Source organism: Calypte anna, chromosome 4A (genome assembly GCF_003957555.1).
Source record: "Calypte anna isolate BGI_N300 chromosome 4A, bCalAnn1_v1.p, whole genome shotgun sequence".
Lineage (NCBI taxonomy): Eukaryota > Metazoa > Chordata > Aves > Apodiformes > Trochilidae > Calypte > Calypte anna.
Window position 1 is genome coordinate 15,934,899 of NC_044248.1, and position 132,858 is coordinate 16,067,756.

Here is a 132,858-nt window from a genome sequence, read left to right on the forward strand (position 1 = left end):
CCTGACAGTGGAGGGAGAAGCCCATTTCTTACTGACCTGTATGTTAGAGCACTGCAACAGATGTAGAAGTTTCCCCTACCTGTCTGTCTTCTAGAGTTATCCCAGACTGGAATGGACTTTAGTTTGCAATGCATGAACGATAGAAAGTGTGTATTATTTTAAGTATTGTGCCTTTCAGGCATTAGGCATCTCCAGGTTCTTGACCCCCAGGAAATACAACACAAAGCTAGAGGATAATTAAGGTAAACAACTGCTTTAATTATGAATGCCTTGACTTTCATCCATTTTAGAAAAGCCTCTCTAATATGCTGTCAGGTGTTTGTTAAGAAGAGTGGCTTAGTGTCATTTGGATGTAGACATATTTTTGTCTCTATTCAAATAGCTGTAGTTTTTTTAATACAGAAGGTAGATAATGAAGTTTTGTCTCTCTTGTTCTATATATGTTTTATCAGATTTATAATTGTGATCCAGCTTGGGCTTACTTGGAATACAAGACGTACTGGGCCTATTTTCTCTAGGATAAGCTTCATTTGAGAAGAAGAGATATGTGAACAGTGGTTTTGCCACCATTCTTCTTCATATTATCTATAAATGTAGTTGCAGACATCTATACTGTCAGGAAGAGTGAAATATATAAAGATTTCAAAAAATATTTTGTTTACTAATCATGCTACTGATTGTGCACTGTAGAACTGTATGGATGGACACTTTCAAAGGAAGAAAATATAAATTCTCATGGTGTAATTACTGATAGAAGGTGCCTGCCTCTACAGTGGACATCATAGATTTGAAATGTTGATTTTTAACAATGTAATTAACCCAAAATGGTAAAAATGAAGCATTTTAACAGTTTATGTATATTTTACAGCTGATTTAATTTACTATGCCATTTGGAAGACATTTTAGCTGAAAAAGTTCATGAAATAGTCAGCTGCTGGCAGAGCAATTATCCCTAGCCAGTTGTTCCTCTGTATATTTCTAAGTGCCAAGATTTCTGTATTTTTGCAGATGTGATCATTAATTGAGTCTCGTTCTCACAGGATGATATCTTTGTTTCTTTTTCTCTGCTTATTTGTTTTGTTTTAGACAGAATAACGATTGAACTTGGTGCAGAAGGAAGAGTAAATTCTTCCTAGAATAAGAAACACAGTACTGAACTTAGCACCTACCTTTTCCAAATAATCCAGTGATATCTAAGGAGTAAAGAAGAAAGTTGAGTATTATTTGTCAGAGTTCCTCAAGAAAGCAACATACAAAATCTCTGGCATAATCAGTGGAAACTAGGTCGATTTGAATTTCAACAGATAATTTTAAATATGAACCTGCTTTTTTGGATTAAAATAAAGCATAGGCTTGTAATTTCTTGTCTGTGTGGTTAGTGCAGTGTAATTACACTGTTGTGATTTCTTCACATTCACTCCATGCATGGAAAACCTCACTCTGCTGAGGTATCCTGTGCTGACTCCCCTTCTAGATCAAATTGCCTCCCTTCTGTAATTGTAGAGGAGCCTTGGGAGATAAACCTTACTGGGCTAAAGTTAACCTTTCTGAATTAAAGCTACAAGTGCTTGTGTGATGTAATTTAGTGCCTGCCCAGGAAGAAAGTGGTGCTATAAATTATTTCTCTCATTTACAGTGGATTAACTGGTCTGTGAAGACAAACCGTAAGCCACCTGCGTCCCTTTGAAATTTATACTCACATTTTTAACTTCACAGAACAACCACTTTCTGGTCATACACACACATGGCAATCAAAGTCTTGACCTTGACCAGGATCTAGGAAGAAGCGGTTACTCAAAATAAATCTTTAGAAATACTCAAAGACAGAAAATCAGATTTTGGAGCAGTTTACTTTCTAAGAATCCCCTGCAGGTTACAGGTTGATCTCTACTGCTGGCTACAGAGACAGTAATTACAAAAAGGTATCTGATAGTTCATGGCATGTATTTATAACAGCAGACATTACTGCATTTTGTGAGACATTTTTACTCATCAACTGAATTTAAGAAAGCAGGAATTCTAGGTTTAAATACATGTTGGTCCTGTTCTGATGCATGTGAGCAAAGAGGACTTTCTGGGAATAGAGAAAGCAGACATCTAAAAGACAATTGGAGCAACTGAAGTTGATTTCTAGAATATTCCTCAACTAGAAAAAATAAAATTATTTTCTGGGTTTTTTTTGTGCCTTTCCTTGGTGTGCATCAATAGCAGTAATGACAGCTGAAGATTTGATCTTAAATATTTTTTCTTCAGAACTCTACAGAATGTTTGGCAAATTCTATCAGAACTTGTCAAGTATTTTCTGCAGTGAGTTTTATGTCTTTGTCTAGGGGCTTATACCTACATCTTATTGGAATTGCTACTTGTTTTTAGCAATTTTTTAAAGAAAATATATGTGCAGTCAGATGGGTTAGCAAAATCAACAAATTGCAGCATTTGATTTTTAACAGTTTTAACATTGTTTTCCAGGCTAAGGAAACAGTGAATGCAATTCATACTTATTACATATAAGATCCCTTGTATAAATTCAGAAACTTTTTTTGAGAAGAACAGTCATTATTTGTTGGAATTATAATAATTATTACCCAGGCTGATGTATACATCACAGATTTATTATGTGATAGTTCTGAGTGCTAGCCTTATGGAAAATTTACGTGAAAATTGGTCATTTGTAAAGAGATAGAGGAGAAGGCAGAAAAAGTAAGATGACCCAACCACCATGGTTACTATCTGGCAGGTGGTTTAATACTGTCAGATATTTACCTCCAGGCTTGATGTTTAGAAAACATAATCCTAGAGACATCCCTACAGACTTCCGAATTAGCATGTGTAACATAAAAGCAAATGCAATTCTTAAACCATTACCATAGCAACATTATTAATGTTATGTTAGTTAAGACTTCAGTGTTGTTTCTATTTTTAAAAAAGAGTGCTCTCTCCTCTTCAGTAGTTCATATAAAATGGAAAGCATGCAGAAATACTGACTTCATGTCTGCCTCACAATGAGAGATCATCATCTTGAGTAATGTTCCATCACCACTGAAATAGTATAAAATCTCTGGTGACTGATGAAAAAAATTAACATTCTAAAATAACAGATCTAAATATTCTAGTTACAGCTAATGCCCAAGCACTACTGAAAATTCCAGTAAATCTTCTCACTTGGAGTGTAAAACCTATGTATTTGGTACCCATTCCAGAAGCTGCTACATAAGGACACCTTTTTGCATGTATGTATACTGAATTTACTAGGCAAAATTTTCAGAACTATTTGCCACAAATTATTTCAGTTCATAATTCAGATACATCAATATTTGTACTAGCAATAGTACTCACAGGACAGCATTTCTAGTTACTGCTTGCAGTTACTCAAAGCTAGCCAAGGTATTTCTATTTCTGTATATATTATATGTAACAATGCATGGCAGTTACACTTTTTTCCTAGATTATTAGAACCTTTTTGCAATCTGCTTAGATGTCTCCTGGTATTGCTACCTCTTTTATTTCCTGGGAGAGTAAACCTTAAAATATAAACATATATTCTTTTTGTCATGAAAAGTGGAAGAGATGGAAGGTATTACTTGAGAGACTGTTGAGTGAAAGCAAGACTTATATGGACTCCTGGATTCTTCAACCTTTCAATGTTATGTCAACATTTTAATGGGTGAAAAATTAATTTAATTAATTAATAATACGCTAAAAGGGAGTTAGACAGCTACTTGGGAATAGAAGTGCACTTAAAACTCACAGTGAACAAGAATCACAATTTTTCCTACTGCTCTCATTTGCACAGCACTTGGACAGCTTTCCTCTGCATTTCTAGACACCTGCAATGGAAACTGCAAAGGGAGAAGTTCCCACAGAGCTGCTGTGCCAGCCAGAATGATTGGCACGTAATGCACTCGGCCTTTCTTACATGTACGTGCTTCATTCTGGATGGAATTCCGGGCTGCAAGAGGATAGAAAATAAGGTATGAGTTGTAATCAGCCAAGAATCCTTGGCAAAAAACTAGTGAATTTTCTGCCTTTAGTTAGTTTTAAACCATTTCTTGTTTTGTTTTTTTTCCCTTTTGCTGCTGTGTGTCTTCAGGAAGAGACAAGTATTGGCTCAGGCCTTCCATAAAATAAAGTGCTTTCTATTCCCACCAGTAATAAATGCCCATTCTGAAGCAATTTCTTGTAGTCAACCTGAAATGAATAGCTTCATTTTACTGCCAAAATCTTAATTTCTGAAATCAACTCCATATTCCCAATAAGAGATCTTTTTGTTGTAGCGAGGTGAGAGCTGCACGCTCTCATTTGAAATGACATTACTTCCATAAGCATTCAGATATCCAAAATTTGGAAGAATACCCAAGAGTGAATTCTTTACATGTTGCTTTGGGATAACTAGATGTCATACTGATAGAAGGATGATAATCCAGAATAATTGGGTTTCTGTGAATGCAAAGCAACAGCAAGGATCAATTGTAGCAGGAAGGGTGGAACTGTTCATTAGCTAGCAAGGGACTATCTAGCTGAAATTTGCAAAGTGAAGAATGAATCATGTCCTGTATCCTGGAGTGCTGTGAAGTTTTCAAAGTGTCACGGTTTAACACTGGCCCGGCAATTAAACCGAATAACAGAGGCTCTCTATTAATCTCTCTCTCCTTGATAGAGAAAGGAGAGAGAATAAGGGAGAGAGACTTATGGGTTGGAAACTAAACTACACAACTTTAATGAACAGTAATGATAAATAGGTAAAATTACTAAATATATACAAATATACAGGAAAATGGAAACCACATTCCTCCCCCCTCTCCCCCAATAACTCTCACATCACCACCGAGGCTGTAGGGCAGCCCTGGGAAAGTCCAGGCTGGACTCCTGGAGTCGGCAGCAGTCGGGAACTGGAGGCAGGAACACACAGATATGGGCTGGCACGGATCAGGACCACAGGCAGATGAACAGACAGGATCCTTCCAGGATGCCGGGTGAAGGAAGGGAGGAAGGGAAAAGATCTGGAAAAGATCTGGCTCGGCCCTCGTGATGCCTCAAATTTATACTGAGTGTGACGTATATGGGATGGAATACTCTGTTTGGTCAATTCTGGTATCTATCTTGTCTGTTCCTCCCTAAAGGAGGGCTCAGGTGGGACCTCTGTGTCCTCCTGGACGGTAAAATGTTTTCCTCAGAGCTGAGCAGTGTCCTTGGCTCTGCATACCAGTCTCTAGCAGTAACTATAAACATCAAGTGTTATCAGTCCTAGAAGCACATACACTGCATGAGAAACTTGCTGTTAATTTCAGCAAATGCAACTACTTACAAGGGACTTAGCTAAAAGCAAAAGTACAGAAACAGAAAACCACCTTTATCCTGGCTCAAACCAGGACACAAAGTTAAAAAAAAACCCAAAACCACTTCTTTCAGAATATTATCCAGGCTGCTTATGTGATCTAACAGGCCATGTATGAGTCCAAGAGCATTCAGTATCCACAGACATTCTCAAGAAGAAATTTGTCTTTTAAACTCTCAGTGGGAAGAGGTGGGAAAAAGCATCTGTTTGCTACATGAAATTGAGGTTTACTTCTTTAGTAAAAACTGAAAAACAACTTCCCTCACCAATTCTTTTTCCAGTGATGTTCCTAAGTTGATATATCACAGAAAGCAGTGCTTTAATTTTAGTCTTATACATTTGGTTTAGATGTACTCCTTACTAGCAATAAGCCACAAATAAAAATAAGCCACAAAAATTCTATGGCACTGACTCTGTTCACAGTCTTATAATTTACCTGAAGTACTACACTAGTAATAATTGCTCCTGAACTGTAATTGAAAACTTCAGAGAGCTGTTGTATTAATATTTCTAATCTGATGGCCTGTTTTCTCCTTCCTTTCAGAACTGCAAGTGTCTCTGTAGGTAGGCAATGAAGCATACAGTAAGTCAACATCCTTATTGGGATACTAAGTCAATGTTCCCAGAACTTCCGTTATCCTAGTATTTTTTACAATTTTCTTAACCCAGAAAGCCTTCTTGCAAGAGGAGTAATCTCTTTACAGAAGAATGACTGTCCTGGGCTAGAAGAAATATCCTTCTTATGAATGTGCCTTATCTCAGTGGTGGTCAAGAGCAGATGCGGAAGGAAGAATAGTAGATCAGGGAAGTCAAGTACTAATGCTTTCCTAGAGCACTCTCCTAGCCTCCAATATCTTACATCTCAAGGACTTATTTTGCCAAAAGTGATATGCTTGTACTTAATAGCCCTTGGGAATTCTACCAATTTGCCTAATGGCTTTTTTAACTCATATAAATTTAACAATCTCGGCATGTGACATCACAGAGCTCCATAGCTCAACTATCTATTATGGACAGATATGCTTCCTTTAGCTGCATTTGCATGAAACTCTTAATATTTTCCTCTGGTCCTTTGTTCTTGCATGGGAAGAAATAGTGAACAGCATCTTTTCCAAGATGTTTATGCTTCCACAGATTGTTACCATGTTTGCTCCATTGTTTCCTTTCTAAGCAAGGAGTCCTAGTTTTCCCACCTCTTTCTTGTAGAAAATAATTCCATGTCTTTGATCACACTTGCTACCCCTCAGAAGTTTTTCTAGTTTTGCCACAGTCTTTTTTGGAAGGTAAGAGTGTGTGAGAAATGTAATTTCAAAGCTCTGTACATCATTCAAGATCCATAACTGCCTCGTATTTACACAGTAGGACAAAACATTTTCATTAAAAGCCCAATATTTCACTTTAGAGTACTAGTACCAGGTTACAGCCTAGAAGATTTTAAACTTCTGGCTCTTTCTCTTGCCAGCAATGAAATTTAAATTCTGTTTGCTTACTCCGGTGGAGCACTATGGCAATGAAGTTTTCCCATATGCTTCTGGAGTCACGTATGGAGAGTATGCAATCAATACTGCTTAGTGTCTTCCCTAATACCTCCCTGAGATTTGTTTTTCCCTCCGCTCAGCCAAGAAGGAATAATTGTTCCAGTTGTTCACAAGTCAATGTTATCAGTGGTGTAACTGCACTGAAACCCTCAGTGACCTGGTAAGAAGAGAAAAAGTTGCATTTAAAGGAAATGCTGGTTCCTCATGGGAAAAATAAAGCTTCTGCTCAGAATCTAATGGCTTTCAGATTATTTTAGTTTTATTTCATTCTCTAAAATGTACGTGACCCCTGGTTATCAGCTACATTTTCTGCTTAATTTCACTTGTTTTTATCACAGTCCTACTGGCTTGAAAATTCTAAGTTCTTAATTGGCATGCCCCTAACAATTAATTATTTGCTTACGTTTATTTTATGGGAAAAATTTAATTAAGATAAATTGTTTTCTGTGCATATTACATTTCTGCTTCATATCTTAAGCAGTCAGAAGCTGGAGCTTGCACACTTGGTAACTGTCATTCCTAATGATATTTTATGTCTAAAAATTATCATCTTCCTCAGATCAGCCAGCAGTCACATATGAGTGCAATGACAACTGCCAAACTTAACAAAATAACCTCTTTTTTCTCTCCAAAATATGTACATAATCAAGCTAGATGAGACTGTTGCCCAAAACTAAGTCTAATTTTAAGCACAGAAATAGGGCACAGCTCTTCTGGTCTCCTACTGAACTGGCTGCTTTCAGTTGCTTCCTGTGGTGGCCAAGTGTCTGTGGTCTGTCCTGTTTTGATGAGGACAGCTCCTGGGGGTCTTAAGGGGCTTTGTTTGGTTTTGTTGGTTTTTTTTGTTGTTGTTGTTGTTGTTTCCTACTTAATATGAATACAAAAAAACCAGAATGGCTTTCAAAATTAAATTCTGCTCTTCCCCATTCATTATCTCACTGTGCTTCCCAGCTCAGTTTCCCCAGCTGCAATCTGAAGATAATTTGCCCTCACTGGAGGCCCTCTGAACACAGCCAAGATGTGTGCATCACTGCACAGGTCTGTGCTTGGGAACACACTTGTGGTGGCAGGTAACAGAACAATTGGCAACCCTTTAGCTACCCTCATACCTTTAAGGAACTGGGTCTTTATGACTACTATATGACTAATAGGGATAACCCTATATTAAAATTTAATACAATTCATTACTTTGAATATTAATGTATAAGTGTGATACATTTGGAAGACATTTGGATAAAAATACCTCTTCTCTTACTTTGAATTATCATTTAAAAATACCATTATAAAGAGTCATAAAGCTAAACAGTGGTACTTTACTGCATAAATTACATTTTTAAGCCAAAGATTTGGGTTGTGGACAGAAAAAAAATTCTACAGAGTAAAAGATATTTTAAGAAGAAATACTTTAGCTCTGTTTCCATTAGGCTCAGCAAGTGAAAGAATCCTCACCTTGTAGACTGTTATAAGTCATTGCTACTCAAACCCTGAAGCACACTCTGCTGCATAATCTAAAAAGAGAAGTCACTAACTAAATCCATATCCATGGGAAATGTTGTTGTGTGTTATTCTTCCAAAATTTTTTTTCAAACAGAAGATAATTCCATTCAATAAATTTAAGTAGCACTAGGAGAATTCTGTTTTACCCAACTTTTAATAGAACCTAGATCTTATGACTTTTTTAAAATATGAAACTAAAAAGTGATGGTATTAGTTTTTGTCTGAAAATAATGATTTGGTCTATATTACCCACTGTATAACTAATCACTGAAGTTTAATAAATTTACTACAATTTACCAACTTTAATTAGTGCAAATAAAAAATTCAGAACTCAGACTCATTACTCCCAGTTCAAAGTGAAATTGTAGCTTATGGGGTGCAAATAAAAAATTTAGAACTTAAACTCTATTACTCAAAAGTAAAAGTGAAATTTTAGCTTATTGTTCTGAATGCTTCTCACCAGAATGCACAAATTATCTTCTTTAAACCTATGAACAGTTCACCCAACATATATGCAACTTGGACACTACCACCTAGGAACAATATTTTGTTAAAAATGCCACTCTTCTCACATCCCAAAGTTTCATTTTAGGTGATATTTGACACCAGCATTTTATGTGACAGGCTCTGTTAGGAGTATCATACCTGCAAACATTTCTGTGTTGTATTATTTTAACCATGCCTTGGTATTATTGGGTAGGAAGTCCCAAAATCCTGAAGGGTGTTCCAACAACAGCCTTTCTGGACCAGGAAGCATTGCCCAGTTTTGCATAAGAGTCACAGATCTTAATCCAGTAATAACAATTTCAGCGACAATCTCCATTCCAGGTTTCTTCTTCTATAGGTTTACCTAACCAAGTGTAAAACCACATCTTAGCTGGGTTTCACATCTAAAACTCGCAAGAACAACTGATTCTTGGAGCCAGAAAATCATTACCTTGTTGTATTGGTTTTGGTTGGGAGTTATTTTTCTTCATAGTAGCTGGAATGGTTTTATTTTGCAGATCTGTGATCAAAACAGTGTTGATAAAATACTGATATTTTAATTGTTTCTGAGCAGTGCTTGCACATCAAGGCTTTTCTGTTTCTCCTTCTGCCCTCCACACAAGCAGCCTGGAGTGTGCAGGCTGGGAGGGCACACAGCCTGGACTGAACAAAGGGACATCCTATACTATATGATGACATAGTCATAGAATCTGGTGAAAATAAGGAGGAAGAGGAGACATTCAGAGTTAAGATTGCATGCACAGCTTTTGCTTTACCTGTTCATCTGCCTTTGCCTTTATCTCAACTCACAGGTTTTCTCATTTTCAGCCTTCTCATTCTCTTCTCATTGCACTGTGAGGGGAAAGTGAGAGAGTGGCTGTGGGGGCTGAGATGCTTATTAGAGTTAACCCACAACACCTATTGGGGAAAATTATAACCTCTTTTCCTCAAGAACATAAAACTCCTTTAGCAGTAGTTTTACTGCTCAACTCTGACTGTGTATGGAGTTGCAATGACTTTCAAAGTCACCTATGAAGTCTTGCATAGCCTACTCATTTGAAGCACCTTTCTGGTAATCTCCCTATTCAGAAACAGATGAAAGAAGACTTCTGTAGTATTCTCCCTCTGAATCCCCACAGCTTCCTTTGGAGAATAAGAGCCAAAGACTGTCATTGCTGTAACCTATCATTAACATCACCGTTAAAGAGATTACTGAAGACAAAACACTTCAAGTGTTTTAAATTATCTCTGTAGTCCATAAATGACAGTCTTTCAAATGCAGAATACAGCATCTGCTTTTTCCTAAATGCAAATATAAACCTGAAACTATTTTAGTCATTTCTCTTAATTGCTATGCAGAACAGTCAAGTTTATCTAAGATGCACCAGAAAAAAAAAAAGTAAAAGACAGAAAGTCACCTAGGGTAGAAGAGTAGTAGATCTACAAAATCACACTAGAGTAAAGTGACCTAAGAGAGAATAAGCCATAAACTCCCCTCACTTAGTCCAGAAGAACCATGATGGGAAAGACGACTGTCTGGCTGAATGTTTCAGAGACACAGTGAGGCTTTACAGCTCCTACCATCATGCCCTTTTAGATTCAGATGAAAATGTACAGAAATGGAATAATGATCATGAGTAGGACAAAGAAAAGGTAATAACAATAAAATCAGTAATGTTAACTGTGTTATAAAAGAGTTAATTATCACCTCATATCCATTAGAGAGTTACTAATGTCAGAGATCACACAGTAAGAATATACACATTTTTTCAACTCATTTGGCAGGCAATACATTAATAATGAATATTCAAGTCTAACAGTTTGCCCATGAAAGAGTAAAATTATGCGATATTTCATTAATTGTGCAAAAATGTAGATGCATTATGAGAAGAAGCCTGTGAAGTGACCCTCCTAAATAGCTTCAACTGCCCAAACAGTTACTGTGTAATTTGCTGCGGGCTAAATTCACTGAGTCATCCTTCAGCTGTCTGATAGAAGACACAAAGCACTGTACCAGGGTTTAATGTGACTAACATGCATCATTCTGTGGCCCTGAGAAGAAATGAGAAAGGTCGAAGTTTAAGAAGTTTTCTATTACAAGTTGGTTTGGGGGTTTGTTTTGTTTTGTTTTTTACTGCAGGAAAGCAAAATTTAAAAAATCATCTTGTAGCTGAACAAAAGTTGACAAGTCCTAACAGCTCCAGTAGTGGTTTAATCCTGCCGAACCTTGCCATTTAGGTTGGAAATAATCTTACTCTTCCTTTTTTAGCTACACTGATTGTCAGTATCCTGGCAAATTATCAACTGTTGAGCCTGGGGGCAGTGAGGAAAGAATGGTGGGGAAAGAAGGTAGTTTTTGCATTGGATCTGACTGAGCTGACTTAGTGCTAAGGCTTGTTATTCTGTGAGAGCTGCAACAGTCTAAGTGCTATATTCTGCAAACTGGCAAATCATAAAACCTATCTGAAAACTATTTGATTCTAACTAAATACTACATAGGATTAGGAATCTATAATTTCTGTGGCTCAGATATAGTAAAGAAGGTTTACTATAAAGCCAGTCCTGAGACAGTAAAGCAATAGCCAGAATTTTGCTGTCTTACCATGCTTTTGTTATCTATTCTATATCAATTTGGTACTTATATCCTAGCAGTCAATCTGAACTACCATTTTGTCAAGCATTATAAAAACCAGAGAAACGTGAAATAGCATCTGTCTCAGACAACTGAGAACATCTTTGGTGTTGAAATAACATTTTTAATCAAGAATCCTTTTTGTAAAAATAAAAATGTGCATTAGAAAACTAGAGTTGAAATTTGTAAATATATGCAGAAAGCTTTTAAATGATGGGGAAAAGTCTTAAATAACACTAAAAATGAAAAAAAAAAGACAAAGAAAAAGAACAATTTAAGAATTCTTTTTTTGATACACTGAAAAGTAGTTTTATAACATTTTGACAGGTCCTTGCAATAGAATGGAAGCAAGATCAAGGACCAGAACACTCCTGATCAAATGGCATTCATACCACCCTTGAACATCCATCTATCACCAAAAAAAAAATGATTCTGCTACAGGGGGGAAAAAACCTCAGAGGACACAAGCACTCTTAAATCATATCTTCACTAATTTTTAAGGGCAATATATATTCTGAAGACAAGATATTTAGGGTGAAAAACCTGATGAAGAAACTCTCAAAAAATACACTTGTCTCCTTTAAACATATTACAGTCCATTTTATCAGCAAGCTCTGTCATGTTATGTAAGGAATGGTGCCTAAACACACTTTAATGTGAGAGAAGTTCCAGCTGATGCTTCTGAATGTACACATGCTATATTGGTTAACTGCTGCAAATTCTACTTCATTGAGTATATGCCAGACTGTGGCAGCCCTTGGCTGCATATCTGTGCAACAGGAGCATCTCCTTTATTTTCTGGAGCTGATTTCTTTCTTGACTCCAAACTTTATATCCATAGTCCTGGTTTCTTAAGACAGTCATTCAAAAGGTACTTAGTAACTAAACTGTGAGCCAGAAAGAAAACACTGTGGATTCTTACTCACCACTGGATTCCCTGTACTGAAAGGCTTTCTCTTTCCTCATAATGAATGTTTGAGTTAATGGAAGGCACTCTGCATTTTCAAAAGTAGTCTTAAAGTTATGCAAATAGTAAAGTGTCATTTCACAGACTGTAGACTACTCCTGAAATTCCCAAGGTATCTCAGGTATTTCTAAATTGGACTTGGTTAGACAGTAAGACTGCTGCATCAGAAGCACACTGCACTGAGCTTCACTGTGGAACCTTTCTTTTTTTATGGGATTCAAAGAAAAAATATGGATTTTTAAAGGAAAAATCTTACTTTGAATGAGCCATTGAAGTTTGAATCATTCAAGCTCACCTGGAAAAATTTCAACTGAACAAATCTGAGAGAATTACAGACTCCCTTACACAAGTCTACATGAAAGCAAAGCCTCTAATATAGACAAATGTCTTGTTATCTTTCTCTAAGATACACTTACAACACTAAGTAAGAATTTCAAATTATCCATCACTTAACAGGGGATTTGAATGACAGCCTCATATAGGTAAGTTGAAAAGAGAGACCATGGGAATTTTGATATTTCTTCTTTTACTTCATTCCAAATGTGTCCAGTTGTGCTTATAAATGCATCGTAATGCAGCTACAGACAATATGGACAAATGCATCTTCACTGAGGTTAGTGGACTGTGTCCATTTACCACCAGCTGCTGATCTAGCCCATAATTCATTGTTACTGAAATTTTCTGTACAGTTAAGTGGGCAAATAAAATTTATACCATTTGCTTAAAATCAGGCTTCAGACAACCAACAAGATTAGAATTCATACCAAACCACCTGCAATTCACATTCAGCTCCTGCACATCCCTCTTCTGTAATATAAGCTTCTCCGTGGCTGACAAAGGACATACTATAATTAGGCTTGCCCTCAGACACAGAAGTAATGTACACCATAGATTCTAACAGGCACATGCTTTCCTAATGTCAGAACAATAAATTTTGGCTTAAAAATAATTTTCAGCTTTTTTCCCAAAGACTCGAGATACTTGTTTTTTTTCCATTTGACAGTGGAAAAGTTTGCCCAGGCATCATTTAGCAGAGCAACACTTACATTTGTTAATATTTAACATTTCTAGTTCTCAAAAGCAAAGGTAAAAAAAAAAAAAAAAAAAAAAAAGTATTTATGTTACCATAGTTTCCTCTGCACTGTAGTTAAAACACCAAATTTGGATGCCATTTATGCCAATGATGTGAGTATATTACTTTTAAACATACAGACAAAAATAACCCCAAACAAACAAACACCTTGTATGCATGTTGGACATGGTGTATTTTTAACTCAGAAGTGAAAAATACACCACCAGGTTTAGTCCTTGTGTCTTGCTTAGGTGACAATGAAGAGCAGGCTCTTTGTGATGAATGTTGTAGAAGGGCAAGTTTCTACGATGGGAGAATAGCAGGCTCACTCTTGGATTTTGTCTTCCTTGGACAGGCTTTTGCCCTCCTCTTGGTCTTTCTTATCTGACTGGTGTCATCTGCATCCTGAGAAGTGTCACAGAATAACTCTAGGATGATTCGTACAGGGTTGCTCAGGGGCAAGTTCTGGGCAGTTGGTTCATTTTGGTTAGCATATGTCACTAACATGCAGTTGTTGCTCAGTGGATCACAAGTCAAAACACAGTTCTGTTCATTTAAAATTATGTCCTGCAGGCCATCATCCCTGACTTGAACTTTAGCATTGGTGTGCCATCCACTGTTACTAGGATCTTTTTTCAGTGAGATGCCAGCCAAGTTCTGGTCTTTCTGAGAGATCTTCAGGTGCTTTAAAAGAAAAAAATAAATGAGCTTCAGTTATTGAAGTCTAAGGTCTCAATAAAGAACAGGTCGGTCTCAGTGTTCTGATATCTATGGCCCATGAGAGGGCATTTACCTTTACTAGGGAAATTCAATGTTCACAACACAGTCATGTTTCCAGTACTAATAAAAAAAAGAAATACTAGCATATACTTCCTATGAGGGTCGGAAACTGCCTGATAAGTACTGGTAACAGCAGTTATATTCTCCACCTCAACTTATTTCACCTAAAAGATACCATCTGGATCACTAGGCTCATGGTTCTCCTACTTACAGTGCTAGCACCTCAAAATCTAATCCACAGCTGGATTTCTGCCATATCCAATTTTGCACATACAAAAACTGCAAGGACCAAAATGAGCTCTTGCAGGCTCTGCATTCTCAGCTTAAGGTTCAGATAGTGTGTTCTGGGTAAACAAGTAAAACAACTTTATGAGCTTTCCCACTTCTATTATACCAAGTTATTTTTCCCTTCTTCCTCCCTGTATAATGAAAGCAACACAGAAAATTTAGATTACTTAGCAAAGTGACCACCTACAGTTGCAGATTTATTTTCATCTATTCATTTTCATAATGTATTCAGCAGTTTTTAATGGAAAGTGTTACTATTATTTGTCTAAGGATCATATTACGACTAATGTCTCTAAAAGTGAAAAGATTTAACTTCATCTCTATCTTTTACAATATATTATTATAGAAAACATCAGTACCTTCAAATTATACATATTCAAAGTTTACATAGTGCAAGGCCTTTGAGATAAGACAGCCTCATTATGTATATGGAGTGCATCTACCACTTCTGGAGCCCAGTAAGAAATATGAGGAATATGGTGTGAAGCAGCGGCTTCTGTGCAATTAAATATATAAAATATATTAAATAAACAGAAGCTCGTTTTACCTCTTTCTCAATGGAAAAACTAGTCTATGTCTTTCTCCTTCTGGTAAATCAGAATTGGGATTATTGTCTGTAATATTAGCTAGCTTGGTGACAAATATTTTGTGCTTGGATTTCCCCATTGTATTTGTTTTGAGTTAAATGCATCGGTGTCATTGAAATAAAACCACTATCTGTTATCTCCTTCTCCAGTACTCAGCTTTACTAAGGTTTTAGATAACTATTAGATACCACTGGATAAACTAATTTATTAATTAATTAAACTAATTTCATATTATGAACACTAATGAGGAAACTGTACAAGTTTGTTTGAATTTTCTGGAACTCACCCAAGTTCCCCTGCTATTATATTAAGTTCTAGCAGCCAACACACAATGTTGAAAGAGATTAAACCTAGAAGCAGTCACTGTTCTTCATATATACATATATGTACATATATGTATATGTATGCATGTACTTATAGATTTAAAAATTTGCATTCTTTTGTTGATTTAGGACTCCTGAGTGGGGAAGAATCAGATCAACAGGTGATATTAAATGACCTGTGAAGCCAGATGGATAAAGTAAAATAAATTAATTTTATAAGGAGCTGTAGACCTCATTTTAACTTTTCATTAGACCTTAAAAAAAAATACAGCTGTACTGCTGACAACACAAATTTGACAAAATGCTGAAAACACAAACATCTCCATACATTCTCCTCCTCCCACTCCCAAAATTGTATCATACAAAAAACAACTAAAATAAAAGGGAGAAAAATATAGCAGATTTATAAAAGTCTGACTAGAAAAAACAGATGAACATGTCTTGTAAAAACTAGGATACAAAATATAAATTCCAGAGCCAAAATGAACAGGATAGAGTAGCTTGCAATCTAAAAAAGCCCTGTTGCAAGATATATTCTCCTGATTGGTATAGGGCTAAGTCACAACTCACAGAAAAAAAAATTGTCTTCAAGATAATTTCCTTTCTGAATGTTACCAAAGGTATAAAGGCTGACAGGGAAAAAGCCATTTCTATAAACGTGTGTAGAGGTTTTAACTCAACACCAAATACTGAGACCTCTGATTTTATTTATAGTCAATAAATTTTAAAAAAATATATTGCACCACTAACAGAAAAACGATGAGAGATAACAAACCAGCAAGAAATAACAAACAAGAACTTTCAAACAGAAGCAATTCATGTTGCCCTTATGTTTATTCTTGTTTTATCATCCTTTGAAATTCCCTGGTCCAAAAATCCCATAAAACATATTTTACATAATTAGAACTGCCTTATTTCCTTTCTGATATCTGAAATCTTCCAGTTCCAAGCTTTTTAACTATTTACAAAGGTTTGATTTAAAATATTTGGTATTTTAAAGCAATTATGTAAAGTCAGAAAATAACTGACTTTAAGTAATATGCTGAATTTCTACTCCTTTCAGTGAAGCTACCCCTTTACTTGTCCTACCTATCAAGATCAATTACAAGCACTTAAATTCCACTAAAATTGATCATAGAACAAGAAAAAAATTGGAACAAACAAAAAAATTACAACCATGATGGTGATGTTGACAATTAAAAAAAAAAAATAATAATAATAATAATCTGGTACTCACCGCACTGTAATCAGGAGTGATCTCCATGGCCAATTTGGCTAATAATTCAGCTTTATTAAGTTTAATGCCTGTATGCATTTCATTTGTTTTGGTGACTGGATTAAAGATGTAATATTCAGTCATCAGCCCTGGTTTACTGGAGTTGGTGATTATGCTGGCTTCACTTTGAGAAAGACTCGTGCAGAAGAGCAGGATGGAGAGCGTAACAAGCAAGCCAAAAAGGAACATCATTTGAGGCACCAGCTCAAGCAGAAAGGACAGAAGAATATATACTGTGTTCATGATTGTAAGTGCTCTGATGTAAAAGCAGAACTATGCCCTTCAGAGAGCTCTGCATGTTAGTGCTGCCATTAGTGACCTGTCCTCGAGCCACAGGTACCAGTTTCTGCCTCTGTGTTCTACCACGTCACAATTGGTGACATAGGTGCAGCATAGAATCCTTGCCCTTACATAGAATCCTCGCCTGTTCCCAGCTCTCAGATGTCATGAGTTTCCAATCTCTACATCACTATCATAGTAACCTGCTTCTTCAGAAAATTTGAGTGCCTTCCAGCAATAACCAGGGGAGATTTACCTAATTTACCTAAACTATAGGTTGTTTCTGTAGTTGGTCCCTATCCATCATATACATAATCATGGACTGGAGATCAAAGATGGATCACTGAGGAGGATTGGTATCTCAGGACATCTTCTAGTCAAACCTCCTGTGCAAATAAGTTGCTCAGGACCATGTCTAGATGTTTTTTCATGACTTCACAGTCCTGCTGGGTAACCTGTGGAATGCTTGACCACCTTCACAGTAAAAACATGGTATCTCCTCTTCAGATGTCTTCCAGTTTGAGTTTATTTCCTCTTGTCCTTTTTACTGGATACCACTGAGAGGAGCCTAGCTCTCTCCTTTATTTTATATTGTCCCATGGGGTATTTCTACACATAGATAAAAGCCCTGTGATCCTTTTCTTCTCCCCACTAAATAATTCCTAAGGTATCTCAGTATCTCCTTACAGCAGAGATGCTCCAGTCCCTAATGATGCCAGCCATACCCCAAAGATATCGTAAACCTTACAATTCCCACATCACACCAAGCAGATGAGCCAGATTAGCTAGTTTGCTGGAATTTAGTGTAAACTGAAAATACACCAAAATTAGCTTTCCTTTGAAGAAATGTCTAGTTCATCAAAACAACATTGTTTTACTTTAAATGTATTTGGTAGCCTTGTTTTTAACATAGTAAGTGGAAAGCAATAGGAAGAATTATGTGCTAATATTGCTATTTATATTAGAATACTGCACCTAGATTCCACATAAATATTTATGAAGCTCTTATTTGCTATTTCCCAAGAATATTTTACTAACAAGATAACAAGAAAAGCATCAATTTTGTAGATACAACACTGTTTCTGTGGACTTGTGCTTGAAAATAGTGAATATAGTTCATTAACATACCTTTCACCAAATCTATGTGCCAGGGCAGCATACGTGAAAAAAATCAGGTTTAAACCAGTTTTCAAGTACAACTTTTAGTTTATATAAACCCACATGCATACTCCAAGTATGAATTGCATCCTCTTGACATATTCTGAGCTATTTTGTTTGCTTTTTTTGCTAGCTGATCTTTCTGGGCATAGATGTGGCCTCTGGAGGTACCATAGTAAACAGGATAGTGCTGACTCAAGCATCCTGAGGCCAAGGTTTGTATTTCATTCGAAAATACCTAGTTCTTTAGAAAAAATAGGAGGACTTTAATTTTGAGTACATCTTTTTTCATAACCCTGTATCTAAAAAGTAACTTTTGGCATTTGCCTGAAGCTTTAAGAAGAGAGTCCATTGTACCTAGAGCACAGCATAAAAATCAAGATGGAAGACTTTTGGGGTTTTCCAGTAATAGGAGAAAAAAGCCAAATTCAGCCTCAGGATTGTGTTTGTCTTGTCTGTAGAAGACCTTTAACAGTTTTATAATGTATTGTGAGTTCAGAGCCCTAAGCATACCTAGGATTACATTTTTCTAAATTCAAAGCCAATGAAATTTGTGCATCTGCTGTAGATTTTAACTTAAAGGACACAACTGCTCATAGTAAAATTGCTCTGGAGTGTAATGAAGGTGTTTTTCTATTTAGCCCCACAGGAGGAATCTCTGTATAAACTGCTGATTGGTGCACATACAGGTGACTGCCCCATATAGACTTTGCAGTGTCCACATTAAACATGCTAGTGAATAAGGAGAAACAATGGACTATGCACCATGACAAAGTCATACCTGCAAGATCTATTGATTTTCCTATTTTGCTGTAGATTTAGAGAATGGAAACTTGATCCCACAGACTTCATGAGGTCCAGATGGGATATCATCCAGAAAATCTGCTGAAAGAGGGCGAAGTCTCAAATAGGGTTGCAATAGCCAGAGCACATCAGTATCAGTCACAGTGAAAAAATTTTTTCACATCCTTTTGTCTGGACCCTTAGATTCTAAGATTCACAAGTATAGGCAAAGACTTGTAATGAAATATGTAAACTAAAGATCATAACAATTCAAAGGATTGTTTTACATCAGAGTTAATTTCTTCAGTTCATCTTATGTTCTTGGCAGTTAACCAATAGTCACCTTTTCTAAAGAAAAAAAGAACCTTTAATTTTATTGGGTTTGCTTTTCCTTTTCATGAAATTATAAAAAGATTAGCAGCTTCTAAATTAACACCCACATGTCCTAGTTTTACAAAGCATCAATAATCAGATCTGGTCAGCACGTTGTACAGACTAAAGCAGAGGGTGTATCGATAGTAGCATTTTAGACAACCTGAGGACTCCACTTTTGAAGCAAACCTTGACCTTATCACCACCTACTGCACTTCAGCTGGCAATAGGGAGCAGCCTGAAAGTGCCCTCACCACACTTCTTTTTTATGAAACTAAACTGGGAAATAGAGTCCAGGAGAACACCAGGCTAAAGCTATTCCACATCAACCCTAAGTCTATTAAAATACAGCAGACAAGTTCTCAGGGCCAGCTGATTCCCTGAACAGATCACTTCTATTAAGCTACACTAACGGAGACATAGCATTAAAGAACCTGTCTTTCCCCTCCATTATTTTATCCCAGAGGGCCATCTCCTCCTCTCATCCCTCCCTGGAATCTGTTCTGCCTGATATTAAGAAATACATCTGCTATTAAAGCACTTGACAGAGACAAGTAAAAGTGTTCTTGATACTATGATAGCTTGCAAAAAACTCTGCAGACAAATATCTCACTGGTGCAGCTGCTTGGCTAGCTGGCTTTTGCAATCATGTTTTATTAATAATTACAAATTTAGGAAAAGATTTTGCAAGCTGAATTCTAATCATTTGCTATTAGGTAGAAAACTTTTCTCCTCCAGTGTAGTGTTTTGTCTTAAGGATTATATGTTTTCAACTTAATATCAAAAGAATAAATTCGGAATATCTACCTTCAGCATGGAATATCTCTTTCACTCAGCACAGATAAAATAGAAATCTTAAAGAGAAAATAACAATGCATTTTCTCTGAACTCATGACAGAAAACAATTTTGTCATCACCTTTCATGTTCAACCTCTTGGCACACTTATTTTAAATAATCACATTCACTGCCCATTTTATTTTTACAGTATTCTAGACCATATATAATGCAAAGTCTAATGAAATCCAAATACTGGAACTATCATGAGGAAATTAACTATTGCAACAATCATAGGTATTTTTCTGTCAAAGCAGCTAAGCAATTTTATTATGCTTTGTTTTTCCCTTCATAATGAACAGACAGTATTGTTTTCACCTAGAGTAACTCCTGTTATGGTTACTTGCGAAAAAACTATTGATTGCTTGATAAAGAGCCACATTTTCAGAGTGGAGCAAATGAGAACTATATATATATTTTTTTATTTTTTTTAAGGGAAAGTGTACAGCTTCTATCTCAGTAGTGAAATGTGAACTATAGCTCCGTGAATATTAACTGTAACATGAAGAATTTGTATGAAATTTTTTTATCTTAGGGTTCAAATTCCCATTGTAGAGGTTCATAAAGAAAAGGTCATTTTGTATTCACGGGCCTCATGCATTTCAGCAAGACAACATTCCCAAGTGTTATGAAGAAAAATTGTAATTTGCTTTTATAAAGAGGTTTTGCTTTATCTGTGATTTCCATTCTTTACAAGACAACATCTCTTAAAGATATCTTGTGAATGCATAATGCTTAAATATATATATTTGTGAAGGGAGAGGATAAGGATGAAAAATGTTGCATATTTTGAATATAATGCCAATCCACGTTCTTGCTATAATAACCTGAACAATACTGTTCAGTTTCTTTGCAGGTACCAAAGAGCAAGGATTCAGGTCTTGGTCTCTCCCTACAAAAGGATGAAAGAGGACCAATTTATTACTTGCACGTCTCCCTTTATAAGCCTTGAAGAAAGGACAGCAGGAAATTTTTCCTCCATTCCTTATTTTTGCTCTTCATAAAAATGGATTCTGTTTCTGCTTTACTTTTTTGAAGTATTATACTGTAAACAATCACCACACTGCTCACAAGTTATCTAGGTCTAAAAGCAACTATAACTTTACTTTGATATTCTATAAGACCATATGTCCATTCCTTAGAAGTTCTGATCTGTTTACCCCCAACTTCAGATTTCTATTGATTTTCAATGGCCAGGACATCTCTTCAGTTCTCTTCCTTTGTCATGTAAACCATGTCATGTAAATAACCTGTGACAACTGCTATTCCAGACCCCAAAGTAAAAAGAGAATGAATGTATGGCTTCATGTGTTGGCTTTGGATAACTAATTCCTTTAGATGTTTTCATGTTTAATCTGTACTTTTTCCTGTTACTGCAAAATATTATTCAAAACACTATATAAACTGCCAGCAAGGTTTGCACATAAAGAAAGGTGTGAGGGTTTTTTTCAATAGGAGAGCTGAAGAGTAGAAAAAACAAGTTCCAGTCTTTTCAACTTCTAAATGGTAAAAACAGTATAGAAAAGTTTAGAACATCTTCCCCTACATGCAGCTTCCCAACAATGACTGTAATCAGCTCATTGCAGCATATTCTACTTATCTTAATGACATGCCACCTTATTCTTGCCAAAGGCCATGAAAAAGGATGTTGAAATGTCATCCCTCATAAGCTCCAGGCACTGAAAATGAAATAAGAGTACAAGTTTTAGAAAAGCCACTTTTGCTGACTATTATTAGATTTACCTCCATTTAAATGACTTGTGTGTTGGGAAATCATTATTACTACACTAAATGTGTCGTGTTCTTTCCACAAACTGCATAATATAGTTCAATATAATTAAATAGCTTAAATCTACCTCGTTTAATTGTCTTGGATTGTATTACATAGCTGTGGTGTGTAATCAATGGCACATGCTCACTCAACAGAGGCAAATTACTTCACTTGAAGTTCTTCTAGCCTTATCAGGATGAACTGCACCTCTACATAGAGCTATGAGCTACATTTAAAGGAGTAATATTGAAGTCTAAACTAACAAGCCCTTTTAAAAAATGGATCCTTATCTTTAATTAAATTTAAAAAAATAAAAGTTTGACAGTCTTTACCACTTACAGTAATCTTAAAATACTCAAAAGAAAAGCCTGTTGGCTCAGACGTGATGTGCACTGATGCTGGCTTCTCACACATTCATATGTAATGCCATTAATCATGCCCCATGGCAATGTAAAGGATCATAGATTGGACTGACAAAAATCAACAACCTTCCATGCTCAGGTGGCTTCCATTATTAGCTGTAAGCAAGTACCCAAAAAACACCTGAATTACCATCAGTCCTCTTATGAGCTCTAGGTACTCATGCCAATACAAATAGAATTAGAAAAAGAGAGAGAAAAATTTAAGCAATTTATCTGAAAATCTTAATAAGACAACAATAGCAAAGCAGAGAATGTGAAAAGAAACATCACATTTTCAGACTTTCTCTTATCTACTGAAATATTCCAAGTTCATGCACTAAGGAAAACAAAGTTTAAAAGGTGCACATTCTTATTTCATTTAAGACTGGGGTGAACAAGGCAGGATGCATCTTACGATGTAAGTCCTCCCACCTGTTTCCTGCAGAGCTGCAGAAGAGGTATCTTCACTCTACCCTCTGAATTAGCCCACCTTCTCAAATGCTTCTAGAGTGCATTACAACAGGGATTTAGTTTCACTTTCATAGGGTCACTCCTAACCCTTCCACAGATACTTCAAGACCAAGCCTATTTATACTGATATTGATCATGACTGTTAGTGAAATTGAACGCACATTGCCAATAGCTTTTCTATCAATGGGGTCATTACACTCATGAAATTAGCTACAGATTATGCTGCACTACCCACAAGCACTTTAAACTTGTATATAGTACATATGAGAGATTTTAATGCTACCTTTTATCTTTGAATTCATGGCATACAGAATGGTCTAATTCAAACTGAGTCAGAGATAATTATATTTCAGTAACCTCCCAGGACTTACATAGGTTTTGATATTCCTCTGACTATGAGGCTCCTAGCAAGCTGACTTCAGTCAGGCTTATATTTATGGAGCAAACTGCAATTAGACATTTCATACAATGGGCAGTATGTAATTGGCATGAATATACCTTCTGCTGAGCAGCATGAATAGTCATAAATAAGCATTGCAGTGCTGCTGAGGGTAGTAGAAGAATCCTGGTTTTCACTGGTACCAAGGTGTAATGACTTGAAGAGATCATGATGATAACATCATTTTAATGAACTGGAGCTGCCAAGACAAAATAGGGGACAGTTCATGTCATAAAGCTGTAGCCTCAACATTTTAGATAATGACTACAGACTAATTTAAGATGGCACAAAATACCCTAATTGCAACAATTTGTTTGCAGTTGGCAAACAGAAGCATATATAGAGTTCTGTAGGTGTAATTGGAGTGTGATAGTTACCCTTTTTGCAGCCTAATCACAATCATATAGGCAGATCTGATTTGCCACCATGTCCCAATGGAAGACTATTTCAATTATTGCCAAGCTAGCTATATGCTTATAATGTCATCTGACAGACAAAAAGTGGAAGTCAAATGCTGTTTCTCACTCCATAGGAGTATGTTTGCTCCATATAAAGTACTGCATGAAGCAGAATTTGGGTTTAATAAGCAATTTTGTCGCAAAGGGCTGTAGGCATAATTTTCTCTTTGTTTCATAATTATGTATATATCTACATACACCTATACATAGGTATTTATGAAGCTATTCATAATGATTTATGAACATATAATTACAGATGTATACGTATGTAGTATATGTGTGTACATTCCTATACTCTTAAAAACAGATGGTTTTTATTCCTGAGAACTTCTGAATATTTAGAACATTTCCATAAGAAAGGTAACAGTCACAGTCATTAAAAATCAGTGGAATTATAGCTGAAATCCTCTCACTATGACACAATGATTTTCTCTGACAAAGACTACAAGGGAACTAGAGTGTAAAAATGTGGAATTCTACATTAAAACTGCTATGAATTACAGATATTATGAAAATTTCATTGCAAATGGCACCCAAATAATCAACAAGTGTTTACAAGATCCAATAGTAAGCAAGTTTGTGCCTGTCTATGAATTATAGAAAGTTTAATGTGGTTAGCTGCTAGCATACTATCACCATGAGCAATAAATTAATTCAAAAGTTTTATTACAGATACAACAGAAATTAAAAATAATTTTTTTAAAAAAGAACTGTTGTATAACTTTTCCCTTTAACTGTAGAAATCTTTTTCTCTTGTTTTTTTGCATGTTCTTCATAGACTAAAAAAAGTAATAATCAGTCTTTTTCAAGGAAAGAGGAGCTGTTCAAGGAATAGTTTGAGAGCATTTTAAGCTTTTGTTAGTGGAGTTTAATCTTCTTTTCCTGAAGACAAAACAGGACAAAATAACTAAGAAGGGAGAAAAAGAACAGAAGATTAAAAAAAAAAATCCTGAGTGTTTCTTTCTGATGTCCAGTCTCATTAATAATCTCTGCTGGATAATGAGATATTGTATATTTTGGATGTTCTTAAGCACTTCATAGGACTTAATGAAAAGCAATATTTTAATTAATTTTTAACTGTGGACAAGATTTTCTTACTCTTTTTTTTTCTAGCCTCTGACAAAGTAGTTTCAATTAATTGCTTTTTGTCACTTGTTCATTTCTCTAATCAATTATTTCTTCTGACTTTATGAAGTTCCAAGTTCCTTTCAGTGAATTTTCAGAAAATTATTATTCACAGCAAAATGATGTGTTTTAATTAAACTTTACAGCCCTACAAACCAAATAAGATCAGCTCATTTCCAACTTTGTTTTGATCACAAAGCTTAGCAGGGATTCAAAATGGTGCATTCTCTCTGGAGTTCTCTATTTACTCCCCAAGAAACCTTACTTCACAATCTTCTTTCTGTTTCATCACTTGTGAGAAGAGTCCTTCTTGCAAATAGATTAGATATTTTATTGACCTTTGAGGCTAAGAAAATACTTTGTCAATAAGCAAGAAACACCAGAAGCAGTGTGGAAAACCAGCCTTGGTCTTTTGTTTCTGAGATTTTGTTCCGAGATTACTCGTTTCAAAATGAGCTCTGCACTAAAACTTTGTTCAGACACAGCTCACTGATGCACTCCAACCAGTGGCAGTCAAAAGTATGAACAGCTGAGGATGGCTTTTCTGGTAAGAACAAAGAGAACCAATCATTACTCTGGCATTTGCTGGGGGGAAGTTTAGTACTGATTACAAATCCAAATAGAAAACAAAACTGGGCATGAAGTCCAAACAGACCCAAGTCCAGCTTTGGACAGCTGTTGTTCATCCAGGAGCTGGACTTTTATGTGCTCTGGGATATTTTGCTAGCAAGTGTGGAGCCACGCTATCTTGAGCCATGAATGTGTGCTCTGTGAAAGAGCATTGTGCAGTGTCACAATTATTTTGGAAAAAATCATAACATTTTCTTCTTGAACATCCCTGTTGAATTCCAGTTGATGACTGCTGATGGAGAGATTTCAGCTCTTTAGGGCTAATGAACCTGTGCTGCAGAGTCATCAGGGTAAACTTACTCTGTTCCCAGCATTTGTTTATTTATACTCATCACAACAGTTTGCCAGTGTAGCTGGTGAGCTTCTTCCAACCCAAAAGTCTACTTTATAAAATGCTGTAATGACATCTAAGGACAGCTTTCCAGTTCCCCAGTCTTGCAGTAATAGTGACAGAGCTTTAAAGGCAACCTACCTTGTGGTATTTCTGAAGAAAGTGGTTTTACTCTACTGCTCACTCACCTGCCCAGCAACCACTTTTTATGGAACATCCATAGACATGGTATTAATCTCTGCTAGTCTTTCTTCTGATCACCTTGCTATGCACCTGAATTTCAATTAAGATTATGTAAGAGAATACAAGATGATTAATTTCAGCATAAGTACTGTAGCATAATACTTGGATAGGTGTCACATATCAAATGCATTTTGACCATTCTTTTAAAAATTCTATTTCTTCAGGAAAATATTATAAAAATATTGAATTTTTTTTAAAAAAACAGATTTCACAGAATCAAAGAATCACAGAATCAGACAGGTTGGAAAGGACCTCTGAGATCATCAAGTCCAACCCTTCATCCTCTCCCACTGTGGTTACCAGACCATGGCACTGAGTGCCACATCAGTCTCTTCTTGAAAACCTCCAGGGACAGAGAATCCACCGCATCCCTGGGCAGCCCATTCCAATGTCTGATCACCCTCTCTGTAAAGAATTTTTTTCTAATATCTAACTCAAACCTCCCCTGGCAGAGCTTAAGACCATGCCCTCTTGTCTTGCTGAGACCTGCCTGGGAGCAGAGCCTGACCCCCCCCTGGCTCCAACCTCCTTTCAGGGAGTTGTAGAGAGTGATGAGGTCCCCCCTGAGCCTCCTCTTCTCCAGGCTGAACACCCCCAGCTCCCTCAGCCCTTCCTCACAGGACTTGTGCTGGATCCTTTCACAGCCTCCTTGCTCTTCTCTGGACCTGCTCCAGCACCTCAATCTCCTTCCTGAGCTGAGGGGCCCAGAACTGGACACAGGACTCAAACTGTGGCCTCACCAGCGCTGAGTACAGGGGCAGAATCCCTTTCCTGGATCTACTGGCCACACTGTTCCTGATACAGGCCAGGATGCCATTGGCCTTCTTGGCCACCTGGGCACACTGCTGGCTCATGTTCAGTTTCCTGTCAATCCAATTTCTTAGCATCAAGATGTTAAATCATGTTTAAAGCTTATTACTAGATCTACCACCTGCTTTTTGTAAACGTCATGGGGAAAAATTCAGGTACTGAACAGAGAAACATTTGCTGACGAAGCATTTGCTTTGGCTAAAAAGCCAAATGTCTATTATGGTTCTAAAGTAAATTTAGAAGGCATAATTTTATACCAACTAATAGATGGTAAAACCACATCTTCATACAGTTTTATTTCTTTATTCTAAAGCTACAAATGAAGCATACACAACTTTACAGGAATTGTATTTGGTTTTTTGTTTGTTTTTCCATTGTCATTTTGTAACTCAGGTTACACATGTACAGTAAGATTATAGAATAGTAAGACTATAGAATAGAAGTTCTACATGGGTAGACTTATTAAGAAAAAAATCAAAGCTGTAGCGTAGAAAGTCTCATACTTCTCTGATGAAGACAACACAAAGAGAAGTGCTGACACTCACGTAAAGCAATTATTCACTACACGTTATTCACTACAGGATAGAATCAGGTGGCCAAATAACTGATCATCTCTGATCAGAGTATGGTCCTTCAGCACCAGATTCAGTGAAGTGTCAATATTTACTGGCCAGTTATGGATTTTAACCCCAACAAGAGACAATGTCAAAGTGTTGACCATTTCTGGATCTGAAACGCCGGCTCTATTTGTGAAAATATGCTTTCATTTATGACACACAATTTGCACAAAGAATTGAGTTTCTTTGCAAGAAGCACAAGTCTATTAAAAAAAAAACAAAACAAAACCCCAAAAAAACCTAACCCCAAAATAACACATTAGACAATTTCCTTTAACGTGAACTACAGTATGAGATTTACATCTTTTCTCCACTGCTTTTCCACTTTTTTTACCTAAATAGGAAGTGTCAAACATTTTCATTAGCACTTCAGCATTTTCTATTCCTACAATGAATTGCTGCCAATAATTTGCCAAATAATTTGAACTCAAAGTCAACATTTTGTCTGCAGTCTCTTCTTTAATGAGCATTAATAATTTTCTACTGTCATTTACCGGATAAACATCCTTTTTCCTGTTTCAGTCAGGTTTTAGTTTGAACTAGCACTAAGAAGATTATATTTTATTTGACTCATGCTAAACAGTCTTCTTTTCCATTTTTTCATGGTATCTAATTGTGCCTGCCATAACATCACTGGGAATACTATTTACCAATACCATTTTCGTTCTAGCAGTTATCATCTTCTAATCATTATTTTTAGTGACTAAAAAACAATCAGGCACACATAAATATGCCTTTAAATGGCATCTGTTCTCTTTTTTCTATCAGTTGTCTTTATCTGTATGCAGGCACATAGATACTTAGAAATTAAACTGTATGGAAGCAATTGGTCTTTGACTGATGCTCAGATGCAGCAAAGATGCTTCTGCATAATCAAAGAGAGAGACAATAGTTTTGCCCTCCTAAACATGCAACAGGCAAAGGGAAATCACAGCTGAGGGGATCTAAATACAGCTTTTCTCTTCTCTCAGTCAGAAACACTCTGTTGTAAACTGCCTAACTGAGCTTCACCATAACAGGAACTTTCAGGTAACTATATTCCAAAATAAAAGCTCAGTTATTGAAGCTGCAGTTCGAAGCCTTGCTTTGTAGTCCCAAGTCAGCAACACAGTGGGCACAATGGGGAGTAGCAGAAATAATCAAAATGAAAAAAAAAAGAACAAACAGACCATATTTTAAGCCCAGAATGCTGACCTGGGTCAATGCATTTAAAATGAGCTGCATAGAGAATACTTTCATCACTATTTTTCAGAGTACTTCCTCTATTCTTTCTCTCTTTAATCCATAAAACTCACATCAGCATAAATTAAACCTCCTGAAAAAGAAACGTAGTTTTAGGAGTCTGCAATGTCATCAAGCCTCCCCTGACACCCCTTTCTTAACTAAGAAGCCAGTATTATCTGAGGGCATTTCATAAGCAGGTCAGAGCAGCAGAACCAGAGGTGAAAAACAGGCATCTTCCCGCTGTACTGAAATACTGTGGTTCTCTGACATTCTGGGTTTTGAAAATATATATGGGAACAAGATCCGTGGAGCTACACACATACATCATCAGTCTAAGAATTGATTTTGTGCTGACAGAAATTAAGTCTTGGTGATTTCAGACAGCTTCAAGATTAAGGAGATACAATTTGAGGTCAGAGGTTTGGATTTCAGCACTAACTGTCGGTATGAATCCTGCTTCAGGAATCTAATCCTTTACAATCCTTTACAAGGTCTGGTCCCTGATCTTATTAGCCTTGCCAAAACCTGGCAAACTTGCACAAGTGTAAGGATATTTGAGACAGTTGTTTTTGCCACCTTTCTAATCAGAATCAGTTGTTTTTCTAATCAGAAGAGCAAAGCATTCTTGTTAAAGAAGGTCTGTCTTAGTCTGGCAGCCAAAGAGTCAACAGAATGCAAATAAAGACAAAGATAAAATCAAAGTGGTTTGGGAAGAAAAGGGAGACAAAAGAGATGTAGAAAACAGAATTAATCCATATTACATCCAGATCCAGTATTTTAAATTCATTACTGATTTAAATGATAGCACCACAGAATCATTTTGATTGGAAAACACCTTTACGATCATCAAGTCCAACTGTTAAATCAATGGTAGTAGACAGACTCCATGAAAATGACCTATAGTGGGATCAACAACTCCAGTTTTAGACTGTAACTCTTATTCATTAAGATGAATGCAGAAAACATACATTCCTTACCACAAGAGGTTAAAATTCAGTCAATCACCCTTAAGTCCTGGAGGACTTCAAGGTGGAGAGTGGTCTTCTCAGTAAAGTTATGCCATAATATATGTCTCCCATGACAGTTTCATAGTAAAAAAAAAAAAAAAAAAAAAAAAATTAAAAAAAATTCAACTTTCAAAACACTTTTACTTCCCAAGGTAGGTTTCAGGCAAATTGGCACATCCAGGAATTGTTCAGGATTGTCCATTGGCAAGAGACCAGGATCTAACAGACCCACAACAGGACAGAGCTAAGCCCATCAGACAATCTGGTGGCATCTCTGGCAAAATGTGTTTTAAAAGGGCAGAAAATACCCCACAGGCAGTGAAGGAGGGAACAAGAGTGAGAAACAGCAGTGGGAACAGCAAGGCCAGAAGAGGCTCCATGGCAGAGCATGAAATCCTAAAGAACTGCAGCCCTTGGAGAGTCCAAGTATGAGGAGGGAGGAGCAGAAGTAAGGAACCACTATGTCCTGGTGGAAACCACTGACTTACACCTCCTGCACCACTTGGTGGGGGAGTAGAGGAGTCTGGAGTGAAGGAGTGAGGTTGAGCCTGGGAAAGGGGGGGAGCAAGAGTGTTATTTTAATGTTTGTCTTTTTGTTTCCTCCTCCCCAAAACAGAAAGTAAATATTTCTTTTAATATGCAATAAGTTCATTTTCCTGTGATGGTAATTGGCAAGGATTCTCATCTTTGTCTTGGTCCATGAGTTTGTTTACCCCTTTGCTTTTTATTTTCTCCTTGCTCAGATGGCTGAGAGCAGAGTGAAGAAGCAGCTGGCTGGGAGTTGAGCTGCCAGCCAAGGCTAAGCCACCATGAACACACTCGGTTTTTTTCAGTAGCACTACAAACTGTTCACCAGAGCAAAAGAAAAACAATTTAAAGGAGTTTACCAGCATTTCTACAATACAGGTACCAGAAACATCATGTCAGGTATCGTGCAGATCAGTAACAAAGTCTGGTCAGGCTACAAGGACAAGAGTTGGTGCCTTATAAAGCAATATCCTCACAGCTTGATTCACTTGTGTAAATGTCACCAGCCCCAAATTTCTGTGTTTTGTTTTGTTTCCTTGCTTCAGTCTTATAAAAGACCTCTGACAGAGATATGGAGACAATCTGTTAATGTCAGATGTCTCCATAAAGGATTGTAGCCATTCTCTGAAGTTCCAGATGTACAGAACATCCTTCTTTCCACATCAGAAAGAGCAAGGCTCTTATTCCGCCCAAAGAACAGCATAGTACACATCCCAAAATCCCTCTGGATGGCACTCTGACTTAGAAACCTTTTGGTGATCAGAGGGTAATTCAGTAAACCCATGACTCAGTCATCATGGCTACTAAATAGAAGTTCCAAGCAGCTATAATGTTGTCTCTGACAAACAGATCTTCTACTATTGTAATTTTAAAAATATTTGTTAAGAAGATATTTCAGTGGAATCTCTTAAACTATCTTATCAAAGAGAAGCCTCAAGAGCAGCAGAGATTCTTTGTGTTCAGCTGTGTCTTTAATGAACTTCTTTATTTTCCCAAAGGTTTAACCAATCAAATCAGAAAAAAAATCTCTAATGTAATCAAGACTCATCTTAAACCACTTGGCCATATCCATTAGGACTGTACACAAGATTATCCAAACCCCAGTTTCAATTGCAAAGGAAGACTTGCTTAGTATTTCTATTATATTTCCATATTTTCCTTTGTTTGTATACTCTGTGAACTGCAGAATTAAACTAAAAAAAAAAATCAATCATCTAGAGACTACAAAGAGACTGCAATTCAACTAGAGTTCAAAGTAAACTCTCTGAAATCCAAACAGTTTTCTCTGACCCTGTTATTTATCATCCTCTGTTCAAGCCAAAGGCCTAATCCAGCTGATGCCTACATTCAGGTACTACACAATGGATTGTAGCTTTGTAAAAAGTTTTGTAGATGTTCCTGCACTAAACTTAGGCTAAATAAGGGCTTAGAAGTGTGGCTCCAAAGAAGAGCTGGTAATTTTGGATAAGCTTATCTCTCCACAGATGCACAAGGCATTTCTGAGAAGCCAGCAGTATACATCCTCCATGGCTTTGATTTCTGGAGCTGAGATTTGGGGGAAAATAAGTTGTTATTTTAAAGCTGATTCAACTGTATCACTTCCAGCTTGTTCCTGTTCAAAATTCTACAACATGATCTATGAAGACAGATCCCTGGGCTCCCAGGTTTTGAAAACGTTTGTGAAAATCTCTGTGAGAAACCTACACTTCATGCAGAAATGTCACTAAAAGATTTTAACACAACTGTTATCAGCTATCAAGACAGCAGGAGGAGTTGTCAGGCTTCAATAACTTCCAACTAAGGAGAAATCTCTGTTATATTTGTGATTTGTCTATTTCACATCTACCTCAGTCTTTGAAAGGGCTGAAAATCTCCACACACAGCAGTGTAGGAAGAGTCATATTTCAGGGCCAAACATCATGACAAATCCAGCCAGCAGTTCTGCCTCAAGAATGCATTATTAGGAAAGACAAATCACTGGGAAACTTGGGCATTTACTCCTGATAGAGGGTCCTAAAAAGTGAAATAAAAAATGTGAAAAGCAGTATAAAAAACATGTCATATGTTGACAAGAGCCTTTTGGACTACAGGCAGAATGATCTGATAGCCTTTTCCATAAAATAAATTGAGTTTATAGCTTACTATAATTCATTAAAAATTGATGCATGTTCAGTTCATGTTTCCTATTCATAGCAAGGAGATATTGCCCACTGAGATGCAAATTTAAAAGTAAGATACTAAAATTATGGCTCAAAGCAAGAAAATTGTTCTTACAGAACAGTATGGAAAATAGTTCAAAGATAAACAGCTGTAAGAGACACAAAATAGTAAGTGGGAACACTAGGTAGCCTCTGAGATTTTTTTTTTTTCCAGTAGCATTCAAAAGTAAAATTAAAAGCTTTGGAAATTCTGAAAGGAAACCTTCAATGGTCAAATTATTCTCATATATCCTTGAGGTCAACGATATGGATAAGTATTCCACTCACAGTAAAATGTATGCCACAGTACTTCCACTAGATTTTAAGAAGAGGAGAACTAAATTTTGGAAATAGCAATGAAAACATAGTCAAACTCTGCATTGCACATGTATGTCAGTAGCTTTTACATATTTTTCATTTATATTTTACTCTATTGCAGTGTATTCAAGTAATTTTGCACTGCCTGGATCTGATTTTTTTCCCATTTGTCATTAATAATTCCCCTTTTTACATTGTGCTAAGCAATTACTTGATTAGTTTCAGAAGCCTGTATTAATGCAATATGAACTGTCTCTGTAGAGAGACAATTTTTGCATAGTGTTTTGAAAATTATCTGCCTGTTTTAATTCTGTTCTACTGTATGAATCTGCTTCCTGATCTAAGTCCAGTGCCTGAGCACTGTGTCTTCATTTACACACACAAAGCCTCATCCTTGACAATTTCACTGTGTCAATGGAATGGAGCTATTTGGGAAGGAAACACCTTAAGGGGAAGCACATGTAGATCTTAAGGTCTGAGGACAGCACCCAGTAATGGAGACAATCCCAGCAATGAACACTGGCAGCAAGGTTATGTACATTGCTTACAGCATTTGCCATGCAAATATAATTGAACATTCAAATTCTGGAACTCTTTGCTGTATTTCTGTTTCTGTGGCTGTTAATAAAGCAAGAAAACATAGTTTACTCAGCAAGTGAACTCTGTGTTATACTCCTTAGTCTAAAATTCAGCTGGTCAATACTTCATATAAGACAGGTGGAACACACAATCATCTGTATTTCTGAAAAAATTATAGCCTGCAGCTGGGCTTACAAGAATACCTAAGGGAGATGAATGGCCCCTGTTCTCTGTTCAGAGGAAGTGCTTTTCCGTGGTAGGCATGTTGCAGCTTGAGCAGTTAATAAACATTTTGGTACTGCAAGTCTTAGACAAGCTCTTTGACATTGTCCCCAGATCAGGGGCTTCTTCGTTACCCACCTTTAAATTCTTGCAAGAGTGCCACTCAAATTTAAGTCTGAACATGCAAACATAATATGAACAGGAGTTTTAAAAGTATTGGGAGGCAAAGCAGGAGATAAGTTGTCTCACATGAATATATAAAGTCAATTGAAATGATGGAACTAGAGGTTTTCTCTCAAATAGACCACTGATTAAGCTGGTAAGAGAATACTGTACTCATCCTCAGCACTGAAGAGCTCTCAGTGAACATGGAGATTTCCAAATACAATTCAGAAAGCTCAAAGAAAGTGGCTTCTGAACAAGAGCTTTTTTAACTTATTAGAAAGAGGATTATAATATATCATAATACAGTTTTGTAGTTGCCTTCCAGGTATTGGCTACTCATATGTTTATTAGTTCTTTAGATATAAACATTACAAACACATGGATTTATACCACAGCATTCACAGAGAAAATGAGCAGAAATGAAAAAAAGAGAGAGAAAATCTGACCTTTTTTCTGCACTACCAAGTTAAATGGTAGCATCTCCATTTTCTGTGTTTTGAGTCATGGACAGACACTATTTGAAAGCTTAATGCACTCAGACTCCTGATTTTTTTTTTTATTCTTTCATTCCTATATGAACTATATGAAATGCAGCACTTTATGTTACACAGTAGGTCATACCAGATAATCTCCTGGAATCTCCTCAGTATCCCCAGACATCAGTAAGAGAAACATCTCTATGTTCTGGAAAGCAATACCTAAAAGAACACAAACCTTTCAGCAATAGGTGCTATCACAGTCTCAAATGACAGACAGTCCTTACCAGTTGTTTACCTGTGCTGCTCTCTAAATGTGGATTTTATCTCCTTGAAGAATTCCTAAGGAACTTCCTTCTTCATTAAACTTTAAGAGATCTGCCCAGCTGTCCTAATCACAATGACTATACCTTTAAGAAAGTGCTGCAATTAAAAAGAAAAAATGATATTTTAAAGAAAAAAAACAAATAGAAGAAACATTAAGTTCTTGCTACAAGTGAAGTTAAGAACCCCATCCTACAAAAAATCTATGTAATTAGTATTTAATTTTGAACTGAATCAGAAAGGAAGAACTTACAAACTTCCTTCCTGCACCTCAAATATCTCTGCTTCAAATCAGTCTAGAATTTTATTTCCTCAAGACTGTTGACAGCTTTGAAGTAGAAGATACTGGATGCAGCTTCCATTTTCTGAGTCCTGAGTTTGTGGTTAAGGCAGTCATTTAACTCCATCATTTTCAGAAGCAGCCTTGTGGATTAATTTAACTTTGCATGCACTGTAAATAAAGTGAAACATTTTTCAGCAATGAGACCTAGAAACTTTTTAAACATAAGTTTTTACAAAATTGGCCCTTTAGTTTATTCATTATTTATTTAAAAAAAACAGTACAAATTAGAGACTCTGAACATCTCCTTTACCTTTTTAATGAAGGACTGATTCCTCACTTGTGCCATTGACAGAAGAACCTTCCTGGTGCAAAGAACTATTGCTACTGGTGTTTCCCACAAAGTTCAGCTCTTGGACTTGTGTCACTTTCTTCAGATAACACTTTCATTGGGCCTCTGTGGGCCTTCACAGAACTGTGGGAGTAGAGTTCCCTCAGGTGACTGCATGAGTGGCTACCACATCTCTGAGCAAAGCCAAAAGCTGCTCTTCCAGGAACATCACCATCCTACTTCTGCTGTTTGCTATGTCAGCAGTAATTTGAGGCCCATTTAGACCTCCTAGCACCATCTATAGCTGAAATGAGTGAGATTCTTATTAACCACTGAGATCAAAATTAACAGATAACAAAAAGTAATATTTGAGTGCTTATTTACCACACATCACTTCTAAACAAGACAGAAAAACAGACCTATATTAAAAATAAAGTTCATCAGCAAGGACATATTTGAGACTAGTTGATTTTTAATTAGGTAATTCTGAAGAGTCTTTGACTTATTTCTTTCCATTCTGCCTCCTTTCCCTTCTTTCGTTTTCTTCCCCAGCAATTGAAAGCAAACATTTGAAACATTTCCAATTAAATTTCTCAGCAAAATCCTTCACCTCTCCTCAGAGAAGATCTGAAGAGCTCAGGTCTCAGGTTTAGTTTTTATCCTTTACCCAACAATTTAAAGTAACTCTTCACAGTCCCTAAAGGTATAGGAAACATCTCACGTAAGGTTCAGCCTTTGGATACCGAATTACTTGTTCTCTTTTTCTGCAACCAATTCTTATCTCATTTCTCTCAGCATAGTTTTCTCTGCTGCTCCTTGGCACGGTCACAGAAGACCTTCCCACCCTACCTGAAAACTTTTGCAGGGTTCTTCATCTAACCTTCCTGGTTGTACTTCCTTAGCTTTTTACACAAGTATGTAGTGAAAGGACAAGGGGAAATGATGTCAAACTTGAAGAGGCGGGATTTAGGTTAGACATTAGAAAGAAATTCTTTAATTTGAGTGTGGTAAAACACTGGCACAGGTTGCCCAAGCAATTTGTGGCTGTCCCCTCCCTGGAAGTGTTCAAGGCCAGGCTGGATGGGGCCTTGAGCATCCTGGTCTGGTGGGAGGTGTCCCTGCCCATACAGGGGGGTTGGAACTGGATGATCTTTAAGGTCCTTTCCAATCAGAGCCATTCTATGATTTTATGACTCCTCAAATCGATTCAGAGAGACACAAAATTCATTTCTGCTTCTACTCCTCTTGCTGAGGAGGTCTCATCTGGGAAGGAGAGGTCATAGATACCAGTTCCACCTTTTTCAGTGACTCTTCAGGCATTTTAAACAGAAAAAAACATAAGAAACTGTCTCATTCTTTCTTTCCTTCACCTTCTGTAATGAAACTGTTCACATCTCATACAACTCTTATACTTTCCCAGCTTTCATAATGCAAATTACTACACCAAACATGCTTCAGTGAGTCATCTCTCGCACAAAGAATGCACTGGCTATCCAGACCACAGTGAGCTCAACAAAAAAAAAAAAAATCTGAGTAAAATATTCAGAATACAGTTTTCTGTTAACAAATGTTCCAGGTAAGAGATAATGCAGTATTTCAGATTACTTAGTTTTCATGCTAAACCAGGACAAGAAAAAAGGTTGTAGACTGCAATTATTTTTCCCATAATATTTAAGATTGACAAGATTCAGTTTACCTTGGACAGTTTGAATCTGCTTCAACCAGTGTTTCCCTGATCCTGACATTCTTTGACATTTAACCCCGTAGATAGATTTGCCAGCAGATAATCATATTGTTCTCAAACTTTTATGTCTCTAACACTAAAACATCTGGTGATGCCTTGAAAGGTATAGTGTCTTCCATAAACATTTAAAGTTCTGTTTAGCTCCTTCATTGCTTGGATCTTTCTGCTTTCTATTGCTTCACTTTTCTAGGGAAATGCTCCTGTAGCAGGGAACTGAAGAGACTATCCTTGGAAAACTTTATCTGGGCAGCAAAAAGGAGCAAGGAAGCATCCTCAGTTCCCATCTCCCAATGAGTGTCTACAGGTAAAATTTCACCTTCATATGACCTTTCCCAAGGGAATAATGACTATAAGAATGCAGCTTTGGTTTACTGCACAGAAGACTATCATCTTTATGCTAGACTACTAATCATAACATAGTAGTTTATTTTCATTCTACATTATAAGCTAATTATTATTTCTCAGGCAAGCAAAAATCCCCTTTATGAGAAAAAGCTTTGAAAGGGAATATTTTCAATTGAAAACACAAAGAACTTAGAAATAAAAAGCAAAGAAAGGTTAATATTAGCCTGGTGCAAGCATTCTTCCTTCTCTTAGCAGTCCAGGGCCTAAAGTGGTTAGAAAGGCCTGGAATGCAGAGATTTTAATTTACCCCTCTGCTATAATCCATGTAAAAAGTACAGTTGTGAAACTGACAGGTTAATATTTTATATATAGCAACCTGAAAATGAAGTTGTGACAGGCAAGATAAAACAGAAAGACAGAGAAACAGATTAACACTGAGGCAAACTCATAGAGGAAAATACAACAATAAAACCTAACAGGAGTTATCATGTATCATATAAATCATGTAAAATACATGATTTTCAGTTAGCTGATAGCACTATCCAGGAGATATGCTGCAGAATTAATTCTACAAATTAATTAAGGAGAAGGAACATTGATACTTTCTCAGATACTAATTTCTGGTTTCATATAAACCAACCCTAAAAAAAAATGCAACATGGACTGTGGGGCTAGTATGCAGGGAGAGAGATAGTAGCCTCCTTCCTCCCTCTGAGCCATCAGTCTGAGCAGAAGGCACCTCTGCCTTCTCCCAGAAGTCAGAAGACCAAAGCAATGCCTGGAAATCTGCTTGTTGGCTTTTAGAGCTTCGTATTTCCCCACTACAGTAAGAAGAGATGGTGGAATATAGAGCACCTGATCGCTAATGCTGTGTGTGCAAGGCAGGGCAGGTGCCTGCAGCCCACTGCTAGTCCTAGACTGGATACCTTGGGGTTGCCCAGAGTGGTGATGGTGTCCCTGGGCCTCCTGCCCATAGATATCATCAGAAAAGCAGCAGGTTTTATGTGGGTCCAGTCAGAGTCCCTCTTGCCTATCTGATTCCAGTACTGATCAGGATGCAACTGCACCCTGCTCTGGGAAAGTAAAGCTACCAGCATAGCTGTACCAAGGATCCCAGTGCTGGGGAAAGCAAAACACAGCCAAGCATTCTTCATCCAAGGGGTCCTGGGGAACCCACATCAGTTCCTCTCACCCCTTCCAAACTGTCATTTAAAAAAGTCAACCCTTTCCTCCTTCATTGTCATGATTTGCCAAGCAAGGACTGAGGAAAATTGTGCATCTGCCATTTCAAGCTCTTACAAAACAAGAATTCCACAATTATAATCTGATTTCAGTGGTAGATCATACCTTTTTGATCCATATTTCCCTGTTTCACTTTATTTCAGTGCCTGAAATCTTGACCTGTTCCTTTGCCTGTCTAAAAGCTCAAAATGACATTTTAGCATCCCTTTATAATTTGATGGGGTTTTTGTTTATTAGTTCAGCTGATGCAGCTGAGTTTCCCAGAGGGGAAATAGTGGTTGGGAGGGGCTGAGCACACAAGAAATAACAAAATCATGAAAATATGTAGTGCCAGTGCTAGGAAGCAATGGTATCACCAGATGTTAAACATTGCTGGGGTAAGGAGCTGAAGAGATTGTTGAGAAGTGAGAAAAACATTTAGAAAGTCAAAACCATAAAATATTGGGGGGAAAGCCTACAAAAAAGAAAAAAAACAAACAAAAAAACAGTGGGAAGAGATTATGAGATTTAGTCATTTTAACAGGATTAGAAATTGCATTAGAGCAGTGTCCCTAATCTCTCAGGTATGTGTTTTAGCCATATAGGCTATTCTACAACAGTGGTGATTTTCATTCACTTGAATCTTTTTAAAATCCACTAATTACTGTGTAGCTTCTAGTTGTTTATCTCCCTGCCTGGCATCGAAACTTTTTTAGAAAAAGGGAGCTGCCTCAGTGAATATAGATAATCCATGTTACCTTTACACAGAGGTATAAAATATTTTCTAAAGCAGGTTTGTAACAGAATAAGCATGCATCTAGTGCAGAAGTTCATGGGCAAATATGCATTCAGTGTTAGCAAAACTGTCTTAAAATCTAAAGGCGGTAGTAAAGGATATTTCTGTTGTGTGCTCCCTTCACTGCAGTTAAATCAACAATTCCAGTCTCTCAATGGGAATTACAATGATGCTCTTGAGCAAGTTCTGAGAATAATGTCTGGCAAAATGGCTCCTGCCCTCTTTCCTAAGGGCAGCAATTGGATGGTACTGGGCCTGTGTTAACAGAGATGTCAAAGATTTGCTCCTAGAGAGGAGCAAACTGAAATGCTTCAGGGCTCCAAGCTGCAGAGCATACAGAAGGCTGATAGATCTTAAATGCAACGATACGTTGAGTAATTTATAGTTCCCACTGCTGAATCATGTATTAGGTGGTCCACATCCTCTAATACCATTTATTTCTTCGTATCTTCACAACATCCAATTTTTTTCCAGTTCATGACTGCTGCCTGTATCATAAGACACTGGCTGATAGCAAGTGCACCATTAATAGCTGTCTGCATGCTTCTGACTCTGCTGCCCAGTTATTAACCACTAATCCCCAGCAGTCTGGAGGAAAAGTCAGTTTTTGATGTATAACTTCCCTTAATGTGATTTTTTGAATACTGTGAAGATAACGCATGCACATTCATCTTCATTGTTGCTGCTGGGAAATTTGAAAGTTTTCTGTAACGAGATTTTCCCATTTAGTTAAATAATCATATTAGGATTTTAAAGCACTCTGTGTTATCAGAGGGCAGCAACAAATCTCTAACCTAACAAATGGCACATGGATGAAGTTATTTCAGCAAATAATATCTCAAAGTCCTTCTGCACAGAGCGGTAGAATTTCAAATACATGGAAGCAAATCCAGTTCTCAGGAGAGATGGCTCTACTGGTAAGTCACAAACATACCTACTCAATGCAACTGGCTTCAGGGATTCAGCAACAGGTACTGGTGAGAACAGTGCTGAATATTCATTGGCAGTTTGGACAATGAGGGTGTAATCTCACTATGAGCTCACCAGGTGCTGAGAAGGATGTAATTCCAAAACCAGAATGCATCCCATGCAAAATACTTGTGATAGTTCTCACCACTGTCAGAACATTCAGATCTTAGTTATAAAATAATTTGGGGCATGCAGTTGCAGCTGTACATCAGAGTAATTCTATTGATTTCAGAGGAGCAATACTGCCTTACACTGAGACTCTGATCCTATCAGCTTTTAAATAAATTTAGATGAACAGTCTCGAAACAGACTGAACTTTGCTATTTTCTTTATTCTCTGACAGTTTGGTTTTTTCCACCTTATTCAGACCCAAGGCAGTACAGAGCTGCATATGTGACTACAACTTAACTTAGAGCGACTATGAAAGTCTTGGAGTCTTTCACTACTGCCTGTAGGACAAACTACAAATAAAAGCAGTATTAAGATAGCGTGGCATGTTATCAACAGCAGACACAAAACAAGCAACAGATAAGCAGGATAAAATTGCTTTTGTGCATTATTAATAACAACAGAAAGATATCACTGTACCTAGTTTCACACACCTTTCCAGTATTCATATTCAGAGGATACTGGTCGGGCAGTGCTGTTCCTGGTTACTTCTGATCACACACTGATCACTAAATTGTTCTTGAGGACATGTCTTCATTGGGGACTATTTTATTTACTTTTTAATACTTGAATGAAAAATATTTTTATTACTACGAACATTGCAGGCTCACAACTATCACCTGTCTCCTTAATCAGTATAGTTCCCACTAAAAAGATGCACACATTTGCCTACTGAGAACTGAAAGTCAGCAATTGCACTTGTCATAGTTCTCTGGAAGGTCCTTCTTTACAAGGAAAGCTGAGTATTTTGCATTCATTAAGTCCACGTTAATTTTAGGAGTTAATTTGTTAACAGCTTTAGCAGTCATGCAGATTCAGTGCCGCAATAGGAAAAGAAGAACTTGAAAAGTACAAGTCTTAAGTCTCAAAGTTATCATCTGACTCATGCTATGAGCATAGCCCCCAGCATCAATCTTAAGCTAAGGCTTCTCACAGTGCCCTCTGTGGTAAGTAAGAGGTAGAAGCAGGGATATGAGGTCATTATTGAAGTATCAGTGTCCCAATTTGTTTATCCACTGCTGGCAGAAAGCTTAATAAAGTATGTGAAATTTTGCCAAGCTATCCATCTTAACATGCCACTGGGAAAGTACACTCAAGAACACAAGCTCTTCTGAAGACCCTGCGATCACAATCTCACTGACCTCAACAGTAGGGCCATAAAAGAACATCCCAAACAAAAATCATTCTCAAGGACATTTTGTCTTTGGACATCCTTGAGACATTGCCAGGAAAGATCTGCTCATTTACCATTTCTTGTCAGATGACTTCACACCAGACAGAAGTCTCTGAGGGGTTCTTCAGACAGCAAGAGGCTGATATGCTGTATGGTCAGGCCACTGGGGATGTGTGGGGGGTAAAGGTCTCATTTCTTATATCACCATCACTTTCACTGCAATAATCTCTTACCTTCCACAGTTCTCATCTCTTAATGTGTGAATTAACCTTGGACTAACAAGAAAATCTTAAAAATGGTGTGGAAGCAAAGGTAGAAGTAAAAAGGATGGACTGTACAGTGGGAGTTTAGAAAGAGTGATTTCTAATGCAAGAAAAAGAACCCATTATGAGATTTGGTGAGGGAAGTTACGAGGATGTTGTCGCTGATAGTTTTAGAGAGAGAAAGATTGGGGAAACCTGAGGTGATGTTGCTCACAGAAGGGAACACATGAGAAAACAGAAAAGCAGAAGCTAACCTGACACAATCTCTCAGGGTAACAGATTATGAAAAAATTCGGTTACTGATATGTACCCACCATTACCTAGTCAGGTCTGGAAGCTGTTACCATATCCTGGCTGCTCCTTGGCCTGTGTGGAATGACTCCAGGGCTCACAGTCCCCTTCCCAAAAAAGCGGTGAGAGCATCACAGAATCATCCTTCCTGAGGGTAGCTCCGTTGGCAGTCACAGGGCACTTGACCTGGGCTATTCCCTCACAACAAGCCACAGTGCAGGACCTTAGGGCAGGAGAAGGAATGCAGAGACAGCTTCACCTAGGACTTTGGAAAGCAACAATAGCTTCTTTTTGTCTAGGATTGTTAAATATCCACATGTTTCTTTTGAACACTTTGACCTCCTCATCCACATTTTAAAAGAGCTCTTGAATTCCTACTGCAGATATTATTAGCAAATAATAACGGATACTAATATTAAAGATTTATAATTAATTATGTTTACTAATTACTACAAAGTGAAATGTAGTATTAGATATTAATATGATAAATTTGTTGCTTATAAATGTACTGCCTTTTCTGGTTCTGCATCAACATTAAGTAACTTCAGCCAACATGGCTTGTGCCCACACTGTGTTTTAGCTGTCTTAGTTTTGTAGGAAATAATATACTTTGGCCTGCCAATGAGAAATTAATTTATTTTAGCACCTTGCAGGCATGTATTGCTGCAATTTACCCTATTGCCAAGTAATAACAGAAAATATTTACCATAAACATATAAATGACAGATTTTACTTTGAAGTCTGTCCGTAAAGGCTCTGCCTAATTTCCTCATTTGCCAGCTACTTCAGTACTGTGGAAGCTAGAGGCTTGATTCTTTTGAACTAAAAAAAACATTCAAAATTTCTGTTCTCAGAGGTTTGGTGTTATGAAACACCACGGTTAATTGTACTTACTGTTCATAAAATGGAGAGGACATCAGTAGTCTAAAAAACCCCAGATAAATAGATTCTGTTATACCTTAAGTAGCCTCAGTAGTTTAAGTAACAGCTGAGAAGACATCACACCAGAGGTAGTTACCAGGCAAAACAGAACTATGCTAAAGGGAACACAGGTATTGCTGGGATCCCTGGCTGTAATCTAAAAAAGGATGCATAAGTGGCTACAGAAATCTGTGGCATTTTCCAGAACTTCAGGATGTTTAAGGCATCTTTGACTCCTTTCCTAGAGTTTTTACATTAACTGCATGCCTCTTTTAGCAAATTTTCACAGTCTTTAGAATGAATTAAAAGCATTTGCCGGGACTGACCACACAAGGAAGCAGATCCTCAAGTGCAGATCAGATCAGTGCAGGTCAGATCAGTACAGGCAGATCCTCCAGTGGGCCAGCAAGGCCAGAGAACAAAACATATTTGCAGAAAATAATAAGGAATTATTTGCTTTCAGTGTGAGCCCTGTTCTTTGCCCCTGGCACATCTCATAGAAAGTTACAACCTTTTCTAAAATGACAAACAAGACAAAGAGGGAGCCACACATCATGGCCATGAGGGATCCTGGAAGGGAAAGGAGAGCTGGATTAGCCAGGCTCCAGCAGAAGGAGGTTGTGGGGGAGAGCAGGACCACTCCTCTTGGCAGTAGCAAGCAAGGAATCTTTCATCAGCTCATTGCTATAAAACTGGTCCTAACCTGAATGTCTGGTAAAGTGGAATTTTAGCTTACGAGCTTTAGTTTTTTTAGATGACTGATGTTCTATTTACATTATTATTTCAGTAAGGAAAGGAAGAGAAAAAGGAGAGGAAATAGAGAAGAAAAAATTTTCAAGCAAATAAAGGAAATGCTATCAGTCAGAGCAGTGTGCCGTTTTCACTGAAATTACTATAATGGTCATTATGATCCTAGAGAAAAGAGAAGGTATCGTATGCAGAAAATAAATAAGATCAGAAAGTATGTAGCCAGGCACTATTTATTTTTTCACAGTGTTACCAATCAACTTCACAGCAGATACAGTAAAAACAATGCATTACAATTGCTTTACAAAGTTCAGTGTTGAAATTCTCACTTCTTATCAGTTTAAAAGGACACCAGAGCACAAACATTTAATCTGTTAATTTTGCACATAACACATGGTATTTAGTGGTGTGGGTGTTACTTTATTTTTAAGAGTATGGCTTTCAGAGTTTTACATTTATCAGATTACACACTACATCTCAGAAACATCTGTATGAACCATGCACCAGGGTGCAAGCACATTTCCATTCAATGCACAAGGACCAGTGCAACATTTATATGAAAATTCAATAGACATTAACACTCACAGTACAGTCATGAGCTATAAAATCTATCCTTCAAAGTATTGTCACTTTTCTCCTGTCAAGAAGTTTCTGAGATTTTGGTATTTTCTAGAAGTCCTTAAAACCCTGCTTTCTCCCACAATCTTATTTCAGAAATTATGTTTTCAAAGCTTTGGGCAGCCAAGCCCCTCTGGTAATGAGGGCCACAAGCACCTCCTTTCTGAGCTTGTTAGTATTATTCCTGTCATCAGTCCCAAAGCCTTGTCAGGTATACTGTTACAAAAATAAACCACAAACACAAAGCCCAAAACCAATAGAGCAAAATCCCTTCATTTGCTTTCATCTCTCCCCAGATCTCAAGAAAATAATAAAAAAATATGTAACACCTGAAAAGAAAAAAATCCCACAGGCAAGAGAGAACAAAAGGCTACAAAATTCTAAGCTTGAAGCATATTTGAACATCCTGTAGTACTCTATCGCAATCTAAACGTTACATTTATTTAAAGTACTATCAGTGATGCCTAGTGGTTTGCTTTTGGAGTGCTTTAAACTGAAAGCTTAAGTGATGATTTTTACCATCTGAAAAGCAGGTCTTCTTCATGTGTCTGAAACTGCACATCAGAAAACGAGGCATCAGACAACTAAGTCTATACTAAAAAGTGCAAAACTCTGAGTTGATCTTTTACCATAGTATCAGCAGAGCGGTCAAAATAAAGAGCAGACTCCTCTACCCTGCAAATACAATCACAGCAGTTCCCTCAGCACTGAAGTAATTTGCCCCCACATATATCTAAAAATCAACCTGTCACAAAAGAAGGAATTTTCCTGTTTTCTTTGTGATATCGAATACCTGTCATTAATCAGAACATTTGTGTTCTCCCTTTCTTCTGCAGTAAAAAAAAGTTAAATTAAAAATTAATCTCCAAGTCTCATCGTTGGGAACCATAATTATTTTAAATTCTGAATGACTTTCACATTCCAACTGTCCAAATCTGAATGGTTTTTTAGGACCATGTTATTTTGAGTCACAAAGTTATTTCAGAACATAAATTTTAGGGTTGGGGAACACAACTGGCTAAACTGGTAATCAAAATTTAATGTATTTGTAAAAGTTTTCATATCTTTCTTTCCAGACTACATATGGATATAAATAGATATGTCAGTCATTGCCAATATAATTTCTACCACAGTCACAAAGTCTCAGCAGTACAGGAGCATCAGTTTATCACCTCTGAAGTGATCTGGTTCAGCCATGCTCGTTAACAATGTTGTCAAAGATTAAAATGATGATGATATCAATGTTTCACTCTAACCTGCCAAACAGACTTTATTGAAATGGAGAGGCAAATATCAATTTAATACCTGTAAATGCTTCAGTTTTGGCATTGCACACAAAAGATTATAGTATTTTAAGCAGTCTGAGAAGTCATGGCTTAATCACATTAAAAGCCTATGAAGATACCTTAATGTTTCTGGGTAATGGAATATAATAATGGATGAGTGCATACCAAGCCTACTGGAAAAATAGGAAATAAGAGTAGAACTGTAAATATCAGTACACCTGTGAAAAAAAAAATAGTATCCCAACTGAGGCAGCTTCTGGAAAGAAAAATGAAACAGAAGAATAAATTCACATAAACACTTTGTATTTTATATATAATCCTTAGGAGGTTTATAAATAACTGTAAGTTACAATTTTTTCCATATTTTTTCAGAAAGTAAAATACAAAGGTTTTAAAAAATTGTTTAAAAAGAACATTGATGTGCAATACTGCAACATTACCCACTGGTGCCAAAACAATATCAAATTAAATGCACAGTAAACTTCAGTAGTTAAAATTATGAGCATGCAAAAAAAAAAAAAAAAAAAAAAAAAAAAAGAAAAGAGTAGTAAAAAAAGATGTCCTAGTAAGGGGAAAACTGTGTGAACTGTAGATGCTGAGACACTTTCATTATGAGTGTAATTGAATAATGGAATACTGAGACATGTACTAAATCAAAAAATGTTATTTTTAAAGGATATCTCTATAAATTTAGGTTTTAGACCATACCTTTTAATTTTTTATAAATTTTCAATGAAGTGGAATACAAATTAGAGCTGTATCACATATTTACTTGGAAACAGCAATTAAAAATATATATTACATTTTTCTAGATAAGAATCACCATGAGATTGCCAGATTCTGATCCCACAGTTTCATTTAAGGAAGTACTTATATTCTACAGCAATTTAAATTCTAAGTAAAGCTATCAGAATGCCTCCCTTCACACTCACACAAAAAGACTAAGCATTTACAGGGGACAGCAGTGGAAAATGCAAAATACATTGCAAAAATAAACTAACCATTAAGATTTTTTTTGCAGTGCCTGAAGCGTGAGCACAGATTGTATACTTACACTGTGCCTATGAATACACAAATCTCTGCTTTTTCCTGTCTTGGAAAATCTGAACCATAGTGCAAGTATCTTCTTTGTTCCTCCTCAGCAGCAGAGGGACAAACCTTACATTATCTGTTTAAAATTACCATAACCTGTTTTCTGCAGTTTTCACAAGCCAGAAGATTCTTATCTATTGTCTTCCTAAGGTGGACAAACAATTCAAGGGGAAATGACTTCTCTCCATTTCCCATCCACAGTAGCTGGTTTTGATTTGGGTTGTTTGGTTTAGGGTTTGCTTTAGGTTTTTTTGGTTTCTTTTGTTCTTTTTTGGTTTTTTGTTTTTTCTTGGGGTTTTGGTTTTTGTTTGTTTTTTTGTTTTTGTTTTTGTTTTTTTTGCTGGTGTTTGGGTTTTTTTAACTCTGAATTGGCAAAAGTAATGTATCCTCTGCCAGGGGCAGTACTGGTCATTGCTGCTAACAGTCTTCAACCTTTTCAATTCTAAGGGACAAAGCAATCTTCATGTTGTCTTACAGAGCCAGTCTGAGTCCTCAGCTACCAACATTTGGTACCAAGACATTTCATACTTGCAATGCCTGGACAGGGAAAATTCAGGGAAACATTTTCTTTTGAATTCAGCAATTTTATAGATTTTTTTTTTCTACTTACAGTCCTATGAGGCTTTTAAGGTTTTTTTTTTCTTTTTAGAAAGAAGATATCTCTTGCAGGCAGTAAGACTCACCTATGGAAAAAGGAGCTAGATCCTTTAGCGTATTATAGTTCTAGGTAATCTCTCCATATGGGCTGTCTGAGGTTTCCTCTAAAATAATGGTGATACCCTGGGTTTCTCAGTGAGATTGACTAGCAAACAACATCAAAAGTTTAGTATTCACTGCCTTTTCACTATCATCAGAACCAACCCAGAAGACAACTCAGAACCCCCCAGTCCTGAGACCTGTGACAAGATTCACCCACCTTGGCCAGGACTACAATCAAAACTCTCCTGCTTCATCACGAGGAAGATCTCGGTGCCTCATAAGAGGCCACTCAGCTCAGTGAAACTGCACCTGTGCAAAGATAAACATCAAGTGCAGTGATCCTTTGCCTTGTTCTGGAAGTCACAGCACACATCCATCTTCCAAAGGGAATTATGTACCTTATGGCCCAGCAGGCAGGTATCACCCTTCCTTTTAACCAGAAACTGGTACCAGCCTTTCTGGAGTACACCAGCTCTGCTAGTTCACACTTGATGTGACCATAATCCACCTTTCCCACTCCCTGAAGGAGAAAGGTGCTCAATGATTGAATGTAGTCTGGATCAGGTTTCAATTTCCAAATGTTTTAGCCTTCAAGGAGATTAACAGAACTGTAGACACATGGGTACTAGCTCTTTCCTGATGTCTATTAGCAGTGTCTATCATCTATTAATTAATACTCAATAATTTAAAAAACAGCTTCACCATTAATAAGACAAGGAGAAAAAAGATAACCTTTTCCTGATTTAACCTCAGTTCCGATGTTCTGTTTGACATTTCACCAGAATTATCACTCAAGACAACAGTCTGCTGCTCATTTTGTCTGTAATTGTTGTATAGAAAATGCACAGGGTTTTTTGTTGTTTCTTCTAATAAAAATAGAAAAATAAAATTGAAAAAAATGTTGCAGCAAAATCAAGAGCTTTATCACTGATACCAGTGAGAAACCTGGTAATATGCCATTCAGATTCATTACATTTTTCTTTTCTTCCCCACTTTTTCCCCTCTCTCCACACCAGCTTTCAGTGCAGGTTTTCAACAGAATGAAACATGCCCAACATGCCCCCAGCTCTGCCCCCAGCTGCCAGCTCCCATCACCTGTCTTGGGTCAGAACTAATGGTCATAGTCTTGTACATTCAGTAAGATGATTCCCACCTATCTAGTTGAGACTCTGTTTACAAAAGAGTAAAATAAAGATCAATATTCAAGTTTTGATTCTTCTGGCAACATGGTCTTACAACTACTAGTGTTGGCACAAGTGAAGCAGAAGCAAGAGACGGCTGGAAAAGGAAGGACAGATCTATTCCTTTCATTGACTTAAACCACCTGGGGAGCAAGCCAAAGGCATGAACAGATGCAGAGACCTTTGCTAAAGCTCAGAGAATATTCTGCCTCTTTCCATGAGTCAGTGTCTCCCACAGCACATTCATCAGAGCACTCAGGCATTCACTGGACTTTTTCAGAAGCAGAAGCACGGCAATTCTTTTTAATTCCTGGCCTTGTATTCTTTAGCTGAGGAATTGTACTCTAGTTTCTATTTTCTGTGTCTATTATAATGACTACAGGATACAGTGTTATTTCACAAACATAAGGCATCACATTTAATGTATAATAGAGAGAAACTACAATGAATTATAATGAAAAAAATATTAACAACTATTTTTAAAAATTTAAAATAAATCTTAGATTTGCACTAGTTCTCAGGTATTTGGAAAACTTGAAATGGTGACTGATGCTATCAAATAAAGCATATCTTACTTTTGGCAGATAGATATTTAAATCCAGAGTTCTCCTGTTGGGCTTTCATTTGAAAGGTGTTCACAAATTAAAAAGCACAGTTTGTATACCAGTTTTAAACAAATCTTTTACTACCATAGAAAATAAGCAACAGAAAATAATAAAAAACATGTTGGGAGTGATTCTCCATCAAAGTCTTACACAATCCTGAATGTCAGAAAACTGGATAAGATTAAAGCCTTTGAAGCACAACAACATGTGAATATAAAAGCTCATGCTTTGGTTGCACTGCCACTACATAAAACAGATGCATTCAGACAAGGGAGACATGCACTGAAGATCAGTGAAGTACAATCAGAGACAAAACCTTACCAAAAAATAATACACTGAGCTGCACTCACTGCTAAAAAGACAAGTGGTGAATACTAATACAGAAATATCAAGGAAAATTATCTTTTTTTTTTTAAAATACATTTCAGGAGATGCCTAAGATAGGTGCAGTATAAAAGAGTTTTCCCAGACTTTCACCTCTCTGCCTTTATGGCAATTTCTCCTTTAAAGTCCTTCTATTTCAGTGAGAAAACTTCTTAAGAAGCTCTGGCAAGCACCCTTAATTTTCAATCATTTGAGCTACTGAACACTCATTATTGAAATTAGTGCAAATTAAGCATGTGTTAATGGCAGCAATTCAGGGTAGCATCACTCTTTATGACAGCACATAAGCACATAGTTTTCTGAATTCTAGTCTAATTACAATACTGATTAGGGGCAGGTTTAAGCATGTGCTTAAGCAGTAATGGTCACAGTACAGCTCCAAATACTGTGATCCAAGCTATCAGTACATGAACTCTTATCCAGGTAGGTTTGAAAATGATTGCAGCAAGCAATTATAGTCTCCATTTCTAGCCATTTTTTTTTTGAGTATCACTAAGATTTCTTGGAATCGAGTGCTTACATGCAGATTAGAAAGAAACAACATAGTACTAAAATAAAACATTTATTACATGCTATGTTACAGTTCACTGCATACCCAGTTCTATTTGCTGTTACATTACTACAGGAAACTAAAATTATTTAATCAGAAACAAATGAAGTGCACAGAAAGTTTGTCAACAGGCAGAAGCAAGTGTATCCATAAGCCAAACAGCCTTAACATTCAATAGCTTTAATACACCATTACACTATTTCATAGAAATTAGATATGAAAGACTTCTTATCCATCCCTTGCCAATTCAGGATGTTTTCTGTTCTCCAGCTCTGTCACTGGAGGCTGATTGGCAACTGACAACCACATGAATAGAAAAAGCTAACTAGATATGCCAGCAGAGAGCAGACTGTGAAATTTGTATTTCTCCTCGTGAAGTGCCAAGTCCTTTCAAGTCCCCTTTGTTTAAAGGTGAACTAATGAAACTCAGGAACACACAAAATCTGAGCCTTGTATAGCAAGTAGACTGCTTTTTGAGTACACATGCAACATAGTGATGCTGAAGCCACCTTCATGGCATTGTCAAAAAGCATCAAACTGCACTATGGAATTGAAACTGAAACACTTCCATTGTATTGAACACCTTCTGAAAATAAGTCTCTAAAGTAACAATACTTCACAGTAGATCAGTGTTGCTAATGATGCTGCACTTTTACCCTCAATCGAACAGTCAGAAGTTGGTGCTCAGAAAGGTCAAGCAACAAATAATGTCAGCTAACCTCAACCTTTCAGTTTCTCTCACTTTCATATTTCATCAGCTAACTACTGAAATAAAGTTTGCATTTAAATGAGATCTCTGCCACACTTCCTTCCAGAACCACTGACCACGGTTTTTCATTCTCTATAAAATTTCAGGGCTGAACACTGCAGTAACATTTCATCTGAAATGTGTATTGCATATCATATCTTACCACGTTTGGTACCAACTAGAATATAAAAATACATGAATAATTTTTGAAAAGGGAGCCTGTTAACAGAACTATTTTCTATTATTAGCTATTAATCAAGTCTTTATCTCCAGTACTGAACATCCTTACCTACAGCCACATGCTAATCCCATTAATCCTCTTTAAAGATCTGTAAGGTCTTCTGTGTAATTCTGACTTTTACATAATGCATATCTTAATTTTACAGTGATTTTTGCGAGCTCACTTGAGACCAGTTTCTTTCTGAGGATGGAGGAAAAACTGCACTTTTCCATAATCAAGACAATGCATTTCAGAATAGAAATGAGATACTAAAGTCAGCTGCCAGACAGCTATAGTCAACACAGAGAAGTCAGTCCAGAAGGGCTGCTGCTGAAGAATTGCTACCAAAGTGAACAGAAGCTCTGACCACAGAAAGGCAGGAGAACTAGTCACAGGATTTCTGGGAGGATACATCCCATCTTGGAGACAGATCTGCAATGTATAAGGATTATTTTTACTTCCCTCTCCCCACCACCACCCCCAGTAATAGGGCTTTTCTATTAGAAACAAACATCAAGGAGGTAATTACACAGCAATCCATTACATAGGTTCAGTAAATTCATACCACTTGGGTTGGGCTCAGCAACAAGCTGGAGTTGCAAAATAACACTTTATGCAAAATGGAGCGGGTCACACACTACACTCTTAGGGCTGGAGACTGAACACAGTGGCTTTGAAGACAATGATTAAAGCACTGTAACAGGATTTCCAAACTCTGATGATACAAATTCTTCCAAATGCACAGTTATGACTTCATCTCTGGCCCCGAGTACGAATCGAAGGAGAGGGGGCTGGGGAGGATGTTAAGAGCATTATGCTTAACAGGCAAAAATTCAGTTGGGCAACACCGTCCATGATGTTATTCCATGAAATAAGCAAGAAATGGCAGCTTGGTAGGAATTTTTGAAAGTTGCAGCCCTCTTGAAGAACTTCAGGGAACTCACAACAGTGAATTAATGACAAATAGAGCATAGACATTAAAGTAACCTAGGTTTCAAAGCCAAACCTAGGGTTGAAAGCCTATATCAATGGTCAGGATAAGACAAGCTCAGAATTACCCTTGGGGTTTTTTTGATATATCCATTTCTTGCTGCTCTAATCTCTGCATTCTGTATAAATCTGCATGTGATTAACTATGACTTAATCACTCTTTTTAACATACTGCAAAGAACAAATAAAAATGTTCCATTTCAACTTTTTTTTAAATCAGGGATTAGTAAAACCACCACCCTATGGATGAAATGGATAAGAATAACTAATCCCATTTTATTAAGGCTTTCTTTGTAAAGATGTAAGAGATGCTAGGAAATTCATCAGTATTGTCATTTAGGATCAAAACCGAAAGCTTTTTTAGAACTGTCCAGTTAAATAACATAGCCTTGTGACTCTGCATTTTATTAGAGCTGGACAAAAATACATGTGTGTTCAGGCAAGAAAACTCTTAGGGATATTTATTTTTAAATTTGTCTCTTTAGAATGACAATACCAATTCTAGAGTTGATCACAAGAGGGAGACTACACCACCATACTTCCTCTCATTGTTTCAATATTTTAAAGCATCCAAATAGTTTGACTCATTTTGGACCAGCTCTAATTTTTCACTGCTCACTGAAAAGTGTTAATGACTGTTCAATTGCATTTTTTCTGAGTTTGTCAAACCTCTGAAATTCAAAGGTAAAGATAGCCAATCCAGTAAACAAGATTGAACAATGCAAAGGCAGTTGGAAAGAAGATTCGAGAATAGGAGTCAATTTTTGCAATACGGATGTGTATTCTTCCTTCTCTCCAAGATCCTGTGCGACAGTCTTCAAAACAACAGAAGAAGCTAGCACAGTCTTTCCCTTCTAAGCACTCATATCCATAATCATCATCACGTTCAGGGAGATGATGAATGTTATTAATTGGAATTAGTGTTGATCCGGGTCGAACAGCAATTGCAGGTGGTTTCTTAAGAAAAACAAAAAAGAAAAATACAGTTTTGCAGTTTTTTTTTATTCTCACATTAAATAATTCTTTCTCTATCTCATAGACTTTTAAAATAACTACACAATCATCTTTCTTTCAACTTCCCCATCTCTTCTAAAATCTTCACACTGATGAAAGGGGTTACATCAGCACTACTCTTATATTGTATTCTCTCTTTTCTACCATTTCTGCAGGAGAGGATGCAGTTAGAAGAACTAACGAGGTAATGAAGTGTAGGGAAGAATCTTTGTTAAAAAATTATCCATTACAGTCAATTAAAAAAATATGAAAGAAATATAAAAAGCAGGAAGATCCATCATTTAGGTTCTTCTTATGTTTTAAAGTCCCGTTGTCCCCCTCCCCAGGAATTACTTTGGCCACCACACAGATCTCTAAACGCTGTTAATGATGCACTCTATTGCTGCAGGGACATTTTACCCAGTGTCCCAAGAGGCGATGTTAAAACAGTGCAGTATCCATCACGTTTTTAAATAGCTTTCTTTAATAATTGTCTTTACCAGAGGAAGTTTCACACAGACTGCTGTTTTAACACTTTTTAGCCATGATGACCCAGGGAGCTAATTATTATCCTAACAGACCTCATTCTTTTCAGTTATGATAAAATACTGACAATACTAATAAACAGTAGCTACATGCTTTTACTCTAATTTGAGGTATCACAAACAGGGCTTATTTTTACATAACAGAAAATGTAAATTAAAAAAAAACCCTGAACTTACCAAGTCATTATTTTGTCAAGCATATGTAGGGAAAGATGCTTGTTCTACCAAGGTAGGATTGATGGCATAAATAATCTTTCCTCATGGGGTAAAACAGGAATCCCCTGCTCAGAAATACCATGGGAGGCAAAAAATAACAGTTCTGCCTTTCACTGTTCATGTTACCAGTGCAGACTAAAGCTGGCTACTTAATTTCAAGTTTAGAGATGGTCTGAGAAAAGCAGATAGTTCCATCTTATAGGGCTAACTACCTACAGGGAATAATTAAAATGTATATAAGAAAGAGATACAATGAGGGGAAAGAGAATGACCAACATCTCACAAGACAATTACCTTATAGCAATTAGCAGAGACTTTAAAAAACCAAACAAACATATAGATACAGTGGTATATGCTGATTGTTCATGTACATGCCTACTGACACTGTACATGAAAATCCATATATAGAGAGAAGCATCTGTAATACACTCTGATAGGACCAAGAATTAAATTATTTTGCATCAACTAATGCAAGTACAAAATGAAGCCATCTCCTGTGGAGATCATAGCACAGATGATTCCTTCACTTCAGGTGAAGTGGTGATCAGAACAAGATCCACAACTAATTAAGTTTATTCTTCCCTGCCCAAGCTCATTATCTTACTAATGTGGATTTGCATAAGACTATTCATACTACCTTTCTAGAATGATGCCAGCACATATTTTGTAAGATAAAACTGCTATAATAATTTGTAATATCTCACAATTTTTCACAAGATCATTTATTGCAGCTGATCAGGTCTTAGAATAATGAGCTTTCATTGCGTTTTGCAATAGAAACAGAAGATATATGCAAGGCAAGTTTTCCAAGGAAAACACACCTGTAGAATAGAACTTTTCAGAAGGAATTAAACTAATTTTCTTTCTTTGTTGTTTTTTTGAGTTACATATCCATAACTACATGAGAAAAAGCATGAACAGATGTATTTAATAAAGAGTAAAAAAAGATAAAAAAGAAAAATAGGATTTGTAATTGTACAGTTTCCCATTAATTAACTGGATAGCTTCCTTAATTGTGCTGTTTTGAAGAGGAAATTGCATATCTTTTCGTAAAACATCAGTAAAAAACCTTATTTTTTTAGTAATCTCTTATCTATCGTGGTTTTCTATCCATAACATGCTAAAACATGTTTAAAGAATTCTGTGTGAAAAGATGGTTGCTTTCCTAATACTTTGAAGTAAAAAGCACACTTCAAGAACACAGGAAACCACAACTGAACATTATATTGCTAATTTTAATCTCAGTCCAAACCTCAGCTATTTATTCAACAGGGTATACTTGCAAACCCCTCCAATGGCTTTTGACCTGCCAGCAGTAGCTCTCTCCCTTTTCCCTTGTTGAGCATGCTGAAAGCAGACCTAGTTCAGCTCCCTGTTTCCTAAGCATTGCTGAGACCTCATTGAAACAACAACCTAGGAATGAATCAGCTATGCTGGCACTGGGAAATCCCCCAAATTCTGCAGCCTGTGTTATCTTTTACTCTCATTGTTCAGCTGTAGCTCTTGCCCAAGTCTGCTTTCCATCCTTTCCATTGTGCCCACATTTGCATTTACCACTAACAGGAAGGAGCTTTGAGAGGTTTTTTCCAGTTCTCTTTGCTGTGCTGGATTCCATGAGCCTCATGGTGATGTCAGACCACAGAAGCACAGGGCAATATTAACACAAAGTCTCTCCCTGCCCTGGTATTAAGCCACAGCACCCTGCAGTGTCCCCAAAAGAGCCTCCCACAGCAGGGCCAGTGCTGACTGACCCCAGCAACAGAATGGATATGGTTCTTAACAGGATTTTTGCATTTCCATATCTGGGCTTCTGGAATTTCATTTTAATTCCTGTTTGATCTTACACAGGTGCTACTCAGCCTTCACCCAGAAAAGACAGCTGATATTATGATACAGCTCTGGTCCAGCTTCCTTTGATAAAATGATCTGGGACCTCAAGGGCTTATAAATAACTTCATCCTTCCCCTTATTCTCTCCAAAAGATGACTACAGTCAAGTCTCAGATATTAAGACCAGTGTTCAAGTGAATAAGCTACTTAATGCCTTTATCTCAATGTTTTATTAGTTTAACAATTAGCTTAAAATATTCACACTGGATTTCAGCTGTATATTTTTTGAAAGTTCTGGCATTCTTACTACACAAACAGAAAGAAGTAGAGTTTCTGAAGTGGAAAGGAGTCAGAATACTAACCAATAATAAGCAATTTTTCCTTTGCCAATCTTGTTAGGCAAAACCCAAATTAGGTGATGCAGACTCAAACAAATCCTCCTACCTCTAGTTCATTTACATTATCTCCACTGTTACAGTTTATCTTTTGTTCTTTTTCTGAGGCTGTTTTCAGAAGCCCTGTGCCTGAACAGAACTGTCTCCATGGGGACACACTCCAAAGGCAGCTCTAAAAGTACCAAGGGCTTGGGCATAGCATGGAAGCATGGAATACTGTATCAAATACTGTACTCGGCAGGTTAGGCTCACATGTTCTCATTCACATATGAGTGGAACAAACTAAAACCATTGCTCATTACCATAAAAAAAAATACAACAAGCCCCTAACTGTAAAAAAAATATAATATTATTATTATAGTGTTAATTGTATTTGAACATTAGCCTTTCTACTTAAGAACCAGTCTGTCAAAATTAACACTACAATAAAGAGCATTCTGTGTTTATTTTTTTTTCTTGTTTGGCTAAACTTACTGATGACTTAGACTTGGCCTTCTTTTCTTTTCCTTTGTCCCCTTTTCTGTTACTGGTAAAGTAATGCAGGGCACCATATTCCATCAAGGCAGCAAAGACAAAGATGAAGCAAACTGAAACAAAAAGGTCCATTGCTGTCACGTAGGAAACCTTTGGGAGTGACTTCCTAGCAATTGTGCTCAGAGTTGTCATGGTCAGGACTGTTGTAATGCCTGATTGAGAAAGAAAGAAAAGACAGGAAGAGGGAAGTATATAAGTAATCCAAATCATATTGTCACACACAAGAAAGCTCAAATTAGCCCTTAATTCATGAGGCCTTCATTCATACAAGAACTGAGCCACAGAGGGTTCACTGCTGATCACACATAGTGGTGCTGTTGCAAGAAGCCATCCCTATGGATCCAGTGGCCACCAAGGGATCATAGAAAAGGCAGCACATTTCACCTTCAGTTTAAATCCCTCCTATTTTCAACACACACTGAATAAACAATAACACTGACAGTTTGCATAATTTTTTTTATAGCTGCTATAGAATCACACATAAAACTAATACAATAGACAAACATGTACAAATACGCACACAAAAAAACACACACACACATACACAAAACCTTTGGCTCTTGTAAGATTAAAGTGTACAAAAGGGAACATTCAGGAAATAAAAAAAAAAAAAGTGTGTTATTTATCAGTGATTTCAAGCTTTCAGAAAACATAAGCAAAATTAATAGTTTTTTCAATTGTTTGCCCCTGACACGTAGCAGATCAAACTTGATGACCTTCATGACCTTTCTCCTCTCATTCACTAGGTTATTAGGTAATTTTTCAATACTATTTCTTAAGTAATAGAAAATGTTTCCCTTGATTCACTTACACACAAGTTAATTAAAAGAACAAGCTGGTCTTAATAGGTACGTGTTCAGAATCTCAACTCCACCACTCTTCACAGGTTTAGCATTTTAAAGGTGTTAATGCTTTCTTCTTATACCAGATGCTTCAGGGAGATGCAAAGCCTTTTTCATTGCAGTCCAAAATTAAGATGTGACCTTTCCTTTGGAGAGCCATACTTGAACACACAAATAATTTGTAATTTAACATGAACAGGCTTATTGCAAAAAATGTGTGACAATGGTTTAAGACTATCTATAGCTTTTAAATCAAAGCATGGAATCAGGGGTCACTATGGACTGATTGTAGTGGGAAAGAAGTGGTGACTTTGCAAAATAATTCCCAATTAAATTACATGCCTAAAAGGGCAAACAGATAACCACAGAGTTTTACAGAAGTGCTTCACTCCCACTACCTGCTCTTGAAAATAAATTAGGCATTTCTCTGCATAATTAAATATCTTAATACTTTTTGCTTTTGGGAAACCACAATCTACCCAGGTTTTTCAACAGATACAGAAGAAAAAGACTCAAGCCTTTCCAGTATACCGGACACCAGCATCGCCCACCATTCCCCTTCCTGACTTCTGTTCAAAGAGGACAAAAAGAGGTGTGGATTTTCCAAGTCCTCTCAAATATGCAAAAGGCATACATGGGGCTGTCAGAGGGAGAAAACCTTCCACAGCATCATGACAGCTTACCACAATGGACCTTGCTTAGTTGTGACTTTCTGGTTTAAGTTCTGTCTTTTTCTATAGAATTATGTCTATTTGACTAGTATTCTCTTTCTTCTTCACCAGAACATCTGCAAGTGAGAAAAGTCATCCTACAATCTGTCAAATGATGGCCTCTGCATGTTCACACAAAAGGAGCTCAGAGTGAACCGCAGGGAAGTGTAAATATGATATTGCAAACATTTGTAGGACATCTCAAGTAGATGAAGGTTAGTATTGCTGAAGTGGGAGCATGAAAACTCTAGCCTAACCATGAGATCAAAGACAACTTTGCTAAGTTCATGGCATAGAAAAAGTATTCTGTAAACAGAGCAAACTGGGTACAGAACTAGAGGGATACAGTGCCACAGTTTTCCCGTTAGAGCTGGTGTCTTTCCAGATGATGCCCACAATGAAGTCCAATAACTTATCAGTAAAAGAAATTTTGTAATAAATTTCTAAATCAAGACATGAAACTATCAAGACAGTTTCACTGATTTATTCAAGATTTTAGGCTCTCGTCACTAAACTTTGCAGTACTTTTAAATAGCATTAAGGTGCAAGACTGATTTTCTTCTTTCATTAGGCTACTGAGCCATGCTCATTTTTGCTTACTTTCTTTCTTGACTCATTAATCTTGCAGGATTGACTTTCTCCCAGTTTCAGGGAGAAAGGCGGGGAGTTATAGACTAGACTCACCCTTCTTATAGGACACACTCCTATAACATGGGAACGAGAGTGCTCACAATTCTATAAACTGAGAAAAACTAAGAGAAAAACTAACTCACATCTCTCACTTCTTACGGTCACTCTCAGCACCTGATGTTTTCTCCAAAATAGGACTTAAAAATAGTCCTGGCACAAGTTTTACTAAACGTATCTGTCACTGCTTAGTTCAGATCCGCTAGCAAGCATCCTGTGTACTCAACACAGTCCAGTCTACTGTGCTTTGGGTGCAACCTAGGGCTCTTGTTCAAGGCAGTCCATGAATCCTGAGCAGTCAAATGAAGGAGACTGACTCCATGCTAAAAAGGTCAGCTAAGATGACACATAGCACAGAATCGGCTCTGTAGCAGAACTCACAACACACATTCAGTGTGTCTATAATGAAAGCAGGAGAGTCAGTAACTGCAAATTTTCTCTCCTATCCTGGGCATAGAAGAACAACTAAATCACTTCTATTATTAAAAAAAAAAACCAAAAAAACCCCAAACCACCAGCAGCAAAAACCTCAAAAAACAACCCTTCAAGGTTTTCCCCTGTGTAGTAATGGCATCTTTTGTTCCATAACACTAAGAGAAAAAAATCTATTTATTTAAACAACAGCTGATCATCAAGGCCTGGACCAGAATTTCCAGATTTCCATTCTCAATCCTCCCTCCTTAAGCTCTCCTGTACAACCACAGCAGGATCTACTCTTAATCTTGCACTTCAAGAGAGGGGGTGGCCAATGGTCACAATCTGAAGAGGAATTAACTGTGGTTAATTTACACTGTGCTGCAGATTTGTATTCCTGGGGGCCATCAGGCCCTTCAACGTTGAAAAAGAAAACATTCTTACCCAGAGAAGTCCTTGCAGGAACTGCATCCTTATTGATCCAAAATGACACCCATGAAAGAACAACAGTGAGTATGCAAGGAATGTACGTCTGAATAGTAAAATACCCCATACGTCTGCTGAGATCAAAGAAGATTGTCATAATAATATAATCACCTATAAATAAATAAAAAAATTAAAAAGTATTCACATGACATTGAAAACAAGTTTTCAGTTTTATCTTTGTCTTTCAGTATTGCTCTACATAGCTATTACATGAAATCAAAATTTTGCCTTACCAGACAATGTATGAGAAATTTCAGTTGTGTTTCGTAACCCTACAAACGCAAACTGATACAATCTCCAGTATTTTGGATCTGCTACTTCCACAGAGGTTTTCTTCCATTTGTATTCAATTTCATTTCTGGGATATCCATCTAGAATGAAACACAGCAAATCAAGCATTCAGCCACAGTACACACCACAGCATTTGTCATCTCTGGAGTTGTTTATAAACTAAATTGATGCTATACATAAAGTGGATCACAGAAAGTCAAGCTCTACAGCACCTGATACCCTTAAAATTTAACCACAAAATATCTAGATGCTGTTTTAAGCTTAGCTAAATGTATGATTGATCAAAAACCATGTATAAAAAAAACAACCAAACAAACAAAACAATAACACTTAGGAACTATTTACTCAGTATCCTGAAACTCAGATATGAAAAACTTCCTCAGAATCATCACTATGAATTAATCCACAAATTAAACATAAATTTTCATGAAAAGATCACAAACAGCTTAAAAGAACAGGCACTTTTTAATACATCATTTCATAAAATTCCTATTGATGCTTATTGAAAATTTCATTGTCTGTTATCCCTAGAATGGATTTTTGCAGCCTGATTCACCAGTCACTACTTCAACTTCAAGAAAGTGCAACTTTTTCAATGCTCATGTGCTTCACATGTTGCCCCCACATATCTTGCCAAGAGGCAGAAAAGAAATTAAGCAAGACTCGCTTGTGTGGCACAATTGTTGAATAGATGGAGCTACCAAAGCACATTTAGCTGAACTAGAGAAGGAATTCTTAAATAAAGAAACATTAATTTAAAAAGAATGGCTGAAGTCTGATTTCTTTGCCTACTGGGTTCCACAGTTCAGAATAAATCTTATAGCTGCGTTCAAGTGGTCTGGGTTCTTTTGCCAGTAATAGCACAATTCCATTAGGAATTTATTTTTTTTTAATACAGTTTATATTAAAGACAGGAAGCCTGAACTTTGTGTTTCTTGCTCACAAAAATAAGTCCCACTGAAAGAAGGATGTCTTATGGTGATTAATCATTTGCAGGAACAGGTTGAAGAAGACAGATCTTACTTTTCCTTCTAAGTACACAACATGAAGCTAATTCAAAGCTGGTAAGTCTGGCAGGCATAAAAAATAAAGTTTTTCCAAGGCAACAGATTTCAGTTAGCTTGAATGGGCATTGTATCATAATCCTGAACAATGAGACTATTTTTAAAGTTGCACCTAAATGAAAAGCATGTAATTCAATTCATCCATTAATGAATTTAAGAATGCATTAAATAATGCGATAAATCTAATCACAACACCAATGGGTCAGTTCTTTCCTTTACTTCTAGACTTTAAAAAGTAGACACTTGTTCTCTTGCTCCAGAATTTAAGTAAATCTAAAGCCTGTATGTTAAGAGAAAAAAATTAAATTATTTTACCACCTACAGCTTGAAAACTCCAGTGGACATGAGTGTTCATCCATAGGAAAGTTATGAAGTTGAAGATAACATTCAGCATTAATTGTCAGCCTAGTTAGGAAAGGAAGAGAAAAGACATAAAAAGTATTATATTCAAGCTTCACTTGAATCACACTTCAGACTAGACAGTAAAGAAAATGCACAGAAATCAATTTTTCCAGTTAAAGATGTAACAGAGAGCCAACTGTGTATCTGCAAAAAACCACCTACCATCACTGCAGAACAAAACCTATCACAGCATGCAACCTGAGGACCTGTGTTGTTTCAACTGGAATTTCAAGCCAATTCAAAAACTGCAACTCACTTGGGGGGAATTTTTGCAGCTCTCCACCAGAAACAGGAGAAAAAGACAGGATCTGGAGGATGGGGAGTTTATGAGAGCAAATAAAGGAAGTTTCTGAAGAATGCATTTGTGAAGACAGATTGCATTTTGCATCTTGTATCAGGTGTCTATATACACGAAAGAGAAAGAGGAGACACCCTTAGGAGTCCTCTAAAGTCATGGAAGCAGCTCTGAAGACAGCAGCATGGGTAGGAAAAAAGCAGACTTGATAGCTCTGCTCATTTAATGTCGAAGGCATTCAAGTAATTCATGCAACTAATACACATTTTAGAAGTAGTATAGGACTTGTAATGGTATCAAGTGAGTCACTTGCTGCTTTTGAAAATACTGTCAGAGATTCCAAAGAGCTTCCAAGCAACCAGTGCAAAACTCTGTTCTGCTAACTCTACCTAGGAAGCTGGAACAAGGGTCTAGGCTCCAAACTGCTCTCTTTGTATTTAAAATAGCTCCTACTTTGTTGGTAATACTGTGAAGAAAGTCAGAATGTCTTCTAAAATCTACTTTGAAATAAACATAATGCTTACACACTTGACTGTCTGCTATACTTACATACTAGACAAAAAGGGATGAGTAAAGGAAGATCCTGCCACATGCTGCCAGAAAGCTCTCTAAGTTTGAGAACAAGGTATTCTACACAAAGTTTCACTAGGACCTTTCTAGAGTTCTTTCCTGGCCATAAGAGAGTTTTATAAGGTAAAGTGTATCCTTGCCATCTTTGTGAGGGAAAAAAAACGAGACAGCCCCTCACAGACAGTGCATTTCCAAGTAAAATACTTTTTTACTGTTATGCTTTTCATATTTCCTAACCATGGGATATACATTTAGTTACTTTATTTTCCATTTTAAATCTTTAGATAGTCAAATGCTTAAGAAAACCAGATTTTTATTAAAAGTGACACAACTAGATCTGGAATCACTGATGGGTGCAATGAGCAGACCAAGGAGTAAGCTCAGAGGAGACTCAGTAAGCCTGACTATAATAATCACCATGTTTGCCCCCCTAAATTACCAGAAGGGAAAGAGTTGTGGTACAGGGGAGCCCATGAACCTGGAGCACTGCCAGATCCTAATACTGTTCAATAACCAACATATGAACCTCTCAGTGTTATTGCACCTTAGGCCAAACTCAGCCTATATCCTCATGTATACAGAAGTTTGCATGGTGCAGTGCTGTGTGAATACCTGTTCTGCTGTTTTGTTACTAGCTCACTGCATTATATAGCTCATATTCTAGCAGAATAATTGCTCTGGGAGAGTCCAGGGTTGTGTCAGTTTCTTTTCTGTGGTACTTAGACCACATTTAAAAGAAATTGTACATTGAAATGAAACAGACATAGAAGGGTAAAGTCCAACTTTCAGTATGGAATTGTTGGCTGCAGAAAGAAAAAGAAAGAGAAAAATTTGGTATGACAACAGAAGAGGCTAGAGATTTTTATAAGCACCAGCATAATAAGCTATTTAAAAAGTGCTCTTCAGAGATATTTGCATGCTCTCAAATGAAGCATACTAAGAAAAAAATCAGTGAAGAGAATGATTTTAAAACATTCTACCTCTTCTTACTTCTGATACTGAAGAATTTTACGAATCATCCATAAACACAACTAGTCTGCAAATGAAAACAGCATAGATAACTGAAAACAAAGTAGTCTAAAGGTGCTATTTATTCTTTTAAATAAATAAATGAACTCTTAAGAACATAATCAGATTTATGGGTTCCTCTGCATGGATTACTTCTTAATCAGCTCCTATTTACTGCAAGAGTTTTAGGCATATTTAAAATATAAAACTGAGAGATGACCCTAAAATGCTTTCTGTATTCTACAGCCTTTCAAGAACAGCTTGAAAAAAGCTTAAAAAGTAACTCAAAGATCACTGCAAACAGCCTAGATAGTAACCTTAAAACCAACACCAAGCATCCCCCCTCTGCCAAGAAGAATCATCACCAACACATTTACTTATGCCTAAATTGGATGAACAGATTTGTTGATTTTAATAGCTTGCAAGGGTAAACATGCCAACAATTATATGCTGCATTAAGGCCTTAACTTTAATAAAACTTTTTATTATTTTTATTATCTGAGGCATTTCATACTTCCTTACAGTATACAATTTGGTGGAAATTAGATATTGAATTATTTAGAAAGTCTGCAAAACAGTTCAGGTCTTTAATATGCTAGTGATAGACCACCACAAGCTATATAACATCTCTTTTTAAAACTTCCCTGTACCTAAATGAGATTAAAATTTGCCATCGCCTTCATCTGTCTTTGCCCAATTATCTACACAGTATATTTCAATAATATTAATTTAAATATTTAATTATTTTTTTTTCTCCTCTAGTAAAAGCCTTGCAAATTTCTGTGGTCCACAACAAAAGAGATGCTGAGGATTTGATTCATATTCATTATTTATATATCCTGGGTTATAACAGGTTTATTTTTTCCTATGCAGTTAATGAAAAACCACCTTAAAGTGTATGACCCACCTTAAAGTGTATAACACTCTTCCATCACTCCAGATTCGAAGCAAACGGTTTGGAGTTGTAATCCAGTGAGCATCAGATTTTCTCGAGTTCCGGAAGAAAGTGTCTGGAATCCAAATTTTTCCAACCATATTGCTATTAAGCATAAGCACCTTCATTGAGCTGTTAAATTTTAGACGACTGTCATACCAAGTCTGGGCAAAAATAATATCTATAGTGTATTCCTAAGAACAGAAAAAAACACATCTATGTTTATGTTTACCACACTCTGAAAGTCAACAGTTTTAATTCATATACAAATCCAAGGCCACTTCTCTTCTGTATGGGGATGTATAATGCACACAGCAGCCTCAGAAACCCAAACTGAGAAATTACAGGCACATGGCCATCTGTCCCTACCTCCTCTCCCGTGACACACACTAATTAGTTTAGGAAGAAGAGATGTGATGGGAGCTTGCTGTAACTTGGAGGTTCCTGTACAGTGCAACCACATCTGGAGGCCCAGGACAGAAATTAAGGACAACCTTAACACATCAAGGCTGGACTCGGTTCATTAAGACAGAGATTCTACATCTGTTAAGAAGCAAAGCAAATAAATTTTCTATATTTTACCCCAAATTTTACAACTTGTAATGTAAGAGCCTTGAAGAAATTTCAGATTTTGAAAAATTAATGAATATGTGGGAAGTGAACATCACAGTTTGCAGATCTCAAACCATCTGCCCCATATATCTACATACATACATACATACAAAAGTACATATAACCATAGCTCTGGAGGGAATTTCCTTTGATTTACTAAAGGCTCAATAAAGGTCCTCTTTATGGCAGAAAGTCAATCCCTAGTAGACATATGGTCAAAAAAAAAAAAAAAAAAAGGTGAGAAATAAAAAAAAAAAATACATAAAAGGAAAACACACAGACTTTTAATGAGACAATTCTTGACACATTATAATTTGAGGGAGATACGAAACTTCACAGATGTGATGAAACACTGTTTTCCAAAGAATCCAGGCAGCTGTCCCTGCACTCCAGACAAAGGAGCAAAGCAGCAGCCTCCCCTCTGTTGTATCTGTCACAGCTCCAGACCCTGACTCTGACCTCTCTACTTGATGGCAGATGTGATCTTTCCTGCACAGCTGCCCCATGAGGGCTCAAATGAGCAACTCAGCAGCTCCTATGCAAGGAAAAAGAGCTGGAGAGCAGACAGGTATTTTATCTCAGTAGCTCACCTCTCAGTTACATGGTACAGAGGGGAGAGGGGGGGCAGAAAAAGACAACAAGGCAGTGGTTCAAGTCCTTGCTCAAGCCAAAGGGCTCGCTACTAGTTTATAGTTTATTTGGTCAAAAAATAGGAACAGTGCAGACAGTTCTGGTTTTAAATAGTGTAATAGTGGAAGGCTGTGCTGGTTAGAGTGGGATTTTCAGGTTGGTGTTTTGGTTTTTTTTTTTTTTTTTTTTTTTTACTTTTAAATAATTACAACAGCCAACTGTACAAGTTACAGACACCTCACTCCTTTCTGCAACTGACACCACCCATCTCCCAGGAAAGTTTGCAAAATTTAGCACTTAATGTTTGAGACACTCCAAGGCAGATGTTCCAGAATTACCTAAATCTCTGTCAATTTTCCCACCTCTTCAGGTGGGAAAAGAATAGGTTCAGGACAAAGATATTGAGGAGGAAGGCCTGCCCTTGCTCTGTGGTGTGTTGCAGATGAATTACCACCTACTATGTGGTAACTCAGTGACTCTGAAAGGTTATAAACAACTACCGTATGAAGCAAACAGTGGAGGGACAGCAAGAACAAAAGGACTAATCAAAAATGCACTTTAGAGCTGACTTTGCCCTAAAATTGCTTACTCTTTAAGAGGCATTGCCATTAGGGGAAGATCTTGCAGGTCAAAACAAGTCCCTGCTTATTTCATCTCTGTAAATAACATTCAAGAATCCTGTGAAAACCCAATGCCTGTTTAACCTTAACATTCATTTTTCTGTGCTCATCTGCAGTGGTTACAACTGGAAAGGAAACTTGCCTTGCTGTAGTGTAAATGAAAGCCCAAGGCAGTACAGCAGAAAAGTGCTTTAATGGGCTTAAATGGAACAGAACGAACAAAGAGTTACGTGTTGCCTTTACAGTACAAATAGGAGGGGAAAAAAAAGAAGTCAGTGAGGGAAATCAACAGACATGACCAAATGAATAAAAAGAGCAGACTGTCTGAGTTTGAAGGTGCTGCTCTGAGCACCACTTCACAGTAACACCGCATTGTCTGAGAAAAAGAAATTTATCAAAGTGGCATTACAGTCAATCCAATCCACCCAGAGCAAGAAAACTCAGGTTGCTATAGAATACCAACCACCCTAACAGATTAAGATGAAAAAGGAGAAAGAGCTCACATTATTTTGAACACACAAAGCAAAGAAACAGCCTCAGTGGACCCTAATGCTTGCATTCTCTTACCTTTCAGTATTAAATGTGCAAGTTTTTATCATACCCATGTATTATTACGGGATTTGGGGAGAAAAAAAAAAAACTTCATTAAAATCCTTCATGATACATTTAGCACTGTTCAAAGAGAACCTAAGCCATAATAGTTTAATAACAAAATCAGTAACTCCTTGTTTCCAAGCATCTTGCTGAATGTGGAGCAAGAGAATCAGTCACTAGACTCCTGTCATCCCCAGAGGGTGGGCCTCCATTTTTAAGCTGACAGCTCAGGACACAGATGTCTCCCTCAGCAGTCAGTCAACCTACTACTCATCCTACCTGAAAAATGTGGACTTGAAGCCTCATGCTGGCTAATAGCAGTAGCTCACCCCCTTCCTCAGCAGCATCAGTGCTCCCTGATTTCTCCCAAGAACATTTATTCCATTTCTAACATCAGCCTTGGTGGACATTATTACCTACTCCTTCAGCATAACTAATTGTCTTTGCCTCTGTGCAACCTGTTTGTAAAGATCCATAACAATATATCCTGAAGCTGCACATTTTCTTTATGCAACTCATCTCCCATGGGGTCACATTTCCAACTTAGGATATCAATACTATCTGTCATTCAAATGAAAGTTAGCGTGATGTCCAAGCACATACATGTAATACCATTGCAGAGGTGCAAGACATGTGAGAATGGGACTCAAATGTACACTTCCCTCCTTTCTGAACAGAAGATTCCCTGCAGAAGAAGTGCCAAGTGGCACAGCTCCAACAAGATCCCAAGAAGCCACTAAGCACAGACAAACATGTAGGATGATCAGACAACTAAGAGGCTGGAAGCATGCAGCTGTGACAGTATAGATGCTTGAGAGCAATCACCTGAATGGAAAACCATGCTAGGGGTTTTGTCAAGAAAGTTGTATTATTTCTGAAAATGTAGTTTTGAAATGTGCCTGAAATTCTCAGATTTCATGAAATAATACACTGAGTTCCTCTAAACTGCATGTCTGAAAAATATTTCATATTTCTGCATCCTTTTAAAAAGAGAAAATTGGTGTACCTAAAATTTGTTGAAAATGAGGTAGTATAATCACTATACTGTCTTTTCTGGGGGTAATTTTTTTCCAAAACTAGGATGAATAAAACCCATATCTTTAGACATCCTATGAGAAAGCACAACAGCACCCAGATTTATACTGCATTCTTCTAGGGAAACAGATCTTCCTGAGCAATTACTTTGTCTTCTTACAAAAAGTTAGAATTAACATTCTTATCACTATCTCTATTAGTCTTTTGTGAAACTCACCATTCCCAGCCTCTGTGTAACTATAATAATCAGTTTACTACTCACTCTTTCAAATTACTCTAATGATAAAACAGCCACACACAGAATGAAATGGAATCAACCTATGGCTGTGTTAATCACAGCTGTAGCAAAATGGATGCTTATTCATACTTAGTCTCACAGGGTTCAATAACCATGGGACACCTTAGCTTCTCTTTGACATTTGGTTAGATCACTGAACTCTTTTTTGTACAACTGGCATAAAGAGCCCACCTGCCCAAGTATTTACAGGTAGCTGCAATCTGCCTTCACTTTTCTTCTCCAAAAGATCATAACAAATTCCAAAGGCTGGAAACACAGTGTCTAATCAGAGATTCCCATTAAAGGGCCAGGCAGTGAACAAACTGTGAATACTAAGAAGCAGGTGTGTAGTCTGAGGGAAAATAATTTAATAACTAAAAGCAATTACTCCAAATAAAATAGGAACAGCTACTGTATGGGAAAAAATTGAATCTTCAACATCAGTTTCATTGTCATGTTCAGTTCCCATCAGACATGAGGATGGACTGGTGGATTAGGTTTTTTTACTGGAAAGCTATGAAAGGGAAGGAAGCAGATGCCATCCTGCACAACTACTTCTCAGTGCAAACAGCATCACACAAATTCCAACGTAGTATCAAAAAGGATGGGAAAGAAAATCTTACAAAGGAGAAAAAAAGGCAAAACATTTTTCTTGTATATTTTGTCTGGCAGTCTCACAACTGATTTGACATTACACAGCAGAATGTGTGGAGAAGTGAAGTTGTGAGTAGCTAAATTGTTGGCTGGATTATGTTCACTGCAACACATTTTTAGAAGAGGAAAAAAGCGGCCTAGTTTTCTGAAGTCAAACACAAAACCAATGAAAAGTTCCCAAGCCAAACTCAGAACTGAAAAATTGTGTTCCAAAACCACAGGTTTGCAATACAGTTCATTACCAGTGAAGTTTTGGGAAAAAAAGAATAAAATCACTCTTCTGACATTTCATCTTTGCTCAGAAATCCACCCCAGTTTTCCTCCCAGATTCAAAATTCATCTTACTCAGTTTTCTGAGCTTCAAGATATTCTCCCCAGGTCCCCTAATTCTATCTATCTTCCTAATTCCTTAAACTGGAATGCAATGTGTGAGAGGCAAGGAATTTTTCAAAAAAAAAAAAAAATAAATATGAAGGGTTAACTAGAGAAAGCATTCTATCAACCTATCTGCTTTGACACTGAGATGTGATTTATTATCAAAGACCCAGTCTAGTATACTGAGTAGGATGCTTAAACAACAAAGAAAGTCATAATGTGACTGGTAACCACATACTTTCCTAAGAGGTAAGTGCCAAATAAAGCATCAAGCATTAGCCAAATTATTTTCATCTTGACAGTGTGCTGTAGCAGACGAACCTTTCTTAGGGCATGGTGCATCGAAATCAAAGAGATGTCCTTGCCAAGGTGCACAAACAGTGCTCCAATCTTGCTGCCTTCAGACTCAGCCAGCCTTGTTTGGTGCTTCTGCTCCAGACTCAGCTGAGCTCCTCCTCTGGCTGCTCGAGAGTGAGCCGAGCATGCACTAAGAAGCACTTCTTTTATTGGTCACCCAATCCTGCTCATGCACAGCTGGGGTCAGCCCTAATTGGGCACAGGTGGGCTTAGCACAAGCTCACGCCTCCCACCTTGTAATTAGCCACACCTGATTGCCTCATTTCGCTACAGTGTGCTGCCAATAAACATTTGTAACCTTTACTTTTTCCATCACCCAAATATCTCAGGACTTCAGTAATGAGCTATTAAGGAATTTATTAAAATATTTAACCTATCTTTGATGTATCACCAGTCTTATCAAAAAGTCTGGTGAAATGTTGTTCCCCTCTCTGGTGTGTTACTTTAAAAGCCCTTAAAGAAGGATTTTTCTACTGCTTCAGGGCTAACAGTGGTTTCAGAGGTTTATCCTCATGGATAGGATCAAAGCAAGAGTAAGCTTCTTGTTTTGGTAAAACATTTCAGTTTGCTTACTAGAGCAATCTAAACCTAGTGACCTTAGGGTGCCTAAAAGATGCAACAATCACAGTGATTGTCACAATTACCTGTAATATTCCATTAATATTATACTGCAGCTGTGGAAGAGGAGGGGCTCAGGGATATAGGCTGAACAGAGGTGCACAGCATCTGCTCCCAGAGACTTTTTGCCAGTCAGATTGTTATAATTATACAGATAATCACACTAGAGGATGCTATGAGAACATATGCACAGGCTAAGAGGAAATATGGTAATGTAACTCTACAGAAGGTGAGGGAGTACAAGGAGACCTACATAGTCACCATACAGAAAATATTTATCACATCTGTGCTTATCCACTCCTTAGTTTGAACATGCAAAGTGACAGATGCAAACAACAATATGAATAAAAGGCAAGATTTATTTCAATGCTTTGAAGATTAGAAACTATAATTAAAATCTTCCCAATAGTAAAAAGATTAGCTAGAAAAGTAGCTAAAGCTCTTCAGCAAAATCTCTGCTTTTATTTCATCAGCTTAGATTTTGGCCATCTGAAAGGAGGACAAGGAGAGGAAGTGGATGAAATATATTCTATACATATATACATTGTACACTTATATAAAATCTATGTACATTACCCCACTAAAAATTATACAAAAAGTTTGGGTTTGCTTTTCAGTGGAGACTATTTCAGCTGCTGCCACTCATAAATGAACATTAAACTACAGAAAGAACCACAGAAGATAACTCAGACCAAAAAAAATATTAAAAAAATAGATATAAATGCGTACACATGCATTCAAAACTCTGGAGTCAATACTGGTATGGATTGAGGTTTCATCTTCAAGGTTGCAAATACTGATTTATCAGTTCAATTAACTGTACTTCCTAAACGTAGCAGCTACATCTACTTTCCTGTGACTAGAGAGACTCAAGCAGTCAAAATTGGTCCCACAAACTTTAGTGACAAGGTTGCACATTACTCAAGCATACATGGTTTTCTACAGTTCCTTTTTATGAATATGCTGTAAAGTCACAGCCACAATATTTCATCATTCACTATGGTGCATCTGTTTTTAAAGCAAGATTAATTGCACAGATACTGCTTGGCCTTTTATATTCATGGTTTTCCTGCTACACTTCAAAACCCACTACTGACAGTAAGAAGACTTACCTGCCCTTGGTTCCTATCCTGCAACTCCTGTAAGATCCATCCTATATGAAATACAGGACTCCTATCAGCTTAGGTTTCTGGATGATGAGGCTACTCCAACTATCAATGTTTGGCTACTCTGAAGATATAAGAGCACAGACAATTGCTAAGAATTTCCAGAAAAAGCCTCTGTTTGATTACTGCCCCCCAGGGTATAACTCTTTTTGGGGGTAACCCTCTACAACACAGACATTGCTGTTATTCAAGCAGTGAAATCTTGGGGAGCACTGACTGTATGCCAGTGAACAAAAAACTCCCAAGTTATCCAACAAAGTGTCTTTTCGATGTACATTCTCCACAAAGGTTGAAATAACCATACAGAATCTGTAACACCTGATGAAACCTAACATCATACCAAACCAGAATAAAAATAGTGAAGACCAAGACCAGCAGCCAAGGGTGATACATTCTCTTGCAAGCAAAAGCATATTGCATTTCTTAATAGTCATCTTGTCTGTGCTGTAGCCCCTACTAGCAAGGGAGCAGGGCAGCACTCCTTCAAAGACTGGATCTGCTTCCTTGGAAAACAGCTTGGAGCTGCAGCTGCAAGAAAAGGCATCTAGACCATTCCCCTGCCTTGTAAAGTGAATTTCCCACTGCATGCACTGTGAGAGAAAAGATCCTGTTCCTGTTTCTGCCCAACTCTTAAGAGAGGACAAGGTTTTGTAGTGTCATTACAGATCCTGGCACCAGCTATTGTAGGGGCCAGTGAACAGCAGCATCTTCCTCTGGACCACAGCAGTGAAGGAAGCACTGGCAAGGAAGAGTAACCTTTGTCTAGGGCAGCTTCTATTGCAACAAGCTGCTACAAGCTACTCTAACAATCAAAGCACATTTCCCAAAACCCAGTTCAAATCTAGGCCAGCAGAATTATTCCCACAACTGGAAAGCAGCATCAACAATTTCCATATAGACAGACAGATTGGGAATTAATAACAAAAACCAGGTGTGTAACGTTCTTCAAAATACTTATCACCTATTTGACACAGAGACAAGAGGTACAAGACAGAATTAAATGTAGGTTGTCTCAGCTGCAGACACAAGGGAGACAGCCATAGCAGAAGCAGACAGAAACTATTTGGAGAGCATATTAAGGTATGGAAAATTACAATAAACTGTACTACAGAGCAGCCAAGCAGTCTGAGAAGTTTTGAGGGGAAAATGGGAGGAAAGCACTGTTTGGGTTAGCTTTGTCACTAGTCAATACCTTTCCTTTCCCTGTGAAGTGCTATGTGATTACATTACATACAAGTGATATGTGATGTACATTAACATTATTCTTCATTTAGATCATCTCAGATCACAACTGAATTGTGCAGGCACTCAGTGCTACTTATACAGAATACACAGACTCTGCAAGGAGCTTGGGGTTGGAATTCAACATCAAAGACATGACTTGGAAAGACAGTAGGGGCATAAGTAACACCAAGAAAAGAACCCAATGTCAGACAATTACAGGTATTGATTTAAACACAACAAAAGCATAATTGTTTGTGATATTTGTTAGACTTCACAGAAACAAACAAAAAGAATGAAGAAAAGTAAGTTTTAACAGGAATATGGTAAGAAACAGTAAAAGCAGCTTTTCAGACCTATATTCCAAATTTCTTTCAAGAACAAAGGACAGTTTCAGAGAAAGTGGTGAGAAAACTTGAAAGGATGGGAGCAGAAACCAGTGAGATCTGAGACAGGAAATGGCCTCTTGGGGGAAAAAATATCTAAAAATTGCTGTGGATAGGCTCTGAAATGACTTGAAAGTGAAACTGTTTATGTGTGGGGTCCAGTGAAAGACAAGCCAGAGGAAGAACCTGAACAAGAAACGGCTCAGTAGAAAGTGGAAAATTCTCTGTGTAGGACATCTCTAGATGGTATGAATGTGGTAAAGCTGTTACTGAAAAGGGTGCAAATATACATTACTCCCACAACAATGGGAGTCTTGACAAGAGATTCCATCTGACAGATTAAAAATTACATATAAATAAAACCCCTTTGCAATCAGATTTTGCAAGACTACAACTGAGCCCCTATTCCGGGTTCTAACATCCACCACATCTTTATTCACAGCAACTGAGACTATGGGAGGGATGAAAAGTGGGAAAATGCCAAGCTATGATTTAGCCATATGGAGCTAACTAAACACCTGTGAACAGATATGACCAACACAAGACAAAATTTTAGACTGGACAAAAAGAGACACACAGAACAGCTGGCAACTGGCATGTAGAGGTTGCTGAATTTGTGCATGAAACTACCAAGAAGTTGAGAACAGGAGTGAAGGTGATCATGGTATCATATCCTCTGCACAAGTTCTAAAGGGAGAGCTCTACGAAGTACATTCACAGAAACGTTTAAGTAGAGAAAATACTGGGAGCACAACTTCTCAGCACACTGACACACAGACTGACCACATACACAAAGAAGCTTTTCAGAATTGTCTTCTAGCCCAAAACACGTCTACAGCTCAGCACTTCTGCTATTTCTTTAACAAACAAACTTTTGGTAAACATAGAGCATTAACATGTGAAATCTCAGGTACTTCAAATGCAGTTTGGTTATTGCTGTGGCTGTGGATGCTAAGAATTTGATATGATACAACTGGATTTCCAGCCAGTGTGCTGCCACACCCTGCTGAAGTTAGGAGAGTTGAGTTAAGTCAAAGTAAACTTTTACTATTAATACTGAAACTGCCAGCTCTAGCTTAAGTGATACAACAGTACTATAGAAAACCTGAAGTATGAACTAGTCTAACAAGATTTAACAATAAACCACAGCACAAAAAGATTGCAGCCTTAGAAAATAGCATTGCTAAATGATATATAGAAATCTGGCCGTATTTCATGGCAAAGAGCAAAGATTTTTCTGATGTCTTGTGTAGAGCTTTAATTGCCTGTCATAACTTCATATCTATAAAGGGACAACTGGTAAACTGCAGCTGAAAATGGGACAAGTAATGAATGGTGTTTAAAGTCAGGGCTGAAAAGATGCCTGTGTTCTGGTTTGGTTTCAGAAAGCTTCTGCAACATTTGTCTTTTATACAATGGCTGCTTTTTCTCTCACCCTTTGACATTCCTGCAAAATGATCACAGAAATTAGGAGCAACACAGGAACTGCTGTGCTCTGCTGAGCTGGTAAGAGAATATTGCCTGTGCTTGGCCAATTCCCCTGAAACTGAACAGGGCAAGCTTAGAGTTGTCTTGCAATAGCAGTAGACAAACTAGCTGCCTGAAAGCCAGAATAATCAATTTAAGTTTTTTGTTGTTGTTTTTTCAGCAAAAAACAGAGAACATTAATGAAATTGTATTTGTGAAGTATTACTCCAGCTCTTAGAGCTGGTAAAATAAGAAAATACTAAGAGACATATGGGTTTTGACACTTAACTATAGTTCATAACAAAGAAAAAAACCTCGTGCCTACTGAAGGAACATTTACTCATCTGCTGTAAATGGACAGTGTCCATCAACCTCAAGCACTCATCTAAATAACAGCCAATTAACTGATCACTTGTAGTGCTGATAGTCACCAAAACGATAGGAATTTCTCTTCCCTAAACAAAAGAAAACAGTAAATTGGGGAAAAAAATCTTATTCTAGGGTAGTCTAAGGGAAATACTGTACAATAAGAAACAGGTAATACTCAAATACTTGTTGGTACTTCTGTATTGATTTATGAACAAATATTCCTGCCATTTGGAAAAGAATGTAACACATTTGCACAAAATGCACACACTTGACTCTGAAAATTTGCGGTGCTTGCATGCTGAACCCATACAACTTTAGGAAAACTCCCAAATGTGGGCAGAAGTGTACCACTCATGCTTTTCCTTTCAGTTTGTCATCAGCAAGCTTATAGAGACAATGGTTCTCCTCAAAATGGTCACCTTCAAATATGAAAGTGATTCCAGCCTGCAGGAAAAGCTTCAAATGCAGTTCACAAACCATGGCAAATCCTATCAAGCAGTGTTCACCCAGTCCTGAAACATCACTACACACACACTGCAGCATTTGGGTGGCACCATGATTTGTTACGTTTATGTTTCCTGTATGGAACTGTTGTACAGAGGTGTGTAGGCACACAGCTCTCATTAACAGACAGACAGGGAGAGAAACAGATCATATCTCTCATTTCACACAATTCTCTGAATTTTTTCCTACTGTGTTTGTTAAATCCCTAAGTCTGCACAAAATGGTTCACAAATGCAAACTGGAGTACATACCTAGGTATCTATAGGATTAGGGCCTTACTAATTTCAGTATCTATTCTGTGTCTCTAACCCTCATCTTTCCTTTATGCTAGTTACTATTCATTCTATAACAAAAAATGTAATGCCATCCAAAAAAAAAAAAAGTTTAAAATATATTTACAGAATAACGTACACTAAGTTTGTATATCTGTTAGTACTGGGTTTCAAGGTAGCTTCAGATAATGTATATTTGGATCATGATCACTTATATTCTAGTGTGCTTGATGTAAATTATTTAGCACTGTAAAGTAAAAGTACAAAGCCTTCAAACTTTCAATACAAATTCAGTGCAGTAACTGCAGTGACACACTTAATCACACAGCACCTTCCATAAATACAGTAACATGGAGCAATCTGTATTAGAACACTGAACACCCTGATACTTGAATACCTTAGAAAAAAACATAAAAATCTGCTGCTAGTTACAGTAACTGAAGAGTGAAATGGAATTCAGAACTCAAAGGATATGTAAAATTCACTATCAGCACGGTCTACATGGTCAATTTGACAGCAAAAACTTGTATTCTCACAGTGTCCAGACAGACCATGCAGTCTGCTTACCAAAGCAACACATTTCATATTCTGTGAATTTTGGATTTTTTCAGTGGTTTAGCTATCTTGTTAAAAATAAGAGTGCTGCGAGGCTTCAAAGTGTGGCCTTCAGCTTGCGGTCATAGTATCCTCAGCGGCTAACTAGCACAGATCATGTGGTAAAAGCTAAATCATCTGCAGAAGAGACAAAAATGTTGGAAAATAAGAAGAAAATTGAACTACTTGAGTGAAATGCAGCCCTAGAAGTTTATTCTGGAATTTTCAGTCTGGATCTTCTAATACAGGGTAAGAAATACAGAAGCTGAAGAGAAAGCATCATCTGCATTGGAAGAAAAAAATACCAAGCCCTCAAACACACTGAAATGGCAATGATCCCATAATGTTTCAAAATGTTAAATCATAACTTAGAAACACATGGAAAAGCCAAGGAAGTTTAAAACATGATTTTCTTTCTGTAAACATACATACATATATATATATATATACTCACACACAGACAGATCTAGACAGTCAGGTAGAGCATTTTCTTGTGGCTAGTTTTCAGTCTGTCTGTCCATCATGATGTCTACTCATCTCTAGAGAAATGATCTGCCTCTAATCCTTCCCCCATTCTTGTTACCTGAATATTGCTCCACAATTTATTAGATAAAACTTGATTAAACAGACATGAAGAACAGGGAAACTATAAACTTTTGTCTTTTCTCTTCGTTTTTGGCATAAGGATGCACTACTGCTTCTTAAGGAACTTATTTGCATTCACTCTCCAAAAATTTCTCATTTGGTGTAGCACGTCTCTTATTGTAATGAGAATTTCAATCTAATAGGAAGTACAAAATTAGGTATCGTATCCTTTTAGTTAAATGAAGGTGAAAATGTCTTGAAGGCATTCCATTCCTCTCCTAGACCACTGCACACTTGCATGTTCTTGCCAAAGCACAAAAGCTGTGGTGCTGCCATGGCTCTCACCCCGGACCCCTCTGGGCACCAGCAGCACAAAACTTTGTGTGAACACTCAGGCTTCACATGTATGAGAGAGCACCAAAAACTAATAAACCCCACAGACAACATGGATCAACATGCATGTCTACACAGGAACAGTATGTCAGACTCCACTACTTGTACCATCAAACAGTGGCTATTTTTTTACCTTGGCCCTACTTTGGGAGGAAGGAGAAAGATAGTAAAAGTACATCTACATTGTCTAACTGAATGAGATTCCATATAGAGGTAAACTAGGCTCTAAATATTCATTGCATGTCTAAATTCTGCTAAGAAATCCCTAGACCACTACAGAGCTATTGAGGATCAAGACTTGAGCCATAAAAATGCACTTACCTGCATTTTACATCATCGTTGCACAAAGCATTGCACGGGTTAGCTCTGAAAAGACAGATTCAAAAATCTCTAGACTTACTGAGTATAAGAAACTTAACTACTCTGCTGCTCCAGACACTTCTTTAAAGTGTTTACTCAGGTTGTGGATGCCTAAAGAGATCATAAGCTGGAGAAAAAAACCTCTTAAGCATTGAGTGTTTATAGCTTCTAGAATTTTGTATAGATCTTTATTAAATAGTGAAAGCAAAAACACAATAGCTTACACAAACAAACTCTAATGAATGCCATACATACACTTAAAGTGTCCCTTTGATGGAAGCCTATCAGATAGGAAGAAGAAAATAGATTGAATTATATCAATATGCTCGTTTCCACTCATAGTATTTATCATGTGAAGCTTTCAAACATACTCCCTTGATATGCTGCTTCAGCATCATTGTTAGAAAAAATCCTTTCTCTCTATCATTGTACCTAACTAAATAGTTTAAGGACATCATTTGCCAGAGTCAATTAATGCATCTGGCAAATGAGTAATCCAATGAGGAATCATAGATATGTGTTCTCACATTAAGTGATCAAATGAAGGGCTAAGGACAGCTCTTGAAATGGAGGCAATTTGGAATTACTGGTTAACAATCCCATATAATACTGACTCCAGGCAAAATTCCTTCCTAATGCAACCAACAGCTCACATAGGGAAAACTTGTAGGGTAAAATCTGTAATTTTTTTTTTTTTGCTGATAATGTTGTTCCCAAAACCATCTTTTTTTAAACTTTAATCAAATAATTTGCAAACATATATATGGAGTTTGTTTTGTTTCATAAACATTTTATTTTTGTAGTGATATTAGATGCTCATATGATCCAAGTTCCTGGAGTCTAAGCCCAGTGGAAGTCATTGTTCTTTTATGAAGGCCATAGTGGCCTTCATAACTGTAATTTAAATTGCTAAGTGCTTCACTGCCCATTTTTATAAGCCATGGAACAGTTTTTAAAATCCTATGTCCTAATTACATTTACTTTATTACCTTTGGGTGGCAAAATTGTAATATCTTTTTAAAAGAAATGAGAAGGTTAGAGGAGTAAACATGCAGTTGATGTACATTGCAACCATTAGGATCCTACTCTCTAATGAAGTAGTATGTCTGCTCAATATGGTGCTACCCTTGCAGTACAAGCCAGTATGAGTGGTTTCACTTAATGCCATGGCAACAGCATCACCTCTCAGCTCCAGGAAGAGCTCTAGCAGATGTGAGGAGACCTCTAAACAAGTGACATGACAAAGTCCTATGGCTGAGACTGTCACTACCCCAAGTGTGGCATGTGATACCACTGCCTCCCAGGCTCCCAGGCTCTGGGCTGAGCAAGCAGAAGGGGCTACGGGCACAGGAAGGGCCATGTTATGTAGCAGTGGGGAGATTGCCCAGGGCCTGCAGAGACAAGAAGAGGGCATGGGAGATAGGGCAGCACTACCCTACAAATCCAGCATGTTGGTTCTTTAAAACTGGAAAGCTGAACCTGTAAGCACTTCTCATTTTCAGTTCCAGTGTATGCAATACCTGCTGGCCACAGACTGAAGGACTCACAGTGGTTACTGGGAAAGGAAGCCTCTACCCTTTGCTATAATCTCCTTACAGGTAGCTACCTGCCTGTCCACACATTTTGCTCCCACAATAAGTTCCTTTAGAAGAGGAAAGGTTGGAGAGAAGCAAAAGACAGCATAAGGAAAACAGATGAAGACGAAGACAACACTTATACCAGACATGGAAACTGTAGTTTCCCACCATCACCCCATCACTCTTCTGTTCTTTCATGCTTCACAGCCCTGGCCTGAGACATTACCTGCCACTTCCACAGGTACTGACAGTCATAAACTTGTTAGACCATTCTGCTGGCATGAATATCCTTTGCCACAGATCTGCATCATCTACTTTTAGCACCTTTATCCATATTATTCATACTATTATGGAGACATACGTATATATACATACACATATATATACATATACATATATATAGATAGACATTTTGCTGGTGGTGGTTGGTTTGTTTCACTTGCTCTTTTTGGATTTTTTGTTTGTTTGGTTTGTTGGGGGTTTTTTTGTGAGTGTGGCAAGACACTGGCAGAGATTGCCCAGACAAGCTGTGGGTACCCCCTCCCTGGAAGTGTTCAAGGCCAGTTTGGATTGGGCTTTGAGCAACCTAATCTAGTGGAAGGTGTCCTTGCCTGTTCAGAGGGGTTGGAAATAAATTAAAAAAAAAAAATTATCTTTAAGTTCCCTCCCAACCCAAACCATTCTGTGATTCTGTGACTCTATTCATAGTTTTTCTACTTGGCTTCTCATCACTGAAAGTCAATATTCTCCACCCAAACACAACAGCATACATGTAAACCACAAGACCCTCAATAATAATCTAGAAATCCTGTGCTTTTAAAAAATGCTCAGAGGGCCCCTGCACTGGCATATTCCAACCTCAGACTGTACAAAACAGTACTCTGCCATGTAAATTCAAGAGTGTCAGCAATTCTGTGAGGAAAAAGGAAAAAGGCAGGAGGAGGCTGAGCTCAAATTTGCCTGAGGGGCAGTTCTGGGCAGTAGTCCCTAGGAGAAGTCATGCAACAAAGCCTTTCTAAAGCCTTCAACACCACATTTCATTTGATGCACATCATGACCAAAAATTTAAGTCCTTTAACAAAAGATCACAGACCCAACTGCTTGTAATTCAGTGTTGACCAAACATATGTCACATCTCAACAGGTCTACAGGAAACTAGATGAGATGCTCTGCTAAACTTCTGAAGAAACCAGCTATACATAGACACACACACACACACACAGAAGAGGACTCATAAGACATGGAAAAAAGAGAACAAAAGAGTTCTTAACTTTTTTCTTTCTATGAATTTGAAAAATAGTGATAGATCACTGCACTGCATATAGTTTTATACACAAACGCTGGGTCAATTGTTATTTTGTTAATATATGAAGAGTAGCTCCAGAAAATTATACTGGGCCAGAGATCAGCCAGGAGTAAACAATCATAGCAAAAATATTCAAAAACTAAAATAAGTACATGATACAATGTCCTTTAAATAAAGAGAAGACATATTTTAACAAATACAACACTTGCCAACAGGGTCTGCATGTGTCTCTGCAAGAATCACAATACCCAACAGCATAAGAATACACAGTAGAGAAATAAAGAAATGTATTTGAATGAGATTAGAATTATTTCATAATATTAACTCATCGCATCATTCAGATGTTTTCTGTCAGTAATCAGAACTTACCATGTTGATTGGGTCAACTGGGCCAATGCTGTTAACATAGACGTCTGTTTCTATTATCGTAGTTCTCACTAAACAAAACAGTAACCATAACAAATAAATATTTAATTAACTGTACATTGTTAGTGCAATTTAATTTATGTACTAAACCAAAACCAAATCTGATACAGTTTTATTAGATTCAGAATAATTACATCTCTGGTTTGTTAATTCTGTGAAGGATCACGGAAGTCTTGGCTTCCTTACTCCATATAAATTGTTAATCATCAACATTAATTTTTTTACTTCCTAATGCAATCCCCACCTGAGCTTTATGAACAGAGAGAAGATAGATATGAAAGGTATGAAAAGTATAAAAGGAATAAAAAAGTATAAAGGAAGCAGAAAAAACCCTGAACAAAAAACAGAACAAAACCAAATACTGTCTTTCAGCATAAAAATTCAATCTTGAACAGAAAAAAATGTTTAGAAAAAATTGCTCATACAACAAACCACAAAGTCTAGGAGCAGATGTGTTTATCAGCTCTAAAGAATCAACATGCAGTGTTTTCTGTTGATTCCTACTGAAAATGTATAACAAAAAAAATCCCAAAACTTTTCACAGCAGATTTCTTCAATTCATACAAAGATAATACACCGAAGGATTACTAATATCCATCACCTTGGTTAATACACCAACCTAAACACCAAACTGAAAGTTTCTCAAGTGAAAGTCATTTAAAAGTTAAATATTTCCAAATTTATTTTTCTTTAAAAAGTGAGGGAAACTGCTCTCACAGTTTTACAAATACATTCTCCTACCAAATACGCTCTTACAGAATTACAGAAGGGCACAAAGTGTGACTTCCCAGGACAGTCACATCTGAAGTACAGGTGGCACTGATCATTCAGGTTTTTCCTCCTAACTGGTTTAAAGAGATAAAAAAAGGTACAAATAGAAGAGGTAAGAATGCATTTTAACTTCTTCAGTTTACCAATTGCTTTCTTTTAGCTTGTACTGGAAGACAATGTGGACACAAGGGTATGGATATATCTCCTAGTTTGCAGTAAAATAAAAGGGGTTAGAAATAAAGTTCTGATGGCCTTTCTTTCATGATCTGGCTCATTAAAATGAAGTAACTCTGTCCATCTGCAGATGGAAAAGGGCTTCCCCTTTTCCAAAAATGCACTTTGATGTCATAGGAGAGGAGCTCTAGGTCATCAGATTTTATTTCTTTCTTCTGCAACCCAAAGATCACCAAAGTGCTCTATAGCAAACCTAAAAGCTTAACTAACAGAATTTTTAAAATCTCAAAAATCTCAAATTTGAATAGAGACACAGAAGGAAACAGGACATCGTCCTTGCCAGGTACAATGACAGGCAAGATGCTTTTCCTAAATATCCCAAGATACCTTTTCCCTGACAGTTTTACATACGAGGAAATTCTCCCTTATTCCAAATCCAGTTATTGGTGTGACCCTGAGCCTGACAGCAAAACATACCAGTGAGGCTGAACAAAGGATTTTCTGTACCACTACAGAGCACAGTCACTGGATTGCCATCCTGTCTCCAGAATGCTTCACGGAAAGTTTAAAAAGGGTCTGTAAAACAATTTATCTCCAAGGAGAAAAAAATCAAAATTACTTCCTGAGCTACTAGATGCTTTCAGTGTCTACAGGATTCATAAAGGAAGGCAACACAAGAATTCATACCCACAGACTGAAAACGTAGATTAGGAAAAATATACAATGTATGTGTGTGTATATAGATATATGTATAATATAACAAATTTTACATGTGTAACATCTCTCAAATAGATAACCTCTCCCTTTAATTTTGCAACCCTATTTATCTACATAACAGCATCCTTACTGCTGGACTAGAACACAAGGAGATGGATCAAAGTGTATCTTGCCTCATTGCTCAATATATGCTGAATTCACTATTTTTCTCCATGTCAGTAGGAAATGCTTAATTCTCCTTAGTGGTAAGTGTCATTTTGTTTTGGGATTCAGATCTTTGATTCCAACTTTCAGCACTGTCTGGCCATGAACCAAACCTCTTCTTCAGCTGCAAATACCTACACACAGTGATCAAGGACAACTCTGAAAAGTTCCTTCAGTATGCTGAACAGTTCATACCACATACTACAAATGCAGCCTACAGAAAATTTGTTCAACTTAAACTTTTAAAGTTGCTCATTGCTTCAATATCCACCTTAAAATGCAGACACCTCAACTGTAAATTTCAGAGCAGTGTTAGCAGTGCTTCTTGAACATTTCCAGATTTCTACTTGTGTTCCTCTTCAAAAAGGGACTTTTCTCATAAAAATGCTCAGGGGATGCATAGCTAAGATCTTACACTACACCAAATAGCTACGTTTTCCCCTAAATCCCTACTTTTCTATGCATAATCTTTCACCTTGAAATATGACCTGCAGGCTTGCTCCCCCACCTACTTTTTTTTTTCCCTGTGTCAATTTTTCTATCTCCAGTTTTACTGAAGGAGCTGATTTCTCTCTCTTTCCAACAGTCCTTTTGTCATCTGCCAACTTTACTACAAACAGTCATTGCTGAAATGACTCAAAATATCATTTTTCTTGATGAAGACTTTCCAATGAGTCCCTACTATAGACAGCCCAATTACTGACATTTCCTTATTAGCAATTAGATTTTGAGATCTGTCAGTGAGCCAGTTTTTAATGGGAGTTGTGTCAGTTTTATGAAATTCCAGCTTGCTGCATACTTGATCTGCCACAAGGGCTCTCCTGTACGTGCCACAGAGTTCAATTTGCCTTTTCCATACTGCTCTAAGTAAGATTATTAAAGCTAATAGCAGCTAGTGAAGAGTCTGAAAATCTGCCTCTGTTGAAATTATTTTAATTGACCCAAATGATCCAGAGAAGGTGACCCAGTTCAAGAAGACTAGAAGAGCTTGGGTTTGCTACCTTAGTTGGTACAGAGGTATGGTATGAACATGTATGTATGGTATGAACAAGTACTGCTGTGAAGCAAAAGAAAGAATTCATTCCTCATGTGTTCCTGAAGTGATATGAGGCCATGAAAGTTAGGAATACTGGAGGAAATGATATCTTTGATACTAATTTGACATCCACAAAATTTTTACTGTTCATTTACTCTCTGCAAAGAGCTAACATTGAAAGACAGCCTGAGATGATTTTTTCAATTATGAATGCTTATTTTACTTCTAAAATTTGGTATCTGCCTTGAAAAAACAAGTAGGAAGAAGACCATTTAACACATCCTGACTGAAGTGTAAAATAGCACTTTAAATCTACAGAAGCTTCTCAGGAAGGAGAGAAAGGGCTTGCCCACTTTAAATATTTACTATGAAAGACCATATGAGCCAAGCTAGAGTAAAGTAAGAAGGTGAGAGGGCAACAGATTGTATGCACAACAGGAGAGAAATAAGAGCACCAAGGGGGTCATCAGCTCCTACTCACACTTTCTGATTTCCTGCTTTGACACCTTTCCTTCACTAGACTAAACTTTTCTTCTGCTTTAAAAGGCTTGACTGGTATTGAGCATCATCTAAAACAAGAACATAGCTAAGGACGGGCTTGTCCCAAGAAATAAATACAGCAAATAAGTCATTCTTGTGGCTGGAATTCAAAAGCAAAAATTAACTTCCCAACAAGAAACAAAACCTGGAAAGAAGTATCTCTCACCCAGCACAAGCTACTACACTTCTTCCAGTAAGGGATGATGCTGCACAACCCCCAGGCTGTGGTGGTGGGTTGACCCTGGCTGGATTTCAGGTGCCCACCAAAGCTGCCCTATCACTTCCTTTCTCAGCTGGACAGGGAAGAGAAAATACAATAAAAGGCTTATGGATCAAGGTAAGGACAGTGAGATTACTCAGCAATTACTGTCCAAGGCAGAACAGATTTGATGTGATGAAATTAGCTCAATTTATTACAACTCAAACCAGAGCAGAACAATGACAAATAAAATCAAATCTTAAAACACCTTTCCCCTCCCTTCTTTCCAAACTTAATTTTATCTGGATTCCTCTGTCTCTCCCCCCCCAGTGGCACAGGGGGATGGGGAGTGAGGGTTGTGTTAAGTTCCTCACACATTTTGGCTCTGCAGCTCCACTTTCTTCAGGGGAAGGTCTCTTCATACTCATCCCATGCTCCAGCATGGGGTCCCTCCCACAGGGGACAGTCCTTTGTCTATTCCCCAGCTTCTGTTCTTCATAAACTGCTCCACCACATGTCCTTTCAGGGTGCAGTCCTTCAGGAACAGACTCTCCCAGTGTGGGTCCCCCATGGGGCCACAAGTCTAATCAGAAAACCTATTCCACTATGTGCTCCTCTGTCCATAGACCCAGAGGTCCTACCAGAACCTCTACCAGTGTAAGCTTTCTACAGGCTCACAGCCTCCTTTGGGCACCTACCTGCTCCAGCATGGGGTCTTCCAGGGGCTGCAGGTGGGTATCTGCTCCACCATTAATCCCACGGGCCACAGGGGAATCCCTGCTCCATCACCTCAAGCATCTCCTCACCCTCCTTCACTGACCTGGCCATCTAAGGACTTGTTTCTCTCACATATTCTCACTCCTCTCTCTGTCTGCTACATCACCATGTTGGGTTTTTTTCCTCCTTTCTTAAACCCATTACCACAGAGGTGCTACCACTGTCACTGATGGGCTTGCCCTTGGCCATCAGTGGCCCCATCCTGGCACTGGCTCCATTGGACACACACGAAGCTTTTTTCTCACAGAAACCACCTCTGCAGCTCCTCTACCCCACCAAAATCTCGCCACACAAACCCAATACACAGACTAATTCTGGACCCCTGCTTGAGTTGAAAATCTGTACTTTAAAAAATGTTTACTCTCAATTAGAAAAATCATAGTGATAAAAATATACCTCAGTCACTGACAAATAATTTTAGTAATTTCTCTTGCTACCAAAAGTGCCTCTTTCTTAACCTGCATTTATCCATACCCGGTTTTCAGCTTTTGATATATGAAATATCTCTGCATACTGCACAAAAGGGCTCTCCTCATCAGTTATTATCAGTTTATAAACCCTAGTCTCCTGACAAAAAATATTATCATTATAGAAAAAATGCAGAACATTGCATTTTTTATTGCTTAATATCACCTCATTTTCATTACTCCCGTCCTCAACATTATCCAGTAGCATGTTACTCCATCTAAATTCACTAACCAGTACCACAATTCCGCATTTTGGAATGATGGTCTAAGATACGCAACCTTTTTTTTTCCATTCATACTTATGATGCTATGTAATTTAAACTAAGACCACTTTTGATAATTTCATCCAGGCTAATTTTACTTGAGCATGCTTTCTATAAATCCTCATTAATTGCCGAAAGAAGCATCTCTTCTTGGTGATAAAGCAGTTATTCAGCAAATAAATTAGGTGACTACCACATTCAGAAATAGAGGGCTTTAATTTGTAAGATCTTTTAATGGAATAATGCAATCCTCACAACCAGTTATCTAAGAGTGCTACTTATATGGCTATCTAGATTGAAAACCCATCCCCAAGCATCTATAGCAGGCTTCCAGCTCCATCTCTGAAGACTTTTCAAGATGATTTTGATGAAATCAGAGCACTGTTCTCCACACTACTTTTACCTTTTTATTTAAAAGAAATCCATCTTTATCAAATACTCCTACCCCACCATTTTTAATATTTCTATAATTCTACGCACACATCCAGTACCTTGAGCATTCACTACATTTGTTCTTCTACATCTTGCTCTTCTATTTCAATTTCCTTGAATATTCTTCATCTCAGAATGCATACCTCTCTACTTTTCCTTTATATTTTCCTGTTTATTTGGGCTTATTACTTTCCTACCTATACCATCCTTTCATCAGTGCTACAGTAAGAGCACCAGTTCAATATCCCCTTTATATCCTTATCTCTTCAGAATTAGTGTTTCCATTAGTTTCTTCAAAGTTCTCTTTTAGTTCATGTATCTTTTATATCCCTGAGTACATGAGCTTTAGCACTAGTGTACAGAGACTCAATTAGATACCCACTCCCTGCTCATAGTGTAACTGCAACTACCCAAATTTCTCTAGGTATCCAATCAACCATCCTCACCGTTGTTAATAAGATCTATCAGTGATGACCCTCCACAAAGTGTTGAATAAAACCACTCCATTAGAATAGTAGATATGGGATTATTATTTCCTAGTTTTAATTAAGCTTTTAGACAGATCAATTGGGTTCCTCCTACATAACACAGACACACACAGAGCTGGAAAAAATGTGACACTTATAACATTAATATATCGGTGTCACTAGGCTGTGAGAGATGGTACAGTGTGCAGCAAGAATTCTTTCCTTTAAGAAAGAAAGTTGGAAAAGTAATGGCTAGTTTGATGCAGGGCTGCAGCTGAAACAGTGTGGTTATAAAAACAGGGAGTCAGAAGGTAACATTGCAGGGAGAATATTACTGCTTTATCAACACATCAGCAGCTCGAGTGTATACCTGTAATTAAAGGCATTTATACTAAAGACAAGACGCTTCATCTGGTATCTACCACTACTTCATACTGAGTAACAAGTACTTTAATACTAGTTCCTTTATGCTCCAAACATCTCGAAGTATATTATATAAATTGAGTTTAAGACCACTATGATTAAGAAACATAGCAAATGGCAACAGTTAAGAAATCACAGCTCCTTGATATTTGAATGAGACAAACAGAAAATGACAAAGTGTGGTTTTCTCCTACCAATTTTCAGTAGTGCCTCTGATATTTCAGTTTTCATTTGGCTCTCTCATATTACCTTCCTTAACTAACTGCATGTTACACAATGAAACTCCTTATCTCCCGCCGAGATGCTGAAATTCTGTGTCAGCATCAGGAAGAAAGCAAAATTATGCTCTGGTATTTAAACCCAAAAAGTCCAGATTCAGGACAAAAAATGTTGCCATTGTTACTGAGCTTTGTAATTCAATAGTAAAAATGTTCTGTGGGATATTATTGCTTGGAAAGATAATTAGAATTCCAGTTCAATAGCCTTGTTGTACAAGTACTGACATATAATCTGAAGATGTAGAGTCTGACACCAGATTTTATCCCCATAACTGAAGCAGACTAAGATGAACACTATAGCCTAATTTATTTTCCTACGTGTTAAGTATCTGTTTCAGTTCCCAAGCAGCTAGAAAGAATTTGATGCCTTTATCCAAAGTTGGAAATTTCATCTTATGTTGTCCAGACTTTATACCTTGTGGCAGAATTCTGCAACTTCCCCTTTATCCAGAAGAGACTTGCTCTCAACATTTGTTCCCCTGGCAATAAAATGAATACTCCCAAATGTCTCCTCAGCATTCTGTATGATTATTCATGAACCTTATGTTTTAATATATTGGATGGAGAGAGGTCCCAGATAGCAAAGGTCAGATTGGTACATCAGTGTTGCATCAAGAGAGTGAAGAAGAAAAATAAAGGAAGCAGTTATGTGAGAGAAGTGAGAAGTAAGTGTCTTCTTTTGGGAACTGATTTTTCAAATCCAAACACAGAGTTACAAGGCAGGGTTCTTGCCCTATCAAGACAGTACAGAACCATGAAAGTGCAAGTAAGGATTACATTCTCCAGTGCTCCTTTAAACTCATTTGACATAAGCTCCTCTTCCTCTATTTTATCTCCATGTATTTCTATGTTTTATGAGAAGAGAAAAGAAAGAGAATGATCTTTTCTTTCCTCCCCACCTACAAGCTAATTAGAAGGAATCCTAGTGGAGACAGTTTATTCCCTCGTAATCCCTTTGCTGTCTGTCACATCAAGCAGTCAGGAGGAAAAAAAAATAATGAAAAAAATGTAGTGTTATACATCTTACCAATGTTGGGATTTTAAGGAAAAATATGCTGGAAGATCTTTCTTGTCTAAATGTTTGCCATAATTCAATTAAATGAATGTGAATGCAGACTTACAACAAACTTCATGAGATTCATATGTGGTTACTTTATGACAGTGAGAGAAAAATTGCCAGTCATCATCAGGGTAACAGACAACAATAAAATAAAAATAAGAAATCTGGGGAAGAAAACAAATTGTCAGAAGCTTTCAAAAGAAAATACTTCATTTGAGATTGCATCTCCCTGTTCTACATAAATGAAACAAGTCTAGATTGTTGTATTATTTGTCGTATAAGCAGCTTACAGGCTTACATGGCATTCCTTTGATAGGGAATGCCAAGTATTTAACAAATATTTGTCCTCCACCTCTCCCCTCACAGTTCAGGAAACAAACTCAGAGAATATATACTATTTTTCTTAATTTGACCCAGCATGCACATGATAGAAAAGATCTGTCAAACTTTCGTGTGTTCCTTGTTTTCAACACAAGATTATTCCAAATATTGACATTTAATAGTTACAGGAAAATTGACACTTTGTCTATTAAAAGAAAAAACTGCCTTCCTACTAGCCGCAGAGTTTCATCTATAATAATGCAATCTTCCTTCCTATATTCCTTTAGAAAAGATATATTTTTAGATTCATGTGAAGTTTTTCAAAATCTGATGGCAGGAAAGAAGAGAAATGGATCGAGTTAAATTTGCTCAAAAGAGAACGCATTTTCTACAGCAAGAGTAAAAATATCTAGGAATAGTTCTGCAATAAACTCCTACAGACTCAAGATCAAATTTTTAAATAACCATGGCTGGTTTATATCTCCTATTCTTTCCATCAGAAGATCTTAGTAAAAGAAAGCAAATTATAATTGCCTTTGAATGTTGTATTATAGATTGACCACTGTCCCCAAAAACCAAATACCAATAAGAAAATGAGATTGTAAGTAGAACATAAAAAATCTGTTCTCACAAAGAACATTATTTTACCAGTTCCTGAAAACCATTGCATTTTACTGTTGTTACATTTAGCTTGCTATATTAAGTTTTAAAAATTGCACTGAGAGGACTTTTACCATCTTTGAGAACACACACCCCATCTCTGGTTCACATCTTCTGTTTACTGTATTATTTTTTCGGCTTACCCCCAATATCTGGCCGTAGCTTATTGTCATATCCTTGAAGTAAGGAGTCCAGAATGTGAGTTACATCCCCACCGTGAATCTTTGGTGCAAGGACCCATGTTTTATTCACTGTCAGATCTTCATCATCCTCATCATCTGCTTTATCAGCTCTGTGATGAGTGAATAAACAAAACAATGTTAGGAAAACCTAAAACAAAACAGTGACACTAAATAAACAAGAGGTGAAGAAGAAACTCATGAAATATTAAACACTATTTAGAGTATTTTATAAAAATCCAAATTAATTCTGGTGCCAACAGAAAGAGGAAGACCCTTATTAAAAGCACCAACTTTTTGCTTTCTGTCAGTAGAGACCGTAAGCCAATACACAGATCAAGAGAGGGATTAAGTCATCACCCATACAGAAAACTCAAGCCATGAATCACACCCATAAAAGCAGCAGTAGGCATCCTCTGTCAGCCTTTTCCTGTTTTAAAATACAAAAGGTAATTCCCTATATTTTCCCTACATGTATTTAATTGTCAATTCACATTGCTAACAGTTCTAAGGGATGCTTAATTATGCTAATACCTCTAGGTGTCTAGAACATGAACGGAATCTAGTAGCCTCCATTCTAAATACTCACATATTTATTCAACCCATTCAAATTTTAAGAAAGCAAACAAATGTAACACCATATACTATGACTAAACATCCACAGAAGCTTCAGTCGTGTCAATTATGTATCTGCATGTGTCCATGGTATAGTTAAAATGCTGTACCATTCCTTCCAGTCAAGATCATTTGTTAGCTACTTATTTCATCAAGACATACATAAACAAAACATACAGTGAAAACACACATTCAGTTACTGCCCCTCTTTTAATTAGATAAGGAGCAACATATAGTTGATAACCCAGTCATTAGATAAAAATCGCAATAGATTGGCTGCATCTCCAGATTCACTCAGATAGCACTGGAAGGTCAAAGAATATCTGGAAGTCATTTTCTTTTCATTTGAACCAAATGAGTACAGACTTAAGTATTTGTTCAGTGCTAAAGCCTGCAATGTATATCACTCATGCAGCTGATTTCAGGGATTCAAGTCAAGCAAAGTGCATCAGACCGATAGCAGTACCTGACAGTCATACAGGGTATCTTCACAAATGGGCACTGGCTAGCAGTTATTACAGAACATATGCAATCCATATAAATCAGTTCCAACGTTAAAGTAAGCACAGATACTCCATTAAAAGAAAGGAATTGTATTACTGTCCTCATATCAATTTGTACTGTCTGGCAAAACTAAAAATGTTACTAGTGTATTACTCGATAGGGATTTAAGGCCTTCTAAATCACAGACATCTGCTGCCCCCAAAACTAAGGGTGGAATTTTTCAGTTAATTTTCCACAGGAATGAAGACTACAAGTTGGTTCCACATGGAAGTAACACTGAGCCTTCAGGAGCAAACAACAGAAAAAAGTCAGGAAAGGACAGTGATGGAGTAGGCAAATCTGTTTCTTCCTGCACTCTTTGCAGGAATGCACCAAACCAGTCAGTATTCATAAGACTTTGCAACACTTCTCAGGTAACACTAGCAAAGTCTCACCAAAATTTCGACTGTCACAGCTGTGGAAACTGCTCAGTGGTTTTGTCATGCCTGCTAGTTTGAAAGTGCAACAGGGAGCTTGCTCAGTAGGTTCCCAGCTGATGAACAAAATGCACTACTTGGATATCAGGACTTTCATACTTAGCTTGCTGCAATCAAGTTACAAGAGTCTATTATAGCTGAGAGCAATATGCAATCTAAATACAAGGTTCACTGACAGCTTCCTCTGTAGCAGTCTGAAAAGTGCTTTCTTTTAAACTGAAATGCACCCTAAAATACTGAATCTTTAGTGCACTACATAGACATTATAGAAATGTCAGCTATTAAATATTTAACATTTCCCATTAGCAGGATCCCACTAATGGGAGCACTAAAAGAAGTAGGAAGCTAAGTTTTGTAAGTGTATACTATTTTTCCCTCAAAGCTACCTACTGCTCTCTCTTTCATGTTACGTTACCACGTGTTGTCTGCTTGCACTTTATGTCATCCAATTACTACATAAATTAGCTTACAGTTGTTAAGATTACAGAGGCAATCCCAGCCTTTCCCCAGGGGCATTAAGATGATGACTGATAAAACTTCACTTACAAGCAGCTCCCTAAGAGACAAGACATGCTGACTACAAAACTGACCTCATCTTCCTATTTTTGTCCTCCATCCCACAAACCACAGAAAGTACAGTGAAACTACCAGAGCTCTGTACAGCCCCAGGGCACCTGACTCTCAGGATCAATGCAATTGTTTGCAGAGGATTGGAAATGATGATGATTGTCCTGCTTTAATGTTCTTTTGTCCTGCTTTAATGTTCTTTCCACATCTCTATTAAGAAAAGTATACATTTAGCCAAATTGAAAAGTACGAAGTCATTCTTGGGTCATTCCCACCTAAACGCAAGAGGAGTTTGATACCTCCACTTGAACTCAGTAGAATATCTTGGCAATTTGAAGAATTTTAAAATTTATAGATTCACAGGACAACTCAAATGGGAAGAGATGATGGGAGGCCTCTAGCCCAGCCTTCTGCACAAAGCAGGGCCAGCTTTGAGATCACAACAGGTTGCTAAAGGACTGATCAGGCTGGGACTGGCAGACCTCCAAGAATGGAAACTTCACAACCTCTCTGAGCAACCTTCTATTTCTATCTTTTCCACTATTTATTATATCTAAATAACAAGAAAAAAAGGTACTAATACAAATACATCTCAGATTTATCCTTTCTGTCTTGTTCGATTGGAAGACCTCTGGTCCTCTCCAGTTTTGAAATTATCAACTACAAACAGGTATACAGATGAGGATAATGATATCTTATAGAAAGCTTATAGAAAGCTATTAATAATGTCATTCCTGGGGTAGAGAGAAATACTCCATCCCAGCATTTGGCAGCTTTTCCAGCCACTACTAAGTATATTAGGTTAAGCCTGTGGCTCATTCATCCATTACCTAAACCAGCAAAGGAATCAGCAAAAAGCAGAAATTACTACAACCAAATCAGGAGGAACCACTACTCTTACTCACTCTATTCCTATCTTACTGGCATTTTCAGAGATGACTGACAGTGATTAAGCCATGCCACTACCAGAATACCATCTTAAGTCTTTTTTATTATGTGGCCCAAACCACTGACCATGCAATAAAGACTATAATGCCTCTGCAGCACTCATGGCATCCAGTTCTCTACTTTTCATTACTAAGACACAGGCACTAATTTGCAGCCACATGATTGAGACAAGAAAGAAATTGTGATGTCTGGAAAAAGGAAGTTACCAGAATCTATGAAAAGCCTCCTGTATGGCCCTCCAATAAAGCAGAGCACACAAGACCTGCTAACTTGAATTCTTAATTCAGGTTTTTTGGGGGAGCTGCATAAAGGTACCCTAAAGAGCACTCAGACACACGGAAGCAACAGGATGCTGTGTCCATGTTAGTTTCTAGGAATCTGAATTACTGATCTTTGTCATACTAAGTAGATTTAAACTACTTGGTTTTAAAGGGGGAAGTCCCTTCAGATTTACATAGTCAGCAGGATCAGTTGAAATGGTGTAACCAGGATCCAGCTGAGGTTGCCAGACCAAGTTCTTTAAAGAAACATTCACTTTGAAAACAAGATGGTTCAAAACTGCTGACCTTTTATCCAAATTTCTGCATCTCACATTGCAAAGTCTAGCTTTTTCTGTAAGATTTGGAATGAGGTTTGGAAGAAAAGACAGAGGAGAGCAAACTTGATTCCAAAGCAGAAAAAGAAAAAACAAAAACCATGCTCAATCCAGTTATGCTGTTCAAATATTTAGCAACAGTTACCTTGGGCTAAGCACCTTCTTACTTCTTTGCAATTAAAATAAACCCTACACATAATGCCTACTGTCAGCTAAGTCCACCCTTGCTTTTACAGTAGAACTTTCCCCTCTCCCTCACTATTCCAGAAAGGAAAACAATTGAAGAGAAATTAATCTAAAGGTTATTACATATATACACAGAACATAATACTTAATCCTTTCTCCATTTACAAAGTTCACTTCACAGCACCATGCTATGTTACATGTTACTCTAGGTGTTGATTTAATGATTTTATAAATAAGAACAAGATCCTGCTTTTTAACACACTTGTGTTTAGAACAGTTCAACCAGCTTCATAATCTCAAAGTAAACTGCATGCATACAGCTAACAGTAATTAGGCAAAGAAGTGCCCTAATTATGCTCTTTGTTCTTCAATTAATTTGAGACATTACCATGACTAATAAATCCCTGAGCACAACTAACTAATGACTAAATAAGTCTTTTCAACATCAGGAAGCAAGTTCATCTTCAGACATTAATGTCATCGGTCTTTTTTCTCCTTTAAATATGAGAAAAAACAATCAGATGAGCTTTATGTTGCAATTAATATCTGTCCAGTTATGTAAAGAACTGGGAAAAACGGAGAGTGCTCTGACTGCTCTTTGCATCATGCCTATCAAAGTACTACACGCAGAAGGACACATACAGCCTAGGTGTGAGTATTTAAACACAGCTAAAGATCAATTTAGTTGCTCATTCCCAGGTTCCTATTCCCACCCAGTATACCCAAGGGTACTCACTCCTCCAAGTAGGGTTGATTTATGGGGAACCCTTAAACTTCTGGAAATACTGTAAAGACTGAGCAGGGAACTGTGGTTATCAGCAGGTCATGCCTATGCACAAGCAACTCAATCAAAGTCTCAGTGGCTGTGAGGTTTAAAGAACCCTGCACAGTGGCTTTGTCTGGTGATAAAGTGAGCCTTTTGTACAAGGAACGCTCTGGGAATCAATGAACAAATAAATAAGAAGGCAAGTCAGGGTTTCAGATTATTTCTATGCTAAAAAGAGCTGAAATGAAAACACTATTTTCCTTTTTTGCCTTATAGTTATGAATGAAAAAAAGAAAACCAGTGATGTTAGTTCATTTAGCCAAGGATCTTCTCTAACAGAAGCAAAAAGAAGATGCAGAAGGAGAAGCTGTTCTACTTATACATGGGTAGGACATAGTAACACTTACCTGAATCATGACACAGGCCTTGAGACAGCTGCTGCTCAGTGGATGTGTTTCCCAAAAAATTATATATATGTTCTTTATTTAAGTATAATACAGTTAAACTTTTATTTTCCACTACTTAAAATAAACAACTATTTCTCTCAACTTTCACACTAAATAGCAATGTTTCCCAAATTGTAAACACAGGAGATTACTTTATTAGCAGCAAAGAATCTTTAGAGGATTGTCAAAATACTGCATTTAACTTCATAATTGATTGCTTCATAAGGAGTCAGTTGAGACAGTCAGAGTTTCCAGGGAAGATTTCCAATCAGTCAGACATCTAACCAGATACCACCTTACTCCATAGCACCAAACACAGAAGGCTTGTATGTGGTAAAGAAATATTTCATGGCCGTCGCAAGACAAACCTCTCTTAGGGCACGGCGCTCTGAGGTCCAACAGGTGTTCCAGCAGAACTGCACAAATAGTGCTCTGAGTCTGTTGCCCTCAGGGTTGATTAGCCTGGCTCAGTGCTACTGCTCCAGATTCAACTGACCTCCACACTGGCTTGCTCAGGACTGAGCTGAGCCTGTGCTTCAAGCCTCACCTTTTATTGGCCCCCTAATCCTGCTCATGTGCAGTTGGGGCCCACCCTAATCAGGCACAGGTGGGCTTAACACAAGCTCATGCCCATTACCTGGTAATTAGTGGCACCTGGTTGCCTCATTTCACTACAATGGCCCCATGAAAAAAGACCTCAAGTATCCCTGGAAAACAAAAACCTGGTGACTGATAATCACACATCCAGAGTCAGACATTTTTACAGAGACTGGTGATGATTCTAACTCTTGCTAAATAAGCAAGTATGTAGGCATGTGTCATGTGAATGACCAAGACACAGGACTAGGTATAGACAAATTCTAGAATGAATCTAGAATTTTAAGCAATGGCTGAGGCAGCAGAAAATTCCTTACAGTGAGATCAAAATGCAACTTCAACATGATAGGAGTAATTACTTTTATGACAGCAATGTAAAATGCATATTTACATATTTCCTTGGATCTTCAATATAAAACAAGGGCTGCAGACAGACTTGTAGTATCCTTCAGAAGCTGAAAAGGGATTGGGACCCCTGCACACACAAAACATTACTTATTTTTCAGTAGTAGCAGTAGCAGCAGGACCATATAGTCATGACGGCTAGAATAGGACACAATTACATTTTCCTTCAAAAGATTTTTTTTCAAAGCTTATTTCCACTGCTAGCTGTCAGGAGTGCATGGTTTAACTATCTCTCAAGATTAATCTTCCGAACCTGATGGCTGACTTCAGACTCATCAGTTCTATTACATTTATGTAGAAGTGAACTCTATTTTGCATTTCATCATCAGCTTCTTCACTGACAAGCTTTATTCATAGCAGAAAAATTACTTGGAAAATAAGCATAGCTACAAGCATAGAAATGCAACTACTGAAAACATGTTTCCAGAAGGCATTACTTGCTCTTAGTCCTATGGGACTGAGAGTGATGATGCTCCTACTCCTTCATCATCATCCTTTCTAAACTGGTTTAGATACCACCTTGAAAAAAAATCTCTTTCCCCCCCCACTCTCCATCATAGATGCTTTTATAAATCTATTTCTCCCTCTCTCTGCCTTGCCCAACTTTAGTACATTTTTTGTATGTCAAAATTTATTTCTTTTTCCAACTGAAGTATATTTTACTTACTCCCTTTTTTCTTTTTCTTTTTAACTCGCTTTTTACTTATTTCATCTTTTTTCATCTACCATATAATGGGAGGTTGATTCTTCTTCTGAGATCACATACCTCATTGTGCTCTTTGCCTTCTCTAATCTCCTGTTTGCCTGACTATTTAAGATTGTTTAAATTTCCCACGCTGTTCCCTCATTCCCTTCTCTTTTTTGTCTTTTCTGAAGAGATGAATCTGGACCTCAAGTTCAATGTAAAACTATCAGGGAAATTTAAAATGAAAGTGAACATTGTAGTGTATAGTATTAAAAGTAAAGGTTTGTTCAAAAAAACAAACAATAAAAGTAGGTACCTATTCATTCCCTGTAATGAAAAGTGTTGTCTGCATATTTCAGTGTATAGACTATGAAACTTGTGATATCTTAAAACATACCAAAAGCATCAGGTGATCAAGCTCTTTAGTGTCATTACAGCTTCAAAGTACATCTCTGAAAGGTATAAAACATTTTCTCCCACATAGAATATCATCAGTACAATTAATTTTAGTCTTAGCAAGGCCTTCACCTAAAAGCATTATCACATTTCTTATAAAATGATCTTCAACATCTCTGTGATGTTGAAATATTAAAAAAAACTAAACCAAACAGAAATTAGTGAACAATACAACCAGACTTAACTCTAGACATTTCACAAAGGCACAGCTTGACTACAGGAACATTTATGGAAATGGGATTTTTAGATTAGATTAAGAAAACCAGGTAATATGATAGATATGAAGAACAATTTTGGTGTGAAATCCACACAAAATGCTCTCCTCTAAGTAAACTTTCAGATAATGCCACATACTATTTGAAGTGATACTGGTCAGATTTATTAAATCAAATGGCTTTTAAAGATTTAAAAAATAAGAAAAAGTATCAAAACAGATATTCAGTATTCATCAGTTTATTCATATAATACTGAGCTAATTTTTTTCCTTGAAAATTCATCCAAATATTGATATGTTCAGATCAGTGTAACTGATGCCTTTATTCCTATCAAGAGGCAGTTCAGAAATCAATTGAAAATTTTCCTCACATTTGTCTCTACAGCTACAGGTAATTTGCTGTAGTTCAGAGCTGCTGGATTCTCAAACATATTCAGCTTGATTAGTACAGTTATCTCACTTTGACCATTTTAGTAAAAATATCTCTTTACCTCAATACTTGATGACAAAAATATTCTTCTTCTGTATTCTTTTATAGACCTGATGGAGACAACTATCTGCTTCTGCCTCCCTCTCTCTTCTGCTATATAATAGAGAGCAAGAACTTAGTACAAAATAGCAAACTGTACTAAAAAAAAAACAAAAAAAACAAAAAAAAAAAGAGACACCAAGCTAATTTCTGTAGTTTTCCACAAACAGCAAATTGTTTTCTCTATATCTACTTCTATTCTATATATCTACTTCTCTATCTACTACTATTTCCCTTGTTGTAGTTCATCACCATTGTTCCTCACCTTAATAGGCACCACTGCTTAGAGCCTGCTGCTGGGTCCCCCTAAAGCCACCTCTTCTCCAGGCTAAACAGCCTTCTCTGGGGACCTTCTCCTCCCTGACCAGCTTGGTAGCTCTCTGCTGTGCTCCCCCCATTTTACACCCAAAGCCAGATGCAGTTATCCCAATGGGGTTTCACAACTGCTGAGCAGAGGGAGATAGCCATTTCCCTCAGCCTCCGGGATGTACCCCTGATCACACAGACCAGGAGGCTGCTGGCCCTCTTTGCTGCCAAGGTGCCATGCTGTCCACCACAAACTCCAGGTCCTTTCTGGCAGAGATGCTTTGGCAGAGATACTCCCAACTCTTGCTCCCCTGTTGGGGGGAGCTTCCCACCCAGGTGCAGAACTTAGCACTCATCCATGCTGAATTTTATATCAACCCAACCTCTCCAACTGCCTCAGAAGAGCAGTCCTGCCAGCAAACATATGAACTTGATAAAAACAATATTTCAGTATGTAGAAAAAAAAAATTGTCTTCAGGAAAGGCTATGCTGTTATTTCTGATGCTATGAGCAGCTCTTTTCACGCTCTACACAAGTAAGGAAATAGGACACACTACTCCTCTTTACTCATATAATTCTACACTCTGATAACAAACTTGCATAGTATGTTGTGTGGGTTTTTTTGGCTTACAAAACCTGGGTAACTTATTGATCATAACATCCACATTCCCAGTGTAAGCATCCCTCTATTCTGAGAAAATCATTACTACAATACACCTTAAAACAGATCTTTGCCCAGGAAAGTACTTAAAGCCACGAATTATCTTCAGTGAGAAGGTCCTTCCTTTTTTTCTAGTAGGGGCCCTTATGCTGAATATATTTTAATCTTAGAGATCAAGAGCATCGTGGTGTTGTAAATTTTTTTATACAAAGATATATTCATCTTCTTCTATAAAATGTCTTTTACTGAAGGACTTCCAGCCATTGCATGTAACAAGAAATAAAAATTATCAGGAAGATACAGTAGGCCTTAGGCTAATCTGTACTTCCTCAACTGAAACTGAAGTCTAAACCTACCAAAATTCTTAGGGAACTTTATTTCAGATGGCTTTGAATGAAACCATAAATTGTAAAAATTGCAAGCTTGTATCTTCTCAGTTGTTTCACCTTGCTTTTAGGTTTTGGCCATACAGTACAATCAAAAAATTAGAATATAAACAGTAATATTCCACTATTTATCCAGACCAAACAGCAAGGAGTTAATGAAGATTCAGAGAGCAGAAGATAAAATGGTAACAGTAGCAAATTGTAGAGCCCGAGTTAATATAACTGAAAAAGGACAAATGTCATTAAATAAAGGATAAAATATCCCCAGACTGCAAAGGAAGGACATGATGATAAAAAGACATCAACTATCTTGGTATCTGAAACATACTCTGACCACAGCAGGATGAAATCTCCTGGGAGTTTCAGACTAGGACCATCACACAAAGACAGCCACATAAATCCATGTGCCACATGTCAGCACCTCGTTCAAGACTGAAGATCTCTATCTACACTTGACTGATGAAAGGTTTATTGTCATCAAGTTCATAATGAACTGATATATTGTTGATGGGTTAAGTGCCTTGATCCAAGAAACACTTTCCGTGGGGGACTAGACTTAAAAACAAATCTAACATAAATGAATGCTAAAACCCATAAAAAGTAGTTATACTAATTAAATGCCACTGTTCCTATAACATTAATCAAATTGAAAAGTCAGCTTTGTTAGATTTTTACCTGAAAATATCATGAGCATCTCAAGAATTATAACAAATGAACTCTCCTTTAAAAGACACTTTTAGTCACTTAAGCTGCTGGTATTTCAATCTATTCATGTGAACATTTGTTCTAATACAAATCATTGCAGATTTCCTGCAAAATCTTCATGTAACTAGGAATCTATTACAGCCTTTCACAAAAACAAGGTTATTTGAAATACTTCCAAGTTCTGGTACCCATGTGAGCAGGTATCAATCTCATCCCACAGGAGGCAAAAAAATGTGTACAGACTGAAGCAGCAACAGAACCAGAGATTTGCACTGAACTGTGCATCAAAATTATGCCATAAAGGTGAACTTGGCTTAAAATCACAGACAAAGCCATACAACCACAATAACTAGGCAATGACAACATGTCCCCAACAGAAATACAGTGAATAGGTTCTACTGAAATTTTACTGTAACTCTCATTAGACAATCTTGGACTAATCCACACATCAATGAACTAATGAATAATTGTAGAAAAGGTGAACATACTCCTCCACAAGGGCTAATACAGGATAAAGGCTTTATTACAGTGTACCTAAATCCTGTAATAAAAATTTTGCTGTCTCTCTGCCAGCAAAATTATCACTTCTCTACTGTAATTTATTGGGTATTAAATATAACACATACCTTATATAAAAGGAGTATCTACCTCTTAACAGACAGTGACTAAAATTTATAGGTGGTCAGTTGTTTCCTGTTGAACGCAATCTGCAGATCATCAATTGGATGGACTTGTCAACAAAGCAAGAACCCAAGGTACGTGTCCATAGTTCAGCTGCAGAGGGTCTGATATGACCCAACACACATTAAATAGCAGTATGCTGATGAGATCTAGTACCTTTTTGCCCCAAGAAAAACACTGAGGGCACTTAATTTTAAGAGAAAAATCTACATAATTCATTCTGCCATTTAAATATGGCATCAGACAACAAAGAAAAAAGAATTGTTATGATTTACAGTGACAGACACCTAAATTAATACTGAGTACTACCAATTTTTCCTAATATAAGAACTATGCAGATGAACTATATTCTGAAAGATAATTGGACCACAACTTCACATTAATAACAAGAAATAATAATAATAATAATAATTCCTTCTTATGAAGGAAAGCATGTTAAATGAATGGACCTACAATCTATTTAAGACTTCAATAATTGAGTCCAAAGGGGATGTGTCTCATGTTGCCTCAGATCTTTCCATTCCCTGTTTGTCTGTCAGAAAGACAAATAACTGCATATAAACTTAGAAATGGAAGAATTAGCTATTCACACCTTACCAGAGGAATGCGGTGACATGGAAAAGGATTGAGGATCAAAGCAAAGCAAAAAGAACATGAGGCACACCAGAGCAGTACCTGAGGTAATCCTGAGACAGAGTATCTCAGTGGCATGAAGCAGGAGTACTGAGTAATACTATGTATCTGCCATAAATGAGCCTAATATTTTATAATGCTCTCATTTTCATGTCTGTTCTGTCAAAGAGAAAAAGTAAATGGGTTTAAAAAATGGTTGACCAAATTCAATATTTTCTGAAGAAATGTAGGTAGATCAGTTTATTTACCCTAGAAAAAAATGTAAACTGCTATCAATTTGCCTCTCAAACTACATATACCAAGGAAATACTTCTAACAGTAGTTACTGTGACTGTAGCATGGGTCAATCTAATTCCATGGAAATTTCCAGCCTGCACAGAGTATCTCTGGTTGTGACAAATTTGTAAAACTTAATTTGGAAGAGATCCTCATCCCACAACTGTTAGGCACGTAACTGCACTGCAGCTTCTCATCGCTGACAGGCAAGGAGGTTTCTTCACGCAGATAATCTACAACATATCATGAAAGACTAGGCTGGGAAGAGAAAGACAGTAGGATGTTTTCTGACAAAAATGCTTATTCCTTAAAGAATTTTCAGAATTTGTTTGAGATGTTTTGAGTTCTCTTCAAATCAGGGACACACTGGGCAGATAAGAGTTTCGGCGAGTGGCTTCCCTGAGGAGGAACCAGCTGCAGATCACGTTCGTCCTGAGCAGCAGGAGCAGCCATGGGTCTGCACCTTGAAGTTGACCTGAAAAACCAGAGGTACAGACCTGGATTACTTCACAGAAGCTGGATGTAGGTTCAGTGAAGCCAGACGAAAGCAGGTGGGACTGTGAAAAGAATCTGGCTTGTTCAGCGTGCAGAAGGCAGAACAAGCCTTCTTGTTCTGAAGAAGATCCACCGAGTGGAAGCCAGAGAAACCTCAGACTAGAAATACTGAAAAAATACTTCATCAGATTCCTCCTCATTCAAACCTTTGAGCAACAAACCTGATGCAGAATCCACGGATAAAATCTCCAGTTTTGTTTATTCTGATACCAGACTGGATTGTCACAACAGATCCACCAAGGAAACACATTTTTATACAGTTATTTCCATTTTGTTAACATCACACTGATTTTCCCTCTTCCTTAAAGCAAGTTCTGTTCTGGTCAACTCCTTTCTAGTTGCTCCAGTCACCTCTACTGGTTCAGTGTCCTTCGCATGGTTCCCATTGCTAAGTGTAGGGAAGTCAATCAAGTTTTTTCATTAGGCCAGTAGGCCCACTGAGCTCACCACACTATTTTTCAGCCGTGTTAAAAAGTTTGCATGCGTAAATCTGCAAAATCAGGGTTTCTGTGTCATCTCCAGGTTAATTCAAATTGCATGTGAACTTCTCCTACAAATTATTCAGAGAAACTGATCAGAAATAAAAGTTACTGTCACTGTAAATCAACCACCCTCTGAAGGTTCCTGTCAGTGTATTACATACTGTCAGTTAAATTATACCTTCTCTCTGCTTTTAACAAATAACTTCTGATATCATTATTTTACCTAAATACCACACTCAGTTATTGTAGGCAGTGTAAGAAGGGCTGTGCGGAATTAAAAAAGCCCCTAGTACTCTTACCCTCATAATATGTTAATACCAAAATGGCTCTTTGCTTATCTTGGGAGATGCTCACCTTTGTTATTACTGTGAGTCAATACATACGACTTTTAAAACATATATATGGTAGCCCAACCCAAGGCAACTGACTTTTCAACAGCTCCTTTAAGCAGTCCTACCACAAACTAGGTGTTTTTGTTCAACCCACAGTCTTACAATTCCTGTACAGCTTCAAAGGAAAACCATGAATCCCCCAAACCCCTTGTAATTTACTCAGTGGCAGACTTCTGTTTCCAGAAAATAGTTGACCAAAGTTGACCAGAGGCAGTGAGCACTCACCTGCTACCTTTTCCGTCCAGATAAGAAGGTTTTGAATTCATAGAAAAGGTGCTCTTAGTTCACATCAGGTATATTTAACAAACAGAAAATTAACAGTAATTAAAAAATGTAGTTCAGTGTTTTACAAGAGCCTTTTTTAATACGTCATCATAGTTTGGGGATTTTCTTTAAATCCATTGTAGGAAAATTATGTGCAAAGAATATTTCTCATTATTTATATCTTGTTAAACTTTATACTAACAGAAGAAAACATTAATAAACTTTCAATAAAATAAGCAATATTTTAAGGCACTGGAGATGCTAAATAACAAGTTCTTCACTGTCACATCACAAACAAAGCACATAAGAGTGAAGATAACAATGAATAAACATCACAGATGTTCAAATGAAAGAGTAAAATCACTATTATCAAGCATTAAAAAACCCCATGTTGTTATGACAGGCTTAACACTGATCTAGGAATTTATATTAGAAGAAAACATAGTCCCTTATTATATAAGTATTTTCCTTAGAGATACTTTGAAATTGAAAGAAAACATTAGCTGACATTTGCACCTGCTCCATTGCAATGAAAGCATTTAAGAAAGCTTTTTAGAACAGCAGGTTACAAAACTAAAGGGAAGATATATGCAAAATTAAATTAAGTTTACAATATATTTTAGGGATGCTGACAAGCATATAAACATTTAAGCAATATTAAATTAGAAGAAATGTTACAGCTATTGCTGTATCTCTATGGTTAGAACTAAGGAAATAATTATAAATTACACTGTCAGCTCTTATGCTCTCCCTCTGAATCATCGTATTTTTATTTAACAAAAATAATATGTTTACCAAACATTTAGGACTACATTTTGGTAGGCTACTCTTTTCCTGTGCACACCTATAGGAAGGCTCCCAGTCCAGTTTCTGCTACAGAAGAGATGTCAAATATTGACACAAATAGACCTTCAAAATAACTGTCTGGGAAGTTACATCAAGCACATTGCCCATCCTGGTCATTGTGGTGCATCTGCAGAACTCAGGGAAAACAACTGTTTCATGGGACAGAGTCCAACAGCATTGAATGCCTTTGGTGAAGGAACTTTGGTGTACATGCTACAGCTTTTGGGGCAGTAGAATAAAATTATAAACTCTTGGTTGGATTTTGCTTGCTTAGGCTTTAGTTTCACCTGAAGTAAACTTCATTCCTGCTCAGCAGAGGACTTTGAGTATAATACATACTAGAAGTGATGCATTTTACAACCTTTTTAAAAGCATGTGTCAAAAAGGTGGGTAGGCTCCTGCAAGATGGTTCAGTGAAAACCAGCCAGAATTGGTGCAGCCTGGCCTGCTCCTAAGAGAAACATTACTTTTGTGTATTGTTTGAAACTTAAAGGAAAATTTTTGTCTGACACTACAGAAAGACATCTAAAGAAGCAGAAAAATATAATATTTCCATCCTACTTTGCCTGTTAAAGGGTTCTAGAGCTCCTGACCACTCTGCCAAGAACCCTGAGTTGTAATGAACTCCTTAACAAGGGAATCAGGAATCCTGGAAAACATGTCCATTTGTGGTCATAAAAAACAAACAAAAACCAAACAAATAACAAACAAACAAAAAAAAGAAAAATGTCTCAATAATTTTTCCATGTGGTCTCTGGATAAAAGGCAAGCCTGAAAATAGTTGATTCAGATACATGGATACCAAAGCCTCCATTTTATCTGAGTTTTTTCTGAGCACAAGATAAACTAATGGCTCTAAGTTATCCTTTTTTCCCAGTGAAGACTTCTTAGCAACTTATCTATAAATGCTGCTATTTAGTGAGATGTATATATACCTAATCTAACACCTAGTCCTGTAACCAAACCACACTTTTACAAACAAAAACAAAAACTGTAATTTTTTTTTTCAGCTAGCTAATCCTCCTTTTGTAGCTAAGTCTTTGAACTGATAATTAGAACACATTCTTGCCTCTCAAACCACTTTGATAATTTCCTTCATACTTAAGGTACAATATGTTCATTAAGAAACATTCTGAAGATGCACAGCTGCACTGGTATAATTTCCATCAAATGCTTTTGAAAAAATCTTTCCATAAATACACCAAGGCATTAAAACACACAGACTAAGAGGAGTATAGTCAGTGGTGTTTCTAACTTCTAGGATAACAGCAGTCATCTGAAGATGAGAGATGAGCTGAGATAAACACAACTTCACACAGGCCTGATAAACCACTATTCAGTATGGGGAAAGAGTCCTACAGCCAAATAGATTTAAAATAAATGTTTAATAGTTGGGGGTTTTTGTGTTGTGTTTTTTTTTACAGGCTTTATGCATACATTTGCTATATCCTCTTAGAATAATTTGGTTCATCATTAAAGAGGAAGACACACTGGGCAACATTCAAGTAGCCTCCAGTACTGCTTTCTGAATTTTAGGAGACTATAACCTGTGGAATGATTCACATTAGCTCCGAATTATTACTGGTGCTGAACAATCAGATTGCTTTTTGTTAAACTGTTATGGTACTAATTACACAGTTCACACAGCATTACCAAACTACGTTTCTTCAGAACCCTTTCAGATCAATTTTGTAACTCTCCCTCAAAAGCAACCTTTCCAACTTCGGGGGCTTGAGCAGCTGCCCGGCACCATCCCACGCTGGGCCCGGGCCTCTCTCGCTGGGGCTGCAGAGGCAGCAAGCCGTGCGAGAATACCCCCACATTGCCGCGCCCGCTGCCCAGGCTCTGCCAGGGGGGCCACCAGCGCCCACCCACCCGTCCGCCAGCCCACTCCCGCCTCCCCTCCCAGCGAAGCCGGCGAGGAGCGGGGCCGGACCGGGGGCGGTGGGGCCCACCCTCCACCGGTGCCGCAGCCCGCACCCGCCCCGCCCCGGGCTGCTGGGCCGGCCGGAGACCCGCCTGCCCCGGCCCAATTGGGAGCGTAGGGCGAGACTGGCTTCTTCCAGCACCGAGCTGAGTCCCGAATCACCAACTCGCTCGGCAAACAAGTGGAATGCGGCAGAAGTTTTACTTTGCTGGTACCGGCTTCCCCTCAGCCGTCCAGGGGACCCGCCGCCGGACCACCGGGACCTTTTTTTTTTTTTTTCTCTTTAAAGTTTCGCGCCGCGTAGTATACTCCTTTCCCCCATTTACATTTTCAGCCCCTTCCATCTCCCCAAGCCCGGGCAGCTCCCGCCGAATCTAGCCCGGGGCGCGATGCGCAGGTAGCCGAGAGCCGGCGGGAGGGTGCAGGCGGCCAGTGCCGGTGCTGGTGCCGGCGCTGGTGCCCGCCGTACTCACCCGCTCCCCAGTCGCACGGTGAGCAGCAGCAGCAGCAGCCGAGCCCCGCGACGGCGGCTCCAGCGGGGCGCGGGGGCCCCCCACGCATCCATGGGCGTGTAGGTGCTTTCCCTTCCCCGAGTTTTCTCGGAGAGGCTGGGAATTAGCGACCCTGCCAGTCCCACTGTACTACCCCCCCCCCCCCCCCCCCCTCCCCGGTACACGGCAGACAGAGAGAGGGGAAGGGAAAAGGAAAAAAAGAAAAAAGAAAAAAAAAAACAGAGAAAGAAATAAAGAAAAAAATGGGAAGAAAAAAAAACCCACAAAGCCCTACAAAAAACAAAAAAACCCACAAAACCGAAAAAAACCACCCAAACAGGTAGGAACCCCCTCTACAAGGATCGAGCAACTCGCCCAATAGGCTCATCAGGTTGCTTCATAAATTATCCTAAAAACTGCTGGGCGAATCAGTCCCTAGCGGAGGTGGAGCCTTCGTTACTAGAAGGGAAACATGCTTGGGCGAAAGGGTGGCATTGCTCTTTTCTCCAAAGAGGGAAATAAGACATATATATATATATATATACATACACACACATACATAATATATAAAATGTAAATATATGTTAAAAAATATATGTACATGTACATGGTTTTACTGATGTTTTTTTAAAGCTACTCAGAGGCAGCTTGCAATCTGCGAGCAGCCTCTCGGCCCTACCTAGCGGCTACCCGCAGCCGGGAGGAGAAGCGCGGGAGGGTGGATGTGCGTGGACAGCCTGGGGACTGCGCCGTCCCGCGCACGGCAAGACCTCGATTTTGGGGAGGGCGGCAGCAGCCGCGGGGAGCGGGTACCCTCCAGCCCCTCGTCCGTCCATAGAAGGGGCCCACCCCTCTCACCGTGGTCCTTGCAGCCGTGCTGGAGACAGGCGGCTTGCTCGGCGCTTAAGTGAAACCGCGGGAATTTCGCGTACTAGAGAAAGGAGAGTCGCGCAAGCCCGGAGGCTGCAGACGGCTTTGCTCTGCGCGGCCGCGGAGCGCCCCCGGGGGGGAAAGGGGAGGAAAGCGGGCGATGCGCGGTACTGAGCTATAAAATGCGCCGGGGGCTTACTGCAACATGCAAAACCTTTTTTTTTTTTTTTTTTTTTTGTTTTCATTCTTCCTGTCCTCCTCTGCTACTCCCTCCTGCCTCTCTTGGGAAACCTTCGGGGGACAGTAGCAAAAAAAGAAAAATCACCCAAAGCAACAAAAAAACAACTCAAACAATAACAACAAAAACTTATTATAGCCCCCCCACCAAAACCAAACCCGAGCCAGAAAAGCAGCTACGATGTCGGAGACGTGCCGGGGATTCCGCGCCTGCTGCCCGCCCACCTGAAGGACCAGCGCTTAAATAAAGCAGATTTCCAGGGTCGGTGGGCCCCTAAGTCCCTTCCCAACGCAGTTCCCTTTCCCTGGAGATGTTCCCACTTGCAGCTCGTTATGGGGCACTCGTTGAATAACCTCTTCTGCGTGATTCCCAGAGTAAGGAGCAAACTGTTTTATAGTCATCATCATCCACTGGGTCAAGGTGTAACTGCACAGAAATTAAAATAATCCCCCTCTCAGTGGTTATTCCGGTGAAAGGCAATGTTTTGGTTTGGGTTCTCCTGATTCTTTACACATCATCATCCGGTTATTATTTTATGTATACAGCTTGCAGCTGCTTTACTGGTTAAAGAAACTCAGCACGCTTCAGAGAGCTGCAGTATATTAAGTGAAAATTCAACGACTTGAAAATTAATAGCCAGTCCTCGGGGTACTGGCAGAAGGTAAAGGCACATATTATTGTATGACCCTAGGTTTCTTTATTGGTGGCTTAACACAGCAGGCATCATCCTATCATGATGGCAGAGGCATGAGCTCAGGGAGAATATGCATTTATTACAGAATAAGTGCAGAAGCAGACCCCCTGCTGCAGCTGGTGGCACTGGCTCCCAGGGAGCAGGACTGCTGTCCCCTTCAGCAAGAAAACAAGCACATCTCCTTCCTAGGTCCCTTTCTCTCCAGAAAGTCCTTTTGCCCCAAAAATATGCAAGACCTTTGGGTTTATTATGGATTGATCTGACAAATTGACTTCAGTTAACAAAATATGCACTGCGCTCTTTTTATACCTTTGCATCCTGATGTTTATGGAGCCATTAAAACTCCTTACTAATCTATAAAATTTCATCCTGGCATATATTACGTACTTAATGTGACTACTGAGAAAGTCTGACATAAGAAGTTTAAGGGTATTTACAGGATTACAAAACATCTTGTTTCTACATGAACAGTTTGGAGCATCTGTTTAAAAAGCATTTAACTTCACCCCGTGTAGGTTCAGAAGCTTGCTAGCACTGAAAGAATAGGAGGATTACAGCTAAAATAGCATGTAGCATGAATACTGAGAAAAATATTTTTTTTCATTTGATTTCTAGATTTAGAATGCTAAGGCACATAATAGTAAATTATTAAAAATAATTTAAAATCAGTGCTAATGAGATCTCTCAAATGACAGAACACTAGGGATAATATCAGGGCAATCTGGTTTCAGATGTTCTCAAACCTGAATTTTCCATGTACTTTAACATAAACAATGGAAACCCATCCCTCTTGAAACTATAGAAGAATTTATTCCATGACTAAGTAAAATCTTAGATGAAAAACAGGTGTAAAATTTTGAAAAGCAAACAGAAAACCAAAATAAAAATTCTTCACAGCGGAAAAACTTGATTGGGGAAAAATAATCTCAGATTGTCTCTATTACTATGGAGGAAAAGAAACAGTAGAAGAAACTGCAAAAGGCAAAAGAGGATATTGAAGACAAGCTGGGGAAATTACTCCTATAGGAGTGTCAAAAGAAGGAGATGTGATGCAGGAGAGTAAAGTAAAGGACAGTGTGTTACCAAAGTCTGGTGATAGTATCAGTCAGTTGGTACAGGAACAGCTAAACTAAGAGCTATATTTAAATTTTCAGTTAAATCATCATCTCATCATCTTCTGCTCAGACTAAGAGAGCTGTCTTAGGGAAAAAAAAAAAAAAAAAAAAAAAGAATGGAGGGGAAGAAAGGGGTCAACAGGGGAATTTAAGACCTGTGAAGCATCACTTCAGTAGCAGCAAATTGAACAATAGTAATATACAAACAATCTGTAGGATTCAGCTCGCTGTTATTATTGAAGAGGCACAAAACAGAGCAGCTTCTACAAGGGAAAACTACTGTCTCTGACTTCTTCAGTCATATTTAATGAGTCTGTGAATAGAAGAACAGGGGCTACATAATTCACTGTAGTTCAAAACCTTTTAAAGTCCATCAGTTATTTGTTAAAGGAGCTGTAGAGTTATGCAGCGAGCAGAACAATAATGCCATCTTTCAGAAACTGCTTGAGACTACTATAAGAATGGTCAGATTTCCACATTAAAAAGATTATTCATGAGTTCTTATCAATCTGCTCTTGAGATTATTTTATTTAACTGATTCCTCACTGAAGTAACGTTTTTAAAGACAAAAAAAAAAAAATACAGATGAAAGTTGCAATTTCGCTACATCTATAGAAAAAATTGGAGTATACCAATCAATCCATGACAGTACAGAAAGTTAATTATCAAATGAGAAGTAATGCTATGTTGGCAAACAGAAAAAGAAAAATAATTCAAGGGATGAATTTGGGAAAAGTTTTAAGTATTTAAATGTTAATCTCAGCTCTGCTTCTACCTGATAGTGTAAGATCCAGAGAAAGCATTTATATTTAACTGTGAGAGTCCTCCAGGACTGTAGAACAGTACCCATACAAACACTCAGAAAAGCACTAGTTTGAGAATCTCACCATCTAAATTCTGCCCAATATCATCTGAAAGCTCTCTCTGAACTCCAGGTTTGAGAAGTGAAAGATAACAGGATAATCCAATGCAAGGTAAAAATCCTCTAAAACACACCCAGGCTAGATCACTCCTTTCATAACTTCTAAAAAGTGTGACAATAGATTTGGATTACATACAAATACCCCTGATGGCACTGTAAAAGTAGCAAAGATACTTAGCACAAGCTTGTGATTTCTGATCTGGAAGCCACCTTTTCAACTCCAAAGTACCTACATTCTATAATGAACCTAAAATGACACAAGAAAGAATTTTCATGCTTAGAGCTGAAAAAAAAAGAAAAAAAACCAAAACCAAAAAAAAGCTTAAAACTGTACTTTGCACCTGGGAGCCTTCACACCTAGTACTGAAAGGTTTTAATTGTTCAAGACTACAGAGAAACTTAAAACCACTCATATGTAATTTTCCAATTTTCCATAGCTGACATAACACAACTGCTGTATTTCTCTTGAACATAACTACTTTTGTGACACGAATATGTGAAACTTGATGGCATGTTTGTGTCCCTACGTATCACTTTGAGTGCATAAAGAGCTTTGAAAATCTAGCCCTAGTGGGGGGCCCATCGTCCCTCACTCCTTGAGAGAAGTTGGTGGTCCTCACTCATGTAGCTTTGTAAGGAGCACTTAACCTGCTGAGGGTAAAGTGACTCAGTGCATGGAGAGGGAAGAGAAAATTTTCCTGTCCTCCACTCCAAAAAAGCCATAAACAGTATCAACAGCTCAAGGACAGGTGCAGTCATGTCTTCAAAAGGGTAGATTCAAATTTAAGTAACAACTTTTGGTGAAGTTACATTTGTCAATTTTAACTGTGGATGCACAAGTCAATTTCCTGTGTGTACCCCATAATTTAGATTCATAGAATCAAAGATTGGCTTGGGTTATAGGGGTATGTTAAAGGTCATGGAGTACACTCCCCCTACAATGGGGAGCGTAGGCACATGTAATGTATGTGCTTGCATTTCAGTAAGCACAGATGCTAGTGCAGAGTCACATCCACATTATTTTAAACATGCAGCCCACATGAAAACAATTCCATTCTTCTTAGGGCAATTCAGAAGAAGTTTTTTTAAATGTGCATAATCACGCTTAATCCTACCTGAATGTTTTCTCATTAATAATATTCAAGAAAGTTATTCTAAACAGCACAGTGGCCTACTCTTGTTATCACAGTAAAAAACAACTCAAGAGCAAAGAAAATTATTGCAACCATTTCAGCACTGGCCTTTTAAAATAGGCCTTTAAAGAGGAGGAGGGATGGATCTCCATGGGAGAACAGAAACGTCACTTCAGTGCAGCTCTCATATTGTGATTAAAACTGAAAAATAATTGCATTCACTGAAACAGTCAACAACTTAATAGAAAATAAATTATAAAACTCTCACTTCCCATACCTAAATACCATTTTAATTAAGATTTCATCTCTGATACATTGATTTAACTGCTCACTCACTTATGTTATTCATTAAAATGATTACTAACAGTACAACTTCAGCGGCACTTAAAAATGTAATGAGAAGTAATCTTGAGTAAGGAATGATATATGTAGGGAAGGAGATGACAGCACCCATCTTTGCATCCATGGGAGAGGAGAAGGGTTAGAGTGTGTAAGATGATGATCCTTTACCTTTAGCATCTTACCTTTTTTCATTCAAGCTATGATGAAATGAAAAAGAAATTAAGTGCAGGCAGATCTGCGGTAAGTAGGCTGAGGTGCTTGAGGACAAAGATAATTAAAAGCATAAGTATTCCCTCAATCTATAACTATAATCATTGTGTTTCACTATTCAAAGTATTTTCAACATGAGCCAGAAAACTGAAAGTAAAAACATTTTGATTATTCCTATTTTACAGAACACAAATCCACAGTCTCTCCATCTTCTTCTCCCTAAGAACACAATTTTATCTTTGCCTTTCTCTCATCTTTCTAGCAATATTCCAGAAAACAGGAACTAGGGCCATGGATTTTTCAGGAGCTTGGATTTTCCGTCTGCCAAGACACCTCTTCAAAGACATCAGACTTTGATGGGGAATATATTGATCTACAAGAAAAGCAATGTGTTGAACTTGCAAGTGTGAGGTCCATGTATGCTGCAGACAAGGCAAAGATCCTTACAGGGGATTGGGACACCAAGATGCACCAAATTCATTTAGGAAGGCAAATTCACCTTGGAGTAGATAAGTGTCATGGGCCAAAGAGGAGCACTAGTTCAAAATCTTCTCTAGTCTGTGTTCTATTTTCCCTGGCAAGGGAGTAATACAGTTTATTCTAGGGAACCATGGTGGTGCAAATATGCAAAGGGTGCATTGCATACTCGAGTTCAAATGAGAAATGTGCTTTCAAAGAGCAGGCACCCCCACCTTCTGAGCTTTTCCTGCCATAAAAGAGATCTTGGAACTCATGCTGGAAACCACTGACGAATGTTCAGTTTATGGAGCTAGTCTAAAGTAAAACTCCCCTAAAACACACATACTGTGGGTGCTGGGGTGCTGGATGCTCAAAACCAACTGATTCTCTCTGAAGACCTCCTTCTGTTCCATTACAGTATTTGCCAATATAGCCAAAGCCACAGTGAGTTATTACTGGACTAGGACCCATAGAACAAAGAGCTCTTCTTTTTTTTTTTTTTTTTCTTTCTTATTTATCTATCTCCAGGCAGGATGGAAACTCTCTGCAAATGATAAGACTAAGAATTTTTTCACAGCTTATAGAATGCTCTAAGGAGACTTGATTATCTGTCTGCTTTTATTTTGTTAGAAGATAACAGGACACCTGTTCTACCCACTACTGTGAACACTTGCTGTTCCAGCCAGATCAGGAGGACAAAGACATGAGAAAATGAAAAATAATGGGGAAGGCAAAAAACTGTGGTCTTTACTTTTTCCAGTATCAAAAAAATTGGAATGATACTTGGCTCAGCCTTTGTTGAAAGTTGAAAGTGGGTTTTCAATATACCCTATCCTGACCAATCCTCCTTAGTGTATAAGTTTTTTTCAAACTGCAAAGCATAAAACATAAAAGGTCTCTTCTTAAGACTGGTCTGTCTGATAATTGAAAAACAGTCTCTCCAGAACGCTGATTTAACCAGAATCCCACAGGAATCTAAATGACAGGGGATATAATTGCTGACCAGAACATTAACACTTTTTCTGCAATATATTATGTCCTTTACTGAACTTCAGTAATTGTTACTAATTGGCTTCTAGACCTCTGAATTGTAACAAAAGCCTGATATATCCAGAGATTACTTTTTGGTCTGTTAGATTGGATTTACAGAGGATGCACATTCTGTGAATTTGCACTAATTTTATCCTTTTCTTTTGCATCTCCATCTTTCTTCTTAAGGCTCTTTTTCCATCCTCCCATTATTTGTTGCTGTAGGACACCTTGAAATCTCTTAATTTCCATCTTGAATAAATCACAAACATCAGTATCTCCTATGATTGCTGGGGAAATAAGAAGTGATCCGGCTGTGCTTAATTTTATTTTAATCACCATTGAGTAGTCACTACATAATCAAATGCTATAGCTTGGTATAAACTTGACTGTCAGGTCAATAGATTTATTTGCAGTGGCAGGAATAGGTCAAAATACATCATGTAAGAAGAGTATTTCTTCCAAGCTTAATTACTGGGAGAAAAAAAAAAGAAAAAAACTAACAGATCGCCTTCCTAAGTAGTGTGCTTTGCTTTTATTTTTTATAATGTCCTAGAGAAAAATATTTTTCTCTCTTAAGCAGTACCAGAAGAGTAGGGCAAGAAGACCCTTACCTTTAGGTCTTTTGCTTCTAAGAAAAAAGTCTTGTTTCTGCAGTTGTTCTTAATTACTGAATTGCATATTCTAGCACCTGCATATGATGAATATTCATCATTTTAGCATGACAAAAAAGTTGTTGTTGAGCAAAGAAAATTCTAGTGAATTACATAGAAATCAACTATTTTTAAAAGTGGAGGAATTATCTTATGGTTTATCAAAGCCTCCCAAGAAGGTCATTACCAGTTCTGATTATCAATACCAATTCACCCTGATGATCAGAGACTAACAGAACAGCTGTTTCAGTTTGTATCATTCATGACTGTTATTCTTGAGTATTATCCTTCCCTGAGGCAATTCAACCATTCTCTTGAAAGTATCTCCTAAAATAATTCCACTGACAAGACTGGGGATATTCATATGATCTTCTGCTTCAGCAGTGTTGCAAATGGTACTCTAGAAGTTATAGTCTTTGATTTCCCTAATAGCTGTTAAAAGCATTGCATGTTTTTATGAAGGTTCACCTCAGTTACCACGCTGTATTAGCTATGTAAAACAGATTCTTTAGTCTGAGAAATGTCATTATAGTTTAATCTGATTTATTAAAATTTAAAATTAATTTTCTAATTGTCTTTGTTTCATAGTTCTTTTACTTCAAAATATTTCTTCTAATCTTCTATGGCTTTTGCACCATTAAAGACTCATTAGCTCCTGGCAAAATGTTGTCCAGCCAGAGGCTGGCCTTCCTATTTAGAAAGTATTACAAAGGCTGCAGTATGATAACAGCTGCCAGTCTCAATGGCTCACAGCCTTATGACAAGGGTTGAGTAGAAGCTACCATTCATACAGAATTTGACAATATGTCCCATAGCTGAGGAATTTGCACCATCCATCTTCCACAGCTCTTAGTCCTCTCTTCCAGATCAAAACCAGGACCTGGACATCTATTTACAAGAACTTTGCAGAACCTCCTGAATCACACTGTTTCTGCTAAGGAAGGGTTATTTTAAGAGGACCATACTTCCACTGCCATTTATACCAGTTGTATAACTACCAACTCACACCAGCAGGAACGGCTTATTCTTATTCTGGCATCTACTAAGTAGGAGACCACTGTTAGAAAGCTTGGTGTTCTGCAAGTACATGAAGCTCTCCAAATTGCAGTTCTGCATTGGTCTGCATTGAGCAACCTGGTCAAGTGGGAGGTGTACCTGCCCATGCAGGGGGATTGGAACTGGGTGATCTTTAAGGTCCCTTCCAACTCAAACCATTCTATGATTCTGTGAGTCTGATACTATGATCTAGTCTCTAGATGGACAAGAGATCACAGCAGAAGTAGGCGTGCGCAAGGGAAGTAACACAGAGATATTTTCTTCTGCTGTTTCCAGTTTAGTTCTTCATCCTTGGCTATGGAAGCAGTTAGAGCACTCATACCTCTAAATAATGGTGACTTTACAATACTTTTTAGTCTTGTTTTAAATTTCAAATCTTATTCCTGCTTTTGTGGGGGAGGTCAGGCTTGCAGGCTTGAAATGTTATGTTGAATACAGATTGTCCAACTTTATCTCCATATTGCTCTTCCACCCAGGATACCAGAAACACATCTGTTGTGACAATTTTTCTTTTCTGAAGAACCCAAGTGTAAGATAGTGTATTAGACCAGCTAACATAGCTGGTGAAAGCTTAGAAGCTCACAAGTACAAGATGTCATCATCAAGTCTGAGAAAATTGTGAAAAATTTCAAGCAGAAGAGAGATTAAGTGCAGTTGCTTTAGATTTAACATAGTTGTGTTTGTCAAACAGGTAAGTTGAAAGGAAAGAGCACTGAGCACCTGTTCAACAGAGAACCACAAGAGATAAAGTAGACTGGTTTAATGGTGTTTGGTATTTGAAGGCCTGAAGAAAGGTTGCCTGTTTCGACCAGAATTCCCAAAACACTAGGAGAGTGTTCTGCCACCAGGTCATCAGACTCTATTTTTTTATTAAATGCTGTAAGTTTCAGTACCTTTCAATGCCTTTAAGTTTTTCACTAAATCCTCTTAAACTTCTTTCCAAACTTACTGAAATATTATTTTCAAAAATAATTTCAAACTCTTGCACCCTGAACAGCTTCCACTAACAAGTTTGATTTCTTCACAGATTTTTCTCTGGTAGCTAGGATGTTTTATTTTTTTAGCTTTTTCTCCTAATGGAGCCAGTCCACAGTTTTCAGAAAGGAATTCCAAGTCACATTTGGAATATGAAACTGTCAAAATGTCTGTTCTACGATGGGAGTGTGCATGGTGGCAGGCACAATGGTTTGCCCTTGCTCTGTGTTACCACTTTGCTTAAGGTGACCTGTGAGAAACATAAAGTGATTTAAAATAACTGTTAAGTTTTTGGCCAGAATTAAACCATAATGATCAGCTGGAACCATGGAATTGCATCCCACTGCTACCCAGTTATGAAATTTTCATATGCAGTGTACTCAATAGAATTAATCCTACACAGCTGTTGACCATGTTCAAAGTAGACTAAGGATTTGAGTTCAACCATTCAAATGTGTTCCCAGTTCTAGAAGTCACTAAGGCAGACTGACAAGCTGTAAAAATGCATTAGGATGGTCAGCAAAAAATACAAATAATACAAACTAATACGCTATAAACTTTTTAAAACTGCTACTCCAGTGCCTGAAATCCCTCCTGTTGTAAAGCAATTTTGATAATTACTAACATAACTAATAGGCAAGTAATAAGTAGTTTCCAAAGCATGTTGGTATGTAAATAGATGTGCCTGTGGAGAATGTTTTTTGTGGAGTAAACTCTTGACAACATTTAAATGTATGCTTGAATAGGTTGTGCTGCTGTAACATTAATTACATTATTGGGAAAGAACAGCTCCAAGACTTTTAAAGAAAAACAGGGGCTTCCAAAAGTTTAAGCAAAAGATGACAACGTGGGCCTTGAAATTTGAAGAGGACACCAGAAACCTTGGGGCTGCAGACTGAATTACTACTGGATTTAGGGATAACAAAGACAACAGAAGATGAAAATCCAACACAGGAGAAACTCTCTCTATGTATACACACTAAAACCCAACCATAACATGGAATTTGCAAACCACTGAAGCAAATGCAAATAATTTTGTCAATGAGCATACAAAAATAAAGCCAAGTGAAACCAGAAGTTACAAGGCATAAATCCTACCCTAACTGCCATATTTCTGGCAATTTCATCAAGTTAAAGCTCATTTCTGAGACAAAAATTAGAAGATAAGACAAAAGAGTTCCTTAAGAACTCCTTAAGAGTTCTTTATATCTTTCATATTTATTTTGGGATACTTAAAGGTTTTCACAGGTAGAGGCAGTTTGGGGAAAACAAATGTTTATAAAATAGTGGTAAACAATTAAAAAAAACAGCTGCTTAGCTGATCTATCCTTCATAAAAATCATGGCTAATCAGACCAAGACACAATTAGTGAAGAGCAATAAATATTTTTTTATACCATATCCTAGTTTTTATAATGTATCAAATATAGCAGCCTCTGAAATAAATAAATACACAACCTCAAAATGTCTTTTCTAGGGAATCAATGCCTTCTTACTTTCATGATGTGTCTGATTCCTGCAGTTCACAGAAGTTCTTACTTTATCTTTCATCCTAACATAAATCAATAATCTTTGAGCAGAATATCTTCAGAAAATTTATCTTTAGGGAGAAATACAGTATCTTGTGATTAAATATAGCAAATAACTATTTTGTTTTCTTGTTGGTTTCCTATTCCAAATTTTATAAGAATAATAATTTTATTTTTTGACCTGTATCTACTTTGTAGTCTTTCTTTCTACATTGAAATAACTGTGTTAGTCATAAAGCATAAAACAGCTATAAAAGCTCACTATAAGTGGTGTCCTAAAATTTCTTAGGGCCCATACAGCATTTAGCATTTAGTAGTTCTTCAAGACTGAAACGACATCCAGGTGTGGAAACTCATTTTAGGGAAAAAAAAACCAAACTGTTGGTTACTACAGTACAAACAAGTCTTTTAAGAGACAGCTCTTGCAGAGCAGTCACTGCCTGGGGATGGCTGAAGCTCAAAAGGAAGGGCATTGCCACTGAGTTTTTTGAGGCAAGAAGCTCCTTTAGGGCTATTTCATACTTGTAACAATTTCTAATTTTCTCCCACATTAGTCCAATATTTAAACAATACCATCTGCTCTTAAATGAAAAAAAATATAGGAGGCTATTTTGCCAAAATGCATTGGGTAAAATGATTGCTAACACTACTCAAAGGCACTTATAAGGCACCTACCATCTTGCTATCAGGATTACTCCATCAGTTTTAATATATAATACCAGTGTGCAATATTCTGGGAATTAATAATGGTTTGAACCAACTCTAGATCCTTTCTGGACAAATTTTTGTTTCTGTAGGAAAACAAAACAAAACAAAAATCAGGTAGTGATATGGATCATCTAATTGACTGAAATGCCTATCCTCTTCTATGTCCTGGTAAGTTCTCCCACTCTCTCCACTGTAATTTTCTACCAAAGACTTTTGGAATAACTTCATTACTTCATTAACTATAGTCAGGCATTCTCTGCTGCTGTAAAAGGATGGGACCTACTAACCTGCATCCTGTCTTGCAGAGTCTGAAGTCAGTTTGCTACAGAGAAAATAATGTCAGCAGGCAGCCTGGCGGCCCAGGCAGAGCAGAAGTGGTGGCAGTGCCCTTGCTGCCCTGCCTGAGCAGGGGGCTCCCCATGCCTTTTGCACCCCCCTGCAGCTCCAAAAGCTTCTTCTTTATCCCCTCCTTGATCCTGCAGCTGAGCCAGCACAGGGGAACCAGGAAGAATTTGTCACATGGTTCAGAAAAGCTAAGGAGAGGATTATGGCTTTACATACATTAGAAACGCTTACGCCTTCATACTTTCAAACTCACTGCAAAGGCTGGAGTTGAGGCCTGTTATTGCCTTGCCTCTGATGCATGCAGAAGTTTCTGAAAATAAAAGTGTTTCTTCCTCAGCGTTCTGCTCCACAGCAGTAAGAGGTGCATTGAATCTAATCTGCTTTAGTTTGAGCAAGATAGGGGACTCAGAAATGCTCTTGTAAGCTCTCACGTTTTTATAGAAAGAAATATGATGTTAAGTATTGGAGCCAGGGAAAAATTAATTTCACTAAGTTAGAACAAATTCACCGGAATGAAAAATGACAGAAAAATAACCAAATCCCAAGCCCCCAAGCAAGTGGAATTTAAAAAAAGATTGGAAAAAGATCTTGAAAAGTCTAATGCTAAGGAAGAAATATTTTCACTAACCTAAGAAAATACTCACTAGGATGAAGTATGCTAAGGAAAAAATAAAACAAAAAAAGCTCCTAACTAAATGGAATTGGGAAAAGAATGATTTGGGGAAAAAAATATTCCTCCTCAGTTTCTCAGGAAGTTTTCCTTGAGAAAGTACAAGTTCAATAGCTTACTCTTTGTCTGACTTTCTGCTATGAGAAAAAGCATAAAACTGAAACATTTTTCTTTTGATGAAACCCTCCTTGCCTTCTGCATTCATTACAAAGAGCTGAAACACCATAACTACTGCCTTTATCCTGCACAAGTCACCTTGAGAGGTACAATCTAACCCTGAATTTATTTATTATGACTATCAAGTATGACTATGAAAGCGATATGTAGTACTGAAGAATGAATATGAAATACATTTTACTCAAAGTGGTACATTATTATATAACCTCTCCTTTGTTAGATAGCCTCTTGTAACCTGATAGAAGGCTGCAAGAACAAAAAGGGAGTCACTTGAAGCAGAGAAAGGTTTTCTAAAAGTCAACTGCAACAAGAGTTACCTGTTAAGTATTAAATCCAATACAGTACAGCTCCCTCTTCAAAAATCTCAGTGTCATGGCTTATGAATAAAAAGCCCATCTAAGTATTAATCTTTTGTGAAAGAAAAAGGTATAGAACAAGAAAGAGTAACGCATAAAGCAAGATAAATGTTTTTGCATGAATTTTAAAGAAACTGCATTTCTTTTTCCTTGTGCATGTTGCCTGTAACAGAGGGAAATATGCCCAGGTGAGAGCTCAGTACTATCACCTGCCCAGAGGAAGAAATTCAGTCAAGAGGCCATTTTTTCAGAGATGTGTTACCATTGAAGTCAGCAATACATTTGCCCACATGCTGAAATATTTATTTTAACTTATTTACTTACTTATTTATTTAAGTTATTCACAGATAATACTGATATTCTGGTGCATTGGGTAGGAGATAACTTTGAGTTAGACCCTAATTATCTAATGACAATTCCCTAAACTGAGTTTCTGATTCACAAGGAGGGAAATATAGCATGAAATAAAAATGTTACTCTCATCCTACATTATATTCCTGAAATTCAGGTGCTGTGAAATATTTTCATGCTCTAAGGAGTATCATAGAGTTGCATAATCAGGGAAGATGGAAGTGTTTTAGAGTAGGGTTTTCTTTTTTATTTTTCAAAATATCAATGATGATTACTTTAAAAATAATCCTTAAAGCATCAGTGATCTCTCTCATGGGAGACTTTTCTCACTTATTCTCATTATTTGTACTTCCTTGCTTTTATGATTGTGTATGCAATTTGGTTCACACAATTTCCATTTTTAACCTCAATTTAACACTTTACAGAAATGGTCATATTTCTATCTTGGCAAGAAAAAGGTCTGTTGTGCTTTTTACTGAATTACTTTTTAATAGAAATATATCAATAAATCCTGTTCCTTTATACAGTAAGACTTTCTGAAGTGAAAAAGAAAATTAAAAGCATCCGATCTTTAAAGATAGGTCAGGCTAACAGGCAGCCCAAATTAGAAATCAGAACATTTTCCAATATTTAAACTTATTATTTGTATGTTTCAGTATTTGGAATGAATTTAATGCAAAATTTCTAAGCACTTTGTTTGTAACTTGCTATGAAAATAGTGTGAGTCATGTTCTGAAATATTCTTGGATGACTACCCCTTTCCAATTATTTTCCAATTAAAGTAATTCTTTCCTTAGCTTTTTTGCACATTTTAATTTTCTTTGATATTCTGTAATACTGTACCATGCAACGGACGTGATTACCATAGCTTTTTGGTCTTTCATTTAAACCATTTTCCTTTTTGTTTTGTAGGTAATTCACTGAGATGAGGTTTGCGTGGGATGCTAGACAGACATCCAGGCTAATCTACAGCTTCAACATCACACTATATTTTTAAAAGCTTTTATGCAAAATGGCAAAATATGAACAATAATGGTCCCTGAAGACTAGATAAAGCCTTCAGGCTCAACTCTTAGTATCATTCCTTGATTAGGTACATTGAAGACAATTCTTGGTACAATTCCCATGAAAAAAGTCATCATCTTTCCTGTGACAAGACCACACACTGGAATGAGAGGACAGAGCATGGGCCTCACCCTCACTGCATGCCATGCCATGCCATGCCATCCTTCCTCCTTTGGGGCTACAATTCAGCTTACCAATGCACATCAGAAAGCAGAAAGATAACTGTGGACCTTCCCTCCCTGCTGCACAGCTGCACCATGACAGGGTGACTGGAGGCACCGATCTGCCTCAGCCACTTGTCAGGGTCTCACTTACTGTCTATTAAACCAATTAAACTCTCACAAATCACCAGGACCCCACAAGATATAAGACAGAGAGCCATTAATTAACCTGTGCTCTGCAAGGTGACTGTGGGTGTTGAAGAGAAGCAGAGAACCTGAAGGGAAAACCCAAACCTCCATAGACAGGAAAATACTTAGTGAGAAGTTCTGATAATTTAAGCAGGATTACTTGAGGAAAGTAACCACCATATGAGCAACTAGGCAAACCAGACCTGAAATGAGTACCAAAGGGTTTTGTCTCAAGAGAATGCTAGTCTGTTTGGGTCAGTGTGAGTTGGCCTTACATGTGGGACATACCTAGTGCCTTCCTCCACGGAGTGTTCTGGTCGCTGTTGTCAGAGGCTGCAATGACTCCATGGCAGGGAGCCTTTGAAGTTCCAGGGGAGGAAAGCAATCCACATCTGCCTTCTGCAGCTGTGACCTAGGAGAGCTTCCTCTGCAATTCAAGCAGAAGTCTGAGCTGCTGAGGTACAAGGGGAAGAACTGATGCTTAATAATGTTTGATGGCAATCCTTTCCTTAAATGAAAAGCAACTTGCAGAAAATTAGGTGTGAGAACATCACACAGATCATAAAGTCAGGTGCTCACCAGGCCTGTGAAGCTCCAGGCTCTTTAGTTGTTGCAGTATAATGCTGTACTTAATCCCAAATTCAAATGCTACAGTTCTCCTCAAAGAACAGAAATAAAGCAGCCTTTGTTATCTCAAAGGTAATTTCTTCTAATGCAGCTATGTAGCTCTGATACACAGTGACCCTTCACTGAAGAAATCTTTGGGTGGATTGGGCCTTTTTTTCTTATTTTATATATAATCTACATCTTGTAAATTGCAATTAATGGTAAACTTGCAAGGTAAACCATTAATCAATGTGAATAACATGTATAATGTATTAGAGATTCAAAACTTACATTATTTCTTCACCATTGATCAAAATATCTGATGAAGGAGACATGAAAGTTCTGAAAAGCAGTATTCAAACTGTGACTGCATCACATAACACATTTAAGAAAATATTAATTGTTACTGGAAAATGTAATTGGGTGCAAGAACATAGTAGTCAACAAATGCTTGAGCAGCTGTTTGGGATTTAGGTATAATTACTGCCATGAGAATTCAAATGCCAACATCCATAAAAAATAAATGTCAGAAATAATTCTTATACATGGAAAGGGAATAGTTTATTTATCTCTATTTAAAAATCCAGTTAATAAAAACAGGTAGAAACTCAACAGAAAAGATCAAGATCTGCAATGGGAATTAGTGGGGAAAGTGACAGCTGAGACATACTTGTTGAAATCCAAATACAGAGCTAAAATTAACAAAATAACACTCATAGCAAATTCTCATTTAATTTTGATTTTTCCCTTAGCACTGATAATCACTTTATTGATATTTCCATCATACTTACTAGCCTTGAAAGATAGTGCATTGCCATTATTTTCATTTGACAATAAAGCAACTACTCTTCAGGCATAAATACTGAGGCTTTAGCAACAAGTGTAATGTGTGAATAGTGAGTTCAAGTAGTCAGCTCTTCATGATATTGTGAGAAATTCAGAGTAAGTGGAAATCAGCTGATTGTCATTAATGCTTTACAAGAGTAAATGGATAATTTAGAAAATTTCATTGTGAAAATGAAGAATGAATAGCAGGTGAAAAAATTATTTAGTTGCAGGATCATAACATAAAAAGGACAATTTCATGCCATTTCAGACTAATAAACAAGAATTAACATTGTAATAAGAGTAATGCAATAAAGAAGAAATTGCTGATAGCATGAAACAGCTGAAAAGCCTTCTCATACACTGGCTTTTCCATGGCAGAAAAAATAATTCACCCTAGCACAATCAAAATGAGGTGTAGCTGCAGCTCTAGTCTGCATCACACCATGGGAAATTATCCTTACTAGAGGGCAACTATTTGTATTGATGCTAAGCTCTACAACTTTCTAATAACTTTTGATGTTCAATATACTTTTGTATATAAGGTCTTACAATCTGCAATATTTAATTGTTGGATTCATAACAGTGTTGTACTGTATGAATCTCAGTTTGCTGTTCTTTTATTATTTCCTTTTGCCCACTTCCTAAGTGCTACAGACAAATAAAAATACGTATCTGAAGCCTAGCAGAGGAAATAAACCTCTTCCTTGTTCAAACGACTTAAGTGCTCTTAATTGGAATACCAGGTAAATGATGAACACATGAAAATGACACTTCTCAGAAGTATCTATTGAGTCGGATTCTGCCCTGCAGATCCAGGGGGCACTGTCATGTCTGATGTTGAGCATACAACCCAGAGTCTTGTCTTTGACACTGCAAGGAATGGAAACTGTTGTTTTAAGGAGAAATGAGACATCAGCATATGAGGTAAGGAACAGGGAAATAGCAATGGGTTGTCTATTGTGTTGAGTGTTGTGGTCATGGAAGAGATCAGCCTAATTTTTCCTTGAGTCCCTTAATGTAGGAGATAAATATCTGCAGAATTAGCAAAAATCCTGTCAGAAGTATTGGTACTGTTCTGCTGCATGCAGCTGATTCTGGAAAGGATGCAGTCCTTGATGCCACACTTGGACATGTTAACACACACACAGATTGTCCCTGGAGTTCAATATATCTGCAAAAATAAATTAAGTTATTCCTCTCTCTAACAGGATATAGGCCATGGAGTTCAGACTGCAAGCTCTGCTTCTGTGGCTGGCTAAGCAAGCGGGGTATGGGTGCATGCTGCTGATCATGAAGAAACTCAGTTGTTAAAAGAAGCTGCTCATAGACTAGAAATTTGAAATTTACCAAAAGGCTTAATTACAAATAAAATTATATGCTGGTAATAAGATGGAAGACAAACCCTAGAACCAAAGAGAGCTTCACACTTTGCAGTAATTAGGCCAGGATTTCACCCAAAGCTTCAAACAGCAACAGAGCAAGCAAACCTGGAAGATGTGGATTTACAGTTATGCTAAGTCTTTATCTCACCTCCAGATGTTCCTTTCCACTATTTCCTTTTGGAAGGAATTCCTTGCTCTATGGTTTAGCTCAGCTGATGGAATCAAGGAGCTAATCTGGCCAAAATAAATACATAAATAAATAGATAGCTAAATAAATAGCTTAATAGATTAATAAATAAACATAGCATTAAGCATGATTATAAGTGGCACTGTTTCAACATTTAGTAGTATTATATCTTTCCTATTTAAGAAACTTTTTCACTGATGTAACAGTTCAGTCCAAGAGGAATTACCTGTTCTGCTTTGGATGTTTTAAAATTTGATCTAAGCAACAGTTTTTCATCATTCACAAACTGTAACATAATATAATTGCCACAAAGCTGTAGCTTAGGCCCATATCATATAGAGAACATTTCTCTAATAATGCATGGTACATTAAAATCAGGTATAACTCACATTCCTTGTTCAGTGTCCATCAGGTTTTTTGTTGGAATATATATACTCATGACTTGCTTAAAATCACAAACTTGCGTAACAAAATCTAGGCTGCATCATATTTATAAAGTATTACATGCTTTTAGTGAAATGCTCATGGATCTACACTGAATTATAGCTGTAACAGTGTATATTAAATTCTGGTTTTTTAGCCAATTGATATTGCATCTGCTTTGTCTGTAGTGTGATGTGTGATCAGAAAGCAGGCACTAACCAGAGACTATAGAAGGCCAGAAATTCAACCACGTTTGGCAAAATAGCGAGGTGCTTGTATGAACTCAGTCTGTACTGAACTCAATCCCTTAGCTTCAGTCACCCTAAATGCTCCCCTTATATCAAGCTCTTTATTTTCTAAAGGAGAAAGCAAATTACTGGCTAGACTATAATGATACTGGCTAGACTATAATTTGTGTTTGTTCCCATACTGAAATGGACTATATTCCCTCTGTTTTGAACAACCATTTCTTTCTGCGTGTTAGAATTTGAAAATTGAAATATTGCTATGCATACTTGCTCTTATGTGGACACACATAAGCCTTCCTACCTTTGTTTTTTTGAGGGGCTGATTTTGTTTTGTTTTAATCAATATTATTCATAATTTTCCTACCATGTAATTCGCCAAGATTCAAATTCTGAGCTTTTCAGATTAGCTAGGTCACTTGAAGGGCAATAGAAAGGAGGACAACTCATATACTGCCTCAGACTCAATTGTAGAGCTTTCTATCTTAGGAAATTTGATAAATCAATTTCTCAATGTATCTACAGGGTCCTTTTTAAAATGGCAACTATTTATTTCTTCTTTTAAAATTGATTTATAGTCAAGTCAATCTACTTCTAGAGTTAGAGGGCTATTGCTGTGGTTTCTAACTTGTTAACACTTTCTTTATATAGCCTGTGTTGGTAATGAGATCTGAAGAAAACCTGGCTACTATTCTTAGAGACTCAGAGTGTGAATGTGAAGAGGAGAGGAGGGCATTAATTTGTAGTCATGTGTTATAGGGAATGGCATTGTTGGTGTTAGGTTGCCCCATAGTCGACTGAAAAAGGAGTCTTTGGTGGAGCTGTGTAATCCAAGTGGCCAAAATGACTCCTCTGAATACAAGAAGACCTCTTCAGAGCTGAAAAGGACCCATCCTGGGGATCTGTACTGTTCAGATTTAACACAGAACTTGGATTTGATAGATTTCAAGGCAGAAAGCCAAGAACACATTGACACTGAAGGAAATAACATCAAACATAGAGCTTGTTTAATTCTGTGCCATGAGAGACAGTGATCTGCTTGGTTCCTTAGAAAGCAACTTAATACCTGAAAGTTCATTCTTCCCTCCAGCACCATCTTTGTCGGCTTTGCACAGAACGCAACAACATCTTTGGGCAACCTGTCCAGTGCTCAATCACTCTCACATTAAGACAGTTTTTTTGTGTGTTTAGGTGGAATAGTCTGCAAATTTATTTGTGCCCTTTGCTCCTTCTCCACCAGATATTACTGAGAAAAGCCTTGTCTCATCTAGACTCCCTCAGATAATGATGCACATGGGCAAAACAACACCTGAACTTTCTTTTTTCCAAACTGAATAAACCCAGCTCCCTAAGCATTTCCTCATTTCAGAATCTTCAGGCCTTTAGTCATCTAAGTTGCACTTCACAGGACTTGCTTCAGCATGTTCATGTTTCTCTTGTACTCCAGGGGAGCCCAGCACTGAACTCACTACTCCAGAGTTGGTATCACCAGTGCAGAGCAGCAGCAGGACCTACAACAAATGCATTGACCACCATGCACAGCCCTCAGTAAAAGCAGCTGAACTCTGTCATGCAGCATGGAGCATGGTTTGCCTTTAAATTCCTATCACTGCCATGTCTGCAAATACTGACCCCTTCAGCGTCAGGTGGCTGTCACAGAAAATCAAAGTAGAAAGGCATTTTGAAGGTAAATCTGTTCCTCTAAAGGGTTTAACAGCAATATGCCAAGCCACAACTTTGAGGAATTTTCAGTGCTAGTTCTGACTGTCTCAAAATTTCGACAATTGACTTGGGGAGGGAGTAAGGCGAGGAGTGCAGCACCTAAAGGACTCTGCACAAACCAGTAATCCTCATAAAACTCAGTCACATTATTTGCACTTGCCACTCATGTCAAGTATTAGCAAAAAATGATGCTGGTCTTTGGAAAGTGGCAGAGGCATTGCCTTCCTTCCTCCTAATTAATTTATCCTAGTGTGTCAAATGATCTCCACAGAAATTGAAAGCAGTGTTACTTTCAATATATTTAAATTTTTATGAATATTCATCTTTCACTTTTGTTATGGCTCTTATCCACCACAAGTGCAAATCACAACTGTTCAAAGTGGCCTCAGTGCTATATCTAGTTAAATGTATCTCTTCTCCCATATGGTTTGTCAGCTCTGCAAATATTACTCAGGCTCCATGTTTACTTCATATCTGTAAGTAAAGCATTCAACATAATTCTCTGACAAAGTAAAACAGGCTCTTTGGGACTTTACTATCAAGACTAGATTAAGTGCATGAGGTGTACCCATGAAGAAACCCAAAAACCAAGACCAAAACCCAAAAAAACCCCTCACACCACTTTTGAGCTATCACAAAACCATCTGGAAAAAAAGCTAGGCCCATAGCAGACCGGCAATGGCCCTCACTCAACCTGCACCAATCTGTAGATGAAGTGTACATCACACAGACACAGTTAGAGACATGCTGTAAATAGCAATTTGACCCAAAGAACATAAGGGAACTTCCATTGAGGTTTTTTGGGGTTTTTTTAATCCTCATGTGTTGAATTTCCTTCAAATCCATGAGGCTGGGATGATAGTTAGAAGAAGGCTGTATTCTCTAACAAATATTCCAACATCAAGTCATAGTTTTGTTGCTACTTTTGATACTCAGATTGTACAAACCTGAAATTCAGGATTAACCACCTAATATAATTTGACCTAGAAGAAAACAATATTTTTAGCTTTACAAGGTATGCCACAGAGCTTGTTAAAAGGCCCCTAGCTATAGGTCACAAGGAACCAAAGGATTTACAGGTGTGTTTCTGCACTGAAGGCTCTCAATGATGCAGACACCTAAGGCACCAATCAAACTGGTGTAGCCCGTCCTGCCAGCTGCTGCCAGAACACAAAGCACAAGCAGGATCTGTGACATCTTACCTTGGGACGATGGCTGCAATTACCCATCCCTGCTGTTACAGGTTCTCATCTTCCTGTAGGGAAGTGCTGGCACCGAAGCATGGAGCTTTATAGGCCAAAAGGCTGTGTAAGCAACATGGGGCCCTTTCCCCAAGGGAAGAGTACACTGGATGAGTACTGCCTGCAAATCCTCCATACATTTACAGCACCTACTAAGGGAGGAGGAATCCTGCTTCTGCAGGGCTTCTCATGCAAGAGGCTCCGAGCCTGGCAGGGCAGGCATTTGGCTCTGAAACATTACACATTGTTGTAGCACAGAGCTGTGCCACTGCTTAAGATGAGGGTTGCAGGGACCTGATCTGTAGCACTCTGTAGTCAAGCACCTACAAGCATTTCAAATTAAAAGATTAAGTCCATGAGCTTTTATAACACTTACCTCATGCAGTTAATGAGTGATTTCCTCACCTGATACAGTATCTATTTAGTATCACTTCAATACCTGAAAATCTGCTGTGGGAAAGCAAGTGCAAAATCACCCAGTTTGCTCATGTGAGGATGTGCAATTTCATGGCAATTTCTACTGCATCTTGCTAATTGACAGAAGTAATTTTCAGTAACTTAATGGAGCCTACAAGGAAGCTGGGGTAGGACTTTTTGCATGGGTGTGTAGCGAGAGGACAAGGGGCAGTGGTTTGAAACTTTAAGAGTGAAGATTTAGGTTAGACATTAGGAAGAAATTCTTTCCTGTGAGGGTAGTGAGACACTGGCACAGGTTGCCCAAGAAGTTGTGGCTGCCCCTCCCTGGAAGTGTTCAAGGCCAGGTTGGATGGGGCCTGGAGCCTCCTGGTCTGGTGGGAGGTGGGGGCTATCTATACAATCTCTAAGGTCCGTCCCAACCCAAACCATTCTATGATTCTATGAAGACTATCATCATACACATGCCAAGAATATTGTTCTGATTCACAGAGACAGCTAGAGTTTGTTATCTGCCATTCCAAGTATCTCGTTTCAGGTATAAGGAAGTAGGGTCTAAGCAGTGATCTCACTAAAAAAGCCAGGCTTGCAGTGAAGCTTGGGCTCACATGTTAATATATATCTATATATGTATATATATAGATATATATTAACATTTGGCTATAGTCAAAGTGTTTAGGGCTATAGCTTGGACTGTATGCATAGGGACACCCATCTCATAAATCCAGGCACAATTTGCAACATGGAAAATTCCTGTCAGACACAAAGAAATGTTTTTATTCCATGCGGGTGGTGACGGGAGCAAGAACCCAGGGAGACTGTGACCTCCATCTCTGGAGATGCTCAAAACTTGACTGGACAAGGCTTCACACAACTTTATGTACTGCGATTGTGCTCTGAGCAGGGGATTGGACAGGATGACCTTGAGAGACCCTTTCAAATGTAAACTATTACAACTGTACTATATTTATCTATTTGCAACATAGATTGGTCACACACTGTCCTGACATTCCCAGGTATTCTGGGAGAGCATTGCATAGCCCAGCTCTGATACAAGGACCACCAAATCCCCTTTGCTAAGCAGAATTATTCCCATCATCCATGAAGAACACTTATGTGCTTGCCATATGACGCTGCGGCCATACAGAAAGAGTGGCCAATACCTGAAATATTTATAGCATTTCCACTGAAAGTAACTCAGAGAGTCCATTTTAAAACAAACAAAAAACCAAAAAACAAAAACCAAAATCAAACCCACTTTCTACTAACTGTATGGACATTTGGGGTTGTTTCCAAGTCAGCTTTGCTATCCCACTGACGAACCTAGCTGCCTAGTATGTTTCTTAGGTTCCACATCCACTGGTGGTAAGTGCAGAAATGTTTTATAATCTTCTGAGAACATGAAACATTACCATGCCTCACATGAATACATGAGAACTTTCTCATTATATAAACAGAAAACCTTGTTAAACTCTCACTAAGATAAGGAGTATTTTCTTTCCAATGTATTGTTTGCTTCCTTTGGGATATTCTGTCCTTAATGAAAAATCACCTTAACAGAGGCTGCAATGTGTTGTCTAAAAAAAAATCAAACAAAACCAAAAACTCATACACAAATCCTGAGGGAATAGCCATGAGGAGAATTAAACATTTGTGCTGTCAAAGCATTAAAAACAAAAATACCAAGTGTGCTATATTTAAATTAACTTTAATAAGAAGTACAAAAAGATAATGTTAAGCAATATTTTGCATGTGGTTAGTAAATATTCTTCAACAGCAAGCAGTGACACATTCAAACATAAACCCATTTTAGAAAAGTAACAACTTTTTCCAATTAAAACAAGGTCACAAATTACAGAATAGTATCATCCTCTTTAATTATTTATAACTATGAAACCTACAAAATAAGTGAACTGTCACCCAGAAGATTTTATTACGTTGATGTTCAAGGTTAAGTATACTTACATTTATCATGCAGTTTCTTACTGTGCATATTTGATTGGTGTTTAATTTTCTTCAAAATAATTTGTTCCATTCTTCCCTTTTCCTTATTTCTTTTTAATATACTGGAAGCATCTATTTTCAAGCTCCTATACATTTTCTTGCCTAAGTGACCCACTAAAGTAGATTTGCCATCCACTTCATATATGCTCTCTGACTCCAGACTAGCTGAAAAATCACTAACAATATCTGCATCAGACTCCACATTATTTTTACTATATTTTTTTAAAAACCAAGTATAACAAGATTAAGTTTAATCACCTCCATTAAAATTAAAGTGCCTTCAAACATTTCCAAAGAAGTGACCATTTGGAGGGGAGAGGGCATAGGGGTGGCTGTTCAGGAACTGATTTTTAGACAGTTTATAGATACAGTGCATATTGTACATATGTATTCTAAGAGATGTAAAGTACTACATTGCATTCCGTGCTAATGCTAAGCTATATTAGCCTATAAACTGATAGATTCAGCCAAAATGAACATCTAATAAAGAATACCAAAAGCAGTTGATCAAAGCAATATCTTGTTCCATTCTGTTTCATCCATCTTCAACAGCATAGATAGATGGATGGAGTACTGGAAAACAAATAGAACACTTCAACCTGTTGAAGCTCACCTCTTTGAATATCAGATGAATGAAAGCACAAAGTGCCATCATTAAAAACCTTGAATGCATAAAGACATGCTCCAGGCCACCTGGTTGAATGAAGTATTCACAACTTTATATAAGGAATTAAGATTTGAAAGCAAAATATAATTTCTAAATCATCCAACAATAAAAATATATTAATATATATTTATGTAGACAACAACACTATAGAAAGAGTATACATCATCTTGCATATTTTAAAACTTCCTCCAGATTCTTTTTTGTGATTGTTATCACCTACTCCTAAATCATAGCTCTTTCACAATATTCTTAAAAGGCCTGAATATATAACAGGGATGCAACAAACAAGCAGCTCTCTATTTCAGTGTGGTTAGCTCTTCTTTTTAAGGGCTTCTTTTCAAGGGTTAAAAACTAAGCACCCCTATGCAGAGGAGAGCCCAGGTGTATTCCCTTTCCATAAAAAAAATCTATACAGACTTCAGTAATGTAGATGAATATCCTGAGGATGTCAATCTCTTTTATTTTAAATTCAGTGCAAATTCTGCCCTAATCTGTCGGAGATATCAAGCCCTCAAAGTTTAGATTTCCCAGTAAGGTGTAATCAGAGACTCCAAAATTATGAGTTCAAGGATTCACCTAGAGAATCTAGAAAATTAAAGGGTTTAAAGTAGAGGAAAACAAACTTTTTATGTGATTAAAATCTGCCATTCACTGAAACAAACTTCTGAGCCTAATTTAGCTTCTACTACTAAGTCCTTCAGTGATCCTCAGAAAGCTGATACTAATAATTGGATTCAGAACAGAAATAAAAGTTCCGGTTCTTAGAGTTATCTTGATTTATCTATGGAAATGAGACAAAGGAGGTTGCCTTGTCTAAAAAAAAAAAGTCGAGAAGGTAATGTTAAAAGGGATAGAACTTAAAGCTATATTGCAAACTGACAGTGTTCTAGTAAAGGGTACACTGTCACAGGGAAGTGCAAGCAAAGCATGTGGTGAAAAGAATCCCAAAACTTAAGAACCACTTTCTTAAGAACTATTCACTTTACTGGAGCCTGAGCCTGAGCTAGCTTTCATATAAATTCACTTAATTGCTTTAATGTTTCAGAATCTTTAAGAAAAAAAATATATATGACATCAAATTATGATTAACTCAGAGATGCCTTTAGACATTTTTATTTTTAACATGCTCTGTGTTTTATGTGAACTTAGACATTTCTATGTTTATCATGATCTGTGTTTTTTAAGTGAATCTATTGAACTTGGCTTCTTTTAAAATATTTTCTTCCTCTGCTTTAAAACTCATTGCACTGCTTTCTAAATTTTAGCATTATGTCTACACGTAATTGGGCATAGACAGATGATAGTTTCATATCCATACTGAAATAATCTTCTATGCATATTTGTTAGGAATGGAAATATCCAGAGGCATAGACTTAATCTATTTTGTGAAAGGCCAATGGCAAAAATTTTTTAATCACTAAGCTTTCAGAATAGGAATGAGAGGCATGGAAGATGGATGCTGACTATCTGTACTTAAGTGAAAGCCACACTCCTTAAGAAAACAAAACCTAGAATTAAAAAAGTTCTTAATTACTGAAGCTTTTTTTCCC

The 132,858-nt window shown here is 37.5% G+C and overlaps 1 protein-coding gene across 1 annotated transcript; it reads right to left on the minus strand.

Annotated features, from left to right (window-relative positions):
• Window positions 1–52,846: 52,846 nt before the first annotated feature.
• On the minus strand, window positions 52,847–106,417 carry GABRG1 (gamma-aminobutyric acid type A receptor gamma1 subunit). Its single transcript, XM_030449617.1, has 9 exons — window positions 106,326–106,417; window positions 89,714–89,862; window positions 80,725–80,792; window positions 64,357–64,577; window positions 61,497–61,579; window positions 60,053–60,190; window positions 59,778–59,930; window positions 56,621–56,832; window positions 52,847–53,125 (listed from the first exon to the last, which is right to left on the minus strand). The coding sequence occupies exons 1-9, from the start codon at window positions 106,415–106,417 to the stop codon at window positions 52,847–52,849; spliced, it is 1,395 nt and encodes a 464-aa protein (XP_030305477.1).
• Between the last annotated feature and the right edge of the window lie 26,441 nt (window positions 106,418–132,858).

Coding starts and splice junctions, on each gene's coding strand:
- GABRG1 (XM_030449617.1), bottom strand. CDS start 106,417: ATGGATGCGTGGGGGGCCCCCGCGCCCCGCTGGAGCCGCCGTCGCGGG. Junction 80,793..89,713: donor GCTACGGCCAGATATTGGGG/GTAAGCCGAAAA, acceptor TGTTTTGTTTAG/TGAGAACTACGATAATAGAA. Junction 53,126..56,620: donor AGGCCAAGTCTAAGTCATCA/GTAAGTTTAGCC, acceptor GTTTTTCTTAAG/AAACCACCTGCAATTGCTGT.